This window comes from Pleurodeles waltl, chromosome 9 (assembly GCF_031143425.1).
Source record: "Pleurodeles waltl isolate 20211129_DDA chromosome 9, aPleWal1.hap1.20221129, whole genome shotgun sequence".
In the NCBI taxonomy this organism is placed as follows: Eukaryota; Metazoa; Chordata; class Amphibia; order Caudata; family Salamandridae; genus Pleurodeles; species Pleurodeles waltl.
In genome coordinates, this window is record NC_090448.1 from 909,553,660 (window position 1) to 909,697,838 (window position 144,179).

Sequence of the window (144,179 nt, forward strand, 5' to 3'; positions counted from 1 at the left end):
CAGCCCCAGAGCCCTCTCCCCCCACCCATCCGAAGCACACAATCAGACGAGTGTGCACCCAAGACAACAGACAGGATTCACAAGGACAGGCACAAGCACCACAGATCACACCATAAGCATACACACAGCTAACATACAGAAGCACACACAACACCAGCCACCGCCTGCACCTCCTCCCTCACAGTCACATCAACACTCATACCTGCAAGCACTGCATCCTCAGTCCCAGATCCTGCCACCTGTTCAGCCTTGCCCACAGTCACCACAACAGCAGACACGCAGACTAGTACCCATTCACCACATGCGCAGTAACCACCACCACCATCACAACCATATGCAACACACCCACCTTACTTGCAGACACCATCCCAACATACATCCACATGACCTGTTTGTCCTCTCACTCCCTCTCTACCCCCTCCTCCCAAAACACATAAATGCTCCCACTCAGACACTCAACAGCCATCCACCTCACACATGCATACTTTACATGTACCTACAACCCAGTCCAGCACACCTACACCTCCTACAACCACTCCCTCTACCTCCACTCACAAAAGTCCTCCCACACTCCACCCCACTGTACCTAAAAAACATTTCCTTGCCCGTCTTGACCTCTTCCCTCCTCCTGAACCATCATGTGTTGTCCAGAAACGTAATGTTGTGCTCTCCCACCCCAAGTCCTCCAGCTCCTAGTCCTCCCATGACCCCACTAGTGTTGAAAATGTCCCTCCCCTGCTTAAAACAACCTCCCACTATGGAGCACATGGCAGCCACTCCCACTCCCCACTCCAAGCCCGCTCCCAGCCCCTAAACAGCATAGCATGACCCACCGCTTCCCAAACTCAAGTCCAAGGACCTCCCTTCCAGGAAACACCTCTCACCCCTGCCTCTGAGGTGCCTGCCTTCCACATTAATGTCCCTGCCCAGTGGAGTCACTTAGGCTGTCAGCAGTCAAGTTGGGACTATTTCATTGCCCTGTGGGTTGGCATGGACAATTGGGATGGCCAATGGCCCTTTGTACATAGTTCTCATGTTGTTGTGGGTGCTATTCCCACTGGAATACAGTGGTTGACTCACAGGTCTTTGTCCTGGCTTTCTTTTCTACTGGCTTCTGTGATCATTGTACTTTTCAGTGGATTGTTCTCCATGTGTGTGGTATGTGTGCATGGTGTGTGTTGTGTGTATGGGTATGTCACTCTCCCCTCCCTCCTTCATGTGCTAGGTGGCTGTACTCACCATCATCGTCTTCATCAACGTCGCTGCTCCTGGATTGCTATTGTGTGGTATAGCATCAGCAGGTCTTCCAGTTCGAGTTCCATGGCAGGCGCGGACACCTCTATGTCCCTGGAGGTGAGTATCTACTTTTGTATAGTCATTTCCATCAGGCTTTTCATGGCAGTGGCCCCACACCAGAAAATCTGGTGGTCTGCTATGTCATGATATGGTGGGTGGTGAATGGTGCTCCTCCGGGCTGAAGATGGCAACCGCCGTTGTCGGTGGCCGGACCGCACTTGGGGTTCAAGTGGTGCGTTGGTTGTTTATGAGCGGGATCACCGCCGTGGTCATAATATGGTGGTCTTTACAGCCAGCCTGGCGGCGGTACTACTGCCATTGCTAGCGTGGTGGCCAGCTGACCGCCAAAGTAATAATGAGGGCCAAAGTGTCTGTTTAGTTTTTTTTACTTCGAAATCCTTTAAAAGAAGACAAATTACTTTATTGTTTTAATCTGGTGGTATTATTCTGGCTAAATTTCTTAGAGTTAGTCAGTGGTTTTATGTGAGGCATGTGTGGGTAAAAATGGCCCTGTGAGTTCTAATCACACCAGATTCCAATGACCCTAGGGGACCAGCAATATACTGCTACTATGGTACTATATACTTTTAATCAAGTGTTTGCACAAAGCATTGTTTACAATTTGTCTTTTTTATTTGTTTGCTATTTTTTGATATAGCTACTCCTGCTGGTCCACCACCTACCTGGCAGGAGATAGCACCCTCTGTGGCAACAGGGGATGCATACCATCCAGGCAGAATACTATTACCTGGTAGTTCTGGAAGAGGAGACTGAGGCTGCATGCATGTGGCACTGCCTCAAGCCCCCCAAGGCCTAGGTCCTTCAGCTGGCCACCAGCATGTCCATCTAGCCACAACATTGCTAGCACTTCCAGCAGCTGGGAGGTGCCCAAGCCACCAATGCTGCCCCCCCACCGAGACTGCTTTCAATGCCAAATGCTGCAGCAGCTGATGCAGCTTCGCCCAGCAGGAAGCAAGCCTCAAACAGGAAGTGGGAAGACTCAGAACCCGCATAGATTAAGCTATCTTCTGAAGCCCTATTTATTGTTTTGGTGGGAGGGACTTTTGTTGTGGGTGGAGAGGGTGGGAATTGGGTAGGGACCAGAACTTCTAAGTTTGAACTAGTTTTCTTTGGAATTGTTTTGGTCATTAGTTGGGGACGTGGTGATTTGTTTGGGGAAAGGTGTAGGCCTTTTGTGGGTGGAGAGTGGGATTTATTTATATTGTTGAATTTAAGCTGAAAATAAGAAAAAGTAAAGAGAAAAATGATTCTTATACTTTATGCCTGAAATTGTTATTTGTATTTTAATTTTACTTTTCACTGCTGCATTGTCACGCAGCATGTTTTTTAATCCACTTATCAACGTGTATAACAGTTAGCTATAGTTAATTATACCCTAGTCCTGATACCCTTTGTAACTATATTGACCATTAAGGGGATATGCTGTCATTGCCTAAGTTGCCTACATCAACCTAGATAAACAAGAACTTACTTATCTGCAATATAAGTTAGTTACTTCCTAAATAAATACGTTCCTTTTACTCCATAATTCTCTTGCCTGAATAGAAATTATGGTTGCTACCTCTTTCAGGCTTCTTAAACCTTACTGCAGGGTTTCAAAAGATGTCTTCTTAATGGTGGTGGTAGTAGTAGCAGCAGGCTAGCGCGCTAAGAGACAAAACATCACAAGTGAGATTCCACATCCAACTAGGTGAATTCAACCTGTAGGATTTATTAAAAGGATTATCTATCACAGGCAACTAGGTTGGAAGAAAACAGAGTGAGCGGGATATATTCATATCATAACTTTACAAAGACTGAGACCAGACTGCCACCATGACACAACAAAGAAGACCTTATATTATAACAAATTCTACCAATAGAGACTTTTTCTGAGCAATGGGGAGCTAGTATTTTAAGTATAACTAAACTTACAAAATCCTTGAGTCAGGAGAATTGGACTCAGAGTCAGGAGTCGACAGGGTTAAGCATTTACTCAACACAAGGCTTGAATGATGACGTTGATGAATGATGCTATTTATTTAACACCTGGATTCCTTATATATGGGTCAGTAAGGGGGGCTAGTGTGGGCTATTGCTCATGTAATAGGAGATCCTGCAGTGAGCTGCTTATGCTTTCACCACATCCGCTCCACCAAGTGTGTGATGCATTTGTGGTGTAAATGTAGTCACACCTCAATAAATTACACAAGCCAGGGGGAGAGGGTTAGGGGTTTGATGATTAGATGGGACAGAGAAGTTGGGGAAGGTGTGACAGAGACAAACACTACACAATAAGAATATTCTTCAGGGCAATGATTAGCATATCATTATCATCAATCTGTTGTGGAAGGAAATAAAAGAATGACACAGTTTATTTAAATACATTGCAAACAGTTCTTCAGCCCCCGAGACCCAAGTTATCTAAATGTTCTTTCATCTAGGTTTGAAAAATACAAATTATGGAGGAGTAAACCCACATAGTTCTTAAAATTATGAATGTTAAAAGAAAAATGATTCTGTATACAAATTGTTAAATGGGCGGTTCATCTGCAATTTTCTTAGAATGTCTATATTGTGTGCCTGGCTGATCTGATCCGGTAAGGTAAGCAGGAGTGTTATAGAGCTTTTGCCTTTTGTGCAAGACAAGAGAAGGCCTGCAGATTGTAAAACAGAAACGATATTGTAGGAGAAGACAGAAAGTAGGCTTCATGAGGAATATACCCAGTCTCAGAGGCAGAGCAAGAGCATAGCCTTCTGCAGTCAATAATTTTATGACTTATGTGTGATCAATTAACTGACAAGTGAGAGTAATTTACAACCAATCACATATAAGTAGCTGCATGTACCGGGCTGCTGATCAATCTCACTACTGTCATCATAACCTTTAGCCAAGTGCATGCATCATGTGATGATGATGTGGTATCACAAGTCTGTCTCCAGTTACAAGCAGAAGGCCCCCTTGAACACAACCACATTAGAGGAGTTTCACATTCGAGCCAGCACACACACTTAGCAGCATTTCCCAAATCAGCATTCCTCTGTCCAGTCCCAGAGCTGAGTGGGCCTCAGAGTCATCTTCATGTTAGGTGGCTTCCCTTTGAAATCGGTTACTGCCTTCTGGATTTTGAACTAGTCCCGCCCTGAGTCCTTCCATCCTCCTCCTGACTTGAAGTGATGAATCAGTCCAACTCTGTCCCAAGCCAGACAGATCTGTAGAGAACTCCTGTTGAAGAACACGAAGAGAAACAGAATTTGAGTCATTTATTTCAATTTTTGTTTGTAAACTAAAGTGAGTGGTCTGGTCTCTGAGGAACAAGAAAAAGGTAGTGGATCCTGCAAGTAAATCTCACTACTTGTGAAAGGACCAATTACCTTCAGGAAAATTAATCATCCATTAGGATCCAAACATTGCAAATCATCCAAAATAACTTTACAAATTACTTGAACACCCTCCCTCACTGTCTGCCACCACATGAATCATCAATCATCACTCACAATTACTCATAATATATCACTCATCATTGGTGTAATAGTTACCAGTTTCAAATCAAGCATGGTGGTACACAAGTCTATCTCCTCTTTGATGCAAGCAAGCAACACATTGGAGTTTCGCAGTCTTGTCAAATGATCTTTAGTATGCATGGGTGGAGTTTAGAGAGTTCTGCTAAACAGATGTAGGAAAGTGCCTCTTTTTGACATGGTTAGCCCCCACCACTTTTTGTCTGGAATTTGATGTGGTTTCAAAGTAGTGAGTGACCCTGCTAACCAGTTTCCCTGGGCCTGATCTATTTCCCAAAACTATTGTGATGCATTGGCACAATTGGAAACACCTTTAGGTGCCCACATAAGTCCTTAGTAAATGACACTAAGGTACCCAGGGCATGAGGTACTAAGTGTAGGCCCCTGAGGGCAGCTGCACAGCTTCTGCCACCCTCAGGGACCATGCATCCAAGTGAACCCAGGACTGCCTTTGCAGGCTCAGTGTCCAATTGCAATCCTAAATTGCAAAACTGACATGGCACACAGTCTATGTGCCCTGTTCACTCCACACTGCATGTAATATAGGTAAGTCACCGCTCTGGCAGGCTTTGCAGCCCTAAGGAAGTGTTCACTATAATGCATGTGTGGCATATGTGCATGAGCAATATGCCCCTACTGTGTCCCTGCGAACCTGGGGCATAGTAAGTGAACAGAGCATCCATTTTACATGCATCTGCTGGACACTGGTCAGTTCGAGTTTCACAGCTACATGATGGTCACTCTGCACCTTGGGGTGTTTGGTATCAAACAACTCAAAATGATAAATCCAAACTGGTACCAGTATTGGATTTATTGCAAAATGCACCCAGAGGTCACCTCAGGGGTGCTCCCTGTAAACGTAAACTACCCTGGCAGGGTTGCTTGCAGGTCACAGAACACCTGCCACCACCAGACAGGATTCTGGAACCCTGGAGTATGAGCTTGCTCTCTGAATCCAGAGGACAAAGCGCTTCCTAAGCAGAGATGATAAACTTCCTCCCCAGGAATGTGCTCAGCCCTGCCTATGAGCTTCAAAGAGCTTCCCTTCCTTGAAACTTGACCCTCAGCCCTGCTGCTAGCACCAGCTGGCTGCCCCCATTGCAAAACCCCACTTTTGGTGGGAGCAATGGCGGGAAAATGCACAAAGGACAGGAGGAGTGACCACCCCATCTTGCACCACTACTAAGGTGTTGCATGCAAAGTGACCCCTCCATTTTATTTTTCTTCATCCTGCATGGTTGGAAAATAGCCTATCAGGGATAGGGAAGCGACCTCTGCCCACAGGACATGGTGACATATTGGGTGTAGCCACCCTAAGGTAGATGACCGATTGGCCAGTAGTAGGCATTCCCCTAAATGTCCACTAAATGGAGTATTTAGTGGGCACCCCTAGACCTGCAGATCAGACACCAAGAACACAAGAAGACCAGCAACAAAAAAGACTCAAGGCTCGAGAATTGCATACCTGCTGCAAAAAGAAAAAGGTGCCAAACCCTGCCTGCTGCACCAAGGACTCAACAATCGTCGCTGAAGGGTTGCTTGGACATCAGACGGACTGTAAAAATCTCCAGAGGAACTTCACTCTTCTAAAAATTTACAAAGATCTTCCTTCAGAGTGAAAGCATCACTCTTTTGCAACATAGACCCAAAGACCAGTGAAGTCCAGTTCACTGACTGGCTGCTAGCCAAGAAACAGGATGCCACAGCTGAAATAAATGTCACCTGATGAACCACAAGGACAAAAACTGCCAGTGTGCCAAATTTTGTAGCACTGCAACCTCCGGTGTCTGAACTGTGCAATAACCCAGGATACAGGTAAGATTACCTCTCGCGGTCCTTTTCTCTTACGGCTTCTAATCCCATTTTACCCTGAATGCACGTCTCCACCTGTTTGTCCTCCACTCATTTACTCGCCCGACCCCTCCTATGAGCTTGTTTTCTTTCTCAGTTAGACGCATTTTTCTTGACCCCTACTTTCCCGTGGCTTCCCTCTTTGCTTTATCCCTCCCATTTTTTTCCATGTTCGGAATAGCAAGTTACTACTACTATTTTGTATCTGCGCTTCCGATTTATTACTTATTTCTTCTCATGTTTTTAATACCTAATAGCTAACTTACCGCTAATCTTATCCTTTCATTTTTTAAATTCTTACCAATCAGCTCTCACCTACTAGACCCAGCTACTGCCTTTTCACTTGTACTCCTTTTACCCATACACCTACTCCGATTTTATGCCTACTTACCTTGCTATATGCACCTTCTCCACCACCCCTCCAGCCCATGACTTTATATTTTATGTTTCCTTCACCTCCCTCCTCTTCCTCTATGACTTTATCAGGACATACCAGGGTCCTTCGAAGTATATTACCTTTATTTATATACCTAACGTTTAATACCCTCTGGTGTGCGAACAAGGCACTTTCCTCTACACCCACTCTGGAAACAGGTAACTTCTCCTAGTTTTATATCCTTTCCTATTATCCCCTTGTAGTCCATTCACCTGCCTGTCATAACATTGAATTTTTGTTCTTCTCATATCTGCTTTGTAGCATTACTTTCTGCGCAAATCTCTCTACCCGTAACCTTTTCCATTCTACCTAAAATGTTTGGTAGGTTCAAGGTCTACATTCTTCACTCTACTTTGCACGCTTCTTAATATTTCATTTTTCTCTCACGTATGATGGCTTTATCACCAGCTACAGGAACTGCGAATCTGTTTCACATCTGCACACCTAATGCTCACACTGTTCTACTTTCAGGTGCTTCTTGTTTTACATTTTGAAATGGGTTCTATGGCAGCCTTTCCTGATCATTTTCTCCCATTGACTATGTCACCTTTTACTCTCCGTGTTTTCGCTGTTTTCATCTCCATTATTACCATTGCCATGTCATTTAACTTTTTATCATTTTTCTTCACCACTTACCTGGATCATTCACTTATAAATTTGGGCACCTATATGCTTTACGTTTATACATCAGTCCAAAGAAAATATATATTGTATATACATCTCTTACAGCCCTGAAGAAGTGACTTTGGTGACTAAACACGTGTTGGCTGTGTTTGTTGGACTTGCCTTTCTACTCACAGACGGATCCTTCATACTTTGAATGTATTGATGTATTCTATTTCTATTTTTGCATATTGCATGCTGTGGTCATATCTGTTCACTGTCACTTGCGTTTCTTATACACATTGTTTGTGCCTACAGGTAGTGAGGCACCAAACCACTTGCACCATTTGAGAACCAAACAAATTCTCACTCCACACTAGTTTAGCTACCTCCCAGGAGGTGCAGTTTTCTGTACCACTACTACCCTCTATGTTTTGGGTCATCCTGATATTCCTAGAACATCCTCTGAATGGTCATTGGTGCTGCCACTTCTTCGCCCTCTTTTGCCTTCGCTTCTGCAGTTGACTTAAGCCCTGCCGCTTGAAACCAAGCCATTAAAGAGGTTGGGTCTGATTCTTCTGTTGCTGTTGTTGCTGGTTTTCTTGTTGCTAGAGTTGGTTGCTGTGAGATAACAGCACTGCCCTCTCTGGAGGTGGTTGAAGGCTGCACACCAGAACTTCTGCCAGGGCATCTAACTTCCAGCCATTCATCTTCCAGGTCTCTCGCTTACTCAACAATCGATGTCTTGCATAGTGCAACATCTTCTGAAAAATTAATGAAAGTGGCCAGACTTCTTTTGTACTGTTGATGAAGTATTATAGAACAGATGTTCTCTTTGGAGGACACAATCTCTCTTTGCAGCCTTGGATTATCAGTCAAGCAAAGGATTAAGCTCTCAATCAGCTCATAAACTTTTCTGTTGCAGTTCACACTGGAGAACTTTTGCAACACCTGTTTTAACTGGTCCTGTAGCAGATGCAAACATTTTCTAACTTGCCTCATTGTACTGTCCTCCTTGCTGACTTCTCGTGTGAAAACCTCAACAGGAAGTAGCATCTGTATAAAACACAGCTGTATGGGATTTCTCCATGGTGATCATAGCTACTGTTGCATGCCGCTAAATGCTCAAATATGTTTCTTCACTGCTGGGACCTGTAGATAGCTGTTGCCTAACCCCACAACAAATATCCAGTGTGTAGTGATACACATGTAATCAGTTGTTTGACAACTGGACCACACGTCTGTTGTCCTGGGGATAGTGCTAACACACTCTGCTGCAAAGGTGGTCCAACCAATAGCAGCAAATCATGATGGAGTGCTGGAAGAGTAACTCTGGCAAAATAAGTCAGACTGGGAACCTTCCATTTTGGATAGATGGCCGCCACAAATTCCTTAAAAGAAAAAGGGGAGAAGCCTAGATCTAACATTTTAGTCAGCTTCCCATTGTACAAATGTGCCAGGGGGGTTTGCGTTGATAGGACCCTTCCCGCCTAAACATACCTGTAATAGTAGCCTGGATTGTTTTCTTTGCTGGTGCCACTGACATAGGTGACTTCTGAGAACTAGGAGATGGTAGACTCAATGTGTGTCTTGAGGCAGTCACTGCATGCTGTGGTGTCTCCATCTGACTCGTGCCATTTCGAGGGTGCTGAGGTCGGTGATACTAGCGCACTGCTGGGGAAATGTCTGCTTTGTATAAAGCTGTCACCCTCTTCTTGCTAATAATCTTCACCTCCCACCATGATCAGAGTTGATCCCCTTCTCTCATTACCATCGCCACCTGCAGAAATTTTTTAAGGTGTTTCTCCCATCAGATTGCGTGATGTGTTTTTCAGATGTGTTATTTGGCCTCAAGTACCATAGTGTGAACCAGGCTTACCTCAACAAATACTTGTGTGGCAAATGGAGTATGTTGCAATGTTTTCTTCCTGCTTGCTAGTCATAAAGGAGTCCCAAACTGGGGAGCAGAACATTTTTTGTGTGCCACTGGTACCACTGCCACTGCCCGAAGAACTGGAGTTAGGTGAGTGTGTTGACGATTGCCTCTCTTTAGTGCGTACGTCGACTGAGGTAGGGGTGTATTCAGGTGTGAGCAGGAGCCTTACAAATGTGGAGGCTCGCAGTTGTTGAAGGGTGCCCTACCTTGGAACTGGTTGAATAGGACGGGTAATGTCAGTGCCATCTGTGCCAGCTTCCATGACAATACCTGGCTTGTCCTACTCCTCCCCTTCTATAATTTAAAGGCTTTCAGGAACTTTTAATTTCCCTTGTCTTTCATGGCAGGTCTCGGACTGAACTGGGGCCCAATCCATATCCTGATCATCAGAAGGGGGGCTGGGAGTAGATGATGGAGTATCCATCCTTCCTCTTGCTGATCGGGAAGCCAATAGGTCAAGAAGAGATACATCTTGCACAGCAGGAATCTCAGCCACTTGTTCTGCTTCTTCATCAGGAAGATCTACCATTGCTGGCTGCAGCTCCTGTTGTCCACTTTGCTCTGTTTCCTGCTATGATTGGGAACTCCAGTTCAGACTCACTGCTCGTCACCATGATTGCAGTGGCTGCCTCACTGAGAAACATGACTTTGGGCTTAGGTTTGGGTGGTGCTATTGATAAGGAAGTGCTGCTCCAAGCTTGCTGTCCAGAGGACACTGCAGCAGATACACGTTTTCTGAAAAAATGGATAAGGGGGTACACCAATGAAGAAAATCTGCTTCTTCTTCTTCTCCTATCTGGCCACTTTCTTGGCAGTACCTTTCTTTGGGGCCATCTTCAATAACTGTCAGTTGGCAGTGGCTCTTAACTGTGCAAGCGGAAGAGACTGGAGGACTCATGTGCTGTGGTCCTATCACTTTACGCCGGATCTGTGTCTGGGAGCACTCTGTGGGTGATGTCCCTTGTGTACCTAAAAGCAAACAAGCAAGAAAGACATTTAGTGAAAGTGGTATTTTTGCAGTTTTAACTATTCATAGTACAGACAATATACCTTAGCTTAAGTCAAACCACACAACAATAAAAAATATGTTTTTTTTCAATTAGGATAGCAACATAGCAATATAACTATAAGGTTCATCTAAGTGGAGACACCAGTTGAAGTCAGGGATCCCAGGAGAAAATGGACCAATACTGCTGCCTATGGCAGGCAGGGAGGTCCAGGGGAAAATGTGATAATCTTTAAAAAATAAATGCAGGTGTGTGCCTATTGCAGGCAGAGTGGTCCTGGGAAAAAATTGAATAATCTTTAAAAAATGAATGGTGGTGTGGGTGTGGTTGTGTGTCTATGGCAGGCAGGGGCCCAGGGAAAAATCATTAATGACAATCCTTGAAAAATGAATACTTGTGTGTGGCAGGGACCTATAGTAGGCGGGGGTAGATGGAGGGAAATGTCAAAACAATGTACAAAATGTAAACACATTTTAAAACATTAAAAAGATAAAATAAATTAATAAATGAATAAGTGAATACAAAATAAATAAATGAATGAAATGAATTAATTGCCGGTGTACTACAGGAGTAAGATATACACACTATAATATTAAACCCTGTTCATACATGTACTACAATGATCCTCAAACATAAAAAAACTGATATCAGATAAAGGTAAAAATAAATAAAAACAATAAGCACATCCCTCTCCTACTAATCTCCCTAGAAATGGCTTTGAAAACTGGAAAAGAATGGATTACACTGGCTGGATGCACAAAATGGCCTCTGGACACATGGTCAAAACAACAACAGCTAGCAAGGAGGCTTGGAGAACAACAACACATGCAGGCCTATGGCAAAGCATATTGGCTGCCTACACAAAACGACTACCAGCCAAACGGCCAAACAACAACAAGCAAGGAGGCACGGGCAACAAAGAACACATGCAGGCCTATGGAAAAAGCATACTGGCTGGCTGCACAAAATGGCAGATGGCCACATAGTAAAACAACAGCAAACAATGAGGCACGGAGAACAAAGAACACATGCTGACCTATGGCAAAAGCACACTGACTGGCTAGACAAAATGGCCACAAGCTACATGGTTAAACAACAAGCAGGGGGGCATGGATAATAAAGCACACATGGAAGCCTATGGACACTGACTCCATAAAATAGCCCCGGGCCACATGTCATGGGAAACAAACAAAGACAAGTGGGGGCCTTTGGCAAACACACACACAATGGCCAGACAAAGTAGGCATGGTAACAATAAAGAAAACACTACCATTAATTCAGCAGTGCCACAATCGAAAATTAAGTGAGCTATACAAACTTTACAACAGCACACATCCTCTCAAGGTATCAACTATTACCCCTCCAACATGCACTTTTTGTAGAAAAAAGTGAAACTGAAAAAAACACATTTTTAATTCAATCCAATATCATCTGTGAGCTAAATGATGTTTTAAAACAGCATCTATCTTAGAAATAGTTGTTTTGTGTACTCATGACTAGTACTGGCTGGATGGCCTGTGTACAGACCAGCCCACATAGTGAAATAGTGCAAATTTCACAAACATGGAAAACATTTACTGGACTGTGAAACGTTTTTACCTTACAAAAGATAAACAATTAAATAAAAAATAATACCTAGGCCCCTACTGAAACTCCAGGCCACCCACCACAACCACAATCAAATTTAAAAATTGAATAAAAGCACAAATAAATACTCAATGCATGACCTCAGCAACACCCTTAAACAAACCTTTTCAACATACTGGTGATATCACAAAAAGAAAATAATTAAAATCCAATAGTAGAAGCATGCAGCAATAAAAGCAGAGAGAGAGAGAGAGATCATTCCACCTTGAAATCTAAGTGAAAAGTGACCAAGACAAAGTACTGGGAGGAGCCTGCTGGACAGGAAGAGGAAGTTGGAGTCTCTGGAGCACTTCTTTCCTATTTAAAAAAAAAATGCTTTTTGCACTAAACAGCTTGAACAGTCGGTTAGAGTAGAATATTAATTTGAAAATGCCATTTCTAATATATTTAGCTCATGTGGAAAATCTGCTTTAGAAGCAGCCACTGCCTCTCACACTTGTCACCATCAGGAAAATAGTGCTGAAGGCCCTGCGGTGAAGGGAAGACACGCAATCGGCCAGCAATTCTTGCATACGCTGGCTAGTGGATGACAAATCTCATTGCGCTCACCAGAGTGCACTAAAACAAGTCTCACACATGCTAAAACAACTCTTGAGTAATAATTCCACTTCGCACCGAATGGCAGAACTTAGTTCAAACTCCACATTATATGCATAGCACGGAGTTCCCGAGTTCCGCTAACTCCATGAAAGGACTTAGATTTCCGCCCAGACCTAATAGAAATACATTTCAACAAACAGATAAACAATAAAAAGGGTTAAAATAAATATTCCCACTGCAGCATAAACCATTTTGGGGAAAGCGTTGGACAGTAAAGAGGTAACATTTACTATTCCCACTCCAATCTTAAACCTTTTGAGGAAGGTGTTGGACACTGAAGGGGTGACATTTACCTCTCCACTCATATCTAAACCCTTTTGGAGGAGATGTTGAACACTAATGGGGTGTCATTTAATATTCCCACTTCAATCTAAACCATTTTGGTTAAGGTGTTGACTCTTAGGGGGCAACATTAACTATTCTCACTTCAATCTAAACCATTTTGGACAAGGTGTTGGATACTAAAGGAATGAGACTTACTATTTCAACTCCAACCTAAACCATTTTGGAGAAGGTGTTGGACACTAAACTGGTGACATTTAATGTTCTCACTCCAATCTAAACCATTTTGGGAAAGGTGTTGGACAGTAAAGGTGTGACATTTACTAATCCCACTCCATTCTAAACGATAATGGGGAAGGTGTTTGACACTACAGATGTGACATTTACTATTCCATTCAAGTCTAAACCAATTTGAGGAAGGTGTTAGACAAAAAACGAGCAACATTTACTATTCCCACTCAAAGCTAAACCATTTAGGGGAAGGTGTTGGACACTAAAGAGACAACATTTACTATTCTCAGTCCAGTCTGAACCATTTTGGGGAAGGTGTTGGACACTAACGGGATGATATTTACTATTCCCACTCCAATCTAAACCACTTTTGGGAAGGTGTTTGACACTAAAAATACCTAATCAATACTCCACAGTAACACATCATTTTTATATACAAAATATATTAAAAAGTGCTTAGAAGACACAATAACCACAACTAAAAACCAATAATTTCTAACATGAAACATTAACATATTAAATAATATTTAATCACTACTTAAAAATAAATAATTTTTATTATTATTTACTACTTTTCCTAAGTTTTGATACATATCTTTAAAAAATAAATACATAATAGGTTACTTTTATTTATTAAAAGGGAAGGTTTGGGCCTGGCAAAAGGGTAAGTTTACAAGGTAACATGGCAATGTAACACTGCACACATACAGCCTCTGCAATGGCAGGCCTAAGACATGGTTAGAGGGCTACCTAAGTGGGTGGCACTATCAGTGCTGCAGGCCTACAAGTATCATTTAATTTAGGGGCCCTGGCCACATGTAGTGCACTTTATTAGGGACTTATAAGTACATTAAATATGCCAATTGGAGTTAAGCAAATGTTACCATGTTTTAAGGGAGAGAGCACAAGCACTTTAGCACTGGTTAGCAGTCTCGAGGCCAGCAAAACCAGGGCAGAAAAAAGGAGGAGGTAGGCAAGAAAATTGGGGGGAAGACCACCCTAAGGCTGTCAGGTCTAGCAGGTGTCCTCCCAGCTGAAAGTGGGGAGAGCTATTCAACCCTTTGCAAGTTCTCTTCACTAAGGCTGGAAAACCTAGAGAGACGATCAGCACTGGCGTGGTCTGACCCCAGGATGGTGTTCTACCATAAGGTCCATTCCCTATAAGAGAAGATGGACCACCTCAATAGTTGGGATTTTTACCCCTCATCTGCATGAGCCATTTGAGGGGTCTGTGGTCTGTCTGAACCAGGAAGTGAGTCTCAAACAGGTATGGTCTCAACTTCTTCAGTGTCTAGACCACAGCAAAAGCTCATCTTTCATTGGCACTCCAACTCTGTCCCCATGGAAGTAACCTCCCTCTAATGAAGCCTACCAGTTTCTTGAGTTACCACAGAGCCTTAAGTTTATGAAATATACACATGGCTTCTTTGAAGGAATCAAAGGCTTTCTGGCAGCCCTCAATCAAGATTACCAATCTGGGCTGTATTTTAGAAGTCAGCTAGGTTAAGGGGTAACAGTGGTACCATAACTCATAGGAGGTATTCTGTAGTAGCCTCTGAGGCCTGGGAAGGCTCTCACTTGTGTTTGGGTTTTAGTTGGTTGCCAGGCCATTCTAGTGTCAATCTTGGCCTGGAGGGGCTACCCCTTGACCCCACCTACCAGATGTCTTCATGGGACATACCACAGAACCCTGCCCAATCTGGCACTTGCCGTCTTTGATGGTCAGGCCTGTCTTTGCAGGGCCTGAAGCACCTCATGGAGGTTGTGTAGGTGTTCCTCCCAGCTGTCCCTATAGACAGCAATGTCATCCAGGTAGGTGGAAAGAAGGCCTCTTTACCAGCTGGGACCCTGTGAACCAACCTTTGGAGGGTAGCAGTGGCATTTTTCAATCCAAAGGACGCCACTCAAAACTGGAAGTGGCTCCCTGGGCTTGAAACTGCAGATCTCTCTTTAGTTCCCTCAGTCATGGTGATCTGCAGTAACCTGATGTCACATCAAAGGTACTGAGGAATTTAGCAGCACCCAGCCTGTCAATGAGCTTATCAGCTTGGGCATGGGGTGTGCATCAGTACTGGTGAGTGAGTTGAGTCCTCATTAGTCCATGCAGAACCGGGGTTCTGGAGGGCCAGCCTTTGGTACCAACAACATAGGGCTGGACAAGGGACTATTTACACCACTGAATCAACTCTAATGCCAACATCTTGGAGATTTCCTCCTTGATGCTGGCTCTCACCCTGTCTGACAACTTGTACATTTTAATCTTTGCAAGTGGATTGTCTCCATTGTTGATTTAATGGATGCACAGATGTATAAGTTCAAGGGTGAATGAGAACAGCAGGCAAAATGTCCCAGCAACTGGTATCAGTCAACCTGCTGCTATGGGGTCAAGGTGGTAGAGAGGTCTACTGACCCACTGTGTTCCTGTGCAGAGAGAAGGTAAGGGAGAGGTTCACTTTCTTCTTCCACCCCCTCATCTGTCACAAGGAGCATGCTCACTTCAGAGCTCTTGATATAAGGTTTAAGTTGGTTTACATGGAACACCCGTTGCAGGTTCATAGGAGTCTGGAGGTTCACCAGGAAAGTGGCCTCCCCCCTTCTCTCCTTGAATTCATATAGGCCAGTCCAGAAGTCTTGGAGAGCTCTGGGCTCACACCTTCTGGCCAGGCTGAAGGTCCACCAGAATGGCCTTCTGGTCATACCAGAGTTTCATCAGCTCTTGGCTGGCCTCAAGGTTGCTTTTAGTCTTCTTCCAGAAGCAGTGCATCTGGTGGAAGAGGGTCAGCATGTAGCTGACCACACCCTGGGTGGGGGGGGTTCTTGGGAGCTTACTCCAACCCTTCTTTGACAAGGTTCAGAGCTCCCCTAACAGGATGGACATATAGGAGTTCAAAGGGAATGAACCTTACTGTCAGTCAGTCAGTCAGTCAAAGTACTTTATTTCGATAAACAAATATCATAAAAAGGCATACAAAAAAAAAAGTGCAATCAAATATTACGGCAATCAACAATTCATATTATCTACAATGTTTAAAAAGGGGGGGTCAGTAAAGTAAAACATCCTAAAAAAACATCATTTAACGTAAAACATTAATATTCTCCCAGATTCGCAGAAATTACATTTCCTATAAAAAATTAATTAGTCACTCAATTTATTACAATAAAATAATCGGATTGATGGCGAACTTCTTTTTCTTAACCCTAACAGCTCCCACTAAAAAACTAGCAACATGGAACATAATCCTAGGGGTCTGTAATAACTGTAAGAACAAGAGGGCAGGTTTGACCTGTATTAACCCCTCCTCCTTTAGAATTGGGAACAAGTATTTCTTTCTTAAGGCCGCGTAATGGTCACAGAATAACAGAAAATGCATTGTGTTCTGGATCGAAAAATTATCACAATTACACGGCGTTCCTTTTTCCGGAGGAGACCAGGTTTGAAACTGGCCAAGAGTTAGATGGATCAGGTTAAACCGAAAGCGTGTAAGTAGAAACCGGTGAAAGGGTTGATTTACAATAGACAAATATAATTCGGGGCCCACATAAGTACTCAAAATGATACTGGCCCGCACCGATGGTTTCTCATATTCAACTTGTTCTCTTTCTAGACATAACAGATCTTTCATTATGCTTTTAATCAGTCCAATATCTTTAACAGTTATTGAATCCGGGGAATAAAAAAGATCCGCTCTCCCTAATCTAACAAAACAATTTTTGATATAAACTAGCCACGCTATTTTATTAACTTTATCCAGCTGCAGGCAATCTTTTAAAATGGAATGGTTGAGTGGAATTTCTTGATTCAGCCAGATCTTTAGCCAGGCTAGAACGGGGGCCAGTTTGATCAAGTCTGAAATATAGCCCACACCCAATTCAGTATGGACAATGTGTGTGGAAGTAGACTGTGGAAGAGAGAGAACCGATCTTAGAAATTTATTTTCCGTGATCTGAATACTTTCCATAGAGCAATAGCCCCATATCGCACTTCCATACGTTGCTATTGTAAGGCATTTTGCTTCATAAATTTTTAGCAAACTAATAATTGGCCTCGCCCCGAGTTTATTCATAAAACCCCGAAGAGCAGAAGACGACTTTACAAGGGCAACATTTCTATTTTTTATCTGGGGGCCCTAGGAACCTTTATCATCGAAAGTGATCCCTAAGTATGGAAATGTTGCTACTCTACAGAGTTCTTGCCTCCCACAAGTAAAAGTTTTGGGGAGTTTATTTTTATTACCCTTGCCCATGATCATAATCTGGGACTTTTTAACGTTGATCTTTAAATCCAAGGAAGTCATAAAAACCTCAAAGACATCCAATAATCGTTGAAGACCAACACCAGTACGAGAAAGCAGGACAGCATCATCCGCGTATAGTAGAACCGGAATACCGAGTTCTCCTATCCGTGGGGTGTCCTGGGTAGCATTTTTTAGTGTAGATTCCAAGGCATTTATATAAATAGTAAAAAGAAGGGGAGCCAGGATGCACCCCTGCCTGACTCCCCTTTCTGAGTTAAAGTGGCTGGTGCATCGCCCCGCAGTAGTAACTCTAACAGAAGCTGTTAGGTCAGTATGTAAATCTACTAAAAGGTTAACAAGAGAAGTGGAGAAGTGTGGCTCAATGGTTAGAGCGGCAGACCCTGAAGCAGAGATCTGGCTCAAGACCAGGGTTCAAGTCCCGCTTCGGCAGGTCTTGGGCTCAATTCCCCTTGACCAGATAATTCTCGCCTCGGTGCCTAATCTAATTCATGGGTCCCACTCTGCAACTCTGGGCAATAGCTTGCTTAATCTCCCCAACAGCGCTTGGATGCCTGGCTTCACCCTGGGGGTGCTCAGGAGTGGGCGCCTCACAGGGAAAAGCCAGGAGGGGTTCCATAGCGGTATGAGTACAGCGCCTTGAGACCCTAACGGGTGAGTAGTGCGCTATACAAGTGCTAATTTACATTTTACAGCCTTATCCAGTCCCATGTCAAGTAAGATTTTCCATAATTTAGATCGATTTACAAGATCAAAGGCTGACGAGAGGTCCATGAACCCCAGATACATGGAACCCTCCTTTGCCTTTGTGTATTTCTCTATTAATAAATACAAATTCAAGCCTTGATCTATAGTACTCCTTTTAGGTCTAAAACCATACTGCACATCTGCTAGGACCCCTTTCTCTGTTAACCAATCGTTCAATTTATTTAAGATAACTCGACCTAAAATTTTCACTGAGGAATCAATCAGTGAAATCGCCTATAACAAGATGGGTCTTGCCTATTACCCTTTTTAAACACTGGTATAATTATAGATTTCTTCCAGGAGGACGGGATTTTATCGAATGCAAGATTATTAAAAACCTTACATAATACCTTAGACCAAAATTTTGGAAAACTTTTAAATACATCCCCAGGTACCCCATCTGGGCCCGGGGCTTTGTTTTTTGTGGTTAGGTCTATGGCCCTTTCAACATCTGCAACTGCAAAAATAACTGCATCCTTGTCAGGGGAAATTTCCCCCACTTCATCTGCTAAAATTCCACCAAGAGGACCAATATTAGAATATATCTGACTAAAGTGTTTTATCCAGCCCTCATCTGGAATGTTTGCCTCTAAAGGAGTATTAGTGTCATCAGAAAAAAAGGGCTGATTTATTATTTTCCAAAATGAACCACTGTTTTTTAGGGTATCTGGATCCAAGAGTTGAGCCAGGGCGTTATCTTTCAGAGTCCTTTTCCTCTCTAGAATGGTTTTTTTATACACTTTCCTAGCATTTACTATTTTTGATTGATCTTGAGGAATAGTTTTTAATGCCTTAAGTAGTACACCATGTGCCTTAGAGCATTCCTTATCAAACCATCTATTGCCATCTAGAGCCTTCTGGCTAGATTTAGCCTGGAGACTACAATTAATTTCTAAGCAAATCTGATCAAATGCTACTATAACCTCCTTAGGATCTGGATTTGCCGCTAGACATATAGAGATTTCATCCTCCACTTTAGAAAAGACCTCCTGAAAAAAAGTTTCAGGGACTATTTTTGTCCACTTCAACCATCGATTCTGGTCTTTGACCTTGAGGTTCAAGCCCCCACTCTCTGCGACTAGTTTGAGAGAAATCAGTTCAGTGTTCTTAAAAACAAGTATAACAGGATTATGATCACTAAAAACTGACACCTCAGTACAATAATTTAAAACACTATTTAGAAAAAAAGAAGACAAATAAATATAATCAATAATAGTACCATTTTCTTTGCCCTTAAACGTAGGGGACCTGCTATTCCCATCTCCACAGCCAGACTCATATAGATTCCATTTAGCAAGGAAAAGCTCAAGATAATCCCCCTGCCTAGTATGTTCTGGATGAGCAGTTGAGGAAAAGGGTGGGCCTTCCTCATCTCTCCTAATACATGGTAGGGTACATGGATGTATGTTAAAGTCCCCTAGTAATATTAACTCAAAAGTATTAACATTTATACTATAGACTGACAAAGATTTATCCAGGTCATCCAGATTTTGACTGGTGGAATCATTAGCATACAAATTGTAAAAATTTATAAAAAGGATCTTACCCTTATCCTGGGTCGAAAGCTCAACAATTAGGCAATTTACTGAGCCCGAGGGGCATTGAGTTAAGGTACCTTTCATATCCAATTTGAAAAGGCTTAAAAGTCCCCCCTTAGGTCTCCCTGCCACGCTATTTGTAGCTGGAATGCAAAAATGACAAAAGCCATCTAAGGAAAAGCTATTCGTTTGGTCCCAAGTCTCTTGTAAAGCAATGACATCAAAAGATTTTAGTGTCCTTTCCCATTCAGCTATCCCAGACTTGCTCTTTAAACCAGCAATGTTCCATGTAGCAATCTTGATGGACGATGCTGACGACTGGGAAGAGTTTCCCAAGACATTTGGCAGTCAATAATTTTCCTCCATAGAAGATAAGGCAGCATACCGATTGTGAAGAGGTAAAGTGTTAACGGTCTGTCTATAAGACGACTGATGATGACTTGGCTCCCCCCTAGTTTGAGACCGGGACATATTCACAGATACATTCGGGGTACAGACATCCATACCTCTTCCGTTCTCATTTGGACATTGCCTTTGCACATACGACAAACGACATTGAGTATTGAGCCCATGATTATAAAAGAAACCTAGAGGTCTAGCATGAACCATATTTTCTAGAGTTGGCAAGGTTGTAGCTCTCAGAAGCACTGTTGCCACGTGTTGTGGGTATTTGAAATTTATAATAATACAGTCTCCACCTCTATTTTTAGGGCCATTGCCAATCCAACTAACTCTGCGGGTAAATAAAATATCATTTGCAAGGGCACAAGGAAATCCACAGTTCTTATTCAACCAAGCAAGCGTCTTGTTTTTAAGAGCAGGATACGTTTCTACCCCAGAGCCATTCGAGCACAAGTCAACCTCTGGGACATTTGTTAGAACCACAGTATATGGTGCACAATCTGGCGGGAGATTAATAGAATTATGTTGCCTAGTTATACCTCTTCTATCAATAACTGGCCCTCTTATAGACTCCTGAGTACTCCTTTGTATTAATCGTGGTTGACTAAATGTGTTTTGTGCACTAGCCGACCCTACTGGCAATGTAGGTGAGGATGAAGATGAGGCGGTCAGCACACTTACAGTTGGTGGGACCTGAACAGTAGCCCCCAAACCTTCCACCCTATTACTATCTATAGAGTGTGTAACTGAACCCACCGGGCGGTTATCCATAGAGCCTATTGAGTCTAAGTGGGTACTCAGTGGAGCAGTGGACCGAGTCAGACAAGATTCTACAAGGCCTTCCAGTCTGGTAACCCTAAGAAGCACTAATTCTACCTTGGACACCAGGGGACTGATCAGAACTTCCAATTTAGATTCAAGAATTGTGACCAAGAGATCAATTTGACTTGAGTGCAGACTAGTCCCCTCAATAGTATTGGTGGACTCAGGGACATTTCCCCTATTGGTAGCTGTTGGACCAGCTTTTTTTGGCTTCCGACACCCTGCTTTCTTAACAGGCCCCTTCCTACAGGCACGTACCGCTCTCCTAGTAGGAGATTGAATAGGAGGAGACCTTGATGGTAATGTCCAATCCTGTACTTGAATAGGTTCGGAACAACAATCCTGCTCTACCACAGAAACATCAATATTTAAATTTTTCTCATTGTTGGAAATAGTCGAGACACTCTGAAACATTGATGTAGGGGGTAAGCACTGCCTTGTGGGAGATGTTTCTGGACTAACCCTACTTAATGATGGTCTCCTATCTTTGTTGATTTTACTAACTACTTTAAAAAGATAGTTATCCAGGGTCTTTGAATCATTATTTATAGCTATTTTAGAAGACCTCAGTTTGGACATGATGGGAGCAGCGGAGACGTCGATTGTCTGGGTTCGCTGGTTCTCTTCCAGATCACCCTACAGTGTAGGGCTATTTTCCAGTACTATATTGTTTGCACAAATCAGACGACACTAGATAGGGTCAGTGGTGTGTCAGGGTCACAGGGTTCTAACACTGCGCGGGACTCGTGTCCGGCTCCCGGCTCCCCCTCCACAGTCTGCAGTTCTGACCTTGCCTCCTCCCGTGGTCTCACCTCGTGTCCGCTTCCCCCGGGGTCTCAAGAGCCGCTTGTACCACCTCGCTGTGTCGGCACAGCAACGAGTACTAAACCTCCTGGGGGGGTCCGATATATGTTTTCCGGCTCCTGGGTACTGTTGTACACAGTTGTCCACGCGGTGCTCGGCGTCCTTCTCCCGAGCACTGCTGGAACCGATGTCACACTACCACGGACCCGTGGTGGGAAAAGCCTCCTGCAGGTCCCACCAGGGTTGAGAGGGTTGAGAGGGCTGTATCCGCCACGGAGGAGCCTGTGGGTCCGGAGAGCTGCTCCGCGTCCTCTGCTCCGCTCCGCCCCTGGCTCAACGCCTGAGTAAAGTACCACTGGCAGGAAGAAAAAAGAAACGTAAGAGAGGGGGCCCAGCCCGGCCTCTTCCGGACAATGACGGGCGAAGGACGGGCCCGCCCTTGGCCCGGGCTTTGCCCACGCGTGTCCCGCGAGGCGGGAGCGCTTTCACGTCTTTTAAAGGGCTCCTGCCCGTTCACAGCTTCCCTCCGGCAAAACACAGCGCGTCCCGCGAGGCGGGAGCGCTTTCACGTCTTTTTCACGTCTTTTAAAGGGCTCCTGCCCGTTCACAGCTTCCCTCCGGCAAAACACAGCGCGTCCCGCGAGGCGGGAGCGCTTTCACGTCTTTTAAAGGGCTCCTGCCCGTTCACAGCTTCCCTCCGGCAAAACACAGCGCGTGTACTGCTTTCTGTGGCATCTCCCTGTAGATGAAGAAAATGCATAGCACGGGGACATCCCCCTTACGCCTTATGGGCTCAGGTAGACCAATAATTATGCCCTTCAAAGAGATTGTTAAATGTCTCCACCTGACTATTTGTTTGGGGGTGAAAGGCTGTGGTGAACCTGTAGGTTACACTACCCTCATCCCACATGTGTTTAGTGTGTGCGGACATTAAGTTAGTGCTTCTTTCTGACACTACCTCCTTTGGGAACCCAACATGGGTAAAGATGCCCATCAGAGCTCTGGCCACCACAGGAGCAGTCAGAGGGATTGCCTGTGAGTAGCGAGTGGCATGGTCTCCCAAGAACAGAGGCAAACCTGCTGCCAAAGGTTGTGTTGGGGTCCAAGGGTCCGATGATATTGATGCCTATCTTTTCAAAGTGGGTACCAATGATGGGTAAGGGGACCATGAGAGATTTTTGCTTTTCCCCTGTCTTGCCACTGGCCTGGAAGGTGGCACTGGACCTGCAGAATGCATCTGAGGCTGTCCTCATTCAGGGCCAATATAAGTGGGTGACAAGTCTGGCGAAGGTCTTGTCTTGTCCTGAATGTTCTCACAGGGGTATGTTATGAGACAAACCCTGTAGGAAGACCCTGTAACACTGGGGGATCACTAGCACATCAGCTGTCCCAGTACCAGGAGCCTTAGGCTCCTGGTATATGAGTTCATTTTCCCAGATGATTTGATTAGGTAATCCCTAGAGGCTTTCATGCTGCATGGGCTGAAGCTTGTAACCTCAGGCCGTCAAGAGTGGGTCACTCCTTCTGCACTCTACAAAATTCCTCCCTGATAGGCCCACTCTCTACTTGCCAGATAGGAAGGTTACCTAGGGCAGCAATGTCATCCCCAGTAAGCTCAGGGGACTCCTCCTCAGGGACCCTGTCAACCACAACTGCTGGAATTTCAGGGTTTGGATTCCAAGGTTCCCTGCCCCTCTCCACTGCAGCTCTCTAGGCCACTGTTCCAGGCTCTAGACAGCCTTCACTCCCTTCCTGGGAAGCCATGGATCATGATGTCATACAGATCCACTCAGGCAATCCCATCATTTCCAAGAGAGACCTGAGCTCTACCTTCTCAAAGCAGTGTGCTCCATGTCATTGCCTAGCAGACAATCAACAGGAATGGCAGGGCTCACAGCAACTTAAAGTGAATATGAAACCCCCCACAAACATACAAATGGAACCAGGGAGACCAATGGATGGCTCTCATGATTGTCAGAGACTGTGACTTGGAGGAATATGTTTGGTAGAACCTTCTCTGCAGACACCCTGACACTTGGCAGTAGTTATGCTGGCTCATGTGTCTCGAAGATCCTCCACCAGTTGCCCATTAATCGTGACCCACCGTCTATGCTTTGAAGTATTTGCAAGCATGTGGGCTTTTGGCATGATTTCGTTATCTGAAACGCACAAAAGTAGATGGGAGGCAATAGGTTTAACCACTGGCAATTGCTCAGGGCATCATTCCAAACCATGAACCTTTTGCTCTCAATGTCACCTCAGTTTGAACCCAGCCATATATGCAAATCAGTCTTGACCCTTTTCCTCATGGGAGAAGTTCAACCCAAACTGCCAAGCCAGGTCCTCCCTGAACTGGAACACAAGCAACCCACGACCAGTTTTGCCAAAGTTATGGGCTCATCAGCTGGGTACAGCTTGGTTCCATTGACACAGTGAGCACGGACCCATGCCTGGGTGTACCCATGCCACTTACGGCGGTACATGAAACACTCAAAAGTTGATGGGAGGCTGCTTGCGATAAGTCTAACCACTGGCAATCGCTTGGGGTAGCACTTCAACCCATTGTTCTTTTGCTCACCATGCCACTTTAGTTTGGACCCAGCCATATGCAAATCAGTCTTGACGCTGTTCTGCATGGAAACAGTGCAGCCCATACTGCCAAGCCAGGACCTCCCTGAACTAGAACAGAAGCAACCCAGGACCAGTTTAGCCCTAGTTATGGGTTTATCAGCCGGGTACAGCTTGGTTCCAGTGACACAGTGAGCATGGGACCCACATCTGGGCATACCCATGCCACTTGGGGTGGTATGTGCAAAACACAAAAATGTATGTGAACCTGCTTCCAGTATGGTTAGTGATTTTAATGAGTTGTACCATTTATTCATGCGAGAGCACATGCTCAGTATCTATATTTCTTAGTTGCATCAGCACCTAGTGGACAGTAAGCTGACTGACCCTAGGAAGCTTGCTAATTAGGTAGGACTCTGAGCATTGCACCACAGTGTCCAAGAAGGTATCTGGGGGTCACTCCTACAAAGGTGGTCAGGGTTCCCATCAGAAGAAAGGGGGGCGATAAAGAAATGGTGCACCCAAAAGGTGATGGGAGGCTGCTTGCAATAAGCCTAACCACTGGCAATCACTTGGGTAGCACACTAACCTATCATTCTTTTACTCAGCATGCCACTTCAGTTTAGATCCAGCTATATGCAAATCTGTCTTGACGCTGTTCAAAGTCAAGCACAAACTGCTGAGCCAGTGTACACCAAGCCACTGTATGGAACTGCAGAAACACAAGTGCTATCCTCACTGCTGAGCATCAATGTTACAAATTGAGTTTCTGGCTGGCAGACGTATACACCCTGCCCAGGCAGGAACCACAGCCCTAGTCAGGGTAAGTCACAAACACTCCTGTGTTAACCTGTGCTTACCCTCTGGTAGCTTGGCACAGAGCAGTCAGGCTGTGTAAAGTATCTTTGCAACACTTCAAACAATAAAACAGTGAAAGCACCACACACAAAGATTCCTTATCTGGTTACAAAAATAGAACATAATGTAATAAATAAAACAAACACAAAATGACAAATGTCCAATAACAAGAGCTTGAGTTATACATTTTGTAGAATAAAGAAAAGCGCTTACAAGCAAAAAACACCAACCAGAGGTATCTGGTTGAGCAGGACCGGGACAAAGTCAAGAGTTCAAGCTGACAGCGATGGAGCACAGGATGGATACAGGGACCCACTTAGTCCTGTTGAACAAAAGTACCTTGATCCTGGATGCGTCGACATCGAGGAAGATATGGAGTGCAGCCGGGGCGATGAGTCTGTTCCGATTCTGCAGCAGACAGAGATGTGTTGGCATCCTCTGCATAAAGTCAGTGATGTGTCGGTTCTGAGGACGATGCACTGGTCCAGTATGCAATGTGTCAGTTCTGCTACCATGGCAGAAGGTTTACCAATCGCAAGGGTGATGCGCTGTTTCCAAAGGCAATGCACCAGGCCCGCTCCACGTAGAGATGAGGATGCACCAGTTCTGATCCACACAAAGGCAAACCTGCACCGGTTCTGATGATGATGCGTGGGTTTGACTGAATAAGCACCTTAGATCTCACTTCCAAGAGTCCAAGACTAGGGTGGTACCACTTGGCAAGACAGTATCACAGATTGCAGAGTCCAGGTGAAAATGGAGGTAAGCTGGAAGTTTTTTATGTCCCTTAGACTTCAGAAAACAGGAGACCAGTCAGTTTGCCTTACAATCACTGTGGGTTCTGGGTTAGAGAGATGCAGGGCCAGCCCTTCTGAATCCCAGGCAAGTGGGCAGCAGGCAGCACAGCAAAGAGGATTCCAGAATAGCAGTCCAGCAGAGTGGCAGTCTTTGTAACAGCACAGCAGTTCTACTTCCTAGCAGGGTATGCACAGGTCCAGAACTGTACGGAAGTGGAGGTGTCGGAAGTCCAATACTTATACCCATTTGTGCCTTTGAATTGGTGGTGACTTCAAAGAAAGGTCTATGAAGTGCACAGATGTTCTCCCTTGCTCCCCTGGACCCAGACTCATTACAGGGGAGTATGAAGACTTTTGTGTGGGGACAGAAGCAGCCTACTCAGGTGTAAGTGTGAGGCTGTGCCCAGCTCCTCCCTTACAGCCTGCCCAGGATGGTCCTTCAGGATATGGATGACCCATCAAGTCACACCTAAGCTCCCTTTGTATGTGACTGACTAGAGGAAATGAACAAAACCCAGCTTTCATGCACCCCAGACATGTACTCAGAGACAGGCAGCAGGCACCAAATGCCTAAAGTAAGAAAATGCCAGCTTTCTCAAAGAGGCATTTTTAAAACTGCAATTTAAAATCTGACTTTACCATAAGTTGTGATTTTATATTGTGAGTCCTGAGACACCAAACTCGAAGAACCTTTCTCTTTCAAATTGTGAATTACACTTATAAAATGTAATGAGGTAATCCCAATGTTATCCTATGGGAGAGATAGACCTTCCTGTAGTGAAAAATGACTTCAGGAGTTTTTCACTACTAGGACATGTAAAACTTAAAATTGTATGCCCTGCTTCTTAAAAACATTGCACCTGCGCTTTGGGTTGTCCAAGTACTACCTCAGGGGTGACTTATATGTAAAAAAAGGGAACGTTTGCCTTTGGCAAAAGGGTTATTTTGCCAGGTTGACATGGCAGTGTAAAACTGTAGATGCAGGCTCTGCAATGGCAGGCATGAGACATGGTTAAAGTACTACTGAAGTGTATGGCACAAGCAGTGTGGCAGGACCACAAACCACATTTATTTTACGGGCCCTGGGCATATGTAGTTCACTTTACAAGGGATTTAATAGTAAATTTAATATGCCAATTTGGGTTATGTTAATGTCACCATATTTTAGGGGGGACAGTACAAGCGTGTTAGCACTGGTTACAGTGGTAAAGTACACAAAGCCCTAAAGCCAGCAAAACAAGGTCAGAAAAGTGGAAGAAGTAGGCAAGAAAGTTGGGGGAGGACCACTCTAGGACTGTCAGGTGTAAGACATACAGTTGGGCTTTGTGCCTTCCTCCTAAACAGACAAACACAACAGGGAGCTTAGGTGTGCATGGGTGGGCCATTACTGGCAGGAAAGGAGGGAGGAGCTGGGGACAGTCCCACTTGCACCTGAATAGGCTGTGTCCTGCTTCCACACAAAGGACTGCATACCCTCTGTAAGTAGTCTGGAACCACGAAAGGGACGGCAGGATGCCTAGGGACTTCAAAGGGAAACCTCTAGAAGCTTCTCCCCCACTTCAAAGGCACAACTGGGTATAAATACAGGATCTTAGACACCACTACTTCAGTACACTTTTAGAACTGTAGGGATTGTCAAGAAGAAGGACTGCTGTGCTGCTACAAGGACTGCCATTCTGCTTGACTGCTGCTCTGAAGGAACTGCTGCCCTGCTGTGTGATCTGCTGCCTTTCACCCTCCTGCCTGAATGAGAAGGCTTGGACTTGCATCTCTTGAACCCAGCCCCCAGAGTGACTCCAAGGGCTAGTTGGTTGGTCTCTTGATCTGAAGCCTCAGGGACATAACAAGCTTCCAACAGCCTTGCATCTGCACCTGAACTATGTTCTCTGTGAGTCTACCCTGCCAGGTGGTGCCACCCCAGTCCTGGACTCTTGGAAGTGGGCTTAAGGTGATCTACCAGCCTCTGTGGATCCAACTAAACCAGTGGATCTCCTCTGCTGAAAGGCACAACCACAAGCAAAACAGATGCATCTCGTCTGCTGCTTGGATTGGACCCTTCGCAAAGATCTGCACCATAGCTCTTTGGAATTGTTGCATCACCCCAACTGCATGACACATCCTCAGTGCAGACCCTTGCATCCATTGTTGCCGACAGTCTCAATGACAACACCAGACTCCACATCACAGCCTTGCAGCTCTTTGGAACATCCCCCCAACTGCCCACCAAATCCTCAATGTTGGACATTGCATTGCAAGCCCCGTTGACAGGGTTCTAGACGAAGACACAGGCCCTCACTTCACAGCCTTGTCACACCTCAGAACTGATGCATCACTATGGCTACTGGACTCATCTTCAACGCGGATTCACACAACACTCTGCAAACCAGGATTTAAAGTACTTTGTTCAGCTGTCCTAACTGTGTCCCTGTAGTCAGTCCACCTCCATTGCAATCGACCTGTACTTGTGTCCTTGTACTGGCCCTGCATGACCATATAGTAATAGTTGGAGCTTTGTGCTTTTTAGAGCTATTTTCACTTAAATCTTTAAAATTGAATACATCCAGTACTACTGATTGGATTTTTGTATTTTTGATCTTGCTTTATTTACAAAATTGTGCTCTATTTTTCTAACCTGGGATCATTTTTTTATCATTTAACTGTTTTATTGTTTGACATGTTCTCCAAATACATTACACATTGCCTCTAAGTTTAGCCTGACTGCTCTGTGCTACTGTACCAGGGTGTTGGGAAAAGGTTAATTTGAGGTTTGCTTGTGGCTTACTCTGACATGGATTGTGGTTGCTGCTTGACAAAGGTTCACACCCTAGTCAACCAGTGACCCATTTTCTTACAATTAGCCCAAAGTCTCCAGTCCAAATTTACAATGGCATTCCTTCAAGTTACAGTCTGAATTATGTTGCTTTAAAAGAAATGTATGACCTGCCTGTGTATCCTTCATGAATAGTTTGGCATGTTACAACTTTTATCGCACTAAATCATTGTAATCATGTGCCTGATTTAAATCACAGATTACGGTTTGTACTATCAAGAAAAAGGAGTAAAATACTTTGTTGCATTGAAAGTGTACATGTTCTCCACATTTAGAGCTGTCTGCTACCCTGCAAACATCTCTAGTCATTGACAGGAAATGGAATCATGGGGGTCCCTAACATTGTGTGACTAGTTTGACGGATGGGTCAAACATGACAGCCACCTTTCAAACTTGTGTTGTGTTTTTTAAATACACTCAGTATTTTGTTATTTAAAAAAAGCAAAAAATGATTACCTCCACACCACAGGAGTTTTCTGCTATGATGTGAGGGGAGGGTCATTATTTTGGTTTACTCTCAATCATAAATATAGTAAACATATAAAATCTACTCCAAGTCGGGCAGAGTGTGTTATATGTAAACCTCCAACACCAACGTAGTACACTCTCTCACTGAAGTACTTAAGGTCCAGCCACTTGTAAGTCAGGTGGACGTACTGAGGATTTGGTTCGAGGGTACTCCCTTGTACTTGTGACGGAGTACCCTATCAGCTAAACTCTAAATCAGGCTCATGTCTCTAAAATCGACCTGTAAAAAGCGACTGTTCACCTCACTACATTCACCACCAGACACAGTGAAGCTGTAACCACCATTCATCTGGATTTTATCTCATATTAATCAGCCTAAAAACATTCACACACAAAGGACAATCTCCTGCTAATCTTTCGCAAAACACATTCAATACTTTCCACATTATTTCCCTCATTCAAACTAAATCTCATTCCTTTTTCACACAAAAAAACGCAAAAAAACTATGAAAGGAAAGCCAGCCAAGAAAACAACTGCAGAGAGAGCAAATTGGCATTAAAAATTCACCATAAAGGTAGAAACTACCACAACTGGGAAAAGCTGGTAGGTGGCTAGCGTAGTGGGGAACAACTTGCCTGCAAACTGGGCCTGGGAGAAATTTACATTTTACAAGGAAACAACCCGAGCCTTGAAAATGAAGAAAGATGATACTGTTCTTAGGGACCTAATAACAGCACAAATAAGGATATTATCTCGATGAAAGAAAGTGCGTCTCTGTTGACATTTTATATTGATTGCCAAAAAACGTATATATGAAGGCAACATGTGTGACAGGTTTACTTGCGGCAGTCCTGCGAAGTGTTAAGGTAAAGTATTCGTTTTAATATGCTGTTTTAATAGAAGACACCAGCATCAATATAAACGAACGGAAAGTACTAATCGATCAGAAAGTACATTTCCTCAGAAGATGACTTGACTTTACAAGTTACGAGATTAAAAGCAGGGTAACATTCTGCCTATCTGTCTGTCTGTCACCCTGTTTCAGCGAGTGCTCATCAGCCTCTGCAACATTTAGACCTGTGCATCCGGGGATCTGTCTTCCATTCTCTGCTGCACTGACAGTGTCTTTGTATGAACTGACAGAATGTTTCAGGCACTATCAGAAAATGTAAAATACATTTTGTTTTCAGAAATTTCAATAAAAGTATATGTTCAATAAAGCAGTCAGGGCCTTGTGCGAAAACGCAGCAGCCTCAATTGCTATACCTAAAGCATATACATCATTTAAACAGCTTATTAATATCAAGTGTAACAAATGATTTGAATGATCAAGTTAAGGATCTAAGGGGCGTATTTATAGGCTCCTAGAGCCACAGCAGTGTCACTTTTCGTGACGCTCCAGTATCTCTGAACACAGCACCGTATTTACACGGTGGCGTTGAGCCACTTTTGTGGCTTAACGTCGCCTTGCAAATGCGGCCCCTTCCCCTGCAGCACTGTGCGTGGGAGGGGCGAGCAATGCGTGTTGCTGTGGGCGTGCCACAGCAGCACCTATTGCATTTAGACGCTGCCTCAGATTTATGAGATTTCGTAAACCTAAGGCAGCACCAAAATCTAACGTCACCCCGAGGGGTGGCGTTAGCAGGGTGCAAGAAGAGGAATACTTTTATTCCTCCTTGTTTTTTGCTTTTTCTGTGCATGCTGCAGTCTGCAGCACACATAAAAAGAGCAAAATGCCAGAAATGATTGTTTATGTGTGGGAAGGTGTCCTTCCTGCGCATAAACAATCATTTGAAAATTACGCTTTGGCACTTCTGTGTGTGCTGCATTGTGTAGTACACACAGAAATGCGAAAGCGCAATTAGTAATTGTTTATATGCGGGAAGGGACATCTTCCCGTGCATAAACAATCACACCCCTCAACACAGACATCCTTGCTCGATGGTCCAAGGATGCCTGCTTTGGCACTGGCAGCTAAATTTAGTGCCAGCGCAGGGGACAAACGGGGTGTGCCATATTCACTTAAATACAGCGCATCCCTGCGTTTCTAAAGTGATGCAGCGTGCCACTTTTCCATAAATCTGGCTCAAAATTTTACATCCTAATGACAAGTTCAATGGTTGCATAGGTATGCAGTGAAATATCAATAAATACTTTGAAAAAAAAAATTCATATGCATGCCCAAAGGGATTAGTTAAGCCTTCAGTTTAACAAGAGCATATACACTTATTTTTTTTATATGTAGGTCTCAATACAAGTGCCCAAGTATCTGAGGAGTTATTACTGCTGTAACAAACACTGATAAAAAGGATTCGGTATTGAAAGGATAAGGTATTACTTTCCCATTCCAAGTTCTATACCTCAGAATGGAGGATAACGTGGTAATACATTAACATATTTTACAAGCTGTGAAACATGGGATATGGCAGTATTTTCGTGTAGGAAATCCTATTTTCTGCATGCTCACCTCAGCGTTTTCATCTTTTGCTGGACCCTACATTTTTGCTGGCTTTAGAACTCTGTGCCCCTTTTTTATTAACCAGTAGTACAGTTCCTATGCTCTCCCTTTAAACATGGTTGAATCGGCATACTCCTAATTTTCATATTTAACTTGCCCATAAGTCCCTCGAATATGGTACAAAAGCTACCTAGGGCTAGGGAGTTACATGTGGACTGCAGCATGTATTGTACCATTCACTATAATGGCAGTACAAACAGGGCTGTAAGTCTACCTCTGTAGCTTGACTGTAACAGTGCAGCAGTGTAACAGTTTATTTTGACTGGCTGCAGTGTAAAATATTAGAAAGTCACCCCCTATGTGAGCCTTGTAGCCCACAGGGTATGGTGCATGGTATTTAAAAATGGGACACATAGGAAATTAATATTACCAAGGCCCTCAAGTGACAAGACCCTCAAAGCAATTTTCACTCTGGTAGGCCTAGCTGTCCTATGGAGGAAACCAGACTACAGATCAGAATACCAATAGTGTATCTCAGGAATGGGATCAGCTATAAAACAAATTAAACAACAGTTTTGAATATCAATTAAAAACCCAACTCATTAGCAAAACTGGATTTTTAATAAATATTTAGGAAAACAATTATTTTTAAAGCTGCCCTTTAATTGACTGAACTGTCAGAATTCACATTAGCATAATTCTCTGCCAGCTCCAAGCCTGGACTCATCCTTGAATAGGTGTGAAGAAGATATGAAATGTCTCTAAAGAGCAAACAAAAGGCTGACTAGAATGGGCAAAGATGACTCCATAGAATATGCAAGATTGGGCTGTGGGCGTCCTTTTTGACACTACTGTGTCAAATTCTGCCTTGCAAGTCTGTTGAGCTGCATGTGACACTTGGGGCACCCTTGTAAGGGGGAGAACATTATGCCAAGAGAATTCTTGTGTATACGTTGTCTGGTTGCTGGCACACCGTGCTTTTTTCTGATCAGACTTCTGCCTCTGGGTTTGTTGTGGGTACAGTGCATGCCTCAAACTGGAATTTACTACTAGATGTTGGTGGATATTAGTATTACCATAGTACACTTCCCACACATGCCCAGTCCTCAGAGCCCAAGTTGAGTGTAGCTGAGGAATTTCACCATCATGAATTTGCCCTGACGCATTGCATTTTAGGACTGTTTGTGGTAAGGCAAAAATGAATTACTGCAAAGGTAGGTAGGTCAGGTAGTGTGTGGACATTTAGGACCTCATTACAACCCTGGTCGTCAGTGTTAAAGCGATCGGTAATACCGCAAACAGGCCGGCGGAAAAAAAATAGAATCACGGCCATGATGGAAACCGCCAACATAAACAGCCAGTTTAACACTGCGACTGCCACGGCGGTGAAACAAACACTGCGGCGGTCACCGCCAACAGACAGGCGGAGGACAAAGAACCGCCCACCATATCACAACAGGCCTGTTCGCCACCTTTTCCGGGGCGGAACCAATGCTATCAAAAGCATGGCATAAACAGTACACAGAAGGGAAACCACTCACCTCTCAACACCCAACGAGGAACCAGGACGCTATGGAGCCCGAACTACACATACTGCCCATGCTGGTCTTCCTCCTGCTCTATCAGGAGCAGGACAGACGCCGTCCACGACCACAGTGAGTACTGCACCTACAACACAGGGGAGGGGGGAGGGAAAATAGAGTGACACACACATGCAACACACAATACCCCCACCCTCACCCACAACAAATACACACAAATACATGCAGCAACATTACATATGCACCCCCCACCACCACCTGGAAGAACGCAAGGACAAAATTAAATGATTGTAACGATTGTAGTAATGAAAAATCAGATAGTGAAAGTTCAAAATTCAGTATATACAAATATGTATACCAGCTACACAAGTCCAGATAGTGTACAAATCATTGTCCGTGGACCAGTGGTCCCAAAATGCATGAGTGAAGACCACACAAGATACCTGACTCGAAATGGAGAGAACACTGCAGGGGCATCAGATCGAAAATAAACAGGCATCTCAGGGGGAAGGGAAGGGGGGCTCCTCAGCCGATGAATGCACAACGCCAATGCTGCATGAGGGGGCTCCATGCCCATTGCTGTATCCTGGGGAGTGCAAAGCCACAGTCTCTCTAGTCTTTCCAGTGGGTGGTTTGCCCACTGCTTCATCCTGGGGAGGGCAAAGCCACAGTCTCTCAAGTCTTTCCAGTGGGTGGTTTGCCCACTGTTTCATCCTGGGAAGTGCAAAGCCACAGTCTCTCAAGTCTTTCCAGTGGGTGGTTTGGCCACTGCTTCATCCTGGGGAGTGCACAGTCACAGTCTCTCAAGTCTTTCCAGTGGGTGGTTTGCCCACTGCTTTATCCTGGGGAGTACAAAGCCACAATCTGGATAAGAGTCTGTACCGGTTCTGGAGGGGGGCTGGTGCCCAGAGTACTTCATCCTGCCAGGACTGAGGTAGTGGATGTGATTCTCCAGTGCTTCATCCTGCCAAGGACTGAGGTAGTGGATGTATCTCTCCACTGGTTCTGGAGGTGGCCTGATGCCCAGAGTGCTTCATCCTGCCAAGGACTGAGGTAGTGGATATATCTCTCCAATGGTTCTGGAGGGGGCCTGGTGCCCAGAGTGCTTTATCCTGCCAAGGACTGAGGTAGTGGATGTATCTCTCCACTGGTTCTGGAGGGGGCATTGTGCCCAGAGTGCTTCATCCTGCCAAGGACTGAGGTAGTGGATGTATCTCTTCACTGGTTTTGGATGGGGCCTGGTGCCCAGAGTACTTCATCCTGCCAAGGACTGAGGTAGTGGATGTGATTCTCCACTGGTTCTGGAGGGGTCATGGTGCCCAGAGTGCTCCATGTACAGTGTAGCCGGTCCCATTCCCTCACCTGTGTGTGTGTGTCATGAGATTGCCTAGGAACAGGTAGCATGATACGCCATGGAGGCAGAGACATACCCCACACTGCTGTGGCTTCGCCTTCCACCTGCAGGTGCATATAGTGATGGAAGCCATGCCTCATGGAAGCTGGGCAGGGTCCAGGAAGTCTCCTCTAGCCTCAGATGAAGGACCACTGGGGATGGTAGCCATGTCAGCAGTGGTGCCACTGTCCGAGCACGTCGCAGGGCTGGTGGCGGTGCTTGCGGCGGTGTCTGTGGTGGCGGTGCATGGGCCAGCACCTGTTGAGGGACACAGCAGGACGTCTCCTGCAGCCTCGGATGGCTGCCCACTGGGGAAGATACGGGGGACTGTTGCTGAGGCTGCAGACGTGCCGGTGGCGGTGCATGTGGCTGTGCAGGTGGCGGTGATTGTGGCAGTGCATGTGGCGGTGCTGGTGGCGGGGCAGGTTGCGGTGCTCGCCGCCGTACAGGTTGGTGTGGTCGTGGACAGAAGGTGTGACACTAGTCCCTCAGTCTGTGCCACCGTGCCCTGTCCTGACCTGCTCTTCTGCTTTTGTCCCTTCTCCACCTATGATGGTGCTGCAGGAATCTTGCCACTGTCCCCTTTTGTTTTGGCGGAGCCCTTGGTGGCTGGTAGGTGTGGCTTCTCCACCGGGATGTGGGCACCTTCTTCACCTTGGCAGGTGGCGTAATGTCCTTGCCCTCGCTAGGTGGCACATTGGCAGCCCTGACGGGTGGCGCACTCGATGACCCCGCAGTTGCTGGCACCACTGTGTCTGGGGATTTGGTGGTTGAGGTGCTGGGCTGGGACCTGGAAAGCCTGGCCCTAGGGGTGGGACGGGGGAGGGGTTAAAGGGAGAGGTCAAAGTTTGCCAGGAAAAGGAAGGGGGAGGGGGTTTGGGAGCGGAGGAAGAGGTAGTGGTTGTAGGAGGTGCACGTTTGCTGAATATGGGTGAAGGTGCATGGGCCGGACGCTGTTGTGAAGTGGATGGCTGTTGGGTGGGTGTGTGCCTGCGTTTGTGTACTTTGGGAGGAGGGCTCATAGACACACTGGGAGAGGACACTGAGTATGTGTGCATGGTAGTGGGGGTGGTGATTTCACGTGAGCGGTGTGTGATGATGGGCGTGCTGGTGATGGAGGTAGTGGCTGAGGATGAAGTGCATGCAGGTGTGAGTGGAGATGAAACAGGGAAAGGAGGAGGAGGACGTGGAGGAGGGGGGCACAGTGGCGGCAGTGGATGTTACTGTGTCTGCATGGGGATGGTGCTTGTGTGAGTGCTTGTGGGATGTGTGGTGCTTATGTTTTCCATGTCCACTCTTGTGTGTTGATGAGTGTGCATGCGGGTCTGATGGTGTGCTTGGGATAGGCTGAGGTAAAGGGGATTGGGTCGGGGTGGAGGAAGTTGGAGGGGGGAGGCTGGACACAGGGACAATGGGTGCCATCAGTGCTGAGGTCAGAGCCTGAAATTGTCTCTGTTGGGCCACCTGCCCAGAATGAATGCCCTCCATGTATGCATTTGTTTGTTGCAAATGCCTCTGAACACCCTGGATGGCATTCAAAATGGTAGATTGCCCAACAGTGAGGGATCTCAGGAGGTCAATAGCCTCCTCACTGAGGGCAGCAGGGCTGACTGGGGCAGGGCCTGTGGTGCCTGGGGCGAAGGAGATGCCCACCCTCCTGGGTGAGCGGGCATGGGACACATGGTGAGGGGCTGCTGGGGGGGGGGCAGTGCTGGTAAGGGGGTGGCAGCTGTACCTGTTGATGCGGTGGGCAAAGAGGTGCCCGCCACCGCAAGGGAGCTCCCATCAGAAGAGGAGTCGCTGTCACTGGTGTATGCTCCTGTACCTGTCGTGGAGCTCCCCTTGCCCTCCGTCCCACTGGGGGCTTTGGACTCCGTTGTTTCACCCTCCAGGGCCAAGTGGGTTGCAGCTCCCTCCTGCTCCGGTACCACTGCTCCTCTGCCAGATGATGATATTGCACACAAGAACAGGGAGACAAAACAAAAAGGGGGGGAAAGACAGAAGAAAAATATGTTCAGTGCATGCAACCCCACTACCGTTGGCAGACACAACACACACCGGGAGCAGCCCTCTGCACTACACCATGCACTAACAGTTCCTAGCAAATTCACATGCCCATGGGGTATGAGGCCTAAGCCCAATTGCTGCACACCTGGAAGTCACAGGAGCCTGACTAGGGGCCAGATGCAGGAAACAAATAGCGAGTCTCAAACGGCTAAAATTGCCGTTTGCGACTCGCTATTCGCGTTTCCCAATGCAGAAATGCATATTGCGAGTCGGTACCGACTCGCAATATGCATTTCAGAATCGCAAATAGGAAGGGGTGTTCCCTTCCTATTTGCGATTCTGAGTGGTATGCAATACCATTTGGGACCGCATATGCGGTCGCAAATGGTGTCGCAGTTACCATCCACTTCAAGTGGATGGTAACCCACTCGCAAATTGGAAGGGGTCCCCATGGGACCCCTTCCACTTTGTGAATGGACCCCCAAATATTTTTTCAGGGTAGGTGGTGGTCCAAGGGACCACTACCTGCCCTGAAAAAAAAAAGAAACTAAAGGTTTTTTTTTTTTTTAAGTGCAGCTCATTTTCCTTTGAGGAAAACGGGCTACACTTTTTTTAAAAAACTGCTTTATTTAAAGCAGTCACGAACATGGAGGTCTGCTGACGACAGCAGGCCTCCATGTTTGCGAGTGCCTAGACTCGCTATGGGGCCGCAATTAGCGACCCACCTCATGAATATTAATGAGGTGGGTCATTGCGACCCCATAGCGAGTCGCAGTCGGTGTCTGAGACACCGTACTGCATACCAATTTGCGAGTTGCAAATTGCGAGTCGCATGGACTCGCAATTTGCAACTCGCAAATTAGCATTTTGCTACATCTGGCCCTAGATGTAGACGGCTATTACCACTAGTAGGGTTGGGGTGCCACAGAACCTGCCTAACAAGGGACCTAGCCTACCAAGTTCGCCCTGGCATAGGGGAACCCACTGTCCACCTCCCCACCAAGACACCTCGTAATGCGCGCAAAGTCAGCTGAATGAGAGTGTACTCACCCCCTTGTGGCTGATGTGATGCCCTCATGAGCCCATCCAACTCCGGATAGGCCAACGCCAGGATCCGGTACATCAGGGGGGTCATGGTGCGACGGGCACCCCTTCCAAGTTGGGATTCCATCCCCAGCTGGGCGTCCGCTGTCTTCTTGCTCCAGTGGCGCAGGTCCTCCCATCTTTTACGGCAGAGGGTGCTCCGTCTGTGGTAGACCCCCAGGGTCCGGACGTCCTTGGCGATGGCACGCCAAATACCCTTCTTCTGGTGGGCGCTGCCCTAGAGGAAAGGTACAGGAGGAAAGGAAATTACTCACCCGTCCGGCCTGTCATACTCATTGCCCACCAGTTACCACCCATGCCCTGACGCATATATACTCACAATCCGCACATGCAGGCCTCAGCCCCCCCATGTATCTTCCATCCACACCACTCAAAACAGGCATTGCCCACGCAGCATGCTCACAGTGTACTCACCTGTTTGTCTGGAGGACCGTACAGTTGCGTGTACTGGGGGAGGACCCCTTCCACTAGTTTCTCCAACTACTCCGAAGTGAAGGCAGGGGCTCTTTCCCCAGACACAGTAGCCATCTTCGCTTCCAGACACAGGTCACAGCAGCACTTGCAGTGTAGGTCCTCTCCTGTTGAAGGTCAGGTATCAAGTGAGTGAACAGATAGAAAATGGCGGTGACTTCCGTGGTGGTGCGTACCGTCGCCGCCGGCGTACATCGTACTTGGCTCCTGGGACCCATAGGGCCCAATGTTAACCAATGCTGAATTGCGCCGCGGTCTTCGACCGCCCACCGCGACGGTGTACAACGCCAGCGCAGTTACCTCATTTCCCCTTGTCCCACCTTACAGGTCAGGCAGCCGCCATTTCAGGGGGCCACATCGGATGGATAAAAACTGCGTCACACCTATCTAGGCCGGGAATACAGACAGATACCGGCACATGGCGAATTACCAATGTTTCAGCAAATAACACATTGTGATGCCTCAGTGTTGGATGACCCTCTGCTCGCTGTTCTCCTCCATAGGGTACATCTGCTGGGGCAGTTGATGAGATGGCGGCATCCTTCGGTGTACAGACACATGGTGGACCTGTCGACAATGGAAGAGAGACACATCATAATCACATACAGACTTGATCGTGCAACAATCCTGGAACTGTGTGCCCAGTTGGAGCCAGACCTGATTTCAGCTATCTGCCATCCCACAGGAATCCCCCTCTAGTGCATGTTCTGTCTGTACTCCATTTCCTGGCCAGTGGGTCTTTTCAAACAACACTGGCCATGGCATCAGGGATGTCTCAGCCAATGTTCTCTAACGTGTTGTCCAGAGTGTTATCTGCCCTGCTGAAACACATGCGCAGCTACATCATTTTCCCTCAGGTTGAGGATTTGCCCACAGTGAAAGGTGACTACTATGCCCTGGGACATATCCCCAACATCATTGCTGCCATTGATGGTACACATGTTGCATTTGTACCCCCCGCAGGAATGAACAGGTGGTCAGAAACCTGAAAAGCTACCATTCGATGAATGTGCAGAGGGTGTGTTTGGTAGACCAGTACATCTCCCATGTGAATGCCAAGTATCCTGGCTCAGTGCTTACATTTTGATGAATAGCAGCATCCCTTATGTGATGGGGCAACTCCTGAGGCACCGTGTGTGGCTAATAGGTGAGGCCAAGGTCCCAACACAGTTGACATAGGTGTCTGGGTATGGGGTTGTCCCTAAGGGTTAGTGTGTGTCTAACAGTTGTCCCTCGACATTTGCAGGTGACGCTGGTTACCCCAACCTGTCATGGCTACTGACCCCAGTGAGGAATCCCAGGACAAGGGCAGAGGAACGCTACAATGAGGCAAATGGGCGAACTAGGAGGATTACAGAATGCACATTCGGCCTCCTGAAGGCCAGATTCCGGTGCCTCCATCTGACAGGCGTCTCCCTATACTACTCACAGAAGAAGGTGTGCCAGATAATCGTGGCCTGCTGTATGCTGCACAACCTGGCTTTGTGCTGCCAGGTGCCTTTTCTGCAGGAGGATGGGCCAGATGATGGTCTTGTGGCAGCTGTGGAGCCTGTGGACAGTGAAGAAGAGGAGGCAGAAGAAGAAGACGTCGACAACCAAAACAACATCATCATGCAATACTTCCAGTGAGACACAGGTAAGAAGATGTAACTGCTTCCCACATCTCATACTATTGTTGGAGCTAGCATAAGTCTGTTATTTTCACCCAGTGTATGGACCTTGACTTGTTACTTTGGCTTTCCATTTCACAGATCTGGGTCCCACTTTGTGCCCTCTGCTATGTTTACTACTGGCCTACAGCTGTGTTACATTGGTAAGCGAAGAAGTAAATTGACATTGCTATATTCCAGAGATTTTGCAATTACACATTTGTGAAAGCACAGACTGACTCCAGATTGTTTTGTGATTCAAGTGTGTTTATTTCTGTGCAAATAAGTGAAGGAGGGTTGTAAAATGGGCTGGGGTGATGGTGGAGGAATGTCCATGACAGAGTCCAGTCTATTTGTTTCACAGGTGCATTGTCCAATGGGGCATAGGAAGTGGAGCAATGGCAGTTTAAGGTGGACAGGGTGTCAAAGTGAGACAGAAAGGTGTCATTCAGCGGGGTCTTATTTCCTGGTGGTGGTCTTGGCAATGTTCTCTGTCTTGTTCCTGGATCTCAGGGACCGTTTGCGGGGTGGTTCTCCATCTGCAGGGGGTGGGGTGCTGGTGGCATGTGGTTCCTGTGGCGGTGCCTCCTGTCCACTAGCTCCGGTGAAGGGGGAGGGCTGTTCATCGCCCAGGCTAGTGTCAGGGGCCCGTTGGTGTGCCACTGTGTCCCTCCTGGTGTTGAGAAGGTCTGCCAGCACCCCTGCAATGGTGACCTGGGTGGTGTTGATGCACTTCAAGTCCTCCCTGATCCCCAGGTAGTGTTCCTCCTGCAGCCGATGGGTCTCCTGAAACTTGGCCAGTACCATGCCCATGGTCTACTGGGAATGATGGTAAGCTCCCATGATGTTGGAGAGGGCCTTGTGGAGTGTCGGTTCACTGGGCCTGTCCTCCCCCTGTCGCACAGCAGCCCTCCCAGCGTCCCTGTTATCCTGTGCCTCTGAACCGTGTGCCCACTGCCACTGCCCCCAGGTCCCTGATCGTCCTGTGTTAGTGGAGTTGTCTGGGTTCCCTTTAGTGGTGGACACACTGCTGATTGATGTGTCCTGGGGACAGAGGGATGGGCCCGCTGTGTGGGTGCTGTGCTGGTGTTTCCTGAGGGGGGAGGTTCAGTGGAGGTTTGTGACTGTGTCAGGGGAACCAACTGTGCTGAGGTCCCTGATGGGCCGGGCTGGTCATCTTGATCCAGGCATGCAGAGCTGCTGTGGTCACTGTGGGCCTCTTCTGTGGGGGGACTGGATATGTGTGGCACCTCCTGTCCGGTGACTGTTGGGGTGTAAATGCATAGTTATTGCATCTGTGTGTGCCATCTTGTGCAATGGGTGAGTTACCCTCTGCTTGCATTATTGGCTTGGCCCTTGTGTGATTGGTGATTTTGGGGCATGAGTGAGACTCTCTACTGGACATGCTTTGGTGATAGGTGTCCATGCATTGGTGTTACATGCAGGGCTTGGTTTTGGGATGTGTGGGTTGTGTTAGTGGGGTATCTGTGGGTTGATGGGGTGATGAGTGTTGAGGGTGAGGGTGGGAGTATGTGATGGCATGCAGGTGGGGTGGGGGGATAAATGAGTAAAGATTTGCCTTACCAGAGTCCAGTCCTCCTGCTACTCCTGTGAGGCCCTCAGGCTGCATGATCGCCAAGACTTGCTCCTCCCATGTTGTTAGTTGTGGGGGAGGAGGTGGGGGTCCACCGCCAGTCCTCTGTACAGCTATCTGGTGTCTGGATACCACGGAACGTACCTTACCCCGTAGGTTGTTACACCTCTTTCTGATGTCATCCTGTGTTCTTGGATGCTGTCCCACTGCATTAACCCTGTCGACAATTCTGTTCCAAAGCTCCATCTTCCTTGCAATGGATGTCTGCTGCACCTGTGATCCGAATAGCTGTGGCTCTACCCGGACAATTTCCTCCACCATGACCCTGAGCTCCTCCTCAGAGAACCTGGGGTGTCTTTGAGGTGCCATGATGTGGTGTGGGTGATGTGTGAGGTGCTGTCTGTTGTGATCTGTGAGGGGATGTGTTGGTGTGTGTTGTTTGGGGTGCGTGGATGTTGTATGAGTGATGGTGTTGTGTGTCTCTGGATGCTGCTGTTGTGTTAGGTAGTCTCTCTCTCTCTGGCCTTCTTTCAAATTTTTTGTTGGAAGGGTTTGTGGGTGATGTGGGTGTGTGCTTTATATTGGATTGGGTGTGTGGGTGTGGTGTGTGTATGTGTATCAGGTGTGTTTATTTTGAAATGTCCAATGTGGTTGTGTTTTGTTAGTGTGTGTGTATTTTGAGCGCGGTAGTGTGTACCGCCAATGGTTTACCGCGGTTGACAGACCGCAGCATTGATTCATGGGTCGTGATACTGTGGGCATATTCCTGTTGGCGTGACGGTGTAGGTTTTGGTATCGCCAGTTTATTACTGACCTTTGGTGTGGTGGACTTGTGTGGGTGTCTGTATTGTGGCGGATTCCGAGCTGTGGGTCGTAATACCAGTACCGGAATTCTGCTGCCGCAATGGTATGTTGGCAGTCTTCTGCACGGCGGAAATCGGGATTTACCACCAGGGTTGTAATGAGGGCCTTAGTCCATTGTGATGGGCCAGGAGTCATCCCCATGCACCACTCTTTGTTTTTTTACAATTATTTTTATTGCCAATTGTCAATAAAGATACATACAACTCAGAACTGTGCACTGTGAAATTCCTTGACATCATTTTCATGGCCGCATTAAAGTGCTCTGTCTCCCACCACCTCTCATCCCTCACCATAACCCACAGCATTGCCCAATGGAACTGCCCTAGACGATGGATCGCCAAAGATGATGAGGGCTGGGTCCTCACATATATGACCTCTATATTTATTCCGATGGCCCCAAATTCCCGCCTACTTGTGGGGCAGTCCTCTTCCTCAAAAACCACCCTCCATATCATGTTTCCAGTTTTCCAGTTGCAGAACCTGATCCGCACCCCACATTTTAGCAACATTTTGTTTAGCCACAGGCAACCCCAGTGTAATCCTTATACCTTCCATACTGAGAAGATCCATTTCCTCCCAAACATTTAGGACACACCACTTTGCCTAGGTGGTGAAGGGTGCACCACACAACCTACCCAAACATGTAATCAACAGTAACGAGAGGCTCTGCAGTGCTGGGCAGAGGCAAATCACAATATAAAAGGTACCTGTGTGACCATAGCCTCTTCAGCAAATAGTAGTTGTTGCTCTACCCATTTCAACCAGTGTGGTCTGAACATAATAGGAGTGGTGGAGGATTTTCAATTGGACTGAAAACCTGACCATATAGACACCTCTCTATGGGATGCTAGGGCCCCCAACCATTCCTCATCCTCTAGGCCACCAAGTCTTGGACCTATCGCTATTTCAATTTTATTAGGGCATCAGGTGTATTGTTGAGTAACTTTTGGCATACTTTTCACAACATGAATTAATCTAGTATTTTGTTCTCTAGGGGCGGAGACTCCGGGAGCACCATCCTGGAGTGGCAGCACTGCCTTCAGGGTGTGGCAGATATGTATGTAGCGATTTTGTATGGTAAGTGCCAACCCCACCCACTAGATTGTGCCAGACATAAATGTGGCACCTCCAGGTCCTCACTTCAGAACACTTTATGGACCTGCAGAAGACCTGAAAAGGACTGGACCTGCTGTTTGTGACCTCAGAGAAGCCTTGAAGGACCGGGGTTACTCCCTCCTTTACTTAGGACAAAAAGTGGACTGCAGGGTCAGTTTGCTGACCTCATGTGTGGCCACAGGGAAACAACAAGCTGCAAGAGAACCTTTCCTGCAAGTACGCAGCTTACCAGTGACAAATTGACCTGGACAAGAGCCTGTGATTAACCTCTGCCTGACAACCTATGAGTCTCTAAGTGCCTCCCCAGAGGGCCTGGAGGCTTTAGAGGTGTACTCCTGTGATTGATCAGGACTTAACAGTCTAAGCCAAAAGGTACAATCTTTGACCAGGACAAACCTGGTTGGTGTATTCCATCCATGCCATTTGCAGTCTGGTTCCAATTGCGCCTTGATCCCAGTCTATAGTGACCAATGACTATCAATGGTGCTTTGTATGTTTTGGTGCTATTTCTAATTAAAACTTTTTAAAATTCACATCTCCGGTTCCCCTCATTGGCTTTTTGTTGTTTTAGTGATATTTTATTCATTGAATTATATCCCATTTTTCTAATGTGGTTCAGGATGTTTATTGTGTTACATTTTGCATTTGTCACTGTTTGATACTGCATACATACTTTAGACATTGACCTAAATTAAGTCTGTCTTTTCTGTGCCTTAGCTATAAGAGGGTGAGTTCAGGTTAATTTAGTGACCTTAAGAGTTCATCCTGACAAGGGTTGTGATTATGCAGTCACCCACCCCCAAATAATAATCCAGTTTCTTATATTCCCCACACAATTTATGCAACATTTTAACTGAAAAAAATGTGTAGAGGAAAAGTGTGGAATTTACACACTGTATGTAATCTGGATTAAAGTGCCTTAGTTGAAGAAAGGTCCTTAGAGGAAAAAAAGGATGAAATTACAAAGAAAATGCAACATCAACATTGTTTAATGTGAATATTGACTAGCTATAAAACAAGTTTAAAAGACAGTTCATCTATATTAAAATATATCTCTGGGGCGATGTGAATGATAGATAAGCAAATCGCCACCGTTGAAGGGAAAATGTCATTATTTAAAGAGCATTCCCACGAATCATTAGGATCCGTACCATCGCAACACAACTCCCCATCCAGCGAACATGGGGGTGGACACTCAAGAGTAAGGCTTACAAATGGCTGCGTTAAAGACTCTTCGAATCTAATCTATTCCACGGATGAAATATCCCCTGTCGCCAAGCGACCAAGAAAACCAGAGATAGGCCTGGTGGATAAGACCGCAAAAACAACGCCAGTGATAGACCTAATAAATACTCCAATTAAAAACTATTCTAAAAAATCAACACGGAAGAAACCCTCAACCTCAGCAGGAGACACTGTTCGGTCACTCCTAATAAATCTCCACGAGATAGCGAACTCATTGAAATCCTCTATCGGAGCCACCTTGGACTCTATGTTGGAGCGCCTAAAGGGGGTGGAGTCCAGTCTTGAGGCAGGTCTTGAAAGAATAAAGTCCTTACAAAGGGAAGACACACATTTTTAAAGCAAGGACCCCAGAAGCACATTGCGGTCCTCAGAACATGAGAACAACACACAGCCTATCCCATACAACAGGCCAATCAGTACACACCGAAACGTTAATTTTCAGACTGAATTACAAACTCAACCAATACCTCCTCCGCTGTACCATCCTACCCATCCCTCTTTCTCATCTATTACACCACATAATCCTTCTCCAAATAAAAAAGCCCTAAATCCCACACTACGTAAGACAGCAAGTAGTGCTATGCATAGGGCAGCGACTACCTATCCCTACTCAAATCCAGGGAGAAACACAACTAGCAGGAATAGACCCCTAAATCCCATCTACCTCCCTAGTGACCTGCTACATCTCCCCCCGGAGGCTACACCATGTCGTGGTCCTGGCAAACGTCCCACCGATAGACGATCAACAACGAGAAACATGGACGGCCTTGAGAAACAAGGCCCTTAATTGGATCCGGGCCCGAATGGGCCCTGGATCAGTGAGGACCCTTTTTGATGATATAAAAATAGTCAGAAGAATTAAATGGATAGGAAACAGCATGAAAGCGCTAATTGGAGATTGTGTGGTCCTTTCTTTTGGATCACCGAATCTAGTGAATAGAATTATTCATGACTTAGGAGCCAGACAAGTTACCCTGCAAGGAATCTCGTTACTACCCTTGGGCTATTTCTATCAAAGATCAGCGGGGAATAACTCCATCCATCCACAGCGAGCTGTAGCACCCCCATCCAGTCCAGACTTATCTATAAAATGCAACAGATTTTATCCTCTCTCAACGCTGGAAAATATAGATTGACTCGACATGAAACAGTTAGCTCCCCCTGACAGAGTAGCCCAGACAATTCATTTATCAGGGAAGGACCTACATAAGGAAGGCATACCACACATTATGGTTCCTATAAGGAATGAGATATTACCTCATCTAAGACAGGGCGATGATTCCAGAAATATACTAAACCCAACTCACAGCGATATCCCCCCTCACTCGCCAAAGGACCAGCACTGTAATTTTAAACAGAATTTTAACCAGACATCGGAAATAGTTTTACTATTTTGGAATATTGCAGGCCTAGCTAACAAGTTAGGCAATGAGATCTGGGCCAATTTTTTAGAAGACTATTCATGTGTTTGCTTACTAGAGACATGGCTTCTAACTCCCGCCCATCTAAATGGTTATAAAACATTTTATACTCCTGCCAAGCAGTCAAGGTATGGTAGACCTGAAGGGGGATTGTGTGCATATATTTCCAACAAATTATCCTTACAGAATTCAGAGATGCAATTCATGAGTCCATACTACCAATTGATAGAGAGTAACCTGGACCACAAGACCCATTTAGTCATTATTAATTTCTATAATAATGCTGCTCCAGGAGAATTCTCCAACATCTTAGTGGAAATGGAAAGTGATTTAAAAAAAATATCTAGAAAAAATAACCGAGAGATCCTACTGATATGGGGTGGTGATTTCAACGTCCATCCGTGCAAAGAAACTTCAGATAAGATATGTGGTTGGGACTCGGAAGGCATAGGTTCAAGCCTCCACCTCTCTCACAACACTCAAGGAGATGAAATGAATTTACTGGCTCAAACCTATAACCTATCCTTTGTAAATGAATTATTTCTGGATGAACCACAATTCAAACCAACGTATAACGGAAGGGGCGTAAATACAGTGATCGATTATGTCCTAATGTCTACTCACTTCGCACACTATCTTACAACTATACCTTGCACGACATCGCAATTAGTGATCACTACCCCCAGAGCATGAATCTCCTACTATCCCCCCTTTTAACGGCTAAGGAAGATAGTATTACAATGGTAGATGATATTGAACTGGTCCCGCGCAACGGATACATTATGAAGTGGTCCCAGACAGACCCTAAGTCTTTATTGAAACAGGTAATATGCCAATGTAAACATGGTTTCGCAGACTGTTTAAGAGAGAAACCACATCCAGGGCAATGTCTAAATGCTTTTACGATGATCACTCAAACCATAAAAGAAGCCCTCACTATTAGGAGCAGTAAGGCAGGGAAAAAAAAGGCGTGCGGATGGTTTGACCATAACTGCACTCAAGCACATAAGAGACTGAAAAAGGCCCTAAATGCCCCAAAAAGGTGCTTGAGTGACATACGTAAACGCATACAGGAATATAAGACAGCAATAAAGGAAAGGAAATTGACTATAAAAACAAACTTGTGGGAAACCCTCCACACAGCAAGTCGTAAGAAAGATAATATTATTTTCTGGCAGACAATAAATTCCCACGTGTTCGGGGACAGAGACATTCCTAGGATGGAAATCGCCATCTCCGAAGAAGACTGGGTAGCACATTTCTCTAATATATATTCACTGACGAGTGACATAGTAGACCATACACATGACCACGATTCACAGGAAGGTCCGCGCCTAGCTATAACTCCCCAATTTAGCCTTCAGGAGGTAGAGGAAGCTATAACAGAAAGCAAACCAGGGAAAGCGCCAGGCCCTGATGGCGTTCCGATCGATATATTCAAGGCCAATATTGACCTGTGGGGGCCTGTATTGACGCAGACATTGAGGGCTATCTGCATATGCGGACCCCTACCATCTTGGAGAGACTCTAACATAATTCCAATATATAAAAAGGGCGACCGCCTTAATCCAGCCTGCTACAGGCCAATTTCCCTGCTGGACACAACAGCTAAAATAGCAGGGAGAATAATTCTGAATAGGCTGCAAACATGGGCAGAGGAAAAGAACATCTTATCCCCGGTCCAGTATGGATTCCGGAAAGGAATCGGAACAGTGGAACAAAGTTTAAATCTAAGTCTCATTATTGGAAAGTATACCAAGATCAGAGCAGGCAACCTGTACTTGGCCTTTATTGACTTATCATCAGCTTTCGACTGTGTAATTCATGACAAATTGTGGACATTTTAAATAGCATGGGGGTGGAACCGGCCTTAATTCAATTTATTCGCAAAATGTACACAGGGTCCAGAGCAAGAGTGAGGTATGGCCTAAAAGGGGAATGTACCCACCCCTTTGGTCTACACAGAGGAGTGCGCCAAGGCTGCGTTCTCGCTCCATTCCTGTTTTCAATGTATATAAACAACCTAGACAAAGAATTGGCCACTAGGTGTAAAGATCTACCCCAAATAGATAATCGACCTGTTCCGGCATTACTTTATGCAGACGATGCAGTATTAATGGCCAGGACCCCAATAGCTCTCCAGAATCTTCTAACAACCTGCATTACATACATGACACAGCTGGGACTTACTGTCAACCGCTCCAAAACTTTTATCATGAACTGCGGAGGGAAGCGCAGCAAGATTTATAACATCACCATTGTAGATAGCAAGGTCGAAATCGCGCAAACCTTCTCATATCTGGGCATAACATTTGACAAACTGGGTTCCTGGGTCAACTGCAGGAAGATGAAGAGAGTGCAACTGATCAAAACATCGATGGCACTACGACTCTTCTCCAAAAGGCTTGGGGGGATCACACCACCTAACATGATAAAGATCTATAAAGCCAAGTGTATTCCGGCCGTCACATATGGGGCAGGAGATGGGGACATACAAACTGTGATCTAGTGCAGACAGTGGAAAATTATTTCCTACGACATCTGTTGAGGGTACCAAAAGGCACTTCATCGTACGTCACACATTCGGAACTTGGGGTTCCCTTCATTGCAGACCTGATAAAGATCCAGCCACTACTATTATGGCATAAAGTCTGGACCTCGGAATTCACCAGTTTTAATAAGGCCATTTTGACCGACTGTATGAAGTCATTATAAACATCAAGGGTACCATGGTTAAAATACATTATGACCTTCTTCGAAAAAATGGGCAATAAAGACTACTATACAAACCCAGCCTTGTTGCGGAAGATATCCAGGAAAGACCTGAGTATCCTGGCATTAAACTATCTAGAAGACATACGTTGGGGGGCGGAATAAAAAAAAACCTCAGTCATACATAACCAAATAATTTTGACAGCTGAGGGCATGCGGCCGTATTTGGCAAACGTGGTACTCCCGCGCCACTGTTATGTTCTTACTAGATTTAGGCTAGACAATTTTCATCGCCTAGTTTCATTTCCAATTATGAACGATTGGTCCACCTCGTTAAAACCATGCCCCTGTGATGCAAAAACACTTCAATCCACAATCCATGTGGTTTTATTCTGTAATTTTTACGCCTACCAGAGGAAGCGCCTAGTTGTTCCACTTTTAAGGTCAATCAATCTCCCCCAGTGTCGCACAGCCTATGCCTGTCTCCAGTCATTATCTTCTTTAGAGATGTGCGGAATTTTAGCTAACTTTCTATGTTCTGTATTAAAGACAAGGAAATCTATGCAGGAGATGATCGAATTATAATTTATTCTGATAGGGTTTTTTATTTATTTTCTTTCATTTATTAATTAACACATTAGACTGTTTTATCGTTGTGTGCTTTTTACATTTTTCTTTTATATTGAAGTGCATGTATCATAATTGGAGATTTTTTATGACTGTTATGTCTTTTATGACTTGTTGAAAGTCGAATAAAGATTTTGTATATATATATATATAGACTAGCTATATTTTTAAAGACACCCAAAAACCTAAACTACCACACATGAAAAGGTCAAGCTAATCAGAGTGTAAACACCCATATTATTAGTAAAAGAAATAAGCAGTGGCAAAGACACTGTGTTTTGTCTCTTGCATAGTGCATGCACACATGCACATAGAGGTGCACATCCTTCAGACATTGACACAAATCATAGGCTATGAAGTATTTTCGGCAGTAGACTATTTTTCTGTAGTGTGCCATAGAGGTGCTTCCCCAGTCTAGCAGAAATTCTGTCTGCTGCCCTAGCCACTTGATGGACAATGTACCAAATTTTTAATCAAGTTAGGCCATCAATGCATGAGAATCAGAGCCATAATAAAGGATGGGCAAGTGAGCGATTGCCTGGGTACCCCACCTTTCAAAGGTCCCCAGGCAAACTAATTATGAAGTGCCAGAGGTTCCCCCATAATGACAGTGAACATAATACACAGTTTCTTTTTTAAGCTGACAGCTGGATTTGCATGCTTCACAGAAGCTTAGGCCCGTATTTATACTTTTTTTGCGCCGCATTTGCGTCGTTTTTTGACGCAAAAACGGCGCAAACTTGCAAAATACCATTGTATGTTGTAGGTTTGCGCCGTTTTGCGTCAAAAAGCGGCGCAAATGCGGCGCTAAAAAAAGTATAAATACGGGCCTTAGTGTGCATGCCCAGCCTGCCAAAACCTATGACTCTGTGCTCCCAAACAACGGATGACAATTATTTACAATCACTGTTTTTTCATGTATCTCTCATTAACTCACCTCATTCTTTCAACTTCATCCTTTCCTTTTGCTTCTTTCACTAGAATTTGGAATATCTCTACCCTCTTTTTATCTCAAACCTCAATACCTCACCTATGTTTGCCTCACCTCTTTCACAATACACTTTTGTCTACCGCACCCCTCCCTACCTCTCGCTCACAACTTTAGCTCTGACTCTACAGGTCTAGGCCTATCACTACATATCACACTCTACATTCTTTATCTACCCCAACTCTCTCTCTTCACCCCTCCCTTTTCACTTCCCTTCTCTGTTTCATCTGCTTGTAGCTCTCCTTAATCTACTTCTCCTTTCACTCAAAAGCATTTCTCTCTGCCTAACCTCTCTATCGTTCTTCCTCTCTTTCTCACTCTGTCTATTTATCTAGCCATCACCTTTTTCTATCACTTACTTAGTCCACTCTCTACATTGTTTCTCTGCCTACCTCACTTGTATCTTTATCTCGATGTCTACCTCTATTTGCCTACTAATTCCTTTCTTGTTAGAGAAGTGCATAAACAGTAGGAGGGGTTGAGGAAGAGAATTAGGGAGACAGCTACCAGATGTCACCCAATGGAATGGTGATAATCAAAGAAGCAATATATTGACATAAAGATGGTCCAAGAGATCACCAGTGGCTGAGATTAATCCATGCCTTCCTTACATCACTTTATTGCCTTTTGATTCTCACAGTTGAAGCAGCAAGGCTCCTGTTATGAATGGGGGTTTACCGTGATTATGAATTTCTGGCAAACAAAGCAAATTTTTAAAATCATGCAACCATCTACAAAATATTCACCGTCATTCTTTCCGTTTCTTTCTGAAACTGAAAGAAAAGGCTGGTTAGACACTGACTTTATTGTGCATTTATGTTGTTTCAAGACGAATAAATATATAAATCAATGCACACAAAGAAATGGTTTTATCAATGCTTGTTAAGCTTTCTTTTGGTACTGTGTGGCTGTCAGACACAGGGCAGCTTAAGCTGACAGTTGGTTATGAATGCCCCTGTGTCGGAAGGTTTAATCTATAATTCAATACTGTTTGCGACCACAATGGCTTTAATAATCTGAAAACTGGTAATAAATTATAAGTTGTTCTGAAAGAGGGGTCCTTAAGTATTTCTTGTCCAGGGCTCGAAAAATCCTTAAAATGGCACTTGTAATACTTTTGCCTTATGCATGAGGATATGTCTGTCATTTGGGAACAATATCTCCTGCATGGAAGAATCTAACAATAACAACTAATGAAAAAGATTAATTGGTTATGCAGCAGGAACAATGTCTGATTTCCCATTGGCATGAGTCTTCCCTGCCTCACGAAGCATCAATTACAAAGTACCAAACAGACCACACCTCTGCACTACAGCAACAAAGTTGACTGTAAAAAATAGGAGGAAACAATGATATCACAAGCATTAACAGGGGTAACAGGCTTGGCTTTTGTAAATCTGTGTGTCAATGAACGAACGGAAAAAACATAAAAAACATATACAGGCACCCATATAAATATAAACAGTCCAACACCAGAAAAAAAATATTTTAGGCCTACCTTAAAGGATCAGTGAGTGTAAAAACACAACTACTTTGAATTTTAGCCTGCTGTTAATTCAGAGATCCTCTGATTCATTTACACTGTAAGAATATAATGTACTACAGTTTTTGGCTTGAGGACACCCATGAATGACATTGTAAGTTTGATATACAGTGCCTACTCATGAGATTTAATAATCTTTAAAAAAAAAAAAAAAAAACATAATCTCAAAAGTTAGGTTTGCATGTGGATATCTACAAATGTGGAGTTCTCCACCTACAACTAGTCAGACATTTCCTCTTGCTGGCTTGCTTGCTGGAGTACATTTAAGCCTGTTGCATCAGTAATGCCAGTGCAGAAGATATGGGTTTTATTCTGTGAACCGAAATTGTTTTACTCATTTATAGGCATATTTTTATTGTTTCATGCCCTTTGTCATAAATATATCCATTTAATTTTTCAACACCTAACCCATTTGTAAATTATTATATTGGATCTTCCCGCCAGTCCCCTTTCTCCTCTGACATGTACTACTAAATCTACACCTCAGTGTGGGGAGATTTCTGCCACCAGGCTGAGACCTCTGTACAGATGAGATCGAAAAGCCAGAGCTCTACAGCCGGACCTATGTGAAATACATATTGGAGTTCACACAGATGGAATACACTGGCTACCTATAGATGCCAGAATTACATTTAAATCCCTTTGCTTAGCACATAGAGCCCTGAATAATAAAGGCCCTTCCAGGATTAAAGATCTGATATCCCCATACCATCCTAGGAGATCTCTCTGGTCTTCTACAAGTTGCCTCCTGAAGATTCCAAAGATTCATAGAGCTAGATGGGAAGGAAGATCCTTTGTGCATTTGGTCCCTAGGCTTTGGAATTCATTTCTGATGGAGCTGTGGGCTTTGGATGAGGAACCAAGGAGTAAAGTGGAGTGGTACAGAGTGTTCTGGCATAGAGTGCTGTGTCTTTGCATACAGTGTTGCTGCATAGAGTGCTTTGGCGTAGAGTGGAGTGATGTAATGTGGAATGATGTATAGTGGAGTGGTGTGTTGTAGAGTAGTCTGGAGTGGCATATAATGGAGAGGTGCATTGTAAAGTAGAGTGGAGTGATATGTCAGAGAGTGGTGTATCATACAGCAATATCAAGTGGAGTGGCGTAGAGTGGTGAAAACATTGTGTAGAGTGGGGTGGGGTGTCATAAAGCGGAATGGTGTGCGTAATGGAGCGTGTCATAGGGAGGCGGGAAGTGGCATATCATAGAATGTCTTTTGTCATGTATAATTATTTTTAATTTCAATTGGTAATGCTGTACTTTCTAGATAGTTTTACGAAAGTACTGTTACTCCGTAAGCTTTTACAAAAATATATAAATCAATAAAACATCTTTTCCATACCTCTACAGAGTTTCCAAAACTGCCTCATGTTTTCCTGCACATTAAAACAGAAGTAATAACATTATTTCATATTAAAACACAGAACAAAGCAAAGTGTGAGCTAAACAATATGGCTGCCTTTTCATTTTGCAAGGCTTTTCATTAACCAATTGTTGAAATGGGGTCTCTTGTTGGCAGAGGTATACACCTTCTCCAAATAGGGACCATGATCAAAGTCAGTGTAACTCACACACATCCAAATTATCCTGTGCCCACCCTCTGATAGTTTGGCACTGAGCAGTCAGGATTAACTTAGAAGATAATTTGTAAAGTATTTGTGCAATAAACCATACAGTAACACAGTGAAAACACCACAAAAAATACACCACAAAGGTTTAGATAAATATATGATATTTATCTGGTTAAATTAAGGTCAAAACGATAAAGATTCAATAAACCCAAGTTGAGATAACATTTTTGCGAGTTTAGGAAGAGTCTTAAATCTTAGAAATCAACAGCTGTCGCTTGGTTTCACAAAGTACCAGGTTTGCGTAAAAAATAACATGCATGGAGACTGCAGAGACGGAGATGCATGGAAAAATAGGGTCTGCTACTGATTTTCTGGCGCGGCAGAGTCGATGTGTCATTTCTTTCCCCACTGCAAGGGGCTTTGCGTTGATTTCCGGCGTGAAGGCTTGGTTCCTCACTGCGATGCAGGGATCTTTTTGATGCCCAGGGACGATGCGTGGAAATCCTGCTTGTGGGGGACGAAGTCATAGGCATTGCGTCGATCCGATAGGTGATGCGTTGAATTTTCTGTCACACGGCAGACACTGCATAGATTCCTCACTTGGGAAGTCGGCTGCATCATTCTGATTCGGATGTGCGTCGATCCAGTAGGCTGTATGTCGAATTTCTGGCTGCAAGGTAGGCGCTGCATCTATTCTTCACTCAGGAAGTCGGGCTGCGTTGATCCAGTTCGGTTGTGTAGCAATTTTTTTATTGCAAGGCAGGCTCTGCATCGTTTCCGGAATGCTGTGTGTCGATTTTCACCACACAAGGAGTTCCTTGAAGAGATGAAGGCGGTCATTATGAACATGGCGGGAAAGACCAGCGACCGCTGTGGCGACGGTGAACAGAATTCCGCTGGCCGTGGCGAATGGAAACCTGTCATATAATGAACAAAAAACCCAACCCCGCCAAACATTCCCACAACACCACTCGCCGCCAGGACCCTGTCGGTGGGAATCCCGGCCCACCCCACCCTGCCACTGCCAAGCACACCCACATCACGCCCTCCAAATAAAGATGCACAAATCTCCTCGGCGGACAGTGGATGCCGGATGACCATTGGCGGCTGTGACCGCCACAGGCGCCAAGTGGGCCCAACAGCAACCACTGCAGACATTGGCTAGGCTTAGCACCCACACACCTGGCACACATCCAGAACACCATACAACACCCCCAGACACACCCCACAATCCCTTGCAACGAAACCAGGACCAGAAGACGGAGAGCAGCAGAGCCAGACAGAGAACACCAGCAGACAGGACACGCACATTGACCCACACAGGAGCACCCAAACACCGTCCCCAGTCCCAACGCCATCCACTACCCTCACCATATCCCCCCCCAAAAAAAACACGCTTCACCGAAAGGGAGCTAAGGACCATGGTGGACGAGATCCTAAAAGTGGAGCCACAAATATTTGGCTCCGAGGTGCAGCACACACCCATCGCCCGGAAAATGGAGTTGTGGCAGACCATCGTCAACAGGGTGAATGCAGTGGGACACCATCCACGCACCAGGGACGACATCCGCAAGAGACGTAACGACCTGCGGGGGAAGGTCCGGGCCATGGCATCCAGGCACCACATCGCAGTGCAGAAGACTGTGGGAGGGCCGCCACCAACACCACCCGACTACACCGACTGGTAGGAGAAGGTACTCGCCATCCTGCACCCAGAGGGACTCACTGGACTCACTGGAGGAATGGACTCGGGTAAGTCGTCTACATTTACCCCATATACACCATACCTTTAATGCATGCACCACCCCACCCACACCCACCTAGACCCAAACCCCTCCCAGCCATATTACCCACCACATCCACCACCCTGCATCACCCACAACTCACTACCAGGCCCACATCACTCCTGCTGTGCACAGCCACCCACCCATGCACGTTCCCACAATGGAATAATAACCTCCACCACAATGTAACGCCACCACTGCCACTAGATGCTATGTCCACCTCACAAAGGAACCCCTGAAGGCCACTGAAAGGCACACCAGCACTAAATTGTACAGTACTGCCCACCTTAGACCCTTCTGCATATGTAACAAACAATTCTATGTCCCCCAACAGGCACCACTACCCATGCAACCCTAATGGAGGGGACAAGGAGTGCCACAGCATTCCAGGGAGACAGTGGCACATCACAGGACACTGGTGAAGGATCCATGGACACAGATGAGCAGGCAGGCCATTCACACAGCCCTGGATGCTCACTATGCAGCAGCCCCACCCAGGAAAACACTGTCACCCCTAACACCCAGTCAAGACCAGCAGTCCAGGGGAGGCATGCCCACACCAGTGACCCAGGGCACAAACAGGTGGAACACAGCAACAGAGGCCACAGTCTCCCACCCCCAACATGCAGGAAGACAAGGGCCCTAGTACTAGTGGCACGTCCAGACCTGCGCAGGGGACACAGGCACAGGGGGCCAGGGCAAGGTCAAGTGCCCCAGTGGGTCAGGGGGTATGGCACCAGATAGATGCTGCAGCCCAGGACATCATTGCAGAGGTATTGGGGGCATACCAACATACCCAAGACAGGTTGGCACAGATTGTAACCACCCTGGAGCAAAGTCAGAGGATGCAGCTGGAACACCACCAACAGGCCATGGAGCAGTGGAAAGAACACAATGCCACTATGGCCACCATTGCTGGAGCACTGCTGCAGTTGGTCAACAAACCCTCAGACACACACACCGGACAAGAGGCCCCCACAACAGCCCTGGACAACCAGCAACAGTTGTCCCAAGCAGATGAAACTGCACAGGAAAAACCCTCCCAGGAATCACAAGGGTCGACCATGTCACCCAAAGTAGCTCCACAGCAGGCGCCCAAACGTAGCCTCAGGCCAAGATATGGCACTGGAAAACCAGCCAAGAACAAGCCCTCTACCAACAATTGACACTGCTGCTACTGCCAAGCAACCAACACACCCATTCACAAACTGCACTTAGCTGAGGGCTAATTGATGAACAGAACTACAAATAGGACCCACCTATGAAATCAAACAGGTCTGCCACCAAGTTAGTTTTGAGGACAAACAACCATATCGACTTCCATCATGTACATAGGACATTTCACTGTATTCCACCAATAAACAACATATCCCACCTGTGACAGTGTCCCCTGTCTTCAATGTTGAACAAAGTGGAGTAATGATGAAACAGGCAGGGATAAACTTTATTGTCAAATTGTGCATGCTGCTGGTACAGTGTGTTTTTAAAAAGTCAAGAAGGGAATGCTTATGTTGTCTGTCTGTACCATGCTGAAGAGGTCCATGAACTGCATATCATGACCAATTCCCCCTAGTTGACATGGCACACTTACAGTATCAGTCACTAACCACATATGCAGGCTGGAGTCCCAGACAGATATTGGAAGTAGAGTTGTATCAGTTGGTTTCTGGAATTTACATCTTCCCCTTCCTCATCCTCACCATCACTCTCCTTAACTCTCTGAGGTAACATATCAGGACCTAAAGCACCCTCCACCTCCAAAAGTGAGATTGAATGTCTCACTTCCACGTTGTGCAGCATGCAGCAGGCCACCACTATCCTACACACCTTATCAGGCCCATAGGCCAGGGAACCCCAAGAGATATGTAGGCACCGAAATCTAGCCTTCAGGAGACCTATAGTATGATCTATCACCCTCCTAGTACGTCCATGGGCCTCATTGTATTTCCACTCCGCATCCGTCCTGGGATTCCTCACTGGTGTCAGGAGCCAACGGAAGTTTGGATAGCCAGAATCACCTAGAGAAATGGTCAATACAGAGTCGTCATTGGAATGTCCTTAGTCCGACAGGCTGTTTTTCAGCAATGTGTCCGTTAGTGACAGGCACACTTACCTATGATCCACCCTCTTCCTCTTGGAGTTGTTCCATCTTTTGTGGAACACTACTGTTCCTCAAAACAAATGAATCATGGACTAAACTGGGAAACATGGCATTCACATGGGATATGTACTGGTCTGCTGTACATACCAATTGAATGTTCATCGAGTGAAAGTTCTTCCTGTTTCTGTACACCTGTTTACTCACTCTTGGGGGGATGATTGGTATGTGGGTTCCATCGATGGCACCAATAACATGGGGAATGTTTGCAAAGGCATAGAAGTCTGATTTGATGGCAGGGAGATCAGCACTTTGGGGGAATCGCACATAGGATTGCAGATGTTGTACAAATGCATTTAGAAATCTTGTAAGTACCTGGCAGAACATTGGCTGTGAGAAACCAGCACCCATGCCCACTGTCACTTGAAAGGTGCCTGTGGCCAGGAAATGGAGTGCGGAGAGCACCTGCACCTCAGTTGGAATGGCATGCTGATTACTATTTCCGGGAGTCAGTGCAGGATCCAGTAATGCACATAGGTCCTGAATGGTTGCACGTATGAGTCTGTAAGTGATAATGATCTGACGCTCCACCATGGTCCCCATATCCACAAGTGGTCTGTACACCGAAGGTGCCCTTCCTTGCCACAAGGGTCTGTACCTGTGAGGGGTAAGAACAAGGAGTCCTGTGCACACATACACAGGCATAGTTGCTAAACACATTCACTGCATTCTTCATAGTAGTGTCTGTACAATAACTGCAACCTGACAGATGTACATTGTCACCACTGAGAGGGAACCGAGTAAATCATGTGTGATAATATACTCTATGGATAGAGTCCTATGTGAATCATATGGTTAGTAGGCCCAGCATTGTGACTAAATTGGATTTCAAGATGCGTAGGTGATGGCAAAATGTCTGCCCACTGTGGTTCTGCCCCTTTGTTGCGGAAGTGACCTAAGACCGCTAGCGGTTAACGTCACAGCGTTCAGCGGTGTTTACCGCTGTTCGCACCCTCATTGGTTAACATGGATGCCAATGGGGAATCTTGCTGTTTCATGATCGCCGCCAGCGGTGACGGTGCATTCCGCCGCTGAACGTACGTGCGTTCGTCATCATGTGCTGACTTGACTCCCTGATCTTGTGCGGAGACGTACTCCACTCCATGTACTGCTGTGGCCTGCGTCTGACTATGGATGTTCCACGTGGTTCAGGGGAAAGGCCCCGGTCTCCACCCAGGAAGAACTGGAGAAACTGGTCGAAGGGGTCCTGCCCCTGTACGGCAGACTCTACGACCGGCCAGAGGCACAGGAGAGTCCGGGTTTGGGGGGCACTGTGTGTGTAATGGATAAACTAGTTTAGGAAGAGTCTTAAATCTTAGAAATCAACAGCTGTCGCTTGGTTTCACAAAGTACCAGGTTTGCGTAAAAAATAACAGGCACAGAGACTGCAGAGGAGGAGATGGGCGGAAAAATAGGGTGTGTGTTGGATTGTCCGGTGCAGCACAGATGATGCGTTGTTTCTTTCCACGCTGCAAGGGGCTTTGTGTCGATTTCTGGCGCGAAAGCTTGGTTCCTCACTGCAGGATATTTTTGATGTCCAGGGATGATGCGTGGTAATCCTAGGTGTGCAGGACGAAGTCACATGCATTGCGTCGATCCGGTAGGTGATGCGTTGAAGTATATGTCGCACAGCAGGCAGGCGCTGCGTTGATTCTTCACTTGAGAAGACGGGCTGCGTTGTTCTGGTTCCACTGTGAGTCCATCAGGTAGGCAGTGCGTAACATTTTTGACCCCAAGGCAGGTGCTGGGTCTATTCTTCACTCTGGAAGTTGTGGTGCATCGTTCCGGTTCAGCTGTGCGGCAAATTTCTTATTGCAAGGCAGGCTGTGCAAAGCTTCCTGCAGGCTGTGCGTTGATTTTCAGCACAGAAGGAGTTCCTTGAAGAGAGGAAGTCTTTTTGGCCCTGAGATTATATAGAATGATTTTGAAGTGCACAGGGTCCCCTTTCAGTACAGGTCAGTCTGCCAGGTTCCCAGTAGGGTGTTTGGCAGTTCATAGTTTGAGGGCAGGCCACTAGCCTTTGAAATGTAAATGTTAGACCCTCTACCCTCTCAGCCCTGGAAGACACATTCAGTATGCAGATGAGTGCAGATGTGGCTCAGTATCCTGTGTTTGTGGTTGTCTGGGTGAAATGCACAAGGGAGCTGTCAACCAGCCCAGCCAGATGTGGATTGGAGACAGGCTGTAAGGCACAGATGGATTTTAAGTGCAGAGAAATGCTCACTTTCCAACTTCACCAATGAGCAGGAAATTCTATTACCATTCTGGCCATACTAAATATGACCTGGTTACCCCTTTCTTATCAGGATCTAGCACTCAAACAGTATATGAGGGTAGCCCTGATGCTATCCTATGAAAGCAGCAGCCCTCACAGTAGTGGAAAACAAATGTAGGAGTTTTCCACTACCAGGACATAGAAAACACACCTGTATATGTCCTGCTTTTTACCTACATAGCACCCTGTCCTATGGGTTACCTAGGGCCTTCCTTAGGGGTGACTTAAATATAGAAAAAGGGGAGTTTAAGGCTTGGCAAGGACTTTTAAATGTGGCAGTGGAACTGCACAGACAGGCATTGCAATGGCCTGAGACATGGTTAAGGGGCTGCTTATGTGGGTGGCACAACCAATGCTGCAGGCCCACTAGTAGCATTAAATTTGCAAGCCCTGGGCACATATAAAAGAAGAAGATGAAGGCAAAAAGTTTGAGGGTCACCCTGCAGAGGAACTCCATTCCTATTGTATTTCATCATTGCCAAGTACCACTATATACCGTGAAGTTACTGCAGTACACAGCAGCCCAACATATCAATACAGTTTTGTCCTTTATTACTTAAAATATACTAAACCAATTTAGATCAAATAACTAAAAGAACCCTTTAAAATCCATAATCTATGTTCCTGCCAAAATTCATGGAACTATGTTCAGCCATTTTGCAGCTGCATTGGTAGTTGAGCCTGCTGTGGGTTCCCCCTTTTCACGGTTGAGTGCTCTGGCCCTATTGTAATCTCTCTGTGGGCTTTTAACCACGCCCATTTCACATCCATCACTTTAGTTGGTCCGTGGGCTTGTCTTTTAAAATTTGCTTGATTTCATTAGTGAAAGGCATGATTACCTTTTCCAGTGTTTAGCCCTCCTCGAGCGCACCGGCCACCTACTGAAAACATACAGGGCTCTATGTTTTCCATATATTGTTTCTGGACCACTTTTTGTCCCTATTTCTTAGGCAGTGCAATCTCGCTGTGCACTAATGAAGCGCTTTTCATGACCACAAGTTTCATTCTATTGTTTATCCTAAAGCTCCTTCGCAAATTCAAAGTTTTACACAGCGCAATTGCACTCATTCAAAAACAAATTACTATGCAAAGGTGAAATCGGACCGGCCTTTCTGTTCTGACTAGTCTCCTTTACGCTCATGGTGTGGCACTTTAAATTGGCTCCCTTATGTGAAATTGTATTATGTTTTAGTATATGTGGCAAGAAAAGTCTGGTTAGGAGTTTACAGCGCTAATAGCTCTAACTCGAGCATACGCGAGACCCGTTGCATCGCAAATGCTTCTTTTCTTTGCCACAAAACATTGCATCATCAACCGATGTAAAATAGCAATAGGTCTGAAAACTTTCATAGAGATTCATCAAACGATGGCGACCGCACTCTGTAATACATTATAGTATCTTAACTTGCATAACAAACTCATAAATTCACTAAAAAAGTAAAAGTTAAAATGAACAAATCCACAGGTCCATATATCCTTGAAAGGTTTGTTAAAAATATTCTGAATTTAGCTACTGAGTTATATACAGGGCAAGCTACAGATTTCTGATGGTGCAAACCACAAGAACAGAAGGGTACGGAGGATGTGGAGGAGTAAGCTAACATCTCCATATTATATGGCAGCGCGTGAGGCAACTGCAAGCCGCACTGATATGCACATTCGTAATACTAAGAGCCTGAACTACTTTAAAACAGCTCTTACGCAATTAATTGCTCAGACCACCTCTGGACATCCATCAATAAATGTAATAGACTCTACAGGTTGCACACATTTGCATTCAGGGTGATGCAGGTTTAGGATGAGTGAACGCTAACAATACAAAACAAATGCGGTATGGTCTTTAGAAAAATAGCATTTGCCAGCCGACCTATGCCTTTAAACGGGTGGTGAAGGCTGGGAAGAGTCAGCATATGCCATGCTCTGGCTGCTCCATTACGTGGCTCCCTCTAGCCCATCGATGCCAGCACTTAGCGCGTCTGACCTTATTTGGTCTTTTATTATTTATTTATAAGGGGACGCGTTAGAGGTTCGATAGATCTTTTGACTGCGCTTAGAGGGATCTCACCATCCTTACTCTCCTTTCTCCTCACTTCCAAATCTAATGACAACAACATCTACAACAATCTATTTATCAAAACCCTGAGTCAGTAAACATCACGCATCATGATCTATATGGCCATGAATAACCACACCTTTTAGTAAAAGTAGAAAAGTTTATATCACGTATGTTAGTCTCAAAACCAAATGATAAACATAGATGAATAACACCGGCTGACCAAATCTTCCAAAGAATCTCAATTTAACTAAAGCCTTCACAATTAAGCATTCAAGAGTTACAGTACAAATCAACATTAATAATAACTGGTCAACAGAAATGACATACATCTGGTTTCAGCAGGTGAACAAGTTAAACTCACAATTAATAACATTCGTCAGCATTTGGATTTTTCACTAACCCTCTGATTAGAATAGCATGTTTGGACTTTGTGCAAAAGCAATTTAGTCAAAAGTGAATTTGGAGAACATGTAACTATGGCCCTAGAAAATTAGTGGTTGGTACCTGGAGCCTTAAACGACGAAACCTTCAAAAAACAATACATGGGGTACACATCTCCTCAATGGGATCAGCAAGTTGCAATTCTCTTCGTCAGCTGGACATTCATCTGGTCAGTTTCAGCAACAGGGCAGTGAAAGTGAATGCTCAGACACGGTAGGCTCTAAGCTATCTGAACCATTTAGGAAGCAACTTCTAAGAGATCAGCATTTCATTAACAATTTAAGCAACACATACATAAGTGTCAAAGGGTCATTTTGAAATGATTGTTTATGTGCAGGAAGGGACACCTTCCTGCACATAAACGATCATTTCTGGCATTTTGCTCTTTCTATGCGTGCTGCAAGACTGCAGCATGCATAAAAAAAGCAAAAAATTAGAAGGTATAAAAGTATTCCTCCTTGTTGCACCTTGCTAATGCCACCCCTGGGGTGGCGTTAGATTTCGGCACTGCCTCCGGTTTACGAAAACTCGTAAATCTGAAGCAGTGTCAAAATGCAATGGGTGTTGCTGTGGCACGCCCACAGCAACACCCATTGCACACCCCTTTCACGCAAAAGGCTGCGAGGCTTAACACAACCTTGTAAATATGGCACAGGGCATAGCGCCACCAGATCGTCACAAAAAGTGATGCTTCGGTGATGCAAGGGACTCATAAATATGCTGCTTACCGGTGCAGACATCACACGCACACCAGCAGTTTTGCAAACAACATATCTGTCTTCTGCGTAGGCTAGTGTTTTAGAAGGACAGTTTAGCCAGTGGCAGAGATTATGTCTCATTGGATGGCTGCTGCTCAAGCTGTAACTCGGATTATTGAGGACTTCTCTGAGGCAGAATCAGAGACTGAGACAGCACATACTGAGAAAGCATCTGAGGGAGAGAACAATGGAGCTGAATCTGGAAGTAATTTTTCAGTCTGCAGAGTCCCATCCTATGACTCCTCTTCTAGTGATTCTGAGGGAGACGATGAGGGCAATCGCGCTGTCCCTTCGCTAGCACAGTCTGTGCAGTGGGACAACAGAAGGTTAGCCCAAACCAGAAAGCAGGCGTGTGTGGCAGCTAGCACAGACAGAGTGCTCTCTTGGCAGCCCCCAACTTAGTTCACCTCCAAATTCCACCTTTCACTGGTGACGCTGGATGTAAAGTAGACACAGCCACCTTTTTGCCAATGGACTACGTCCATCTCTTTTTGGATGTTGACTTCCTTCAGCAAATTGTGCAGCAAACAAATTTGCGTGCTGAACAATTTCTGAGGGAGCATGGAGGCACTCTAGGGCCCCATTCTAAGGCGCGCCAGTGGACTCCCACTTCACTGGAGGAGTTAAAGATTTTTTGGGGCCTTATGTTTAAAATGGAATTAGTGCAGAAACCCACCTTGCAGTCCTATTGGTCGACACGCATGGTTTGAGTAACCCTCATCTTCACACCGTACATGAGCAGAGATTGTTTTTTGCTATTGCAGTGCATTCTGCATTTCAGTGACAAATCTCCTGAATTTCCTGGGACCATCCAGACCATGACAGTTTGTTCAAAATTGAGCCTGTTGTGGAACATTTGTCTGCCATTTTTCCAGAGATCTATACTCCTGGAAAGAATATAGCAGTCGATGAGTCCTTGATCCTGTGCAAAGGGTGTCTGCTGTTCAGGCAATACATTGTGGGCAAAAGAGCTCGATATGGCATCAAGCGGTACAAGCTGTGTGGGAGCTTTACAGGCTATGTATATAGCTTGAGAGTGTTTACAGGGAATGACTCAACACTTAACCCTGTAGGTTGCCCTGCCATGTTAGGGGTCACAGGAACGAATGTATGGGAGCTTGTCCAGCCACTCCTTCACAAAGGTTCTAACATTTATGCAAACAATTTCTATATAGGAGTATCGCTATTCAGTGAGCTATACAAAACTGACACCGTGGTCTGTGGTACAGTTCATTGTCAGGAGCTTGCTTGCAAGAAGTTCCAGATATCCCAGAGTACTGTGTTGTGTTTCAATGAACTGCTCGCAGTCAAGTTCTCAGATAGGTATGGTGAATACATACTCCCTACAATTCATGATAAGAGCACTTCGCCCATCATGGTTTGGGGTCAGGTGGCCGAAATCCACAAGCCCACCTGTATACTGGATTACAATAATTACATGGGCAGAGTGGACAAGAATGGCCAGGTTCTTCAACCATACATTGTGAGTTGTATAACTCGCAGTTGGTACATGAAACTGTTTATCCACCTGATCCAGGTGGCAACATACAATGCGCATGTTGTTTATCATCAGACAACCACAGGAAGACTCATGTCTTTCCTTGACTTTTAGTTGTCTGTGATTGAAAGCCTTACTGTTGCTACAAAAGCAGAAGCCTCCACTTCATATGTTCTGGAGGATATGGAAAGGCTGCAGGAGAGAAACTTTGCTGATCGTATTCCTAAAACACCCAAAAAGGATCAACCATGTGGTTGATGTGAAGTGTGGTCGACGCAGGGAAAGAGGCAGGAAAGTCATGTTTACTGTCCCAAGTTCCCATCTCAGCCAGGCCAGGAAACTTTTGGGAATGTTGCTGAGGTGGAGCCGCCGTTGGGTAAACTTTTCAATGTCTGGGCATGGACACCTAACGTCCATGGGCCACCACTTCATTAAGTAAGGAGCCACAGAATTTCAGTTAATCTACTTCAGGAAATCATGGACTTCCTGAAGCCCTGCTCAATACCTTTATCCACCGTCAGAATGTAGTAGGTGTTCTGTTTGAAAATTAATGTGCCTTATAGTCCCTGTACTGTCCATACTACTGGACAGAACATATGCCACATTGACACGGAGTTCCCTGTGTGGCAAAATGGTGTGACTGAATTTTGAAGTGCTTGTTAGGGAACATATGTATGCTGCACAAGGACCACGCTGATTGTGTTGGTGAATGAGTCCGGCGGGGCATTTGCTTGGCTTTTTACTTTGCAGGCTTCAAGTAGTATTCACCATCATGCCTGCCATAGTTTTAATGGTAAATATACTCGCTCAGTTCAAGGAATAGGCCTTGCAGTGCATACTTAGGCACCCCCAACTTGCATCCACAAAGTGGAAGGAGTTGGATTTAGCACAGAAAACGTGCTGATGGCACATGAAAGACATATTTTCTTGAGGTTGAAGTAGCTAGGGGTGGAAGATATTAGTATAGGTTTACTTGACAATTATACAGTGTTAGAACTCTAATGAGGGTGGGGACATGAACGGGTAAGAAAAGGTTACGGTAGGTGTGCCTTCCCAGGGATTGAAGACAGATAGGAAAAGTAGTACAGATACACATCATCTACACCTATGGGTTCAAACCCATTGACTCAGCGCTCACACTGAATTGCTATGAAGCGTATGGGTCAGAGTTTGACCTGCTTTCCATGTTCATCTTCTATTAGAACTTAGTAGATGTTCAATTTGCTGTATGATATTTTTTATTCGGACAAGTTGGTGAATGCTAGGAGGCAAGAAGTTTGTGGATCCCTGCGTAATCCTGCAGTTTACGTCATAGAAATGCAAGGAAAATAGTGTTTTTATTTAATGTTTTACCTTTGCAGGGTATTCTGTGGAAAAAAAGCTAGCTTCCCCTAGGTGCCGGCTGAGCTACTGTCCAAAATCCACAGCTTGGCACTTTGTGAAAAACGTATCAGTTTTCAGTGGAAAAATGTGATGTGTCCACTTTGCATTTTGGGGTATTTCCTGTTGCGGACACTGGGCCAAACCACACAAGTGAAGTACCATTTTTATCAGGAGTCTTGGGAGAATGCAGGGTGTAAGGAAGTTCTAAATGTAAGACAGTGTGTGAGAAAGAAGTAGTTTTGAGAAATACCCAGTAATTCACATGATAGTGTGAAGACCCCCAAATCTCCAAATTTGGTCTCGCCATGACCATGTGAATGATACTGGTATTTAATCTGTCAGCCTGGTCATGAGTATAAATTAAGGCAGTACTTTATTATGGAAACAGAATTCTGGATGTGATAATAAATTACATGAATTTTTCATTTGTTGAGGTGGTGACGTGTTCTTTTGTTTTTTTCTTGTGTCGCTTTGTTTTTGTGGTACATTATTGCAATGTCATGTGTTCTACAGTGATGATTATTTTGTGTTCTGTTTTGATGTGTTGTATTCTGTCATAGTCTGTGCTCTTGTGTTCCATTTTGCTTTTCATTGTGTTATGTGCATTTCTTTACTTTATCTAGGTAAACAAGCATGACTCAGTTTCCAGACAAAGGCAGCACATGCTTTAAATGTTCTCGTGACAAAGCACAACTTAACAATGTCTAGGGTGATAAAATATCTCTTCACTATATAACACTCCATTCAGCCCACAACTGTGGCAGGAACCACGGCTTAAATTAAAACTCACTTTATCACAGCACTGGATGTTGAATGTTGAAGTTACAATGGAGTTTTTGAGGAAGGTTTGTATTCCATGTGCTACAACTTCTGCTTAATTGTTGCTGCCTGCTACACTGCCCACTTCTGATGAAAAATGTCACAGACATTCCTCTTCACTTCCTGCCCCTGCTGGTCCTGAGAACTGCGATGCCAGTTACTGCCTACCGAGTACTACAAACACTAACAAAAGCAGTAGCGGCTCGTCCCCTTGGGCATGGTCATTGCACCCAGTGCCATGTAGAGGCACCCATTTCAGGGCCCCCAATGGCATTTAAAAAAATAATGCAAAATACTTACCTCTACTTACCTGGGATGTGCTCCCCATCCTCTGCTGTCCCTCTAGCGTGGGTGATGGTGTGTCCCCGGGACCTGGGGAGGGGCTGGGGCGGGCACCTGTGGACTCATTAAATGGTGGTCCACCATGGAAATGAGCCCACAGGATTTGCTAATGCCTGCCCTGGTGTCAAATAATGGAAAAAAAGCAAGCTTAGCGCCATTATTTGGGCCTGCCTCCCTCCCATGCACCATTTTTGCATGAGAGGATAAATAAGACGCCTCGGCCTTAGAGTATTATTTTGGCCTGGAACGCCTGCCTTGCATCTTATTGACGCAAGGTAATTTTCCACTAGAAAAAAAATACTTTAACTCCATAACTTTGGCACTAGACGGGTCTAGTGCCAAAGTATAAATATGGAGTTAGGTTTGTGCTGAATTAGCATGAAAAAATGACACTAATTCAGTGAAAAGCTAGTATAAATCTGGGCCTTAAAGTGCTTAGTTCATGCGTCTTAAGTACTCAATAGCACGAGCACTCAGCCCGAGCCCAATACGTTGTGCAGGTCAGGTCCCGCTGCGGGATCTCAGCACAGCACCACCTTCCCTGACTGACCCTTCACCTAAGGCAAAATGGGCACTTTTCCCTAACAACCACTTCAGAAGAGTGTGACTTCCAGCTGGCCCACAGCTTTAAAAAGACCAAGGGGGCCTTCTTTTGATGAACTGTCCAGCAAACCCTCTAAGAAACCTTAGAAAATTATCACAGCATGTATCATGCCCTTTGATCACCTGGGGGAGGGACCCATGCAGGATCTTGTAGTCAGTGGTCCTGCTAATGCTATCGCATAAAAAAGGCCAAAACACATGCATACCTGAAGACAAAGGACTGTAGTTGGCCCCTCCATGGGAAGCTGCTCTGTCAGCTTGAGAGACTCAAATATTTCTGTGTAGAGGGGCTGAAGTAGATTTGCAGATGGGTCTTTTTCACAAGCTTCAGAAGCTCATAGGTGACTCAGGGCCACATGATTATAATCTAGGGGGCTGTAGCAAGCCCTGGAAAGTTGAAGAGAAGAAGCATCCATCTCGTACCGATTCAGTTTGCACCAGCACTGAGTACACATTTTTTCCTCTTGCCCACATATGGACCTCAAAACTAGATGAAATGACTCCTACAACAGAAATGCCACAATCCAGAGTTATCAAACGTAATGAAGATGACAACCCCAGTGGAGGATATAGTAAAGGATGTATTGAAGATAACTTTATCAGATGCAACATTTTTTCAGTTGGAAGATGGTCCTCAAGCAACAGACGCAGTTCTTATTATGTAGGGCCTCACATGAATTACATGTTTCCTTCAGCCCCTTTAGTGTGTATTTTACATTTCCAATCAGAGTTGGGTCAGGAGCACAAAATATATAGGGCCAGATTTACAAGAAAGTAGCACATTGGTCCTGATGTGCCACTTTTCTTGTGTGCCCCTACCTACTTTACAATACGACGCACCATGGCACACGTTAGGACAATAGCATCAAAATTTGTGATGCTATTGTGCCACTTTGCTGCACTAGCATCAAAAATGTTGATGTTAGTGCAGCAAAGTGCAAGGAGACACATTGATAACAACGGGTGTGTCACTTTAACACCTGCATTGAGCAGGCATTAAAAATAATGCCAAAAATGGCGCAATGAAATCTTGTAGATTATGCCTGACACAGGTCACAAGGGGTCGCAAAGTGGCCCAGCAAAAATTGCCTCCTTGAGCCACATCAGCATAAAACAAATTACGCTAATGTGGCGCAAGGATGCACTTGGGTCTTGTAATTCTATCCCCTAGGTTGATAAATAATTACAGGTCTGCAATTTTGGCAGTCCATTCTTACAAGCAAAAAGAGACTGAATTAGACTAACAGGTGGAAAGCAACTTTCTATTTCTTTGGAACCGGAACATCAGACAGTTGCATCACCTACCATGACATGATGGGGAAACTGGGTAATGCAACCAGCAGGCATTTACATGGAACGTTTTTTTGCACATTCTACCAGAGGTGCTATGACCATGAAAGCGTTCCAGGTGGGTACATGTTTGGAAGATATTTTTAGGGCTGCAGATCAGTCAAGAGACTTTGGGCCAGATGTACGACCATTTCATTTTGCATGTCTCTTATTGTGATTCATTGCCAATTGCAATTAGAGACTTGCAAAGTGAAATGTACAAATGTGTCTCAGACACATTTAGCGATTCCCAATGGGGTTGCAATTGCACTAATATTTATGAGGTTGGCTGCAACTTGCGACCCCATTGGGAATGGCCACACTCACAGGGATGGTGGCCTGCTGGAGACAGCAGACCACCATGTCTGTGACTGCTTTTAAATGAAGCAGTTTTCTTAATGCAGCCCGTTTTCCTTAAAGGAAAATGGGATGCATTTCAAACAAAAAAATGAAAAGTTTTCTTTTCATTTTTTCAGAGTAGACACTGCTCTGTAGGATCACTACCTGCTCTGAAAAAATATTTGTGCTTCCACTCACAAAGGAGAAGGGATCCATGGGGACCCTTTCCCATTTGTGAATGGGTTACCACTGACTTGAAGTTGGTGGTAACTGCAAATGTTTTGTGACCGTACCCATGGTCGCAAAACATGCCAGTACGATTCAGTATGAGAAAGGGATGCACTAAACGTGCCCCTTTCTAATAGCGAATTGTAAAAGCAAAATGCACACCTAAAGCCATCTTGATTGAATCAAACTGGTACAACTTAAAATGTTTAATTTAGAAAGGAACAAACTGAATGGGGTTATTTTGTCATTATTAGGAATGATGATTAGTGCTGTAGAAAGAAAAATTACAACTTGTTTCAAGTGAGTCCTCAAATATCTTCCTCGTCTATTTCATTAAAACATTCAAACATGTGGACTGAAACATGTTCTTTCAACATCAGCAGGTGACTGCCAATTTACTTCCTAGTGATCAGCAGGTCTCTACAGAGTTTTAATGTGCCACTAGAATGCTAACATTCTGAATTTATGCCAAAGTGTGTCACGTCTGAATGCCATCTTAATGGAATCGAAGTGGAACAATGAAAGCATTTTCTACTAAGGATACTGTAGTAAATGAGGAAATTAGGGAGCTTTACAACAAATAAGTCTCCCAAGATGATCACCAGGGAAAAAAGAGCCCAAATGTAGCACAAATATCATCAGATTGTAGCCCAAGTATAGCATAATGAAAGAAGGGTCTGAGAGTGTCTGTGAGTGGATGCATGAGATTCTGAGTGGGTCTGTGAGTGGGGGGATGAGTAATTCAGTGGGTTTGTGGGTGGGTGCATCAGTAACCCACTAAGAAACTGGAAGTGTGAGTGGCTTCACGGATGAGTGATCGGGAGTCAACTTAACTATAACGTCCCTGTAAAATTAATTTTTTTCTGGCACTCACTCATACAGCCATTCACACACCCAGTAACTCACCCATGCAGCCAATTACACTTCCAGTCACTGACTCACACAGCCGCTCATGCCTCAAGTTGGTCACTCACACGAACAGTCACTCACTCATACAGCAACTCACACACCCAGTCACTAACCCATACAGCCACTCACACTCCCAGTCATGTACTATTAACATTACTTAACATTAAAAAAACATAGGAATCGAATGAAGAAAATGACAGTTTCAGGGACATTATAGTTACGAAAGAGAATAAAAAAAACATAGAAATTTACTTAACAAACCAGAGGTTTGTTAAGTGAATTTCACAGGGACGTTATAGTTAGGTTCCGAATTTACTCACAAAAAAACATAGAAATTCAGCAGTTATAGTTACGGTTAGCTGAAGTATCTATAACTTGTGCCATAAGGTAAATATAACTCACACCCTCGCTATGCACTGCTAAATACCACACGTTACATTACTTATGACATCTTTCTTAACATCACTCATAATATCAATCTAACATTTGCAGTAAAATAATTAAGGACAAAACTGTCTGTGCATGGCGCGGGTGAGAATTCTAGTTACCTTAGGGTGCCAGTTATAGTTACTTCAGCTAAACATAACTATAACTGCTGAATTTCTATTCTTTTGGCATCCAAATTGAGAACCTAAGCATAAAGTCCCTGTAACCTTTGGTTTGCTACATAAATATATATATATATATATATATATATATATATATATATATATATAAATCAAACCTAGTGGTTGACCCCACTAGGTGGTTATAGTTAGGACCTAGTTTCTATAGAAAAAACTGTTTTTTGCTTGCCTCTATTTTTAGCACAGCTTGACGAATCTTCACAACATTTTCCCAAACAATTTGACAGTCATGTGAGCTGCTGTCTGGAACGTTTTGGGGTGATCCATAAAGCGGGAGCTGAAATAAAAGGGGGTTGAAATTTAGAGCATTTCCAATGTCAATTCCCATTCGAAACATTTAACAGTGATAGCACAAAAACCACCGGATGGTGTTACACTAAATTTGGCAGAAAGGGAGCTCTTGGTCCTGAAAGAGCCCTTTTTATGGCGAGCGCAAAGCGCTCTGTCCATTCTGTAATCTCTCTTTGGGCTTGAAACCACGCCCATGGCACTCAGTCACTCACATTGGTTCGTAGGCTTGCCTTTTAAAATCCGCTTGCTTTCATTTGTGAAAGGCATGCATACGTCATGCCTTTTCCGGTGTTTAGCCTACTTACACAGCATCGGTAAACTACTAAAAACATCCGAGGCTCGATGTTTGCAGCCTGGGGTCCGGACTACTTTATCTGTTTATTTTCCACGCAGCGCGCTTGCGCTGCATTTTTTTTTCTTTACAACGCTAATAGCTCTCACTCGAGCTAATGCGAGAACCGTTGCATTGAAAATGCTTGTATTTATTTAAGCTTTTTCGAGATGCTTAGCACAGCGCCCGCTTCACGCAGCTGCTGCTCATGATAACTTTAAGGGTTTATCTCTTTCGTGAACGTATCCTCGTAGGCCTCATAACATTCTTCTCAGCAGGGCTTCGATACGTGTTTTGGTGTATTCAACATTTACTTTTGTTTAAATTCTCTCACTATGTGAGCACCATCCGTTGAGAAGGGGCATAGTGTGCTACATTTTATGTTTATTTCATCTCACTGGGTGAGTGCCGGTGGGGGAGGAACACCGTGTGCTCAACCTACCCTCAAGGCACATGCTTCATGAACGGGTCATGCAAAAAGCCGCTACTTTAATTAGAGACGACAGCATTTTGAAGAAATGCCTTACTGCGGACAGGCACCTTTAACTATGGAACCAGTAAAGGGAAAAACATTCTTGAGAAACGTGAGAAACGTGAGAAACGTGCGTGATTTGGAAATTTCGCTCACAGCGATAATTTACTCATTTTCCACAAATGTATTAAGCAGGTTAGGTTTTGTGGAATTTTGCAGTGTTCGCACAGTTTTTGGTGGGCTTGCCAAACTCCTTACCTCCCATGCAAACCATAGTGGGCAAACATAAAAAAACACACTCTGCCTTTCCCTCACTTTGGCCCGTTTTCTCTCTCGCATCTACCCCCTCCTCCTTATCTACCACGGGGACTTGGAATATTTTATTGTAGGCTGCCCCTCTTCCCTCCCTCGTTCATACCCATGTAGCCTTACAATCTCAGACCTCATGCCTTTCTCTGCCTTTACCTCACTATTTCATCTCACATTCAAAGGGTCTTTCTTTCACTTCTCGGTGTTTCATGTCAGCGGTATAATAAAACCGCAAATAAAACAAATCCAAGTCCCATCGGATAGCAACACTGCTTTCAATTGCATGTCTGTCTGCTTTCCCCTTCCCTTGTCCTCTAATAATGTGTGCTTTTGTTGCATAAATTCGAGAAATATCTGTCCAGCTAATTCTTTTTAATAGAAAACAAGAAATTTGCGAGAGAAAATCAGCCATCACTCCCTTTTTTGTGTGTAAAAGGCTGCTTTATTGGAAACAAGAGCACTCACAATATTTCGCCCTTGGCCTCGTGCCTTACAAAACTAAAGCCTCACTATACATAATCTCTCCTATCAACACTCCCCCCTCCCCTCCCCTCCCCTCCCCCTCCCCTTCCCCCCTTTGCACTTGCCGCTCATTAGTCCAGTCCTCCTTACTTCCCGCTCCTGTTTAATCTGTCTAGTACCTTAATAGTCAGTTGCTAGCATCTTGAGCGTGCAAGTCTCCAGCCCCTACATCTCCATATTATTTACATAACCCTGCTACTGTCCACCCTCATCCAATCTGCCTTTGTCTTGTCCTATTTTCTTCCCATCCATTCTCGTCTGTCATGTGCCCGTTCTCTGTCTCCGCCTGCTCCAAGCGACAATACATAAAACACCCTCCCCGTGCACCCCTTTCCAACCGTGCCAAAGGTACCATTGAACCCAAGTAGAAAAAATTCTACCCTCCCAACTGGAATTATAATCCCCAGGCGGGAGGGTGGGGGAAAAAACCCGCCTCGCTGGCAAATTGTCACCAACAAAATGGTGGCAATTCAAAATGTCAGCCATATTTATATAGTAGCCTCAGGCTACTGAAACCCCGCACCCTCGTAGCCCAAACAGCACCCAAAAACGGCACGAATGGGCTGTGCCAGCTTGCTAAATTCCCGGGTGGGAGACTGCCGATATCGGCGCTTCCCCCCCCAGACCTCTTTCCCTGATGCTCCTGGTGGACCTCCATGATTACTTTTGTGAATGTTGGTGAGTGTATCGTTTCAAACAATAAAGCTATCCGATTCCATGGGGTTTGTGGTTGAGCTGTCAATAAAATGCTTTTTGTTCTTTGTGGTAGTTACTGTCAGCAAGATCATTGGTGATAGATGCATGTTTTCATTTATTATTGCACCTAAATGAAAAGATTATCAATTACATAGGCAAGCAGTGTTTTGTTTATGGAGCTCCCTATTTGTAAACAAACTGTCCCCATAACGTGATCATGGACAAAAAAGGCATAGAACTTATTCTGAAATTCCTCAAGTCACCTCACATCATCTGGAATCTATAACAGGGCTCTCACATTTCCCAGTTCCATGCCTAAGTACCTCATCGACCGCAGGAAATGTTTTTATGATTCTGGGGCTTGTAGTCCTGGCTTTATGTTTTTAAAAAAGTATTACAGATCCCAGTATGCAATGAAAAATTGGGCCTGGTGAGATACTCAGACATGGAAGTGAGCAACTTCAGAGCTCTGTTGTTGCCTGAAAGCCAGGGTTGGCTGTCAGTAAGACCCATCACATTTGTTTATTTTTTTGCAGTTTTATATAGCGCAAACGCATCCCAAAGGTATTGAAGTGGTTTACATCAGCACCAATTATACTACACAAGGACAAATTCATTTTTGGTAGGCACTAAGTGATTTGCCTAGGTTCACAAGATGTTGAATCGATGCCGAGAGGTGAACCAGGTTCCCCAACTTCCAATTTAACAGTTCTAGCAGTTATGCCATATTTCCTCCCTATTGGGTCACTTAGGAGCCTATGCTTTCAATGCAGCCTCTTAATGACTTAAATCATGTTTTCAAATAGATGCAAAACTGATTAGTTTTAAAACATGATTGCACGTGTTTGTTTCTCAGTGAAGGCAGCCTCCTTCTAGACGTCTGATTTCTGAGACTGTGTAAAGTGTTTTTAAGTGTGCCTGATGGTGTATGGATGCACTTATGTCCGAAATTGGAGTCCCTGGGCTAATGAAACAGTTGCGACTTTCCTGCCTCTAAAGGTTCATAACTTGACCTTGGCAAACACGACTTTTCTTTCCACAGCTGTATGACTGACATAGATGATAACCAACATGTAACCGTTCAGTATGTAAGGTAAAGAAGCAAGGCCTTATTACCTGGAAAACATTTCAAATTCTACAAGCTCCCAAAATTTCCAAAACATGTGATGGCTCTTTCTCAAGGCAAGATCATTTGTACACTTTCCTGGATGTGTTTGTACATTCCAGCCATGTCTTGGCAGCTGCTAATTTTTTTGTAATTTCAATATACATAATGCCCATCCTCCCTCTGTTTGTAAATCCAGATGCTTAAGCATTTGGCCCCGTACCTTTTAGGGCCCATGAGAAATGTAAAGTGCCATTTAGATCTTAATTTTTGGCAGCATATGCGCAAGAAGGCTACTGACACACTGTTTCATTTGACAAGCCAAATGATGACAGACACGTCTACTGTATCCATCAGCTTCGTGTCCTTACGTCACACTGTCACTGATTCGCTCTTTGAGCCTGCCTTACGTCACATGTTCTATTTATTTATTCATCAAAATAGACGGATGATCAAATCAATTTTCAGCAGTTTTCAGAGCAACAAACAAATTGGAAGATGGCCATCAGATAAAATGCTCGTTTCCATGCTCTTTCTAACATAACATATCCAATAATTTCATCTCCTTTGAAAGGTCATCCATCCCTTAGAATATTTTCTGTTAAAAATAATGTGAGAAAACAGGGCTGATTGCAGAGGGCCCCTAACTTTTTGCCCCCATTTTCCACTTTTTGCTGGTGTTTTCCTGGCTCTGAGGGTGCCCTGGGTACTGCTAACCAGTCCCAGGGCCTGTGCTCTGTATAAAAAGGATATGCAAATTAGGCTAATTATAATTGGCTAAGTTAACCTACCTATAAGTCCCTAGTATATGGTAGGGCATGTAGGTTTAGGGACCACAGCATAGGTAGTGCCCCCAATAGGTGCACTGCTGAGGTGCCCAGTGTCATTTTAAAGGCAGGCCTGCCTTGCTGGCTGCTTTTAAATTAAAGTTATATGCAAATTCGACTTTGGAATTAAAATTAGTTCCAAAGTCTTAAACTACCTTATTTTTACATATAAGTCACCCCTAAGGTGTGCCCTATGTGCCCCTAAGGCTGGGTGCCATGTAACTATAAGCAGGGACTTTATAAAAATAGATTTATAAACCCTGGTGAGGTAAAAACAGCCAAATTCGTTTTTCCCTCATTGAAGTAAATGGCCTTCATAGGCTAGAATGGGGAGACTTTATTTTAAATTTTAAAGTCTCCTTAAATGTTGCATACCAAGAATTTGGTATCAAATTAATTGTTGTAATAAATCCCACAAATTCCAGTTGTTGGATTTAATATAACTTGTTCAGGTAAAAAGTTTTAGACTTTACCTAAAAAGTTGCCAATTCCAGCCCTGCATTGTTTTTGCTGCTGTGCTCTGATTGGCCAGCCTGCAGCAGCTTAGTCAAGCTGCCTTGATGAGGTGTGAAGTGGCCTGGCTTCACACAAAGGAATGTGCTTGTGGGAGAGAATCTCCCCTCAGCAGATGGTGAGGCAGGAAGGGGGAGGGCTGCCAAACTGGTCTTCAAAGGCAGAGAAGGACATTTGGAGCAACCAGCAACACCCCCACATCCTGCAACCCCAGACAACTAGGTGCCCCCTTGATTAGATTAGGAGAGGGCAGGAGAGGGGTGTGTTTATGATTTTTAGCCACACCAGTGGGTGGGCTCAGCCAGATGTAACCTCCAAAAATCAGATTCAGCCATGTTGGATTTTTAGAGAATGTTGCCTTTTGGGATGGATTTTTGCCACACTTCCCAGGAAGTAGTCATCACAGGGGGACGACCCTGTACCTGATTGGAGAACCAGGACCCCCCTGCTTTTCACCAAGGAGCAAGGATAAAACTGGCAGACCTGCCCCCACACCTCAGATCCCCACCAGATTTCAACAAGAAAAGAACTAAAGGAGAAGAAGGACTGCCCTGCTGGACCCCTGGCCTGCACCTGGAACCTGCACTCAGAAGGACTGCACCAGCTGCACACTTGGGCTTCACCACAAGAAGGACTTTGCCTGGCTTCAACTGGTTCAAGGAGGGACTCCCAGTTTGCTACAGGTGAAAAATTGGTATCCAGAGTCCCCCTGCACCAACCGCTGAAAAGTGACCAGCTGACCACTGTCCAAAAAGGAGTTTGCGCCAGGTGCATTCTGGGAGTTGAAGTCCGCACCCCCCAAGGACCATCTCAGAACTTCTGGACCCTTGGGGTGAGCTGTGGACCCCAAAAGAACCTTAAAAGAACATCTGGGTGAAGCCCCAGAAGTTTGGAGAAGATTTGAGAATTTTTGTAAAAAAGCTCCAGAGAGGGACCGACCCGCCGCGGAAATTCTAGCCGGCTTGCCTCAACCGCGAGCCGGCCTGACTTGGTGGTTCGTCCCGGTAAAAAAGAAAAATCTCCGAAAAAGAGACTAAGTCCGTAGGTAAAAAGTTGACCGGGACCTCCCAGCCATCGTATCCGAAAAGGGCTCCATGGACGTCGGATCAAGATCCAGGTTTACCCCGGTCGAAGGATTTTCACCTCGAAAAAGCGACTAAGTCCGAAGGTAAAAATCTCCACCGAGGAATCCAGCATCGCGTATCCGGACAAGGGCTCCAGGATGTCGGATTCGACTGGCAGGTTCGTCCCGCAGAAGAAAATCTTCAAAATAAAGACTAAGTCAGAAGGTAACTTTTTAAACGAGGCCTCCCGCGACTTGTAGCCGAGCAGGGCTCCATCGCGGTCTGCCTGAAACTTTGACTTTGTCCCGGTCGAGGTGCAACCAGATGACCCGATTGGCGCTTTTTGTTTCTAAGCGCTAGAAAAATAATAATTCTTTAAAAATTCATATCTCCGGTTCCCTTTATCTGATTTTATTCGTTTTTGTGTCATTTTAAAGATAAAAATATAAACTATTTTTATAAATTGGTTTTGGATTTTTAAACTGTTTCCTGTGTTTTATTTAATTACTGTTTTGTGATATTTGAATGCTTTACACTCTGTCTCCTAAGTTAAGCCTTGACGCTCGTTGCCAAGCTACCAAGGGTTGAGCTGGGATTAATTTACTGAGACCTAACTGGACCTAGGTGGAGGTTAGTGGCTTGTTGCTAGGTGTAGGTACCTACCTGCCCTTACCAATAACCCATTTTCCAACATTTTTGGTGGCAGCGGTGGGATCCTGTACTTGTGTTCAGTATCACGTTACAGTTTTAAGTAAAACGAATTAAAAATCCTTTAAATTGTCCTAGTGCAAAAAAAAATTTTTTTTTACTTTTTAATTTTTTTTTAATTAATTTGGATTAATTTCAATTATTGAATTTTTGTAATTTTTCAAAATTCTTGTTTCCAATTTTTGCAAAAAGTTTTTGTTGACACAAAACCAGGGAACCATGGAGCTTGATCTGGCTAGCCTACCCACACTGACAGTAGTCCAGCTTAGGGGGTTGTGTATTGAAAGAGGGTTGCCTGCAACCACTGATCTCAGGAAGCAAATCCTGATCAAATCCCTGACAGCATGGGCTGAGGCCCAAGAGGTAGACTCAGAGGAAGCTCCAGAGGAGGGAGAAAAAGGGGAGGATGCTAGCTCTAACCACTCAAGGGAGGGAAGGCATCTGAGCCTAAGTGAGGATGAGGAAGAACGGTCCTCAGTAAATACAGTCACTAGGGGCAGACCCAAAGCTAGTGGTGGGAAGGGGGTCCTTTCAGGAGGAGAGAACCCATCCATCAGAGAAAGAGAGCTGGAGGCCCAGCTAGCATACATAGCTTTGGAAGCAGACAAGCTGGCCCTAGAAAAGAAAAAGTGGGCAAAGAAAGAGAAAAGAGATGGTGGCAGCGACAGAGAAGTTGAGGTGTCCATGGGTGGGGGAGTTTGCCCCAGATTACCCAAAAGGGTGGTTCCTGCTTATGTAGAGGGGGATGACATAGATAAGTGTCTGGGGGCCTTTGAGAGGGCCCTCCAGATGAGGAGAGTCAAGCCTCAGTACTGGGGTTCACTTCTTTGGGAGTTAGTTCCCAACTCTGGGAGGGATAGGCTCCTAACCATGAGTGGGGAGGATGCAGACTCATACCCCAGTATGAAGAGTTGCTTGACTAAAAAGTTTGGTCTGACCCCAGAGCAGTATAGGCTCAAGTTTAGGGACACACAAAAGACAAGCACCCAGTCCTGGGTGGACTTTGTAGACACCTCACTTAAGGCACTAGAGGGCTGGATTATTGGTAACAAAGTAAATACTTATGAGGGGTTATACAATCTGATCATGAGAGAGCACATCTTGACCAATTGTACCCAAGAAAGGTTACGCCAGCATCTAGTGGACTCTAAGCAGACCAACCCTAGAGAGCTAGGGGAGGCAGCTGATGAATGGTTGAGAACCAGGGTGGTTGTCAAGTCCCAGGGGGGAGACTCCAAGAAGGGGGGGTCAGGTCCCCAAAAACCTAAGGAGGGAGGTGGTAAGCCCACCACAGAGACTCCCTCTGTACCCCAGAACCCTAAGAAGGAGGAGAGTAAATCCCACTCCCACTCTGACAAGCAGAGACAGGGAGACCCAGGGTTAAAAAAGCTCTTGGACAGTAGGGCTTGCTTTGACTGTCAGCAGACAGGTCACTTCAGAGGAGATGCAGCCTGTCCAAAGAAGGTGGTTAGCACTGGGCTGTCCAGTGTAGCCATAGAGGAGGACTCCTCAGATGATGAAGTCCTCCTAGCATTGAGCTGGGAGACAGGACCAGATGGTAAGCTGGTGATCCCTGAGGGTGGGAGTAGGCACTTCCACCACATTCAAGTGAATGGGATCCCTACCACTGGCCTGAGTGACACCTGTGCCAGTCACACTATAGTGAGTGACCGGTTAGTGACCCCAGACATGTATGTCCCAGGAGAGACCAGGAAAGTCAGGATAGCCACAGGGGAGGTCACCTCCAAACCTGTAGCCATAGTGCCCCTAGAGAGGGAGGGTATCCTTGACTGGTTTAGGGTGGTAGTCAGTGCTGACCTCCCCCTAGATTGTATCCTGGGCAATGACCTCCCAGAGGTGGGTCTGGTCCCAGATGGGGCGGTCGCCCAGGGCGCCCCCCCAAACCAAAGTCCTGGGGAGTCAGTCCCTACAGTTAGGAGACAGGGGTCCCCAAGAAAAGGAAAGAAGAAAAGGAAGGGTAGGCCACTCTTAAAGAGAGTTCCAGGGAGCCAAAGGCCTTCTACCCCAGTAGGGGGGGAGCCCAGAATTGGCAGTGGTGAGGCCTCCCCTGACCCCAAGGAAGTCCTGAGTAGTCAGGCAGCTGTCCAGATGCAGGGTGTTGCCCCTGCACTGACAGAAGGGAGAGTGGAAGGAGGGTGTCTGCCACAGGAGGAGGTAGCCCCCACTCTAGACAGCAAGAGGGGTGCCAGGACCCCACAATTGCCCCTAAAGCAGCTCAGCCACCTGTCAGTGGAGAGCTTGGGGTGTGGTTCTGGGTACTGACAGCTGTCAGTAGCCTCTGCTGGGTGCTAGCCTTCCTGGCAGCACTGTACTTGGCCTGGGAGGCAGACCCCAGGGCCAATAGCAAAGTAGGCCCCCTGACCCTATTGGTCATGGTGGGGTTGCTCAAGTGTTGGGTGACCTCTTTGGGTAAGCTAGGTGTTGCCCTAGCAAAGTTAGGAGTAGGGGAGGTGGGCACCTCACTACCCAAGTTGGCAGAGAGAGAGGAGGAAGACCCCCCTAGAGGGAAGTTTCAGTTTGAGATGGGTCCTTTCACTGTTGGGATGGCTTCACTACCCAGAGGGAGTGACCCTGACAGGAGGATGTAAGGCAGAGTAGGCCCTGCAAAGGGACAGCCAGTTTTCTTCACTGTCTTCCTCGCCTAACAAGCCAGGAAGACTCTCCCAGGGTTGGGCTGAGTCTCCTGGGCGTGTGGGCTGGGGGGGGGCTTGTGTGAGAAAACAGGGCTGATTGCAGAGGCCCCCTAACTTTTTGCCCCCATTTTCCACTTTTTGCTGGTGTTTTCCTGACTCTGATGGTGCCCTGGGTACTGCTAACCAGTCCCAGGGCCTGTGCTCTGTATAAAAAGGATACGCAAATTAGGCTAATTATAATTGGCTAAGTTAACCTACCTATAAGTCCCTAGTATATGGTAGGGCATGTAGGTTTAGGGACCACAGCATAGGTAGTGCACCCATAGGTGCACTGCTGAGGTGCCCAGTGTCATTTTAAAGGCAGGCCTGCCTTGCTGGCTGCTTTTAAATTAAAGTTATATGCAAATTCGACTTTGGAATTAAAAGTAGTTCCAAAGTCTTAAACTACCTTATTTTTACATATAAGTCACCCCTAAGGTGTGCCCTATGTGCCCCTAGGGCTGGGTGCCATGTAACTATAAGCAGGGACTTTATAAAAATAGATTTATAAACCCTGGTGAGGTAAAAACAGCCAAATTAGTTTTTCCCTCATTGAAGTAAATGGCCTTCATAGGCTAGAATGGGGAGACTTTATTTTAAATTTTAAAGTCTCCTTAAATGTTGCATACCAAGAATTTGGTATCAAATTAATTGTTGTAATAAATCCCACAACTTCCAGTTGTTGGATTTAATATAACTTGTTCAGGTAAAAAGTTTTAGACTTTACCTAAAAAGTTGCCAATTTCAGCCCTGCATTGTTTTTGCTGCTGTGCTCTGATTGGCCAGCCTGCAGCAGCTTAGTCAAGCTGCCTTGATGAGGTGTGAAGTGGCCTTGCTTCACACAAAGGAATGTGCTTGTGGGAGAGAATCTCCCCTCAGCAGATGGTGAGGCAGGAAGGGGGAGGGCTGCCAAACTGGTCTTCAAAGGCAGAGAAGGACATTTGGAGCAACCAGCAACACCCCCACATCCTGCAACCCCAGACAACTAGGTGCCCCCTTGATTAGATTAGGAGAGGGCAGGAGAGGGGTGTGTTTATGATTTTTAGCCACACCAGTGGGTGGGCTCAGCCAGATGTAACCTCCAAAAATCAGATTCAGCCATGTTGGATTTTTAGAGAATGTTGCCTTTTGGGATGGATTTTTGCCACACTTCCCAGGAAGTAGTCATCACAGGGGGACGACCCTGTACCTGATTGGAGAACCAGGACCCCCCTGCTTTTCACCAAGGAGCAAGGATAAAACTGGCAGACCTGCCCCCACATCTCAGATCCCCACCAGATTTCAACAAGAAAAGAACTAAAGGAGAAGAAGGACTGCCCTGCTGGACCCCTGGCCTGCACCTGAAACCTGCACTCAGAAGGACTGCACCAGCTGCACACTTGGGCTTCACCACAAGAAGGACTTTGCCTTGCTTCAACTGGTTCAAGGAGGGACTCCCTGTTTGCTACAGGTGAAAAATTGCTATCCAGAGTCCCCCTGCACCAACTCCTGAAAAGTGACCAGCTGACCACTGTCCAGTGGCCAAAAAGGAGTTTGCACCAGGTGCATTCTGGGAGTTGAAGTCCGCACCCCCCAAGGACCATCTCAGAACTTCTGGACCCTTGGGGTGAGCTGTGGACCCCAAAAGAACCTCAAAAGAACATCTGGGTGAAGCCCCAGAAGTTTGGAGAAGATTTGAGAATTTTTGTAAAAAAGCTCCAGAGAGGGACCGACCCGCCGCGGAAATTCTAGCCGGCTTGCCCCAACCGCGACCCGGCCTGACTTGGTGGTTCGTCCCGGTAAAGAAAAAATCTCAGAAAAAGAAACTAAGTCCGAAGGTAAAAAGTTGACCGGGACCTCCCAGCCATCGTATCCGAGAAGGGCTCCATGGACGTCGGATCAAGATCCAGGTTTACCCCGGTCGAAGGATTTTCACCTCGAAAAAACGACTAAGTCCGAAGGTAAAAATCTCCACCGAGGAATCCAGCATCGCGTATCCGGACAAGGGCTCCAGGAGGTCGGATTCGACTGGCAGGTTCGTCCCACTGAAGAAAATCTTCAAAATAAAGACTAAGTCAGAAGGTAACTTTTTAACCGAGGCCTCCCGCGACTTGTAGCCGAGCAGGGCTCCATCGCGGTCGGCCTGAAACTTTGACTTTGCCCCGGTCGAGGTGCAACTAGATGACCAGATTGGCGCTTTTTGTTTCTAAGCGCTAGAAAAATAATAATTCTTTAAAAATTCATATCTCCGGTTCCCTTTATCCGATTTTATTCGTTTTTGTGTCATTTTAAAGATAAAAATATAAACTATTTTTATAAATTGGTTTTGGATTTTTAAACTGTTTCCTGTGTTTTATTTAATTACTGTTTTGTGATATTTGAATGCTTTACACTCTGGCCCTCATTCTGACCCTGGCGGTCTTTGACCGCCAGGGCGGAGGACCGCGGGAGCACCGCCGACAGGCCGGCGGTGCTCCAATGGGGATTCCGACCGCGGCGGTAAAGCCGCGGTCGGACCGGCACCACTGGCGGGGTCCCGCCAGTGTACCGCGGCCCCATTGAATCCTCCGCGGCGGCGCAGCTTGCTGCACCGCCGCGGGGATTCCGACCCCCCCTACCGCCATCCAGATCCCGGCGGTCGGACCGCCGAGATCCGGATGGCGGTAGGGGGGGTCGCGGGGCCCCTGGGGGCCCCTGCAGTGCCCATGCCACTGGCATGGGCATTGCAGGGGCCCCCGTAAGAGGGCCCCTACATGTATTTCACTGTCTGCTGCGCAGACAGTGAAATACGCGACGGGTGCAACTGCACCCGTCGCACAGCTTCCACTCCGCCGGCTCGATTCCGAGCCGGCTTCATCGTGGAAGCCTCTTTCCCGCTGGGCTGGCTGGCGGTCTGAAGGCGACCGCCCGCCAGCCCAGCGGGAAAGTCAGAATTACCGCCGCGGTCTTTCGACCGCGGAACGGTAACTTGACGGCGGGACTTTGGCGGGCGGCCTCCGCCGCCCGCCAAGGTCAGAATGAGGGCCTCTGTCTCCTAAGTTAAGCCTTGACGCTCGTTGCCAAGCTACCAAGGGTTGAGCTGGGATTAATTTACTGAGACCTAACTGGACCTAGGTGGAGGTTAGTGGCTTGTTGCTAGGTGTAGGTACCTACCTGCCCTTACCAATAACCCATTTTCCAACAAATAAATATACCAAATTCTTCTCCACCTGACAAAGTTATTTTTTTCCTTCATGTAATATTATTCTATCCTTGCGTACTACACTGTGATCATAACGTCTTTGTTCTTAAAAAATGAGGTTTTGACTTCATGCCTCTATTCGCAAGTTCCAACTCCAAACCATTACTGTGCTGTTACTATTTCTCTTGAATTCTGGTTCCTGCTTTTTCTCTCTTTGTTTCTCTTTCTGTTAAAAATAAATATAATATGTTCTTCTCCACCTGACAAAGTTATTTTTTTTCCTTCATGTATTAATATTTTATCCTCGCAAACTATACTAAGATTATAAAGTCTTTGTTCTTAAAAAAATGGAGGTTCTGACTTTGTGCCTCTGTTCGTACTTTCCAACTCCAAATCATTACTCTGCCGTTTCTATTTCTCTTGAACTCTGGTTCCTGCTTTATCTTTTTATTTCTCTTTCAGGTATTCACTTATTTCTCCTGCGCCTGTCTCTCGCAGCATTGTTTCTCTTTCTGCCCTATAATTCTTTCTCTTTCTCTTTCTCTTTCTCTTTCTCTCCCTCTCGTTTCTCTTTCTCTATTACTCCTCTTTCTCACCCACACTTTCATCTTCTTGTTTCTTTTTCTCTCACTCTGGTGTTGCATTCTTACCCACATAAATCCACTACATGCCACATAACAATCCACATAAATACACCCCACACTATGCCACATAATTTCACTCAACGCTATACTGTTCCATGGTACACTCTTCAGCTCCACACAAATCCATTTCACACCACATAATTCCACACCAAACCACACAGTTCCACTCCACAACACAATTCCACTACACACCACATACATCCAATTCACAATACACAATAAACATCATACCACAAAATTCAACAGCACACCACATAATAAAACTCCACTCGATAACAATGCACAACACAAAATACAATTCCACATAATTACACTCCAAAACACACAATCCCACTCCATTTAATTCCAAAGCATTCAAATACACATATTTACTATCCACATAATACCACTGCCCAACATGCCACACAATTCCACAACTAACTAATCCAATCCAACCCACATAATTCCACTACACACCACATACATACACTCCATAAAACATCTAAAAGACTTTCCCATTTACAATGCCAATGTCTCTAACTCAAACAAATGCAAGACCAATTGCATTTTCAATGCTTGTTGTTAATTGGTGTAAATATGTTCAGTATTTTTTAAGAAATATAAGGAAATCCAAATGTGTATATTTAGGGACAGGAAAGATAAGGGACCCCTCCCGATCTTGTGCTGAGATCTGATTGGCTGCCAACAGTTCAAACCAGCAAGTGTTGGCAGCCATCTTGGGACTCAGCTCATGCCCTAAGGTAACTGTAACTCGTACCCTCGCCATGCACTGCTAATTACCCCACAAATTACATTACTCATGACATCTTTGATAACATCATTGATAATATCAATGTAATATTTTCTGTAACATTTTTGGTGAAAAAACTGTTGATAGCGGGTGCACGAGTTTTAGTTACCTATATTTATATATTTTCACTGAAATAAAAACGTTACAGGAATGTTATAGTTAGGTTCTGAATTTACTCATACGAACCATCGAAATTCAGCAGTTAGAGTTAGAGTTCTTACAAGTTACTATAACTTACACCCTAAGGTAACTATACCTTGCACTCCCGCCATGCACAGTTTTTTCTTCAATAATTTGACTGCTAATGCTTTTTTGATATTTTTAATTAACTTATAGAAGTTGTCTGATTCCTCTGATATCTGGGGTAATTAACAGTGCATAACGAGAGCTTGAGTTATAGTTACCTTAGGGTGTGAATTATACTTCTTTAAAAGAACTATGGCCCTCATTATGACTTTGGCGGTAAATCCCACTTACCGCCATGCTGACTGCCGACAACATATCGTCGCTGCTGCGGATATCCGTTCACCATATTATGATATACACACACACCAATCCATCACTATTCAGCCACAGACACAAGTTCACCACACCAAAGGTCAGTGATAAACTGGCGGTATCAAAACCCACACCGTTATGCTAACAGAACAACGCCCATCACATTATGACCCACGAATCACTATGGCGGACATTAAACAGCAGTAAACCATTGGCGGTACATACAGCTGCGCTCAAAATACACAAACACATAAAAAACATATCATACACAAATCATATTGGACAATTCAAACAACACACACCTGACACCCATACACCCACCACACCCACACACCCACACCACTATAAAACACACACCCACAGTACCCACAACCCCACAACCCCTTTAGAATAAAAACCATTGGCACAAGACTGACACCATGACTACAGACAAAACCAGAGCCTCACTCTATACACACCTATACATCACCCACGAACCCCACATCACACACCCCAATACATCACCCTACACACCCTCACCTACACACCTCACACCACACACCTCACACAACACCCATGTAACCAAAAAAGACACCCCAGATTCTCAGAATAGGAGCTGAGGGCCATGGTGGAGGAAATCATCAGGGTAAAGCCTCAGGTATTTGGAGCACAGGTGCAGCAGACATCCATTGCTAGGAATATGGAGCTATGGCGGAGGATCGTGGACAGGGTCAACGCCGGTGGACAGCACCCCAGAACAAGGGAGGACATCAGGAAGAGGTAGCACGACCTACGAGGAAAGGTGCATTCCATAGCAGAAAGACACCAGCTCGCTATCCAGAGGACTGGCGGTGGACCCCCATCTCCTCCCCACAACTAAAAACATCAGAGGAGCAAGTCTTGGCAATCATGCATCCTGAGGGCCTGGCCGGAGAAGCAGGAGGAATGGACTCTGGTAAGTCAACTCTATAGTACTATCACCCCCCCCACCTGTATGCCATCATGTACCCCCACCCTCGCCCTCACTCCCATCACTCCACCACCTCCCACACACCCCACCATCACATCCCACCCATCCCAATGCCAAGCCCTGCATGCACCACCAATGCATGGTCACTGCTCACAGCCCTGCACCTATCACAAAAACATGAACACTAGAGAGAATCAGCTAGCCCAAAACATACCAACCTACACAAGTCAAAGCTGCCATGGCAAATATAAATAAATAGGGCAACCCATCAATGCACAATATGTCACACACAGAAACAATAACACAGCATACATCCCCACAGGTATCCCAGCCAATGTCAGCGGAGGAGAGGTGCCAGCACTATCCAGTCCCCTAACTGAAGAGGCCCACAGTGATGACAGCAACTCTGGTTGCCTTGATCTGGATGACCAGCCTGGCCCATCAGGGACTTCTGGACAGTCGGTTACCCAGGCCCAGTCACACACCAACACAGAGCCTCTGGAAACACAACCACAGCACCCGCCCAGCATACCCATACCTCTGTCCGTGGGACACATCAATCAGCAGTGTGTCCACCACTACAGGGACCCCGAGGCACACCTCATACCCAAGACAATAAGGGAACTGGGGTCAGTGGCAGTGGGCACATGGTTCAGGGGACAGAGGCCAACAGGGACACAAGGAGGAGTGATGTGCGCCTGGGGAGGACAGGACCAGGGAACCGACTCTTCAGGAGCCACTCATCGAGTTCCTGGGAGCCTACCAACATTCCCAGGATACGCTGGGCCAGATCCTGGACAATGTGCAGAAGAACAGGTGGCTACAGGAGGGACAGTACCAGGGGATCAGGGAGGACTTGCAGGCCATCAACAACACCCTGGTCTCCATTGCATGGGTGCTGGCAGACATGGCCAAGATTATGAGGGAGGCAGTCTCCCAAGAGCGGGCGCCTGCCACTAGCCAGACATCTGAACTGCCTTCCACCTCCACTGCCACTAGTGGACAGGAGACCCCACCACAGGATCAACAGACCACCAGCACCTCTCACCCTGCAGAAGGTGAACCACCCCACAAACGTTCCCTGCGATCCAGGCAGAAGCCAGAGACTATTGCCAAGACCCCCGCCAGGAAATGAGACTCTCCTGATGGTGGTGGTGTTGGTGCAGCCATTGACCCAGTGTATCCTTTGTCTCCTCCCCCCTTTTTGTTTTTTCACCCTGTCCTTATGTGCATTAGCATCATCTGGCAGAGGAGCAGAGGCAACGGCAATGGAGGAAGCTGCATCCCACAGGACCCAAGAGGCAGAGTCCACCGACGGTGAGGGCACTAGTGGGACGGAGGGTGAGGGGAGCTCCACAGCAGAGACTGGAAGGTACAGTTCTAACACAGATACCTCCTCCGATGGAAGCTCCCTGGTGTTGGCAGACACCTCTGTGACCACCCCAGCTACAGGTACAGCTGCCACCCCTGTACCAGCACCGCCCTCCCAGCAGCCACTCATCGAGTTGCCCGTGCCCAATCACCCAGGAGGTTGGGCATCTCCTTTGCCCCAGGCACCTCAGGCCCTGTCCGAGTGAGCCCTGCTGCCCTGAGTGAGGAGGCTATTTACCTCCTGAGATCCATCTCTGCGAGGCTGTCAACCATTATGAATGCCATCCAGGGGCTGGCAGCCCAGATGCAACCGACTAATGCATTCCTGGAGGGCATTCACACTGGCTTGGTTGCCCAACAGAGATCAATCCAGGCCTCCTCTCAGCTGGCAGCCATTGTCCCTGTTTCCACCCTCCCCCCTCCAACTACCTTTTCCCAATCCCATTCCCCTCAACTCCAACCTATCCCACGCACACAGGCAGACGAGCATGAACGCAAGACAACACACAAGCGTGGCACAGGCAAACACAAGCACCACACATCATCCCACAGGCACTCACACAAACACCATCCAGATGCAGACATACCAACATCCACAATTTCCACTGTGTCTCCCTCCTCCTCCTCCTCCACCTCCCTCCCAGTTCCTTCTACACTCACACCTGCATGCACTACATCCTCATCCACTACCAGCATCACCACCACACCTAGCAGAATGCACACCTCACTGGCAGAAACCTCCACAACAGCCATGCACACGTCCCCTGTGTCCTCTCCCACTGTGTCTGTCCCCCCCTCCCAATGTACACAAACGCAAGCACTCAGACACCAAACAGCCATCCACCTCACAACAGCATCCAGCCCATGCACCTGCACCCAAACACCCTTACACCTCCCATAACCACTCCCTCTTCCTCCACTCCAAAACCTTCTCCCTCTCCCCCCAAATGTCCCTAAGACGCTTTTCCTCCTAACTAGTGACCTCTTCCCTACCCCTCCTCCTGTCCTTCACATCTGGCCAGGGTGGCAAAAACCTAGCCAAGCACCTCAGCCACCCAGTCCATGGGCCCAGTAGTCTCCACGCCCACTAGTGGTGGGAAAAGAACCAGGGCACATGTCCAGAGGTTGAAGAAGCCTGCACCAGGCAGCCTCAAGGAAAGGATGCCTGCCCCATCTGCGGGCCGAAAGACCAAGGAGCCAGCCCCAGCAGCTGCCAGGAAGGGCAAGAAGCCAGCTTCAGCTGCGGGCCGGAAGACCAAGGAGCCATCCCCACCGCTGCTAGGAATGGCAAGGAGCCAGCCCCAGCTGCTGCCAGGAAGGGTAAGGAGCCAGCACCAACAATCAGGAAGGACGAGGGGCCTGATGCAGGGACTCAGACGGAGCCCCCACCACCAAGCATGGTTGTGCAGCCGTCTGAGGCTGCAGGGGATGGGCTGGAGCTTCCCCCACCACCAGCAGCAACACCACCACCACCATTGGGTAGCCATCCGAGGCTGCAGGGGATGGGCTGGAGCATCCCTCCACCACCAGCAGCAGCACCACCACCACTACTAGTGGGAAGCTATCCGAGGCTTCAGGAGATGGGCTGGTGCCTCCCCCCACCACCACCAGCAGCAGCAGAAACACCAGCACCACATCCAGTGGGCAACCATCCGAGGCTGCAGGGGATGGGCTGGAGCTACCCCCCACCAGTAGCAGCAGCACCACTACCACCACTGAGCAGCCGTCACAGCCAGCGGACGGTGTGTAGTCCTGCCTCCATGGGCTGCTGTGCGGCCTGCTCCCTGCAAATCCAATGGGTATAAAACCCACCAGTGAGATTGTGACCTTGCACTCCCCAGGATAAAGAGCACAGGGCAGGATGCCCCCTCTGAACCAGTGGGAAAGACATCCACCAACCCCAGCCTCCCCAGGATCAAGAGCACAGGGCATGTTGCCCCCTCCAGAGCATGTGGGCAAGTCACCCACTTGAGAGACTGCGGCTTTGCACTCCCCAGGATCAAGAACAGGGCATGTTGCCCCCTCCAGAGCATGTGGGCAAGTCAACCACTTGAGAGACTGCGGCCTTGCACTCCCCAGGATCAAGAACAGGGCATGTTGCCCCCTCCAGAGCATGTGGGCAAGTCACCCACTTGAGAGACTGTGGCCTTGCACTCCCCAGGATCAAGCACAGGGCATGTTGCCCCTCCAAAACCAGTGGTGTTGTTCTATCTGCCGTCTGAGGTGCCCTCCCATTCCCCGGCCCTGATGCCTGCCTATTTTCCAAATGATGCCCCTGCAGTATTCCCTTTGTGTTCCTGCAGGTGACAGGTGGGGCCTTGGACTTTGGCCTGTGGCCCTGTAGCCCATGCACAATGAGGATTGGGCAGTGTCTCTTGAACTGTACATATGTATATAACAATTACATTGCATTTTCTTATTTCTACTGTGTTGATCTCATTACATTCACGTTTGCGAAATAGTTTTGTCCTTGCATTATTCATCAGGAGTACGGGGTTAATATGTTTTATTGCTGCAGCTGTATGTGTGTGTGGTGTGGGTGTGTGTGTGTGGTGTGTGTGTTTGTCACTCTCTTTTTCCTCCCCTGTGTGCTAGATGGCTGTACTCACCGTGGTCGTCTTCGCCGTCGTTGTTGTTCATGGTGGAGACGTAGAAAATCATTGGAAATTTTTGCAGCTCGGGCTCCATGGTGGCGTGGTTGTTCCCTGTGTCTCCAAAGTTGAGACCTTTCCCTTCTGTGCAGTGTTTCCGCCAGGCTTTTGATGTAGTTCATACCATCCCGGAAACGGTTGTGGTTTCATGTCTCATAATATGGTGGGCAGAACATTGCCTTCCGCCTGGCTGTAGGCGGCTACCACTCTGGTGGTTGTTGTTTCCGCCCTTGGGGTCAGTGTGGGAAAGTGGCTGTCTATCTGAGTTCTCACCACCAAGGTCATAACTTGGCGGTAGTTGCCACCAGCCTGTTGGCGGTAGTACCGCCACTTTATCACTGACCGCCAGGGTTGTAATGAGGGCCTATAACTATAACTGCTGAATTTCTGTGTTTTTGTAGGAGTAAATTCAAAACCTAACTATAGCGCCCATGTAACCTTTGTTTTTTCAAGTGAATTTCTATGTTTTTTCTAATTCTATTTCCTGATGATAACGTCCATGCAAACTTTGTTTTTTTCAGTGAATTGAAGGGTCTGTCTTACTGGGTGTGAGAACAGGTGTGCGAGGGTGTCTCTGTGTGTGAGAGTTACTGGGTGTGAGAGAGGGTGTGTGAGGGTCTGAGTGATTATGGGAGTGGATGTGTGATGTTCTGAGTGGGTCTGTGAGTGTGTGTGTCAGTGACTGAGTGCGCCTGTGAGTGGGTGAGTCAGTGTGTGAGTGGATCAGTGAGTGGGAGCATGAGGGTCTGAATAAGTCTGCAAGTGGGTGCATGAATGTCTGAGTGGTTCTGTGAGTGGGTATGTGAGGGTCTGAGTGGGTATGTGAGTGGGTGTATGAGTGTCTGAGTGTATGGGTGGGTGCATGAGTGTCTGAGTGGGTCTCTGAGTGGGTGCATGAGGGTCTGAGTGGATCTCTGAGTGGGTGCATGAGGGTCTGAGTGGGTCTGTGAGTGGATGTGTGATGGTCTGAATGGGCAAGTGAGTGGGTGCGTCAGTGTCTAAATGGGTCTTTGAGTAAGTGCTTCAGTGTCTGATTGGGTCTATGAGTAAGTGTGTCAGAGTCTGAGTGTGTCTGTGAGTGGGTGCAGCAGTGTTTGAGTGGCTCTATGAGTGGGTGCGCAAGTGTCTGAGTGGATGTGTGAGTGCGAGAAAAAGATTGAAAGAGAGAAATTAAGAGAGTAAGAAGGAGTGAGACAGAGGGTTTTTTAGGCTTTGGTGAATGAAATACTCAGAATGAGATATTTCTAGACAAATAAAATTGTATTTATCAATTGCCTTTCAGTACATACCATAAAAAATTCAAGTTGAAAAGAAATTGAAGTAGGGAAATAACCACTGTCGTACATAGACTGGAAATGACAACCTTCAGTGTGCTAATCAGAGAGCTTAGCCACAAGACCACAGGTGACTCTTTACTTTGCACTGCAAAGATGTAACTGTAACATTCAGCCCACAGATTTTGATGGCAAAAAGACTTAATTTTTCCATCAATACGAATGTTAAGCATTCAAAACACAAAGAAATAAACAGTTACTGCCATGACATACCAGAATTTGAACTTTCAGCTTACCGAGTGACAGTTCAAGAGCTTTATCAGGGGACCACAAGTTTTGCTGTGCTTCTAAATGTAAGTATGATATCCGAAGGAAACATCCTGCCACCATGACACTTAGAAGTCACTGTATGTAGAGCCCATAGCATCCCTGCCAAGAACCATGCATCAGGCGTTAGAATAAAGCATTTTAGCACTGCTATTCGTATCACCGCAGTAAAATGCTTTAGTCTTGCATTATAGCCCCGCCACCATCCCATTCCACGAGACACACTGTAGGAGGAACTCTATTTAACGAGAGATCAAGCCGGCTATGAGTTCGAAAAGCGAAAGCAACTACGTGTGTCTTGTTTATGAAGCAGTGGCACTCTACATAACATGATCTAAATGAACGAACTCTGGCACTGCGTGTGTGAAATAAGATTCATTAGAATTGCAGCCTAAGCATGTACCACATGTCTCTTCTAAGGTAAACAATTCTAAACGTGCCACACATGGATGCATGGGACAGTGCCTTGCCTGTTGAGACAGAGGGTTTTATTAGCCAGAGGCAGACTCTCAGGCAGAGGGAAGAAGCTTTGTTTTAACTTTTTCTGACACTGCTCCCAGAGTGGGTCCTTTACAGTATAGAATATTGGGCCACGCGCGGGACCAGCAGTGATGAGGTGAGTCGTGCTCAACATGTGGCACGCAGTCTGCAGGCAGCATGTTTGCTGAGCCCTGTTGCCACATCCCACTTTGCAGCCCCCAGTACTGGCAGACAATCGCCACCATCCACCCCACCTGTGCTCCATGTTTATTGGGGCAAAGGAGGGGCACAAACTGTCTGACTTCACTGCCAGGAGGTTTTCATGGTCCGGCACCCTTCCTCAGTGGCACCGTTGGATCAACAAGCTGATAAAGACTCCCTCTTCCCTCCAAGGAATCATTTCTAGCTGAAGACAACCTTCTACCCTCAATCATCCTTCATCACTGATGCTACTAGCTGCAACCAGTGCCTCCCACCTTCGCCCAGCCACAGCCGAAGAAGACGCTCTCAACCTCCTCAGTGGCAGACTCATCCTATCAGAAGACACTTCTAGGCACACTGTTGGGGAACTGAGTTCAGAACTAACTGTGATAATTATAAAAACCTAGTCTGTTTTATATTTCTTCATCAACACCATGGAAATAGATGTTTGCTCTCTGAAACCCTCCACCGGCAACTGAGGTAAAAAAAACGGATTCTCAATGTGTATTATCTGTTTTCTTGCCAGTGAGAGTATATTTATGATTAGGCGAGAGGGTGTGTGTGCCTTAGTAACCATGTGTGTGTTAGTGAAAGTAAAGATCAAATGGATTGATGTCACCTTCGCTACTTCTGGCACTTTGATGAACTGATGTCTTCAAATTATTCATTCTTAGCAAACACAAGTGCAGTTCTTCAATTAAATTGCACGCCTTTTCCACGATATGGTCAACTAGCAAAAAGTACTAAGCTCTAATATACTGAGTGACTGCAATTAATCAGTGTGAAATATCTGTAAAACACTCTCCTTACAACTGTACACTTACTTAATAATTATATTTATATGCAGTGCATTTGTAGGCCTATTTGCTAAATGTCTGCGACGTCCACAGAATTCTAGCACATATTGTGCCCTATCTTCCACTCTAATTAGTGTGTGAAGCATGTGCAGTGGATGTTTTGAATCCCTGCCTTGCTGCCGGCGTTCACAGTAAATGTGATATTTTGAGCCATGAACAAATTAGCAGACTGCATGCAATCCAGATGACCTTCCCTCCAAAGAACATCAGGTTAAAAAGTCGTGTGTCAGTTCTATACTTAACCACCACCATGTCAATATTTTATAATGTATTGTTTTGAATGCAGCTCATTATGGCAAGCATTGTTCGAGAACATGCTGCCTTAAATACGTTTATGTAATGAGAATATGCATGTTGTTCTTTTAATGGCCTGTTGTGGGCCAAGATCTTTTGATTGTATTTACACTATCTATCTATCTATCTATCTATCTATCTATCTATCTATCTATCTATCTATCTATCTCTCCATCTATCTCATTATAGTTCGGCTCTGAATTTGCTCCTAAAAAAACCTTAGAAGTTCAGCAGTACATGGCGAGGGCACGAGTTATAGTTACCTTCCTTCGCGAGTTATAGTCACTTGAAACAACTCTAACTGCGGAATTTCTAAGGTTTTGTACAAGTAAATTCAGAACATAATTATAATGTTCCTGTAACCTTAAGGGGCCTATTTAAGAGCCCCTAGGGCCACCGAAGCTTTTAGTGACGCTCCGGTGGCACTATGCCCTGCACCGCATGTACAAGGGGCGTTATGCTACTTTGTGTGGCTTGTAAATACTGCCACTTCACATGCAGCCCTTTATGTGGAAGGGGCGTGCAATCAGTGTTGTTTTTGTAAACCTGAGGCAACGTTAAAATCAAACGCCACCCAAGGGGTGGCATTGGCAAGGCACAACAATGAGGAATACTTTTATTCCTCCTTGTTTTTTCCTTTTTCTATGTTTGCTGGATTCTGCAGCACACATAGAAAGAGCACTCCTGTGTGTGCCGCATTTTGAAGCACAACAGAAGTGCCACATCGCCAATAGTGATTGTTTATGTGTAGGGAGGGACACCTTCTCACACATAAACAATCAAACCCCTCAACACAGACGTCCTTGCACGGTGGTGCAAGGATTCCTCTATTGGTGCTAAGCAGCTCAATTTAGCACCAGGTCAGGGGGAAATGCAGGGGTGCACAATATTCTAATAAATAGGGCACATCCCTGCGTTTCTAAAGTGACGCAGCGCGGTGCTGTCAATTTTGGCACAGCACCGCCTTGTACCACTTTTTAGTAAATCTGGACCTCCGTTTTTTCAGTGAATTTCTGTTTTTTTAAAATTCTATTTCCTAACTATAACGTCCCTATAACCTTTGTTTTTTTTGGCGAATTTCAATTTTTTTAACATAAAGTAATTATATATACTATATGTTAATCCAACTTCCTACAACGACCAAACCCTATGCCGCACACGTCTGTCTCTCTGAGTGTGAGAATAGATGTGAGAGGGTGACTCAGGGTGTGAGCATGGGTGTGACACTGTCTGGCTGGCTGTAAGAGTGGGTGTGAGAGGGTCTATATGGGTGTGAGAATGGGTGTGACAGTGTCTGCCTGGGTGTAAGTGTAGATGTGGGAGGGAGTCTCTGGGTGTGGGAGTGGGTGTAAGATTGTCTTTGTGAGCGGGTGTGTGAGTGTCTGTGTGGGTATGTGAATGGATGTTGGAGAGTCTTAGTGGAGATGCGAATGCTAATTCCCTAGGAACTAGGGATGAGAATGATGGCATAACAACTTCTTCTCCGAACAGAAGATTGCAAGCAAATTCCGGTGGACAATCCATTTCTGCCAACAGTATATCATAGCACTGTGTCCATTTTTCCCAGGTTATTACTTTAATTGTGCACTCAATGTCTCCTTTGAGTTGCAATTTCAATTTGTAAACCCTATCGGGGAGAGACGCACATGTCAGCAGTTTTGACTTCTATATAGTCGTTAGTTGCTGTCGCATCCAAAAGCCCTTGAAGATTCTGGCTAACTATTGTGACCTCTGCTGAGCTGAGTCAGTGCCCACTTCCTGTTCTTCATTAAAGCCCTCAGCAAACTTTGCATTTCGGGCCAAAATAGCTGCCACCATTTTCTTTTTAAATTGTTGTTTCTGTTGGGGAAGTTTCTTTTCCTTTTTTATGGAAGTTTCAGCCAAGCACTCTGAATCTATTCTTTGTTTCAAGTTCTCATTTCGCTGTTTGGAATGCCCACCTCTCTCACTTCGTTTAACCAGTGTGTCTTGAAAGGAATGAGATTGGCATGCATCAGTAAATATAAATCTATCATAAGTTTTCAAACTATCTGTATTTATAAGTTGTATTGTTTATCAGAGGTCTCTGGATGCAGACATTCTCCTCTCTGTTTTACATTATGTTTATTATATTTTTGTTTATCCCAGCAGTTTTTATAACCCTTTGTTGCTTGCTTGGTAGAATCGTTATTGGATTTACCTTGCTTTGGTGGCTTTCTCCATCTGGCTCCCAAACTATCCCTACCTAAATAGATCTTGGTGATCATTATTGCCAGCTCATACTCCTGATCCTGTACAATAATATCCTGGAGCTGCAGGCAGACTGCCAGAGCTACTGATTCCCCTTTAGTGTTAGTTAATATTATTGAGGCTACTGTGGTGCAAAATTGCCCATTAGTAGCATCCCCATATCTACGACCAGGGCAGCCCCATATTCATCTTGAATCTGCTTCAACACTTACGAAAGATTCACAAGTGTCAGTCTACAGTGTGTGGTATAGTAGAGTGCAGCCAATACTGCACATTATAGGGTGCAGCTGCCCTCTTGGGGAGTCATCCTGAATGGCAAGCACATTGTGAGAATCCTATGTTTATCTTGGGTTCGCATATGGGGAAACACTGCTTTCAAAGAGCTTATTTTTTGTGCTAGCCAAAACGGAATTTCTTCAAGTTTGGTGGGTAATTTACCCATGACAAAATGTACTGTTGCAGGATTAATTCTGGCTGTAACAACATGCGGTTGCACTGGAGCAGCCCTTGCTGGCACAGTATTTAGTGTTTGCGCAATGGTATTAGCATTTAGGCGTGGTGTATATGCGGTCAGCTGTGGCCATGTAGGGCCTTCCTTACTGAAAGGACCTAGTCTAACGTTTTGCGCAATGTGTGATATGGTGCCCATCAGGCCAATTTTGGTGTTCTTTATAAGATAGAGATATTTCTAAGTATTCATAAGGTCTGTATTGTGCAGGTGCGTTAGCAATAGTGTAGCGCTCAAATATATGTCTGTTCCCATCCACTGCTGGAAAGTGACCCAGGAATAAAAAACGTAAGTTCTATATGCTGCATTTGCCTCGACTTCAAATGTGGCTGCTCCTCCCTGAACTGTGAGGCCATTATTTATTAAATGATTTGTGAGGGAGAGCCTCATGTTTGCTGCAAGTTGGGGTTCCATCATGTTTCAAAGTTTGTCAAATTAAAGATAGGGACACCAACTGGGCATTTAGGGCCTCATTCTGACCCTGGCGGTCTATGACCGCCAGGGTGGAGGCCGGCTGAAGCACCGCCAACAGGCTGGCGGTGCTTCAGTTAGTATTCCGACCGCGGCTTTGAAGCCGCGGTCGCCCAGCCGGGTCCGGCGGTTTTCCGCCGGATTTCCCCCGGCTGGGGGAATCCTCCATGGCGGCGCTGCTTGCAGCGCCGCCATGGGGATTCCGACCCCCTTCCCGCCAGAAACAGGATGGCGGGAACGGGTGTCGTGGGGCCCCTGGGGACCCCTGCACTGCCCATGCCACCGGCATGGGCAGTGCAGGGGCCCCCTAACAGGGCCCCATACAGATTTTCACTGTCTGCTTAGCAGACAGTGAAAATCGCGACAGGTGCAACTGCACCCGTCGCACCCCTGAACCGGCTTCCTCGTTGCAGGGCCTTTCCCGCTGGGCCGCCGGGTGCTCTTTTGGCGGTCGCCCGCCGGCCCAGCGGGAAAGCCAGAATGGCATCCGCGGTGTTCTGACCGCGGAGCGGCCATTTGGCGGTTCCCGTTTGGCTGGCGGCGCCCGCCGCCAGCCAAACTTGGAATGAGGCCCTTAATCCTTTTAAAGGTTCAAGCATGAACACCTACAGTCAAAACTAGGTACTGCATATTTTAGCTGATGAGGATATCCCTAATACCACAGACATCTCCATATAAGGTATTTAGGGTGTCTTTAGCATGTAGTGAGACAGAGATAATTGGGAGATCCGTAATTCAGTGCCTCACCAATGTTGGAAGCGCCATGTAATAACGTCTCTTGTACTGTATAATTTCCTTTCTATTTTTCTTCTTAATCACTGTTAACAAGACTGCTGCATTTGGGCAGCAGCACCACCAGACGTGGAAGACTGAATCTGGTCCTGTGCTCCATGACAACTTTTGGCCTAACACTTCCAGCCAGATAGCAACACCTCACTAATACCCAAGAGTAAAAGGTGATTTGTGGCAGTCCTTAGCAGGTCATCTGCATTTCTGGGGAAATCGTGGGGGAATATATCTTCCCCCTTTCTCTCAGTAACATTTGTCTCACACATACAAAGGCAAAACAGAAGCAGAACAAGGTTCAATAGCTTTAATTGAAACAACTGCATTCTATGTAAAAAGGCATGTATTTAATTTGTCAGGATGATAAAACATAATAAAATCAAGGCAGTGGCAAGGAGAGTGAGACATGAAAGGTCCCACCATACTGTCCCAACAATGATTCTAAAATCTGTACCTGCCCTACTAATATTCTCTACAAGAGCATGGCAGTGTAAGCCCAAATATGCCCATCGGGGCCCGTGGCAGAGCTCCGTCCACTATACCGGTGATTGTAGGTAAAGAAGAGGTCTGTTGGTCTACTGCCAATTCTCCCCACATGGAGGGAGAGTCTGCATCAGGTCTCAGGAGATACTTGCAAATGGCGACTTGGAGTGTACAATGGCAACTGGTTGGAATTCCCATCTATTGTGTAGGGGGCAGTGTGGTGTTTTAAAATGGAACATCTGGTGTTCTGAGAAAACTGTCCTGACGTGAACACACATATATTTCTGTGTATATGATTTGGGGTAATGACGAACGCTTTGTAGCGGTGTTAGACCTGGCATCCTTGGTGTGGTGTCCCCTGTTCTTTTTGCCTCTGTTTACCTTGTTTTGATTGTGTGCTGGACTCTGTTTCTGCTGTTTTTGGTTCTCTGGGGACTTTACCACTGCTGACCAGTGCTAAAGTGCAAGTGCCCCCTGTGTAAAATGTATGTGTAGTTGGCTTTTCCATGATTGGTATATTTTATTTAGTAGTAAGTCCCTAGTAAAGTGCACTAGAGGTACCCAGGGCCTGTAAATCAAATGCCTCTAGTGGGCATGCAGCACTGATTGTGCCCCCCACATAAGTAGCCCTGTAAACATGGCTCAGACCTGCATTGTGTGTGCAGTTTTAAACTACCCATTCAACCTGGCAAGTGCACACACTTACCAGGCCCAAACCTTCCATTTGTATACATGTGAGACACCCCTAAGGTAGGCCCTAGGTAGCCCCATAGGCAGGGTGCAGTGTATGTTAAAGGTTGGACATGTACTGATGTCTTTTACATGTCCTAACAGTGAACTACTGCCAAATTCAGTTTTCACTGTCACAAGGCCTATCTCTCTCATAGAATAAAATGGGTGCTGCCCTTATATAACTTTTAAGTGCAGTTTCCCTTTGGGAGCAGATGCAAATGTGGAGTTTGGTGCCTCTGAACTCACAACTTAAAAATACATCTTTTGGTAAAATTGATTTTTAAATTGTCAGTTTGAAAATGCCACTTTTAGAAAGTGGGCATTTTCTTCCCCATTCTGTGACTGTGCATGTTTGTGGATTGCCTGTCTGGGTCAGGCTGACAGTTGGGTTGTTTGTGAATCCCCTCTGGGCCGTGAGTCAAAGGGAACTGGGCGTAGCCTGCATATCCTGATGGTCCATCTGAGCTAGAGTGGAGGGAGGAGTGGTCACTTACACCTGAATGGGCTGTGCCTGCCTCCACACAACACGGTCTCCAACCCACTGGTGTGTGCCTGGGGCCAGGCCTGGACAAGGCAGACTCCTGTGAACAACAGAGACTTTCCTTTGAATTTTGCCTACTTCAAAGGCAGAAAGGGGTATAAGTAGTGGACCCAAAAGCCCAGGTTTTTAGATTACTTCTGGAATCAAGAGGAACCTCTGCCAAGGAGAAAAGCTGAGGAGCTGGAGGAGGAGTACTGCCCCTTTGCCTGTGACTGTGCTGTGCTGGGTTGGCCTGCAGTTGCTGCTTCTGCCTGAAAGAGGTCAAAGACTGGGCTTTGTTGTGCATTCCTGCTTGAGGAGAATCTCCAAGGGCTTGAAGTGAGCTTGCCTCCTGTTTTCAAGTCTCAGTGACATCAAAGACTTCCTCTGCCAGCACCTGGACTCTCTGCTGCGACTCCTGCCCTGACAAGTGGTGCCCTGTCCAGTCTCTGGGCCCCTGAAATGTGAAGTTGACAGAACAAGGACTGAAATCCACACACAGAAAGCCATGTAGGGAAATATTTGGTGCACCACTTGCGAAGCGGTTTAAGAACAACACGGCACCTGCTTCGCAGCTAAAATCACCGCTCTACCTGCATCATGTCTGGGAGATGGGCACATCGCTGCTGGAGAAACAACAGTGTACCCGCTTGCAGCTGCTGATAATGACAAAAACTCCTTGTAGCTCGGTTTTCCAACACCGTGCTGCTGGATTTCTCATGCATCATCACTGGGCATCAAAGTAATTGTGAACCTGCTCGGATCTGAGGTGCCATGTCCAGAAATCGATGCATCGCTCTCTTGTGGGGGAGATAAACAATGCATCGCCTACCCGACTGGAGAAGAAATGATGCGCGGCCTCACTTGCAAGTAAGGAATCGATGCATCACTGACTTGTTCAATGCATACTTGTCCGTGCGGCTTTATTTTTGATGCAAACCATGTACTTTGTGTGAAATCAACGTTTCCATTGTTTTCTATGGAGTAAGACTCTTATTCTTTTGAAAATTCATACCTTGACTTGTGTATGTTGGATTTTTGTCATTTCGGACTTGTTTGATTTAGATAACCATTGCCTATTTTTCTAAACAGGTGTGGTGTTCATTTTGTAGTGTTTTCACTGCATTACTTTGTGTATTGGTACAAATACTTTCCACATTGCTTATGGGTTAAGCCTTTCTGCATGTGCCAAGCTACCAAGGGGGTGAGTGAGGGTTAAACAGGGTTGTTTCTCCTTTGCCCTGATTTGAGTGAGGGTCCTTGCTTGGACAGGGGGTAACCTGATTGCTAACCAAAGACCCCATTTCTAACAAGCAGCAATAATTTGTAACTTATCACATACAACCTTAGATCAAGTACAGAATGAGAATGTTGTGCAAAGAAAACAATAACAGAAATCTGTGTAAAAGGATATGCTGATAAAATAATAAAAACACCTCCCCTACAAGAAGGCTTCTGCTAAAATAGTAGAAAAATAAAAATGCATACATTGGAGTGAAAGGGCACAAGCTCCAGGCCTAGGCTAAAATAAGGTGCCTGTGTAATAGCTAGAGTAACTTCATGACACAAGAGTGGTAGAACATATTTATGCTGGAGGGCATATAATTGGCTTGGTAAATCTTTCTGGAAGAGGGAGGCATTTTAGAGAAAGGACGCCTTTTCCTGATATTTTACTTTAGACAAACTGTAGAAAAAATTGACCATTGGACATAACTCTAGCTATAGTCACAAATCATGCACTATGTAATTTCCTTTCTATATTTCTTCTTATTCACTGTTAGGCCTTAAATAACTGGGATAGCAGACAACACTCATGTAGATTGTTTATATGACATTCTACCAAACTTCATTCTAATGAAAAAAAATGGATTTAGTTGCTTCTTGAAGTGAAAGGTTTTTTCAGTGGGTATGCAGCCCCATGAGCAGAGAGTTCTACAACATATGTCCCAGAACTCAAATACACCAATCTCAATTCTTATTTCAATGTTTTACATTCTTCATGGGGATGTATGAATGCAATGTGCAATCAAATTATTCTAAGCTCATGAAAAAAGGTGTTGTGCAAAATACACTAGATGTTTACCTTGATCATATCTTGTACATGGTGCAGGAGGAGGGTTCTGTGTTTTGTACGGGTGTGTTTCTTCTGCTACATTCCAAAAGCAGATAGATTGCATATTAGGCAGTGATAAGGGCAGAGTATGTTTTTTACAAAGCCTTAGCTTGGGCACAGTGCCATTTCTGTATGAAAGAGTATAGAGAAAAGTTCCCTACACTCCGGTGGAGGGCAAGGAAGAGGAGAGAGAGAGAGAAAGAGAGAGAGATAGAGCGGAGAGCAAGAGCTTACATGCAAACGATATGCAACATTGGCATGGCCAGGGAAACTGTCAGCACCAGATACTACTTCTCATCTGATGTGCTTCTTGGTATGGTTGCAGACAGAGCACACAAGTTTGATCCACTAACAATCGGCTCCCACATTATCTCTAACTATGTCAAAATACTGGCTGCACCCCATTTCATGGCACCTGGCTCATTCCAGAGGGTCATCTTAGACAATGTTGGCATCTCACGGTCAAACCAGCCTTGATTCTTGCATCAGGTGCTGCGGTGCATCAAGAGAAGAGTACACTGGTCTATCACCACTGCCACACTCACTTGTGGAAATGCAAAGGGTTGCAAGGAAAGTCTATGCTTTTGAACACTTCCCAGGTTTGGTAGAAGCCATTGACAGCACCCACTTGGCACTTCAGCGACCTCACCACACAGCACACCTTTTCCACAACAAACACCATTGGCACTCAATCAACATGCAAGGGACTGTGTCACGGATGTGTACACTGCAATTCTTGGAAGCCCACACAACAGAAACGTCTTCCACCAGTCACCTATTGCATATCACTTTATTGCTGGGGTCTTTTTTGACAAGTGGCTGATTGACAAAAAAAAAGACTTGACACTAGGGCAACTTGTGCCTCTGGGGATGCCATCTCTATCATACTCAATCATCACCACAACACAATGCACACACATTATCCTCACATACAATGCATGTTTGTCGGCTTGAAGTATTACATGGAAAATAGAGGTAGGCATGTTACTCCGTGAAGCGGAATTACTGATAACCATGTAATTACTCCTCTCCACATATTTATGAGTAATATGTGGGGAAAAATCCTACCGCAAGAGCACATTAAATAAGCATGAGCGGCTGCTTGCACTCGCTAATCTTGCTCTGCTGCATTTAGCGCTGCTTCTTAGTGCAAAATACATCCTCTGACCTGTTTGGAATGTGAGTTAGCATTTTGTGCTAAGAAAATAGTGATGAATGCAGGTTGTAAGTTGGGGAAAAAACCAACCCCAAGAGCACATTTAACAAGGGCGAGTGACTACTCACCCTTGCTATTTGTGTTATGTTGCATTTAGCACTTATTCTTAGTACAAAAAGCATCTTTGTGCCTGTTTTGGATGTAAGGTGGCATTTCTGTGCTCAGAAATAACGCTAAAAGCTGAAGTACTCTTCTCTTGTAATTCAAGTGTAATCTTGCAGAATTCTTAGGTAATTCCACATGATTACCCAACATGGAATTATGTGAGTTATGCATCCCTAAATTGAAGAGCCTATTAAATATTTTTAAATGTTTTTGTGACACACTTTCGCACATTGGGTATACATTCTTTTTATTTTTTAATATTTTAACAAATTTGTCACTTTGGGACATTCTGGGCTCTATCACCTATATGTGGTGCTATTTCCTTTGCTTGCTAGGGTTTCCCTCCTGAATGCAGAGTCTCCACCCTAGGTGTACATGGTCATGTATGTGGTGCTCTTCATCCCGCATATGGAAGACTCCATACTCAGGATGGAGATCTCTGCCTACATCAACACACATAAATGACATACAGGAAGAGCAAGTCAGCCATTTGTAATTATTCTGAGCCATCCTTTCTTTGTCTCAACAGCATCCTACTCCATCCTGCTGTTTATTGCCTTAATCTTACCCCCAGCATGGCACAGTACCCTCAGCTTTATGGGGGCCCGACATCCAGCTGAGCTATACAGCGCAGGCCCTAATAAGTAAGGGCACTACCACTCACTGTAGTGCAGAGTGTCCAAATTCGGCATGTAGTGGGGAAGCTGTTCCGTAAGCACCGGGATGACCAAATTAAGGACTGGGACATTATGGGCTTGTCTTGCCCTGGGTGGGATGGGTTTGCCCAATCGTGGGTCCCGTGCACTGTTTCACTGGAGCCACGCTGTACCCAACTGATGGCCCATAACTAGAGCAAAACCTGTCCTACATTCCTGTGTTCCAGTTCAGGGAGGACGTGGCCCGGCTGTTTGGGCTGGAATTTTCCCATGAGGAGCAGAGTCAAGACTGATTTGCATATGGCTGGGTCATAACTGAGGTGGCATTGTGGGCAAAAAAATTATGAATTGGGATATGTTTCTGAGTAATCACCAGTGGCTGAGACTAATTCAAGCATTCCTCACTTCAACATTTTGTTTTTGCAGCTACCAATTGCCTAGCACCCAAGAGGGCAACTCAGAGATAGGCAAATGTTGCAAGCATGTCTGCCAGATCGGGAAGTGCTATCAGAGTCCCGATTTCTCATACCCAAGTTACACTAACCATCACCTAAGGATTTTGACCCAGCCACAGTACAGACTGACCAGTAGCCCCGTATCAGCTGGTCTGTAACTGCAACGTAGAGGCCTTCGATGGACCCTGATCCCTGTGGCAAAGTTTGCCACACTTCACCCGTGGACAGAGGAGCAACCGCAAAGACACCCCCATCAACCGCACCACAACCTGAGCATCTTTTGAGCAACTTTTTGCTTATGTTCCTCAGTATCAGGACCACTCTACTGATATCAATAGTGGTCACCCTATAAGGTTTAAATCTTGGTAAAAAGGGTCTTGTGTCCGGACAGGTAACAGCTCTAAGTATCCTTTCTGGCCCCTAGATCTTTGTCATGTGGATTTGGTCACCCAATTCGGGCTGGAGTTGCCAAACTAACTGTTCCAAATTTTTCAAAAGTTTACAAACTTTATGTTGGCCAATGCTTGTTTGCAATTGATATAAAAGTAATTTATGACTTCTAAAATTAATTTCTCCAGAACCCTCTGGTGGATTTTGATGATCAATGTCTCTAGAAAATTCATAACAATATTATCTATTTATAGAAACCGGTGTCTTATTAATTTTGTGTTTGTGACTTTCTCATTTTGTTCTTTGGTTCAATTAAATGTTTTACACATTATTCCTTTGCCAAGCCTTACTACTCACAGCTACAGCTACCTAGGGTTGAGCTTAAGGTTAAGGAAACATACCTGACTGGATCCAAAATGGTATTTGTGAGTGTACTATGCAATAAGGCCCCACAACCCTATCATATAGTACACCCAAGTCCTCACATACCCACTCATTGCTGGTGGTGAGAATGGTTGAGACTGTGCTAGTGTTGATGGGTGAGGTGGTGGGGTTGAGTTGGTGGTGTCGGAAATGGAGGTGCTGCAGGTGAAGGTGGTGCCAGTGGTTGTGACAATGGTAGTCGTGGTAGAGGTGTGACGTTTGCAGGTAGCATGTCACTGGTACTTTGAGGAGGCCATGTAGAATCTGCTGCATGTTGACAGCGTCATTTGTTTCTTATTGCCTCTATCATCTTCATGGCCAAGTTCTGTTGTCTTTCATTTGCTTCCCTAAATGTTCTAAGTGGTTCTTGGTGCATCTTGGCCATATTTTAGCAACATTTTAAAATGTTATCCAAGGCACAGGTCTGCCTGTCATTCATATGAGGGAGACCTGTAAGGGAGGAGGCAATCTCATGCAGAGTATTCCCCCTTGCATGAATATCCTCCTGCACAATCAACTGTTGTTGGAAAACCTGATTCTATCACTCTGCAGCATTAACCCATGCCACACCCCGCATATATGGCTATCTGACTTGGCCAGCAGGTTTTCCAGCACGGAAATATGCTAATTTGGTGGTAGTTTGGGGGGGGTGTTCAAGAATGAAAGACCCCTGCTCCTCCCTGGGGGTGCTATGTCAATTGGATGATTGAGAGAAGACAGCAGATGAGCCTTCATGGAAGGAGTGTATAGGGGATTGTACACAAGTACCAGTTTGTTGAGGGCTGTGTGAAGCCGAATCTTGTGTATGAGGTACACTCAGCTGTTGCTGCTTAGCTGGGGACTGGCAATCCCCAGAATTAATTGAGGAGGCACATTGCCCTCTTGATGTTCCGTGTGAATAATTATAATCCTCTTCATTGGCCTTCCGCTTTTTTTCCTCTTCGCCCAGCTCCCCCTTCCTGTTGAGTAATGTTGACCATAGATACTGTTGCATGTGAACAGTGGATGGATTTTCTCCTTGACACAATTTCCTAGTACCTGGAAAAAATAATTTGGCAGTTGAAATACACCAAATAAAGTTGTGTCTATATTTCAATCACAGTACTTTAATAAACACTGTTCTCAAATAAATAATAAGGTTAGTGCCACGTTAGCATAGAACCTAATAAGAATAAAACAAAGGTTAAATCAGGCATGTAGTTCTAATAGTTCAACTCACCAACTCTAGGCACATAGATATGCCATTAGGAGATCATCCCTAAATTCGGCTGTAGAATCTGGGTCCTTGTAGTTGTTGTTTCCAGCAGCTAGATATATATAAATTAAGTTCAATGAATATTATTACCCCTTTTAAAAATTCATCAGGAGTTCAAATGGAGAAGAGTTAAACATACATACAAGAATGAAAAACAAACCACACCAATGAACATACTTTTATACTTAAAAAAAAAAAAAACATGACACAATTGATGGCAATAAGTTATTGCAGGGGATAATAATGAGATACAATAATAGAAAGCATTGCCTCCAACACCTACGGATGGTAATGGGCCTCATAGCTAATGCCAGAATGTTCCCTGTGAAGTTATAATGGTGGACAACAGGGGCTGCTATAAGACAGAAGCTGACAGGAGGGAGAGATATATAGTTGAAAGTAAGTTATCCAGAAACATACAAGATGATCCTATACATATAGATTAGCAATAATATTTTGGAGACCTACAAACATTGCTTTCTAATAAGTTAAATAATGAGTAACAGATAGCTTACTATCCAAATATTGTCAAGTCTAAGGGCAATATGGTAAGAGAATAGATAATAACTAAAACAAACTCATAATGTATTGAGCATGCTGCCAGTAAATATATGTTATAAAAGGCACACATGTACCCTACAAATAATAAACACAGTGATTAGATGAAAGGGACAAGAGCACACATGGAACTTACTGGTCTCTACCATACAACTGCTGTGTGGTTCTACTCTGGGTTCTGTGGCACTGCTAGGAGCAAAAACAGATTTAAATAACAGTCTGAGTATACAATTGGAATAATATTACATTTGTCAAATTTACACTACAATAAAACGCAAGGAAATCCAAACAAACGTTATCAAGTAATATTACTTTACTAATCCTATACTGTACTAACATGATACACATATCCTTTATTGTGTTAGTAAGATTGTAAGCTTAAGAACATAACTGTGGATGTAGTTGGAATGCATTGGATGATCTGCTCTGTGTGTTGCCTTGCTTCTGTTAAAATTACTTCTGCCCCAGCTTAAGCTACCAAGCTGCTAAATAGAGTAGTTGTATCAAAAACTGAATAAAAACACAGGTATTCATAAAAGTAGCCACAATTATTGATAGGGTTTGTTTTAGAAGATGTTTTAGGGTAGCACTTGTTGGACAAACAATGCAGATGTGAGTGAAGGTGAGAAATCAGTGAGTGATTTTAGGGTTGCTTTTAGTGAGTGAAAAAGAGAGAGAGAGATAGAGAGAGGTAGAGAGTGTGAGAGAGAGAGAGAAAGAGAGAGAGAGAGAGTCAAAGGGAGAGAGAGGTAGAGAGAGAGAAAAAAAGAGAGCGAGAAGAGGGGATTACATTTTACCAGGTACCACATTAGAATTGTTGGAAGCAGGTAGTCAAATTAGCAGGTGGGGTGTAATTTAGGACTGGTTCCTCAAGGAGGTTGAGATGGAGATGGGATCCAGTTGGCCCTTCAGGGAGTACTGCAGCCAATTGAATCCTGGAGACCTTCATCATCATCCTCTCATTCTGCAATTTATTATGCCCCTGGTGGTGCAGGTTTTCTCTCTAATATGCTCACAGAGTCTTTCACCTCCTGCCATAAGGATGTCTTCTGTGTCCCACAGTGTCCCACTCAGTGTGAATGGAGTCAGCACATGTAGTTGTCATATGTTACAACAATCCTAAATACAAAAGGCTGTTTCCTGCTCAGTAGAATTCATTTTCTTCTTCACATTGGCGGTGTGCATGTTTCTTCCTGGGTGGGTAGTGTGCAGGTTGAAGAGGAAAAACAAGAAGGCCGTCTGGTGTAATAAATATATATATATATTGTTGGAAGTAAATGGGTAATAAGCATATTGGATTCCAGCTGTATGCAATTCTCCCATTCCTTTCCATGTGGAGGTCTCCTCTCTGATCTGGATGGTCAGTAAAGTGTGAAGAGACCTCAGCCCAATAGTGAAGGTTGTGCAAAGTGTTCAGATGTAAAATGTGGTTTAAAACTCACTAATAGTAACTAGACAGTGGTATATTATGTTTTTTCACTTTTTTAATGCCGCATTTGCACCACTTTTTGATACAAAAACGGCACAAACTTGCAAAATACAATTATATTTTGTAAGTTTGCGTCACTTTTGCATCAAAGAATGATGAAAATGCAGCACTAAAAAAGTATAAATATGGGCCTTACTGTCCTGAATTCAGGTGGTGGAGATATGTGCATCTAGGATTTGTACCAACTTTACAGTTCAATTTTTTGAATAGCCCACAGTGGTGAAGTTACAATAGTGAAGCGGTATACTTACACACGTAGGTTATTCACAAGTTACTTTCGTGGATAGCCTCCTAAGAATGTTTTCGATGGTCATAATTATGTAAAAGGTTTTCTTAAACGTACCTATTTGAACTGCCATTTTGAGTTGCATCATGATGATTTTCACGTTTCTAATAAACACAAGCTTTTTTGCAGTCACTAAGGGCCACATTTATAAATCTTTTTTCTTGTCACAAATGGCCTGATTCGCAGAATCAGGCCGTGTACAACATGAAAAAAGCATTTTGGTATGTACAAACCCTATTTTGCGATTCAGTAATATAGTTACTGAATCTCACAATAGGTTTGCGAATCACAATTAGGAAGGGGTGTTTCCTTCCTAATTACGAGTCGCAGTGCGATGTATGATTGTTTTGTGACCGTGAATGTGGTCACAAAACAATCGCAGTTAGCACCAATTTCAAATTAGCACTAACCCATTCGCAATAGGGAAGGGGTCCCCACGGGACCCTTTCCCCTTTATGACTGGAAACAAAAATATTTTTTTAGAGCAGGCAGTGGTCTCACAGACCACTGCCTGCTCTGAAAAAATGAAAAGAAAACTTTTCATTTTTTGTACTTAAATGCATCCTGTTTTCCTTTAACCCCTTCGCTGCCAGGCCTTTTCCCGCTCAGATGCCAAGTCTTTTTTTGGCTGTTTGGGGCAGATCGCGCTTAGGCCCTTATAACTTTTTGTTCACATAAGCTACCCACGCCAAATTTTCGTCCTTTTTTCCAACATCTTAGGGATTCTAGAGGTACCCAGACTTGGGTTCCCCTGAGGGAGACCAAGAAATTAGCCAAAATACAGCGAGGCAGAGGAGGAAGAGAGAGATTCTGGCACTGACTTTTCTGTCCAAGAGGAATCTTCTGATGAGGAAGCGACTTTCGTGCATATGAAGCACCTGTTTTAGAGGAGGACACTGATATGCCAATAGTGCAGCAGCCTGAGACTTAAAGGATTCCCATTGGAAGACCTCAACTCTGGGTTGCCCTAAACATGGAGCAGCCACAGTTGCATGCCTTTACTGGTCTCCCAGGGTATAGAGTGAATACGGAAAACTATTTGCCTGTCAATTTCTTTGAGTTGTTTATTGACAATGTATTTTTGGAAGAGATTGTTGAACAGACTAATTTGTATGCGAGCAGTATTTGAGGGACAACGTTGCCAGACTCAGGTAACCTAGGGATTCTAGAGGTACCTAGAGTTTGTGGGTTCCCCTGAAGGAGACCAAGAAATTAGCCAAAATACATCAACAACCTCGTTTTTTTTTTTAAACAATGGGAAAAAAAGGCTGCAGAAGAAGGTTTGTGATTTTTTCCCTAAAAATGACATCAACAAAGGGTTTGCAGTGCTAAAATCACCATCTTCCCAGCTTTCAGAAACAGGCAGACTTGGATCAGAAAACCCAATTTTTCAACACAATTTTGGCATTTTACTGGGGAATACCCCATTTTTACTATTCTTTTTTGCTTTCAGTCTCCTTCCAGTTAGTGACAGGAATGGATGTGAAACCAATGCTGGATCCCAGAAAGCTAAACATTTCTGAAAATTAGACAAACTTCTGAGGGATAATTTGTGTAGATCCTACAAGGGTTTCCCATAGAAAATAAGAGCTGAAATAAAAAAAATTGAAATTGAGGTGAAAAAAGCCAGCCATTTTTCTCCATGTTTTACTCTGTAACTTTTTCCTGCGATGTCAGATTTTTTAAAGCAATATACCGTTACATCTGCTGGACTCTTGTGGTTGCGAGGATATATAGGGCTTGTAGGTTCATCAACAACCCAAGGTACCCAGAGCCAATAAATGAGCTGCACCTTGCAATGGGTTTTCATTCCATACCGGGTATACAGCAATTAATTTGCTAAATTATAAAGAGTGGAAAATAGGTATCAAGAAAACCTTTGGATTTCCAAAATGGGCACAAGATAAGGTGTTGAGAAGCAGTGATAATTTGCACATCTCTGAATCCTGAGGTGCCCATACTAGCATGTGAATTACAGGGCATTTCTCAAATAAATGTCTTTTTTACACACTGTCTTGCATTTGGAAGGAAAAACATGTAGAGAAAGACAAGGGATAATAACACTTGTTTTGCTATTCTGTGCTCCCCCAAGTCTCCCAGTATAAATGGTACCTCACTTGCGTGGGTAGGCCTAATGCTTGCGACAGGAAACGCAACATGGACACATCACATTTTTACATCGAAATCTGAGGTGTTTTTTGCAAAGTGCCTAAATGTAGATTTTGGTCTCTCGCTCAGCCGGTACCAAACCTGTGCATTTTTTAAAACTAGACACCTAGGGGAATCCAAGATAAGGTGACATGTGGGGCTCTCACTAGGTTCTGTTACCCAGAATCCTTTGCAAACCTCAACATTTGGCCACGAAAACACTTTTTCCTCACATTTCGGTGCCAGAAAGTTCTGGAATCTGAGAGGAGCCACAAATTTCCTTTCACCCAGTGTTCCCCCAGGTTTCCTTATACAAATGGTACCTCGCTTGTGTGGGTAAGCCTAGTGCGCCCAAAAGGAAAGGCCCCAAAACACTATCTGGACACATCAAATTTATCAGATACAAAACTACCTGCATTTTTGGTCCTGGGTTCAGCAGCCATCTAGGGAAACCTACCAAACCCAGACATTTCTGAAAACTAGACACCCAAGGGAGTCCAGGGAGGTGTGGCTTGCGTGAATCCCCCAACATTTTCTTACCCAGAATCCTCAGCAAACCTCAAATTTAGCTAAAAAAAATCACATTTTCCCCACATTTCTGTGTCTGATCACCGCACCAGGACGAATTTCCTACCACCCAATGTTCCCCGCAGTCTCCCGGTAAAAATGATACCTCATTTGTATAGGTGGGCCAAGTGCCTGTGACAGGGAAGAGACGAAAACATGTTGAAATTGAGACGGAACTAAAGTGGGTCCGAAAGAAGGGTAGTTTGAAAAAAAACATTTTTAGGCTGACAAGTGCAGCAGAATTTTTATTGCTATAGATTAGACAATGCTGGGTGGTAGGAATTTTGTGGATTCCTGTAGATTCCGGAAGGTTCCATCACAAAAATGTGGGAAAATGTGTGATTTCCAGCAAAGTTGGTGGTTTGCAGGGCATTGTGGGTAAGAAAATGGTGCGGGGTGCATGTGAAGCACACTACCCTGGACTCACCCAGATGTTTAGTTTTCAGATGTGTCTAGGTCTTCTCGATTTTTCTACATGGCAGCGTCCCAAAGTCCAAAAAGTGCAGCCCTCCCCATTCCGAGTGGGACGATTTAGAGAGTTAGCCAAGCTCTCATGGCCCAAATGTAAAACTAAAACCCAGAATAATCAAATGTCCTGTGGATTTCTGTGGGATAAGATATTTTAGTGTGTGGGGGAAAGCTGAAAAACTGTTATCCCTTCAGTTGGGGTGGGGGCATAACCAGGCCCATACTGGTTGGTAGCCACCACCCCACTTTTTTTTTATTTTAATTCCCTGGGATCTAGTAGACTTTCTGCCCCCTGGTGTGTGGATCAGGGGTAATTGTCCCATCTGCCCACTAGTGGGCAGAACAACTTTGGCCCCATTTATTTGGGGTGGGGGTATGGCCATACCCCCACCCTCTTATTTTGAAAACAAAATCTTCCATGGTCTTTGGTGGGCTTTCTGCCCCCCTTGGGGGCAGATGGGCCTTCCAAAAATAGGCCGATCTGCCCATAAAGGCTTCAAATATGGGGAGCGACCCTTGCCCAAGGGGCTGCCCCCCAAACAAAACACACACATATACACACACCAATCCCCGGTGCCTAAGTGGTTTCTGCCCCTTCCCCGGGGGCAGATCGTCCTAATAGAAATAGGCTGATCTGCCCTCAAGGGGAGCAGAAATGGCCTAAAATAAATTTGCCCTTCCAGGGCAAACTTGCCTAAGGGGTCGCTCCCCTTCGGTGAAATTGAAGCAAAAAAAAAATCCTTGGTGCCTAGTGGTTTCTGCCCCCCTTGGGGGCAGATCAGCCTATTAAAAATAGTCCAATCTGCACCTAAGTGGGGCAGGAATGGCCTAAAATGAATTTGCTTCCCCCCCAGGGGAATGACCCTTGCCTAAGGGGTCGCTCCCCTTGTGTGAAATTGCCATAACAAAATAAAAATCCCTGGTGTCTAGTGGATTCTGCCCCCCTTGTGAGCAGATTGGCCTAAATACAATTTGCCCCTAAGGGGAGTGACCCTTGCCTAAGGGGTCGCTCCCTATTTATAAAAAACAAAAGTAAACATTTTAAAAAATAGATCCCGGGTGTCCAGAGGTTTCTACCCCCCAGGGGAAAAATCAGCCTAGTTATAATAGGCCGATCTGCCCCTGGGGGGGCAGAAATGGCCTAAAAATATTTCCCCCCCAGGAGCGGCCCTTGCCCAAGGGGCCGCTCCCCTCATTGAATAATATAAAAAAATATTCCCTGGTGTCTAGTGGTAGTCTGATCTGCCCCCAAGGGTGCCAGAAATGGGCTGAAAGTTATTTTGCCCCCCGTGGAGCGACCCTTACCTAAAGGGTCGCCCCCCACATACAAACCAATAAATAAACAAAAATAAATATCCCTTGTGTCTATGTGGCCTCTGCCCCCCTGGGAAAGATACTGATCTGCCCACATGGGGGTAGAAATGGCCTAAGAATAATTTGACCCCTGGGGAGCGGCCCTTGCCCAAGGGGCTGCTCCCCTCATGTCAATAACAACAACCAAAAAAATCCCTGGTGGCTAGTGGTTTCTGCCCCCTTTGGGGCCAGATTGGCCTAATAAAAATAGGCCGATCTGCCCCCAAGGGGGGCATAAATGGCCTAAAATTAATTTTGCCCCTGGGAAGCGACCCATGTGCAAAATACTCCTTGCACAAACAGTAAGTGTAATTTCAGATATCTACCATAAAAATCTGTGCCTTTGGCAGCAGACATTATATGCAGTAACTGTAAAATTAAACATTGCTATGACTTATTAATGTATGATGCATAAAATACTCCAAGGCGACCGTTCACACAGGTAAATTAGATCGTGAACTTGCATTGATGACCAAATATTCAATTTTTACCCCTGCTAGGAAGTCCCAAAGGGATTCCTGGGAGGCGTAAATTGTTTTACAAGTGGTTTTCTCCACCTCAAATGGAAAGAAATCCACAGTCATAATCCCACTCAAGGATGTGGAACGGGGCATTGCAAGGCGTGGTTTCCCTTGGAAGTTTTGGAACACACCAAAAAGTACAATTTTGGGCATTTCCAAATCTCGATCTGGCCCCTTGCCATCCTCGAAATAGCCAGAGATCCACTCCAGCACAGAGCTGGCATTACTCTCCTTCCAGAGTGAGAAAGAGTATGGATAAACCTCATCCTTGGTGGAGATGCAGACAAAGGGCATTTTCCATGGCAAAAAATGTTTCCCCCTAGAGGAATAAAAGCATGCTCACTAGGCCCTATTCCCACTGTACGGATTTCTGTGCTACGGAGAACTTTGCAAAAGGAGAATAGGATATTTTTCAAATAGTCACGTTTTATTCCCAGAAGTATGCTTGGATAATTGTAGTTAGCAGGGCTTTGCAGGTTGCTTCAGGAAATATTTATGGATTAGCAAAAAAAGGGGGTAAGGGTTCTAAGGGAATTGAATGTAAGTCGGTATTGAGAGAAGTGGCGTGATTTGAGAAAGGTATGGGCAAAGGGAGCTGCATTGGACCACTAGGCAGATGCACTGTGTACAGTACTATGTTAAATGTCTGTTATTGCTCAACTGGACACTAAGATCACTGTTTCCAGATCTTACAGTGATCTTGGACACCAATTAGCAATACCTAGGTGAAGCAGCTGCTACCACTGTCTATCCTCGATGCCCCTTGGCTTGCTCTTGCTACCACCTGTCTCAAGGCTAAATAAAGGTCCATGAATGTTTGGTGTAGGCTACCATTCTTCACCTTTATATACTTGCTGATAATCAGGTGAAATTTCAGGCACTGCTTCAATGTCCCTAGGCCCTTCCTGAAACCCCAAATGTACAGTGAATAAGGTGCCCTTTTCCTCAACCCAAGCCTCTAATTGATCCAATAATATTCTACCAAATATCTTTGCTGTTGAATCAATTAAAGAAATAGGTCTATAGCAACGGGGGTCCACTCTATCTTCCTTCTTGTAAATTGGGATGATGATGAAATTTGACTATGGCTTAGGCAGACCTATAGAAACTGCACCCCTTAGTCCTTAGTACATTAATAATTAATGGACTGTGTAAGTCTATATTATCTATGAAGAGATCAAGTGTACACAGTCAAGGCCTGAAGCCTTAGTTTTAGGCTCCATTCAAATGCAGATCCTCTTCTAAATTAATGGGTGCACGGACAGGTTATGCCGAGAGTGGTATTGTGGCTATCTCCAAAAAAATGGGTATTTACCGCTTTCCAAAAAAGCCAAACGTCATCCCTTTTGCTAGCCTCTTGAAATCGCTCCCAGGCTTCCTGACTTATGGCAGACTTCTTTTGATGATTGCCTGTTTTTAGTTCATCTGCTTCACTTCCTCCACATCCTTATTTGTATGCTTGAAGACATGAATACATCTGTGAGCCTGAGAGCAAGCCTCGCCAAACCACTTGACTGCCGGGCTCCCTACGGGTCTTTGTGAATGTCAACAACTCAGTCAATCAATCAATCAATCAATGTAGTTGTAGAGTGCAGCTATTCACCCGTTAGGGTCTCAAGGTGCTGGGGAGGGCAGAAGTAAAGGACAGAGGGGATCAGGTAAAGAGACAAGTTTTGAGGTCCTTTCTGAATTGTGATAGAGTGGGAGATCTTCTGAGGTGGATAGGAAGGGAGTTTTAGGTCTTGGCGGCGTGGTGGGAGAAGGACCTTCCTCCGGCTGTGGCCTTCCAGATGTGTGGGACGGCAGTGAGGACGAGGCCGGCGGAGCAGAGTTGCCTGGTGGGCTTGTAGAAGTGGAGTCTTTGGTTGAGGTATTCTGGTCCGGCGTTTTGGAGGGCTTTGTATGCATGGGTGAGAAGTTTAAATGTGATTCTCTTGTCTATTGGGGGCCAATGAAGGTCTCTCAGCAGGGCAGAGGTGTGGATGTGTTTGGGGGCATTCTTGATGAGACAGGCGGAGGTGTTCTGGATGCATTGTAGTCCATTCTGTAACTTGGTGGTAGTCACTGTATTACAGGTAACAGCATACGCCACATCATCATTTGCTCCTCATTTCTGGGCACAGGCTCAGCTAACAGGCGATTTTAATCCACAGTTGCCGAACTGCAGAAGATGCCCTTGTTATTGCTGGCCTCTATGGGTAATACAGAGTGAGCATACTGTTGCTATACTGTATGTAGCCTACAGACACACGTAATGCCAAAGGGTCATGGTGGCTCATCCCTTCTGTTAAATCTTAAAATGGACAACATTATTTCTTCCTTTCTCTGTAATTGCAATAAAATTAGCCATACTGCCTGGGGCCTTTGCCAGTAAAGATAATTTGCGTGTGGGCTGTGGCAATAGTGAAATCTAATGGTAGCACAAAAGAGTGCTTGCTTATGATTTTACTTAGGCCATCATCACATGGGCTATGATTAAAATGCAAATAACCCTCATTATCACAACCCACCTCACTGAAAACAGATTCCCTAGAAATTGTTCAGAACCTGCAGGTAAAATCCCCCCCTTTGAAATGATCACAAAATCCCCCTCTAGCTTGCTCAGTACCTTGCTACGGTTCTGATAAATAGTCTACAATATCTGTGTTATAAGGTTCAAAATTATTGTGATACAAATTGATGTGTTTGCTTAACATCCTGCAACAGAGATAAGTTGAAAATGTGGTGATTAGAAATAAGTTGTGAGTATCCTGCTGTCAAGTGCAATAGAGATCAAAGTTGTCAATCCATCCCATGGTGCTGCTGAATAAAGTAGACGGCTAGGTTGACACTTAGAGAAAACCATCAATGTATACAATGTTACAAACCAAGGTCTCTTGCAGGCAGACAATATGAAAGGCCTTTATTAGTTAATTCCATTAGCATTATTCAACTTATTCAAAAGGCCTGCCACATTTCAGAACAAACTGTCAAAATCTGACACAGATGCTGCAGTCTGTGCAGAAGTGAATAGTGCACTCCCAGTTTGTGACTACACGTCTATGGCCAAAGAAGTATTTACAACAAAAGAATTCACATCCCCGATAGGTAGGGGAGTTGTGTCATAGTGTACAAATATTGGAGAAGCTGTGACTGTCACAGTCCTAGTATGTGCACAGAGCTAAGATTGAAAAAGACAGTAATGAAGGAAGGATGTCTGCCCCTTTGTTGTTAACTTAGAATCCAGACTGAAAGATTGTTTCAACCGGGACCCTATACCTTTTGGCAGCATCTTGTTCATAAGTCAAACTCCCTGCTCGAGAGAAATAGAATAGTAAAGTCTCAGGATAGTATATGATCTGCACAAAGAAGCTGTATGCACAATGAGTCTGGAGAGCAAAGCATTAGGTGGCTTATAGAAATAGCCAAGAGTGACCACCCTGATATTGCTCTGAGAAATACCTGCACATGATGACCTGTTCAGTACGAAACCTACCAACTGTGCATTCCTAAAATGAATTACCAAGCAGTCCCCTGGCTCCCTTTTAGGACTGTTCCCCACCAAGCTGACTCTTCACATGTTAATAATGTTGCTATGTAGGTTATCACAACAGTGGGATTCCATTGTTCTGCCCAACCAGTGTACAGTTTTATTTTTTAGTTGAAAGACATTCTCAGCTTGATTGGTGTGTAGGCCGGGACATTTTTAAGAACAATCACAAGAGGAGTGGTTTCTGGTGGCAGCTGCAAAACCATATTGTGTTGCCTAGGGACAAAGCCCTCTACTCATGAAATCTGTCCTTGACACCCTTGTTCCTGCTGCTGAGGAGTTAGGGGCTATTCACAAGTGACTCGATGGAGGAATGGGGCCAAGTGTAGGGAACAATTGTATGTTATGAAATGGTGCCCGGGGGAATGACAGTACTCTTTATTGACAGGGATTCAGTCGCCATACATTTCAACTGTTAACCATTTCTTCCTCCCTTGGGGGCAAATCAGCCTAATTTTTTTGGGGCCCATCTACCCCCAAGGGGGGCAGAAACCACTTAGCCCCAGGGATCTTCTGTGTGTTTTGTGTGGGAGGGCAGCCCCTTGGGCAAGGATCGCCCCCAAAGGAGGCACAGTACTGATGGCAATTTCTGCATCCCTTGAGTGCAAATCAGCCTAATCTTTTTAGGCCCATCTGCCCCGAGGGGGGCAGAGACCACTAGACACCAGGGAAAATTTCTAAATGCTTGGTGGCGGGCTGTTTGCCAACTAGCACAGTATTTGCATTTGTGATTATAACAGTTTATTTCTCCTTTCTGTTCTAGTTCCTAGCTTTTGCTTCCTTTGCTGTGACTTCTTGCGGTTTTGGCAGTGGTTGAACTGCAGTTTGCGTAGTTGCATATTTTAGGTAAGAAAAAACATTTGACCTCAAAAGAGTATTGTTGCCATGCATGAATGACATTTTTGTAAGTGGTGTACTAAATGCTGGACTGTATGTGAAATTGTCCTTTGAATTGTGCAAAATTACATTTGTTTTGTCTTATGTATAATTTTCATTTCTTTTTTCCTTTTAGTGTGATATCATTGGTGATTGCTGTGTCTGTGCAGAGTAGTTGCTGGTAAGCCTAAAGTGAGTGGTATAGTTTTTGAGTATAGCTCTTTGTGATAAAGCCACACTTTGTTTATTACTTATTTTAGCTGGTTGTTGTTGCCAATCCATTTGTTGTTAGAAAGGATTATGGCTAGCCGCAGGGTGACAACTCAGCAGGTCGTTGGTATGCTTTTTGAGTCGTCTTCTGATCATGATTATGAGACTGACTCTGCATCTGAGGCAGAGGAGGAAGAGAGAGATTCTGGCAGTGACTTTTCTGTCCAATTAAATGCACTGTTAATAACTGAAAGGCTAAAAAACTGAACCAATGACTCAGAGCTCATGAGCTGTAAAGCCGCGACAAGGCACCAACCGCTTTAAGGTCAATTCACACCTTTCATACATGACATGAACAATACCATTCATGCCGCCAGCCATGGGCCCAGCACATTACTACAGTCACATCAACAGACAGCACCATTCAAGAGCCCCTCACTTTCATGCGCCCACATGCCTGACACAGCAATCACACCTGCTGATGGGAGTCTGTGGACTGGCATTTGGCTAGCAGTGTGTTGCACCACTCCACTCACACACCATCATTTTTTTTTTTAACAACAAAGAAACCACAAACTAATTATAAATAACTACAAAACATATTACAAAGAAAATCTGACATTGCAGGAAAAAGGTACAAAGTAAATCATGGAGAAAAATTGTTTTTTTTACCTCAATTTAATTTCAACATTTGTTTTATTTCAGCTGTTATTTTCTGTAGGAAAACCTTGTAGGATCTACACAAGTGACCCCTTGCTGAATTCAGAATGTTGTCTACTTTTCAAAAATGTTTAGCAATCCGGTATTCAGCATTGGTTTCACACCCATTTCTGTCACTAACTGGAAGGAGGCTAAAAGCCCACAAAATAGTAAAAATGGGGAATGTCTCAGTAAAATGCCAAAATTGTGTTGAAAAATGTGGTTTTCTGATTCAAGTCTGCCTGTTCTCGAAAGCTAGGAAGATGGTAATTGTAGCACAGTAAACCCTTTGTCGATATCATTTTCTGGGAAAAAACACATGCTTTCTTCTGCAGCCCTTTTTTCCATTTGTTTGCAAAAAAATGAAATTTGTTGGTCTCCTCCAGGGGAACCCACAAACTCTGGGTACCTCTAGAATTCAAAGGATGTTGGAAAAAAGGACGCAAATTTGGCATGGGTAGCTTCTGTGGACAAAAAGTTATGAGGGCCTAAGCGCAAACTGTTCTTAATAGCAAAAAAAGGCCTGGCACCTGAGGGGAAAAAGGCCTGGCAGTGAAGGGGTTAATAAGCACAGATTGTTTGGTGTCTTCTCCCTGACTTGGCTTAAACAAATGTGTTGACAAAGTCTCAGACCCACAGCCTCTACTTGGAAAAACTGTACTACTCTCTGGTAGTGGTGATGCTTTAGAACTGTGCGGTGGTCTTAACCAACCATCCATTGCCTTTTTTCTTTTTGAGTGGGGTCTGTCCCATAAATTCAGTACTGTCATTTAAAGTGTTATTAATGTCAATCGATAAATCCCCAATGAAAATACATAAATTAGATACCTCCCTTGTTTGTGTTTTGTTTGGAATAGCACTATTTGAAGGACGACAACCCAAAGCCTTGACACTCTCTGCACCTGTGAGAAATTGTTGTTGTTGTTGCACAAAGCCTTTCTTCCATGCACTTCATTTCTGTGTTGAGAGCACCCATGACCTTAGTAGGAAAACTTGTTATTGTGGCAGTATTGGGTCGGTCCCTGAAGGATGAGGGTAATGCTGCAGATTTCCTCTTACCCATAATAGGTGGACCTTTAGGAGCCAAGAGTGTGCCAGAAGATTCACAAAATTAAAAAGCCAAGAGGGATGGCCCAGCCTCACCCGACCACGGACAGATGCAGACAGGCCAGCTATTGGCCCAGACACATGCCCAGATGCATACCGCCCATGATCCGCACAGTGGAAGACAGTCAAGTGCTAAATAGTACATGGAGGATACAGCCCCTTCTCCTCCTTCAGCAAACAGGCAGGTCTCCTGAGACAAATAGGGGCTTATTTATAAGCCCCATGCGCCACCGGTGCACCACTTTTTCACACATAAAAAAAATTACTCTCCAGTGTAATAAGCCTCATAGTGCTTTCGCAGCAATGAATTAGGGATGCGTCCGTTTAATGCTCACCATAAGTAAGTACATTTAGGAGAGTGCATTTATGTTTCATAACTATGCAGTGCAGTCATGTTGTCATCGCTGCATTAGGAATGAGTCTTTGACGGCTATGCTAAAAGTTTTTAAATTATGAATGATTTAATTTTTCAACATTTTGTCTAGGGGTTTGATGAATTTATTTAACTCTGATATGCATATATAACTAAATACTCTGAACATACATAGGGCCTCATTATGACCCTGGCGGGCGGCGGAGGCCGCCCGCCAGGATGCCGCCCTCCAAAATACTGCGCCGCGGTCAAAAGACCGCGGCGGGTATTACGAGTTTTCCCCTGGGCTGGCGGGCGGTTGCTGAAAAACCGCCCGCCAGCCCAGGGGAAAACGACCTTCCCACGAGGATGCCGGCTCGTAATCGAGCCGGCGGAGTGGGAAGGTGCGACGGGTGCAGTGGCACCCGTCGCGTATTTCAGTGTCTGCAAGGCAGACACTGAAATACTTTGCGGGGCCCTCTTACGGGGGCCCCTGCCGTGCCCATGCCATTGGCATGGGCACGGCAGGGGCCCCCAGGGGCCCTGCGACCCCCCCTACCGCCATCCTGTTCACGGCAGCTTTCCCGCCATGAACAGGATGGCGGTAGGGGGTTCAGAATCCTCATGGCCGCGGAGCGCGCTCCGCAGCCATGGAGGATTCAAACGAGCAGTGGAAAGTCAGCGGGAGACCGCTGACTTTCCGCTTCTGACCGCGGCTGAACCGCCGCGGTCAGAATGCTCGTTGGAGCACCGCCAGCCTGTTGGCGGTGCTCCCGTGGTCGGTGGCCCTGGCGGCCACCGGCCGCCAGGGTCAGAATGACCCTCATAGTGTCTATTTATGAGTTGCGAGGAGAATGTGAAATTTAACAGTACTGGTAGGGTGGTACCACACAATACCAGTGTTTATAGCTGTAAAGTTTCCACCCAGCCAGTACCAAACAACTTGTAAATGGTCCAACAAGAGTTCTATGTAGCCCTGGAATACCACAGGGTGAAAGTACCATGACAATGTAGACTATCTAACAGGAAATATTTAAGTATAACCATGATTTCTCCTCCATGTCAGGATTTGAAAACACAAACATCCGAGGTCGATAGGATCTTTGGACCAGTAAAGAGCGTGGTAAAACCAAACTTATTCAATCAGATATCAATCAATACAACAACAAATGTAAACACCATAACCAAACTGGCCATGGAAACAGAACTCCAGTCAATGAAAAGTTTCAAAGCTTCATTGCACCCACAATGCCAAAGTCATGTGAAAAGTGTGTAAAACTAAGTTATACAAATAAATGAAAACCATAGGCTGACCAAATACTAATAACAAGTTTAATCTACTCAATATTTATACCATTAATCATTCCTACAAGATTACGCAAACAAGGAATGATAATATGTGTGCGATAGAAACTAACTTTAAATCATTAGATGAAGACATCGGTCAATAATCGAATCCAAAATTCTAAAGTTTACATTTTATGAGGATGGCTATCCAACTCAACATTTCAATTTGAGAAGATGTTTTTTTTAAAACATTCAATACATAAAGATCTGATGATGGTTTTAAAATTCAATTTATCAACATTAGGAGGATGTTTTTAGAACTCAATTAATCAATATTAAGTGGATGGTTATTTACTACTACAATCATGAATTGGGACAAACGTGTGGGAATGGACTAAACCATGTGGACAAAGCAAAAAGGAAATAATTTAGAAGAATCATCTAGCTTGGTTTAGATTAGGTTACAAATGTTATACCTCTCCCAGCAAACAGCAATCAAATTAGAGACCACAGCAGAATATGTCAGATCCGGAAGAGTACATCAGGAACATCATCAGGAAAATGCAGAAGAGCTGCAAATCAGGAACGTGCATGGGACAAATTTCAATTAAATTCAAAGGGGCATAAATACAAAGATAAATACAACTAAAAAAAATAACTTAACAGCATGGGGACCAAAGGAAGAATAACTAAAAGTTTCAAAAGTCTCTGGCTAACTAGAAATGTCCGATGTCATTTGATTAGTTCACTGTGTAGAACCATATGTCACGAATTGACAACTGTCCAATAAAATTTAGAACCCCCTTCAGGTTTGCAAAATCTCCAAATCTTCTCAGGGTAGGTGAGAATTCACCTTTCCTTTCATACAACATCAGCAGTAATTAGCAATTCCATACATTTAGTTGATACAATCCAAAATCTTCCCATGGCTTATAACTGTTTTCTCCTTTCTCATGACGGCAAACACTTAACCAATAGTACTGCTTTACTTTCCAGTCCTCATGTTCTAATGTTGCAACAATTCAAGGTTGTGCTAGGGTTTGTGCACAGCAAAGAGCATGTCCCCTCTCACTGCACTAGTGGGTTCTGTAATAGCTCCCTTTTAAACTTACTATTGAAAGCCTTTCTTGTTATCTCACCTTCCCCCCCCTAGGCTTCTGTGTATGTTGTTTAATGTGCTGTTTTGTTTACACATTGGGCCTTGCTTTTACCAAGGCTTCTTTAAAACACTCCTCCCTAGGCCATGTGTTAATTCAACTCATTTGCATAATAACTGAAACTCTGCACACCTTTCAAGAACATGTGCAGCATGTGAGGACCACACCCAGCTCTTCAAACCACACCCAGCTCTGCACACCTTTCAAGAACATGTGCAGCATGTGAGGACCACACCCAGCCCTTCAAACCACACCCAGCTCTTCAAACCACACCCAGCCCTGTCTATAAAAGGCAGCCCCCGAGCCTCACCCAGTGCTTGTGCTCGTCTACCTCCCGCTTACCTAAGAACAGATCCCTCGGCGCTGACACTCCTGACTTTCATTGGCTTCAATGGGCGCAGCTGCTGGCTCTTCCTTCTTCTGGTTTCCGGTTCCTCCTTGCCTCAGCCTCTCTCCTACGAGCAACCTGCAAAAGAGAAAGAAGACAAGGTTAGACTGATCGATATCTCTTGCCAGCAACAAGTAAGTGCAAAACTTTTTATTACCTGAAAGAACTTTGACAACAATTTCTGGATTCGTGTATAGACAATTGGAAACAAGATACCTTCCACGAACATTGTGATTCAAACCCTTTGTTACAAGAATACTTTGCGGAACTTTGTAAACAAACATTGTTTTTTTTTTATGGAACTTTTAAGAATCGAACAGTGGAAACCATTAACAGCAAGGCAAACAGTAAATCAAGGACTTGCACAAATTACATGCTGTATTTTGATGTAAAAAGTACAGTATTTGTTTTATAAAAGATTCTGGAAATATGGGAAAAGTGAGTCTGCTATTGGGAATTTAGGCTTTAGTTATATTATGAGGAATGTTTGATATTGGTAATTCTGATAACGGTATTTGTTTAATGTTTTAGAAGCTTTACAGTAATAGAAAACACATACCAGAGCAGTAACACATTCCAAACCTGGAAACTAGAGACCAGGATCCAAGAGGTACTTTTAGAAGAGAATTTCTAATAAATAAAGAGATAGTCAGGAACCCATTTAGGAATAGGTTGCACTTATCTGTTCTTTATTTATGTTTCATTAGGCACCAGTTTCTACAGAAGTCAGAAAGGGCCGCAGATTTGTGCAGCACTCCAACAGTGGAAACGCAAGAACGATGTTGTCTCTTTTTTTTATTTTATCCACTTCCCCCCTTCCCTTGAGCTTCTGTTCTTAGTGCACTGTTTTAAAAACTAGTGTGCTGGAACAAGCAGTTTCAGGGTGGGGTCGGATTGTCTTCAACCTCCATCAGAACTGAACAAGAACTCAGGTGAGCTGGGCTTTGACAGAAGCACAAGCCTTAAAAAATTTCAGTTCTGGTGGACGATGAATACCGGGGAAGAAATAGAGGGCATTGACGTCACGGATATGGTGCAGGCCCTAAATGAGGACTTGGCTCATAATGAATCAGTGTCTGGCATCTTGCAACATATGCAAGAGGAAATAGAGAGATTAAAGATGGAGAATACCTCTTTAAAACAGGATTTAAGCAGGTATAAATTTAGGGGATCTCAGTGGAACACAGCTTTTACGCCTTTGTTTAAAACCTCCTCAGAGACAGGGGCGCCATCGAAACATACAACTTTGCCTCCCCCAGTTGAGGTTACTGTTAATGTTCCTAATGCTGTGCCCTTAGCAGCACCTGAACGTTTTCATGGAGATAGTAACAAATTCCATGTTTTTATCCATCAGTGTCAATTACACTTCGTTTGTAAGCCACAACAGTTCCCTACTGATGATACGAAAGTGGCATTCGTCTTGTCTTATTTGGGTGGCACAGCAGCCAATTGGTCAATTCCTTTCGTGGATAGAGATGATCCCATCCTCCATAATTGGAATCAATTTAAACGTACCATGACCAGCCTTTTTGCAAAACACACTTTCATGCAGGCAAGTGATAATGAGCTTTTAAATCTTAAACAAGGCAACAAGGATTTATTGACCTATCTCACTAGTTTTAATCGTTTACTCACCGAGACACAGTGGCCAGAAGAAAAGCGTGTCTCCCTTTTTTATAAAGGTTTGAGAGACGAGTTAAAAGACGCGCTGGCTCATATCGTTGATTTGCCAGAAGACTATTCGGACTTTGTAGATTTAGTTGTGAAATTAGAACATAGATTAGGAGAAAGAAAGGGAGATAAATACAAACTGGAATCACGGTTAACTTTTATTAGACACGAGAAGAAAGACACAGATAATAAACTCCCTGAACCAGAGCCTATGCAAATAGGGACACTCAGAGGTCCACTCACATCAGGGGAAAAAGAAAGAAGGAGAAAACTTCAATTATGTTTATATTGTGGCAGGGCAGGTCACTTTGCCAGAGAATGTCCAGTAAAGCCTAAAACTCCACGAAAGGGTGCTGTTTCCTCCACCTCCTCAACTGAATCAGGGAAACGATTAAGCTCGACAAGGGGAGAGGTTACTTGTTCGAGAAAACATCTTAATCAAACCTCTAATGCTGCAGCCTTCAGGGTACCGCACATACCTAGACATTTCATAATTCAGGTTGTTTTAATTGTTACTACCCAAGTGAGGCATTCTCTCCCTGTCCTACTGGACTCAGGCACGACAGGAAATTTTGTGGATAATAAGTTAGCTGAAAACTTAGGACTTCCTATGTGCCTAAAACCTTGTCCAGAAGCAGTATGTGCAGTGGATGGGTCAGAATTGACCTCTGGATTAATCACAAAACAAACAAGTCCACTTGTTATGGTTTGTCAGAACGGGCACACAGAGGTGATTAGCTTTGATCTGATAGATACTCCTAATTTTGGTTTGATTCTCGGGGTACCCTGGTTAACAACTCATAACCCAAAAATTGATTGGGTGAATAGAACTGTTACTTTGGATTCCTCTTTCTGTAGAACCAATTGCTATCAAGAAGCAGGTACAGAACAGAGCACAGTATTACACTGTGCTAGTCTTACACAAGATGAACCAAGTCTCCCTCCTGAATATTCTGACTTTAAAGACGTCTTTGATCCAATAAAGGCTAGTGTGTTGCCCCCACATCGGTCTTATGACTGTCGTATAGATCTTATCCCAGGGGCCCCTTTACCTAATAACAGAGGATATGCTTTGACTGACGAAGAAACCAAATACTTAAGAACCTACCTAGATGACCTACTACAGTCTGGGTTCATCCGTCATTCCACATCTCCGGTGTCATCTCCACTCTTTTTTATCCCGAAGCCGGATAAATCCCTGCGCGCGTGTATCGATTATAGAGGACTAAATAAGGCTACAATAAAGAATAAATATCCTCTTCCTCTAATACCTGTGTTGTTGGATCAATTAAGACATTCTACTGTATACACTAAACTAGATCTGCGGGGAGCTTACCACCTGGTCCGAGTAAAAGAGGGGGATGAGTGGAAGACAGCTTTCAAGACAAAGTTTGGTTTATTTGAGTACACAGTAATGCCCTTTGGGTTATGTAATGCCCCTGCGGCCTTTCAGTTCTTTATAAATGAGGTCCTACACGAATTCCTGGACGTTTGTGTCATAGTATACATAGACGACATCCTCATTTACTCTAAGAACTCAGAAGAACATACCCAACATGTTTGTGCAGTATTATCAAAGTTAAAAGAAAATCATCTTTTTGCTAAGTTAGAAAAGTGTACTTTTAATGTCAGCAAGGTGGACTTTTTAGGATACTGCCTGTCACCTCAAGGAATAACTATGGATGTAAAGAAAATCAGTGCTATTGCTGATTGGCCAGAACCATCCTCTGTAAAAGATATTCAGAAATTTCTGGGTTTCGCCAATTTTTATAGGAGGTTTATTGCACATTTTGCAGACATTGCGGCCCCAATAACTACCTTGTTGCGGAAAGGACAACGATTTCTTTGGACTGATGAGGCGGCACACGCCTTTCAACTCCTAAAACAAAAATTCACTTCAGCCCCAATTCTGAAACATCCTGATCCTGACTTGCCTTTTTTTGTTGAAGCGGATGCTTCACAAGTAGCTTTAGGAGGAGTTCTCTCTCAACGAGATGCAGTAGATGGCCAGTTACATCCTATAGCCTTCTATTCCAAAAAGTTATTACCAGCTGAACAAAATTACACTGTGGCTGAAAGGGAACTACTAGCTATCAAAGTAGCCTTTTCAGAATGGAGGCACCATTTAATGGGAGCCAAGTACCCAATTACAATCTTCTCTGACCATAGGAACCTACAGTTTTTTGGATCACTTAAAGCACTAACACCACGTCAGATGCGCTGGTTAATTTTTTTTAGCACATTTGACTTTGTAATAACCTATAGACCAGGTGCACAACAAATTCAATCTGATGTGTTATCTAGATACGGACATACCTCAGACATGAAACAAGATAAAATAGGAGAACCCATTATTCCTCCCCAAAAGTTTTTGGCACCAGTACAACAGAAGGATTTCATCACAGATCTATATAATGCACACATGCAAATAACACCTCAGGATTGGTTAAAGGATTCCCATAACACAATACAACGAGGTTTATTGTATCACGACAACATGCTGTTAGTGCCCACCTCTGAATTACAAACACAGGTGATAATTTGGCATCACGCCTCACCGTTGGCAGGTCATCCTGGTTGGGTAAAAACCCTGGAAAATGGGCAAAAACACTTTTGGTGGGACACTATAAGAAAGGACATTAAGCAATTTGTCACTACCTGTCCAATTTGTGCAAGACATAAATCTTCTCATAAGGCCCCTGACGGCTTGTTAATACCAATGCCAACACCCAAACAACCTTGGCATACTGTGAGCGTAGACTTTATTGTAGGTTTACCACCTGTAAAATCTTTCACAACAGTGTTGGTTATAGTGGATTTTTTATCTAAAATGGCACATTTTGTACCATTACGGAAATTACCCACGGCGGCAGAATTTGCCGATATTTTTATAAGGGAAATTGTGCGTTTACATGGTTTGCCAAGCAAAGTGGTGTCAGACCGAGGGAGCCAGTTCAACTCTAGATTTTGGAAAAAATTATGTGAAAAACTGAAAATAGATGTGGCATTATCCACTGCTTTCCACCCAGAGACAGATAGACAGACTGAACGACTGAACCAAACCTTACTTCAAACGCTACGTTGTTTATTGGCTGATTATTCTAGTGAATGGTTGGAAGCTCTCCCTGTAGCGGAGTTTGTTTAAATAATACTGAGCATTCAGCTCTACTTTGCTCACCATTCTATTTCTTGCAGGGGTATCATCCAAGAGCTATACCCATTTTGTTAGAAGATTCCCTGTTACCTACAGTAACGGATAGACTAACGAGGTTAGGTGACATACAAGACAAAGCCAGGAAACATTTATTAAAGTACAAGGAAAGCATGAAAAGAAAAGCAGACAAACACAGATCTGAGGCCCCAATGTATAAAATTGGTGACAAGGTATGGCTCTCCACAAGGAACCTAAACATAGAGGGATCCCGAAAGCTGCAACCACGTTTCATTGGACCCTTTAGTATAACTGCCATAGTAAACCCGGTAACAGTAAAATTAGATTTACCAAAAGAATATCCAGTACATACTACATTCCATGTGTCCTTGCTTAAGCCGTACAACCCAAAAACCCGACCTGAACCACCACCTCCACCCATACCAATTAAGGGAAATCTAGAATATGAAGTGAAAAGCATAAAAGACTCAAAAAGAATTAGTGGACGTCTGTTTTATTTAGTAGAATGGAAAGGATATGATGAATCTGAGAATTAATGGGAACCAGCATCATATGTACATGCCCCACAGCTGATTAGACGGTTTTATTTAAAAAATCCAGGAAAACCCCGTCCTGTAGGAGGGCCTTTGAGGGGGGCAACTGTTAGGGTTTGTGCACAGCAAAGAGCATGTCCCCTCTCACTGCACTAGTGGGTTCTGTAATAGCTCCCTTTTAAACTTACTATTGAAAGCCTTTCTTGTTATCTCACCTTCCCCCCCCTAGGCTTCTGTGTATGTTGTTTAATGTGCTGTTTTGTTTACACATTGGGCCTTGCTTTTACCAAGGCTTCTTTAAAACACTCCTCCCTAGGCCATGTGTTAATTCAACTCATTTGCATAATAACTGAAACTCTGCACACCTTTCAAGAACATGTGCAGCATGTGAGGACCACACCCAGCTCTTCAAACCACACCCAGCTCTGCACACCTTTCAAGAACATGTGCAGCATGTGAGGACCACACCCAGCCCTTCAAACCACACCCAGCTCTTCAAACCACACCCAGCCCTGTCTATAAAAGGCAGCCCCCGAGCCTCACCCAGTGCTTGTGCTCGTCTACCTCCCGCTTACCTAAGAACAGATCCCTCGGCGCTGACACTCCTGACTTTCATTGGCTTCAATGGGCGCAGCTGCTGGCTCTTCCTTCTTCTGGTTTCCGGTTCCTCCTTGCCTCAGACTCTCTCCTACGAGCAACCTGCAAAAGAGAAAGAAGACAAGGTTAGACTGATTGATATCTCTTGCCAGCAACAAGTAAGTGCAAAACTTTTTATTACCTGAAAGAACTTTGACAACAATTTCTGGATTCGTGTATAGACAATTGGAAACAAGATACCTTCCACGAACATTGTGATTCAAACCCTTTGTTACAAGAATACTTTGCGGAACTTTGTAAACAAACTTTGTTTTTTTTTTATGGAACTTTTAAGAATCGAACAGTGGAAACCATTAACAGCAAGGCAAACAGTAAATCAAGGACTTGCACAAATTACATGCTGTATTTTGATGTAAAAGTACAGTATTTGTTTTATAAAAGATTCTGGAAATATGGGAAAAGTGAGTCTGCTATTGGGAATTTAGGCTTTAGTTATATTATGAGGAATGTTTGATATTGGTAATTCTGATAACGGTATTTGTTTAATGTTTTAGAAGCTTTACAGTAATAGAAAACACATACCAGAGCAGTAACACATTCCAAACCTGGAAACTAGAGACCAGGATCCAAGAGGTACTTTTAGAAGAGAATTTCTAATAAATAAAGAGATAGTCAGGAACCCATTTAGGAATAGGTTGCACTTATCTGTTCTTTATTTATGTTTCATTAGGCACCAGTTTCTACAGAAGTCAGAAAGGGCCGCAGATTTGTGCAGCACTCCAACAGTGGAAACGCAAGAATGGTGTTGTCTCTTTTTTTTATTTTATCCACTTCCCCCCTTCCCTTGAGCTTCTGTTCTTAGTGCACTGTTTTAAAAACTAGTGTGCTGGAACAAGCAGTTTCAGGGTGGGGTCGGATTGTCTTCAACCTCCATCAGAACTGAACAAGAACTCAGGTGAGCTGGGCTTTGACAGGTTGTTACTGAATAAGCTTACACATAATACAGTAGAAATCTTTACTAAACATGTGAAACAGCCTAATGGAAAAATTCAGGTTAAAGGGAAAGAAATGATTCAGCCTTTCCTTTACTGTTGCATGTAAAAATCAACATATTAATATAAGCATTATTAAAAAATGCAATTTCTAAAATTCATGAATGTTCTCATCAATAATATATCATAAAGTATGTAAAGCATTTTCAATATTAATTGCAATCTTTGTCATTGTATGACATTAAGTATGACTGAGAAGTACATTTATTTTTCAGCACACATTTTACTTAAAACCAATAAGTCACAATAATCAACATAAAAAAATATTCTCGAATCATAATATTTCATTCAAATGATTATTCCTTCTCAAACATTGATATAAATCAAGTTAGCATTTAATAAACTAGAGTAGGCACAGCGACTGCCATGGTAAATGTGATGCTCAACATGGGTATGCACAACATCCACCATAATTTAAATCTGTTAACGTTAATTTGTCTCTGTTAGGCTTTTAAAAGCAAATATCGAGTCGTCTAGTGTTGACTTATGTGCCACTAAAATATTAATAACAACTTTTCTCTAACAGTATGATGGAGTGTGTGATGTCATCTGAAGTCATGGGTGAAGAAAACTTGTGACTAAAGGTGTCTGCATGTGTGTGTAGGTGTTTGTATTTGTGTGTTTGTGTATGTTCCTCTGTGTGCATGCGTGCATGTGTGAGTGTGTGTGATGTTGCATCTAAGAGTGAGTGAGTTAAGTGGACATGCAATCATTCATCCTTCATGTCGATACTTTGGATTATTTGTACATATAAGTGAGTGCAGAGGAAGTCTCAAGAGTCAGTTTGGGGACATTCTCTGTTAGAAGCTCCGTAAGGAGAGCAGTTAACAGCAGCCTTTCTGTTGATGAGCAACTTGCTTCCCTGTCTGAATTCAATGAGTCCTTAAAGGACCACACATTTCGGTTTTGTCTTCCTGATTTTACTCTGTCTATAACTGCCCATCCTGTTTCTGTTTTTCCATAGCTACGCACACTCTACCAACAATGCGTATGTAGGAAATATGTTTTGTCAGGCTAATAATGTTCCACTACCATATCTGGGCATGGCCTGTTATGCTTTTATCCAGTCCTGAGAAGAGCGGTTGAGATTCTAGTGTCTACATATTTGGGTGCCTCCTCGTCAAGCCTTGGGAAAAGTCTGTGTACTGACAACATGATAATCCATTCCAGTTATGGCACTTGAAACAGGTAGGTTGCCGTTAAATCAGAGTAGGTTTTTTAACAGTTTTCGAAGAGTCAAGGGACAATAACGAACATAAGACATCTAATGGCTATATGATTAATTATGAAAAGAGGCAATAACACTGGCACCACTTTGTACTTGTGTATTGTTGACTTTAAATCAGCGTTTGATCGCATCCTGTGAGATAAACTATGTGAAAAGCTTTATGACTGGGTAATCCAGAATACATTTTTGAGTGCAAGTAGGCTGCTCTATGCAAACACCTGGATCAAGATCAAAGTCAGAGACTGACCCAACCTGTCGAGAAAGGTGAGGACATCTATCAGCCTTAAACAGGGATGCGTACTTGCACCCCTTTTATTTAACTCATATCTCTCGGACCTAGCCTGGCGCTCAATGAGCTGACATCAATGCCCAGACTCTTGGTGGCCTATCTCTATTGAATATTCTTTATGCAGAGGACCTGCTCCTTCTCAGCATCACCAGAATAGGGCTGCAGATGTTAATTAACTGCCTGGCGATATAAACAGATGACAGCCAGTTAAAGGTCAACCTCAAGAGAATTAAGAGAATTCCGCTACACCGGAGTACCTCTAAACAGCATAAATCACCTCAATAGATCCAGGATGGTTGAAACAGCTAGCTATGTTTACCTAGGTGTCAAGATAGACTCAAGTGGATCTTTTTCTCCACAAAAGAAAGCAATTAAAAGGAAAGCACTGGCTCTCAATTTTGCATTTGCAATCTTAGTGAAATTGATGTGGGTACATAACCTGTATCCTCTATTGGCAGTGATTAAATCGAAATTGATACCAACTCTGTCCAAGGAAGTGAATTAATGCTGGGGTCAGATGCCAGACGTGTGGGCGTGTGACCTCCTAAATTAGGCTTAGGTAACCTATAACATAACAATGACAATCTACTACCATCAGAGGTCTACTCAAATCTTTTGATTCAAACAGGAGTAATAAGATCATGTCATCAAACCATAAGATCCAATAGCAGTGAATAACAACAGTTTGCAATAAGGAGTCAGTAATTTTTGCACACCGTGACCCATGTGGCCATCAATCACTACACCAATTTAGCAAAGTTTTAACAGTTATTGGCCTTATATTAACAATGCTAAAGTCACATAAATAATACATAACACCAGATGATAACAATACAGAAACAACACAGGTTGTCACAAATGTGTAAAGAATGTTGTTCTGACAAGAGCAATGACTATTAAACACTCCAAAAGAATTACACAGAATAACAAGAGAATTATTTGAGAAATAATAACAGATTTAATTAATTGTGCAGTTTAATCATTCTGAACTATACCATCTGCAACTAACAACTGAACATAACTGAACTACGGACACTCTGAGTAAACTGAACTGAAACCTTGCTTAATTAAAGTCCTAAAAACCACTAGCTAGACTCCTGTTGGACAGGGTTAGAAGGTGTGTCAATCAAAAACCAATTGGATTCTTCAATTTCAGTCTTCTCTACGTTTCCTTGAGATAGGTCCATGTTGATACTCTTCTCCGGACGCCAGTTTCCGCAAAATACTAAAATTGTAGAGAACAGCACAGAACATGACGATTTTACTAACGTTACGTCCTCCCAGAAACTAAGACCCTTTGTTAAAACTTTCAATATTATTCACATGGAAGTACAGAATGAACGAAATAAAAAGTCAGTAGATTTCCAATGTGAGCTTTCAATGGAATAGCTAGTAGACAATGGTTGAAACAGAATTTCACTGAAGTCAGCATAACATTTAACACTGTACTGTGGAAAAATACTAAAGCTTAAACCTTTTCACTAATGTTAATACATGAAGTATAAAACAATTTCAATATTCAAACCATAGTCCTATAGTTATTTTTCTTGACTCGTAATTAATATCATGCATTTCAAAACATATTTAGTACATTATTTAAACAGTCAATAATACTTTCAAATCATTAGTTTTATTCATCAATATTAATTATCTTTTCCAGTGCAAATGGTTATGATTTATCAAAAATATGTTTCCAAAGTTGTTTATTATTTCACATAGAACTTGAGTTGGTGGACAACATGTCAATCACATTTCAAACATGCACATCTTGCATTTCTAGTACAAGTTACTCTAATTAGGCCTTTTAGTGCATGTTATTTATGCAGCCTACCTTACAAAATCGAAATAAGAACTTTCAAGCAGCTTTCAACTGCCAAGATTAGCATCGTCAGCTCAAATTAGGATTGAGTTTTCACTGGTGATGCAGACTCTTACAAGGACTGGGGCCTTTCTAAAATGCTGTCACAAGCTGAGATCTGCTGCTAAGGGGTCGCTAGCCCAAAGTGTTTGGGTGGAAACTGGCCTCCAGAGAGGCAAAGGAGATTACAAGAAGTATCTTGAAGACGGCATAGTAAAAGTCGGGCTGACTGACCTGTGGAATCTAAACATATCTAACAAAGTGTTTAAAAGAATGGTAAATAAAAGTGTCCAACTGCAGAGCTGGGTGGAGGATAAGGGAATGGTGGCAAAATGAACACATAGATGGCTGGCGTTGAGTCCCTATGAAGACCAGAGGATCTTGCCTTTTCTAGAAGCCACTTATTCTCTTAAAGTGAAACAAAATATATTGTTAATGAGACTGGGAGAGCTCCCTACCCTAGACTTTAAGCCAAAATGGCAAGAGGATGGACAATGGGGATATGAAGTGCTGTCTGTCTTACCAGAACCAGAGTACATTAGCAAGGACTACACAACCCTACTTGAGATCACATAAGCTGCCACAGGACTTTTACAACTATGGGCCAGATGTAGTAAAAAAAGATTTTGCGAATCGGAAACTGCGAGTCGGTGCATTCTACATGTGGCCCTCTGTTTCATAGCCCACTAGTAATGAGTGTGTAACTTTATTTCAGATCAAGGGGGGCTTCTAAGGGTGGACTAATCTCCCTTTCTGTTTTTTTACCTATTTGGGATCCCTTTCGAATCCCTGTATCCCTTCTTTTTCCCTTTTCCAAATCCCTATCCCGCCTTACTAGTATTAGGTACATAGGATTTAGCATACACCACTTTATATGTGGTAGTTACTCTAGGTTGCAATGGGGAATTTGTTTTAGGATGCATAGGCGTTAAAGGCACATCAGCGGTGTTAAGACAACACCCCTTTCTTTGGCTGCTTAACCCCATCTTGCCGGCTGAGCGGGCCTTACCACCAAGACTTAATATGCATGCTGGCGCTTTATTTGCAGTAGTTACGGCAGGCAATGACTAAGAAAAAAATATATATATTATTTTATGTTTTCCCCAAATAAAACTAAAGGTATCATAAAGCACATGAGCAGCTTTATATTGTATATTGTATTTTAACGTGCACGTTTATGGTTTTATTGACTAATAAACACAGTATTCACTACTCATTCCAGTTAGGACCAGCATTTAATGTTTTCATATGTCAGGGTTTCTGATATTTGTCAGGGAGTTAGGGGCATTTTTATACTCTGTTTGCGCCGAATGTGCAAATTTGACGCACATTCAGTGCAAACCTTGCCCCATATTTAAACTATGACGCCCGACCCCGCGGACGTCAGAAAACCTTTGTGTGCGTCATTTTTTGGATGCGGGAAACCGCCTTATGTTAATGACATGCAAGGTAGGTGTTCCCATCCAAAAAGTGACTTTAAGGCCTGTGCGCCTTATTTATACTCCTGTCTCATTTTGACGCACAGGAGGGGGCAGGCCTTAAAAAATGTTGCACAGCCTGATGTGCACCGTTTTTTAACGCCTGGGTGAGGGCGGGTGTTAAGGGACCTGTGGGCTCACTTCCATGGTCTCAAACCATGGAAGCAGTCCAGAGGTGCCCTTCCCTGTCCCCAGGGACACCCCCTGCCACCCTCGGGGGACCCATCTCCGGTAAGTACAGGTAAGTTGAGGTAAGTATTATTATATATTTTTTTTAAGTGGCATAGCAGGGCCTAATTTGGGCCCCCCTACATGCCACTGTGCCCAATGGCCATGCCCAGGGGACAGAAGTCCCCTGGGCATGGCCATTGGGCAAGGGGGCATGACTCCTGTCTTTGCTAAGACAGGAGTCATTTCAATGGGGGTTGTGCGCAAAAAAATGGCGCAAGTCCGGTTTGAGCCATGATTTTTTACTCAAACCTGACTTGCACCATTTTTTGATGCACAACCCCTATTTTCCCCTACGTCGGCGCTGCCTGGTTTGAGTAATTTTTTTTTACTCTTACCAGCCCGCAGCACAGGCTAACGTCAATCCTTAAATAAGGCACCTACATGCCGCATAGGAATGGTGTTAGCCGGCGGTAAATTCTTTTACGCTAACCAGTGCCGGCACTGGTTTGCGTCAAAAAGTATAAATATGGGCCTTAGTGTATAGACATATAATTCACCATTCACACCTTTGTCCCCACGAAGAATGGGACTTTGATATATATTTAAACAGAATAAACATATGATTGATGCATTCCTGCGTGCTATGTGTTATTTTTGTTCAAACAAATTTCTTCTCCCCTAATATCTTCATGGAGGTCTTACTGGAAGCTATACTAGTTGGTGAATGAATTTATAAGCCTCACAAGTGCTCAATTTTATAGGTTTTAGTTGTTTTCATATTATTTGCATGAAAATCTTACATTAAACCCAAAGGTTACAAGGGTCCTCTTTATCATGGGTGGGACCACGTCTCTTGTCCTTGCTACCAGTTAGCTTCAAACACTTTGTATTGGAGTGTCTAGGGAAATTGTGAAAGTTAATCCCTTACCTAACATATTTGGGCTGCCTGGGTATTGTAGCAAACAAATTAGTACCATTTCCCAGCCATTAAAGCAAATAGATGGAGGCTCTGTGAATCTTTGTGTGCAACACTTTTCCTCTACCTGTAGATTGTAACGCCTGCAAACCGAGCTGAAACTATTCCAGTGCTTACACACACCAGCAGACAAACCTATGGTGAATTAGGAGCCTCATGGACAAAACACTCATGTTGGGTAGACCTTGGGCAGCAGAGTTGCGCCCTGGGACCACTGCACATTCCGCCACTGTTTTCCAAAACAGGAAGTATTTTTTTAGCAGCACCCTCCCCTTTAATGGCAGTGGGCCTCTTGAAAAATATATTTCCCATTTGGGAATACCAATTAAGGACGGGGGTCTGCTGTTCTTGCAGGCTACCATCAGGTTCCAAACTACAACTTGCTTAATTAATATTCATTGTGTCGGTCATTTTGTAATTGTTTGAGAATATTCTATTTGCAATACTACCTTTTTGTAAATAAGTTACTTTGCAAACTGTATCCCAGTACACAAATCAGTCTGTGTGCAATTTACGCATCTTGAAATGCGAGCAGATATTAGTTCTAGGGCTCCCACTTAATAACATTCCCCTGATGCTAGTGATCTGTTTGGCTTGCAGATTTTATAGACATATTGATTCATGAACATTGTACTGGTATGCCTGCATTGTTTGAATTATAAAATCTGGACCACTATTTTGAGTTAATACAGCAGGCCTACTTTGGCACAGTCTGTTTATTAGGAGGCTGCCACTGGTTCTACAATGAAGTTCTAAACAAACCAGCATACCAATATTTCAGAAGAAATTACTCTTAATGGGTTATCTGTGGGATAGGAAACAAGAAGAGAAATGTTATTGCTATTCTTGGCTGCAAGAGGTTTGTTGAGTTTCACCTAATGTAGTATTTTATATGTTCTACATCACAATTTTCTTGATTTTTGTGGCATTACATAGATATATATTCGTAATAATCATACCACTACGCACATCATCAAAAATAAATACAACAAGTAAAAATTGATTATTAAACAAATTAGCAATACGAACCGTTTCACAACGCTCTGCACTTAGCAAAGCATTTTCTTTAGCAAGTTGTCTAAGACTGTGAAAGGTGGCTTTGGTTGGTCTGTTAATATTTGAACCGTGTATATCTGGAGGGTAGAGTTTGTGTTTCAGTACATTATGATGGTCTATCCCACTGTGAAATGTTGGAAGCTACTGTAGCAGTTGGTAGCATGGGCTGCTACCCCTATATAGGCCCTGATAACAGATCAGGACCAAACTCCAATCCCTATGTGTCTGTCAGGGGGTGCTTTGCCTGTTTCCCCTACATTGCTTTGAGGATCATGTGGCGAAGGGGCTCTGCTGCTGCCCACAGCCGCAAAAGCCTGAATTTGGTTTGTCATCTCCAGGCTGGATTGTCTTAGCCTAGTGTTTACAGATTGAATAAATCCAGGCCTGGATACAGTGAAAATGTAGATGACAGAATTTCATCTTGAGTCATCGCACTGGCTGAAATACTGCAACTGGTAATGAGAGCATTAGTGTTTCTGTAAGTTATTCCAAAATAGACATTGCCATTCTTGTACATCGTCTCATGGATAAGTTTGGCCCAATGTTGAAAAAATTGTGTCAATTTTAGGAATCAACTAACAACTGGAAACCATGTACAGTATTCATCATTGTTAGACCTGACAGCCTTAGGGTGGTCACCCCTAACTTTTTGCCTGCCTCCCTCCACTTTTCGGACACTGTTTTTGCTGGTTTTTAGACTCTGCGCACTTTACCACTGCTAACCAGTGCTAAAGTGCATATGCTCTCTCCCTTTAAACATGGTAACCTTGGATCACACCAAAGTGGACTATTTGATTTATTTGTAAGACCCTAGTAAAGTGCACTATATGTGCCCAGGGCCTGTAGATTAAATGCTACTAGTGGGCCTGCAGCACTGGTTGTGCCACCCACTTTAGTGGCCCCTTTACCTTGTCTCAGGCCTGCCATTGCAAGGCTGGTGTGTGTAGTTTCACTGTCACTTCGACTTGGCATTTAAAAGTACTTGCCAAGCCTAAAACTCCCCTTTTTCTACATATAAGTCACCCCTAATGTATGCCCTAGGTAACCCCTAGAGCAGGGTGCTGTGTGGGTGAAAGGCAGAACATGTACCTGTGTAGTTTACATGTCCTGGTAGTGTAAAACTCCGAAATTCGTTTTTACACTACTGTGAGGCCTGCTCCCTTCATAGGCTAACATTGGGGCTGCCCTCATCCATTATTGAAGTGGTAGCTGCTGATCTGAAAGGAGTAGGAAGGTCATATTTAGTATGGCCAGAATGGTAATACAAAATCCTGCTGACTGGTCAAGTTGGATTTAATATTACTATTCTAGAAATACCACTTTTAGATTGTGAGCATTTCTTTGCACTTAAATCTTTCTGTGCCTTACAATCCACGTCTGGCTGGGTTTAGTTGAAAGCTCCTTGTGCATTCACTCAGACACACCCCAAACGCAGGGTACTCAGCCTCACTTGCATACATCTGCATTTTGAATGGGTCTTCCTGGGCTGGGAGGGTGGAGGGCCTGCTCTGACACAAAGGACTGCCACGCCCTCTACTGGGACCCTGGCAGACAGGATTGAACTGAAAGGGGACCTGGTGCACTTCTAAGCCACTCTTTGAAGTCTCCCCCACTTCAAATACACATTTGGTTATAAAACAGGACCTCTGCCCTACCACCTCAGACACTTGCTGGAGAAGAAACCTGAACCAGAACCTGCATCCTGCCAAGAAGAACTGCCTGGCTGCCTAAAGGACTCACCTGACTGCTTTCTACAGAGGACTGCTGCCTTGCTGTTGCCCTGCTACCTTGCTGAACTCTTGCCCTGCTGCAGAAGTGCTCTCCAAGGGCTTGGATAGAGCTTGCCTCCTGTTCCCTGAAGTCTCAGGACCAAAAAGACTTCTTTCTTTCAACTGGACTCCTTGGGCGGTGAAAAATTCGACGCACAGCTTGCTCCGCAGTGAAAAATTCACATCACGCCGACTCGGGACGCCGGTGCTCGACTTCGCAAGTAAAAGATCGCCTCAGCGCCTGCGGTGCGACCGGAACTTCGACGCACGCCCGCCTGGACAACGCCACCTGACATCCAGAGAGGAAATCGACACGGCGCCTGCCGTGAGGAAGAAAATTCCACGCACAGCCCACCGGAATGACGCGCAGCCGGACAACAAGCCCAGGATTCCACGCACAGACCCTGGGGCGTCTGAAAACCCCGCGACCCACAGAGGAGATTGTCTGCGTGCTGGAAATCGACGCAACATCTTCCCTGTGTGAAAAATAACGACGCAAGTCCGTGTGTGACTGGGCGAAACCGACGCACACACCATTTTCCACGCATCTCCTCCTCTGCGGCCCTCTGCGGAGATTTTTCACTCCAAACCAGGTACTTTGTGCTTGAAAGAGACTTTGTTTTTTTTTTTAAATACTTAAGACACTTCATATCACTTTTCAGTGTTATCTCTACAATTTCTTATTGCATCTTTTATAATTTTGACCTGCAAATATCCAGATAAATATTATATATTTTTTCAAACACTGTGTGGTGTATTTTTGTGGTGCTATATTGTGTTATTGTACGATTTATTGCACAAATACTTTACACATTGCCTTCTAAGTTAAGCCTGACTGCTCAGTGCCAAGCTACCAGAGAGTGGGCACAGGATAATTTGGATTGTGTGTGACTTACCCTGACTAGAGTGAGGGTCCTTGCTTGGACAGGGGGTAGCCTGACTGCCAACCAAAGACCCCATCTAACAATCATCACCTGCAATGATCCTCCCTCAGCCAAACACTATTCAAAATCTACATGATCCCTCTTGCAGACCTTGTCAAATCCTACGGACTCAATATAGACTCTTCTGCTGACGACACTCTACTAATCCTCTCACACACTGAAGACGCCCCACAATGCCAAAGCCAACTTCCTCAACACCATGACCAATGTAGCAACATGGATGAAAAACAGCTGCCTCAAACTAAACACCGACAAAACGGAAGTCATGATCTTAGGGAAGGACACCTCCATATGGGCCCACAGAAGGTGGCCAGCAGAACTCCGACCAACGCCCTCACCATCAGACCAGACAGGAAACCTCTGCATCACTCTCGACTGCCAGCTATCCATGAATTGACAAGATAACGCAGTCACTTCCTCCTGCTTCTACAGCCTCCATATGTTCTGCTGAATCTTCAAATGGATCACTATGACACCAGAAAGACAGTCATGCACACCCTGGTCACCAGCCACCTTGACTACGGCGATGCTCCTGGCTACTTAAAAGACTCCAGAATCTAAAGAACACTACAGACAGACTCATCCTCAACCTCCCTAAACACTCAAGAATTACACCACACCTTAGGAACCTCCACTGGCTCCCTGACCAGAAGAGATGTCAATTCAAAATCCTCACACTTGTATACAAGGCTCTTCACAACCTAGGGCCATCCTACATCAACCATTGACTGAGCATCTACATCCCAGCAAGACAGCTACACCTCATACATACACACACACACTCCAGCATCCATCACAGCCACAGTGAAGGCCGCTCTTCTCCTACACAGCAGCCAAGACCTGGAACAGCCTCCCCCTCCACCTTCGAACACCTCCCTCCGTGGCAGACTTCAGAAAGAGACTGAAGACGTGTCTTTTAAAAGGAGACATGGCACCCTCAGCTCCCAGATACCCTTAGGGGTGATAGTGCTGCACTTTACAAATGCTATAATTGATTGATTGATTCATTCATTCTTCAATTATTCTGCTTTCCTGCTCTTATCTCATAACTGAGCTTACAGAACCTCTCTGGAATGCACTTCTGAGTTTAAAGAAGACATTTATTGTTATTAATTCTCCACCGCAAGGTTCCTGAGAGACGACATTAGTAGATTGGAAGCAAACGTTCAAAAGTAGTCGCAGCAATGAAAGCAAAATATATCAAAGTACTTCTCAGTTGCAATGTACACAGCAAATATATGTGATTATATTATATTATATTATATTATAGCATAACTTCAAAGCAAAGCATAAAAGTAAAAATTCATCACCATATGGGCAAAGCTGTAGGGCCTATATTCAGCTTCATCTTTCTGGGGTCTGCAAGTTGATGACTCCGGTCAACTGCGAGAAAGAGATTTTCTACCCAAACGGGAGACAGGCAACTGATGTCTTTGTTCCTGTCTGAAGTCAAGCAGATTCAATCTACCCCTGCTGTAGTCCAGAGTTATCCTTAAAAGCAAACTCAGTGTGAGAACCGAAGAAACTTGGAGAGTGGCCAATTCTCCCGAGCTCCTCGTTCTCAGACTGGATTGCAAGATAAACACAAAATCTACGTGCTCTTATAAGCTAAGGTCTGGTGTGAAGAACACTGCTTGGTCTATCATGTGGAAAAACACAGCTTGGAAAAACACAGCTCATCCGCAATGTCTCAACTGCAATGTCTAACCCCACGTTAAAGCCAATAGGCAGCTAGCCTAATTATTAAATGTAATGTCTAATGTCATGTCAAAGCCAATAGGCAGCTAAACTGAATACAGAACGTAATGTGCCTCTGGTGAACATTGAGCAACTAATATGCGCAGTGGTGAAACACAAAGTCATTGGTCAAACACAATTAATAGCATCACATCAATTTTGCAAAATTTCAGACAGATATCTTTCATACAGTTACATTTCTCTACACCTATGGATAAAATTACTGACTACTGTTGACTCAGAACCTTAGAAACAAAAAACACAAAATATACATCTGAAAAATTCAATATCTTCTGCTTTGCCTAGCCATAGTGACCATAAACCTTATGCTTGTCAATACTATAAATAGTGGCATCTGTTGCATCTGTGTTGGCCCTTGAAAGGTTAGCTGCCCAAAGAAATGGCATGCAGCAGTGGGCGCCATTGATGTTGTCAGGGGACCTTGGGCTGCTATGTCTACCCATCCAGATTTGCTCATTTTAGAAGTTGATAGCAAAGCCATTGGTGAATAAGTACAAGTTTACACAATTGTGTCCAGTTACTTAAAATGTGCTTAGCCTTAACTCAGTAACGTTCTCCTCAGCCAAGTACAGACAAGGTTATATCTTGTTTCAGTTGGTAGGATTGGACAGGTCAAGAGCTAGATGTATTAAAATAAAATTAGCCAAGTACATATTGTCTGTCAGGCATTTTTGTTTTCAGGCTCAAGTAGGCAATGACTACAAATCTAACAAGTTAGAATGGGACCCATATAACCCACATGAAGAGAGAAGTCCCATAATCATTAAACTAGTGCATTCACTTGTTTAATGTAATTGAGTCAAGTGATTGACTCTTCTGCCAGCATCTATTGGAAACCCCCAGCCAAGCAGCTCACATAGGTAGTTCTCAACAGCTCAAAGCAAATATATACACCCATAAATACTAGCATTGCAATGTCTTCAGTGTGCGTTGCTGGAACCTAATACAAAAGAAGCACAGACAATACCCAAAAGGTCTCACGTTTTCTGGCTTTGTGTGTGTTGTCCTCCGGTGTCCTAAAATGATGTTTCAAAATAGAACAAACCCTTTACCTACCAACAATACTGGAGATTGAGCAGACTGAAAAAGGAGACAGAAGATGAAATCCGCATTGTAGAGGGGGACTTAAAATGCATTGCCTACTATTGCTTAGCACATACTTTTGACAAAGGACTGGTATCTTTGGTGCACATTTAAGGAAGGTTTTGTGTTCACCTGTACCTACTTAAAGAACATGATTACATAAGCTATTAATCCAAGATACTATAACAGCTAAATAAATCAAACCATTATGCATGGTAGAGACTAAGGCATAATCACCTGTGAACCACAAAAAGTAACTAAATTAGCATGTGCTTAACCCTCTGGTAGCTTGGCACAAAAGCAGTCAGTCTTACTTTAGAGGCAATGTGTATAGTGTTTATGCAGCACACAAACAGTAATAAAGTAAAAACATAACACTAGGAAATGCCCATGCCAATTTAGAAAAATAGAGTAAATTTCAATAAATTATTTGACACCAAAACAACAGAAATCGAATCAGTAGAACCAGAGTAATTATTTTTAAAATTTAAGGTAAAAACTAGCACTTAAATGATCAAAGCGTCAACCATAGACAGCTAGACAAAGCAAATCTGGGTCAAAGTCGAAAAATGTGTCTGACCACGATGGAGTGTGGGTTAGAAACAAAGAATGGATTGGTTTCAGATGGCGCCTACCTTTGGACGTAGAAGAAATTTGAAGAAAAATGACAGAAAACGTGATGCACGGGGACAGGAAGTGATGTAATAGGAAATCCTGTTTACAGGCATGGTACAATGGGTGTACTTTCACTTTCTCTTTACAGTCTGTGCCTCTTTTGACTGTGGAGCTGTGTCTTGGAGTTGGTGGTGTGTTATTACTCTATTTTGTATCT